The 136,598-nt window shown below is 48.1% G+C and overlaps 2 protein-coding genes and 1 pseudogene across 4 annotated transcripts; 2 read left to right on the top strand and 1 right to left on the bottom strand.

Annotated features, from left to right (window-relative positions):
* Positions 1 to 5,487: 5,487 nt before the first annotated feature.
* On the top strand, positions 5,488 to 80,008 carry ASB18 (ankyrin repeat and SOCS box containing 18). The gene is given in 7 exon segments (XM_050751691.1): positions 5,488 to 5,751; positions 28,184 to 28,306; positions 31,548 to 31,815; positions 56,133 to 56,296; positions 56,299 to 56,636; positions 76,596 to 76,709; positions 77,943 to 80,008. Coding segments are annotated over 7 exon segments (1,398 nt in total). The 5' UTR covers positions 5,488 to 5,546; the 3' UTR covers positions 78,129 to 80,008.
* On the bottom strand, positions 46,525 to 47,560 carry LOC126932616 (prohibitin 1-like; annotated as a pseudogene). Its single transcript, XR_007718245.1, has one exon. The product of XR_007718245.1 is annotated as a prohibitin 1-like (transcript).
* A 24,607-nt stretch (positions 80,009 to 104,615) lies between the features above and the next one.
* Positions 104,616 to 107,781, top strand: GBX2 (gastrulation brain homeobox 2). 2 transcript variants are annotated; one of them, XM_050751675.1, is made up of 3 exons: positions 104,616 to 105,569; positions 105,842 to 105,878; positions 106,580 to 107,781. In XM_050751675.1, the coding sequence occupies exons 1-3, from the start codon at positions 105,047 to 105,049 to the stop codon at positions 106,686 to 106,688; spliced, it is 669 nt and encodes a 222-aa protein (XP_050607632.1). In that variant the 5' UTR covers positions 104,616 to 105,046; the 3' UTR covers positions 106,689 to 107,781. The 2 variants fall into 2 exon arrangements, with proteins under 2 accessions (XP_050607632.1, XP_050607631.1); XM_050751674.1 differs by lacking the exon at positions 105,842 to 105,878.
* Positions 107,782 to 136,598: the final 28,817 nt, after the last annotated feature.

Consider the following 136,598-nt stretch of genomic DNA (forward strand, 5'->3'; position numbering starts at 1 on the left):
AAACTCCAAAATAATCTCCTTTGACTGCATGTCTCACATCCAGGTCACACTGATACAAGAGGTGGGCTCCCAAGGCCTTGGGCAGCTCCACCCTTGTGGCTCTGCAGGGTGGAGAGTGCCTGCACCCAGGGTGGAGGCAGCCATGGCTGCCCTCAAGTGCTGGCATTGAATGCCTGCCACTTTTCCAGGTGCATGGTGCAAGCTGTTGGTGGGTCTACCATTCTGGGGTCTGGAGGATGGTGGCCCTCTTCTCACAGCTCCTCTAGGCAGTGCCCCAGTGGGGACCCTGTGTGGAGGCTCCAACCCCACATTTACCCTCCATGTTGCCTTAGTAGAGGTTCTCCATAAGGGCTCCACCCCTGCAGCAGACTTCTGCCTGGACATTTAGGCATTTTCATACATCCTCTGAAGTGTAGGTGGAGGCTCCCAAGCCTCAACTCTTGCCGTCTGTGCACCTTCAGGCTTAACACCACATGAAAGTCACCAAAGCGTCTGGCTTGCACCCTCTGGAGCAGAGGCCTGAGACACACCTGGGGCCCTTTTAACCACAGCTAGAGCTAGAGTGGCTGGGACACAGGCAGCAGTGTCCTGAGGTTGCACAGGGCAGCAGGGCCCTGGGTCTGGCCCATGAAACCACTCTTCCCAAATCCAAACCATATCAGGAAGGAAGAGGAGGAAGCTAACTAGGAGATGGAAGAACTGGGCACAGAACAAGAGGCAGGACCACACAACACTGGGATGCACAGCCAGCTGTGTGTTTGCATCTTAACCCATTTAATAGCCATGTGTCCTCAGCAGTAGCTCCCCACTCAGTTTCCTCATCTCTCAAGTGATAATAACCTCAGCACCATTGAAAGGAGAAAACAAGTTATATTTGCAACACCTTTAGAAAGTGTGTGGCACATATTGTGAATTATATAATCAACATACACATCAAGAAGTGCCTGGCATTAACCAGGGTTCAAAAAGTGTTTACTGAATGAAAATCATTTGTGTGTTATTTGGGCTTTGATGATTATATTGGTAGGAAATACCCATATCTCCAATTGTACAACTCCATCCTTGCATCATCACAAATCATGCCCCAATAGAGAAAAAAAAAATTTCAAGAATTGTCAATGACTTTCTTCACATCTAGTCTGTGCCCACATCCCATTGCATTGTTTCCAGCCTCTGAAGACACAGGGGAAATGAAAGTGGCCCCTGCTCTCTCATTGCACAAAGAACCACCTCAAGTTCAAGTACCAAGATTGCACTACAAAGTGGCTACTGCAGCCTGGTGGGTTGATGGGTGAGCCTGGCCCCACACAGAATGGAAAATACATTCACACAAACATCTCAGTCAAACCTGTCCAGACAGAAAAGCTAGAAAAGACTCATTGAAAAGGAATTCAAATTGGGCATGGTGGCTCACACCTGTAATCCCAGCACTTTGGGAGACTGAAGCGTGAGGGTTGCTTGGGCCCAGGAGTTTGAAACCAGCCTGGGCAACATAGTGAGACCCTCTCTCTGCTAAAAAGAATTTAAAAATTAGCCTGGCATGGTGGCACGCACCTCTAGTCCTAGCTACTCGGGAGGCTGAGGTGGGAGGATTAGATTGAGCCCAGGAGGTAGAGGCTGCAGTGAGCAGTGATTGTACCACTGCACTCCAGCCTGGGCAACAGAGCGAGACTCTGTCAAAAAAAATTAATCTTTAGCAAAATTAAAAAGCTTCTGACCACAAAGAGAAACATCTATGTCACTGGAGCTGAGAATTAGGAGAAATAAAAATAAGACAGTGGGAATCAAAGACAGGAGAGAGGATGATGCGAGATGATGGAAGCCTCTGTCCTGGGAGCAAAGCCCCAGCTGACCCAGAGTGGGAAGGGCCCAGCAGCTGGATCTGGAGGCGAGGAAACACCCAACAGCACTCAGGGGACCAGAGGATGAAGGAGCTGCTCTCCACGCTCTCAGGGAAAAGCAGGGACATTTCAGGCCCAAAGAAGAAATGAGTCTCAGTAGTGAATCCATAGACAGGGCTATGTCTCAGTCACTTTGAGTGAGTCTAGATGGGCACAGTGCTTGTCCCTCACTCTGAGGTCACAGGAGGGTCTGAGGACTTGGGACTGTTCATTTCTCCCAGACCATGGCCTTCCTTTGGCAATGGACTTAGTGCTGGGACTAAATTAGACCCCAGTTTTATCAACTAATTTATTAGGCTTTGTTATTTTGCTGCAAATTTGTTCAAAACCAAAAGTATTGATGGAGGAGAAAATCACAAGCCTGGCAGTCCTGACCTCTTTGGATGCAGAGCCGCATGACATTAAAAATTCCAGACAATATTTATGCTTCTCTATAAGATACGTGTTATTAGTCCTCATCTAAACACATTTGTAAACATAACTTGATGTAAGTTACATACAATATGTCACTGAAAATACATAAATTATGGTACCCTCCAATGATTACTTAAAAATTAAAATAGAACAATAAAGCAACCTTTATCTATGCAGAGAAAGCCAGGATCCGTCTGTCACTGATTGCTGAAATATATTCTACACCTTTCAAGGACAATTGCTGAAGGAGAAAGTCAAACAGATGATTTCCTAGAAGTTAAAAGGGGAAATATTTGTGCTGGGTTCCTTTCTCCTCAAATGATGGTTTAGGCTGCAGGGGACTGGGGTGGGGAGGGGTTGACATTAGATAATCACAAAAAGAAAGAAATAGAGACTAGAAGATTTCATGCTGAAATAAAGAAATTCATGTTGCCTTAAATATAATTTGTGTTAGTTACATTTCAATTCCTAATTTATACATAGCAGGGTTGATAAAGAATTGCATTATAACGAAATTAGCTGGAATAATTAGCATAGTGTATGTGCCACTGATTAAACACCCAGCAGATAGCTTGGTAATTAAGATCAGTGAGTGTCGTATTTTGAGGCTTTGTCATCTTATTATCTGCCTAACAAGTGCTTCATCTTTACCTCCCTTCTGATTTGAAGTTTGATAGCAGTCTCTAATAATTCTCGTTTTGTTTCTTTAAATTGCCTTGCCCCAGTGCTGATCATTTTCCTATGGTCACTACCCCCCATTTCATTGTACCTACACAAATGTACCAGTGCTAGATTTCTCCCTACATGTAAGATATTTGATGCTGCAAAGTATTCGTGCTTGGAAATTTAAGCTCCAAAATCTCCTTCAAAACCCCCAGTTCTTGGGCCAAAGAAAGAAGCTGAGACCAATTATACTCTGCAGTTCGGTCAAGCCTCTGAACAGCAGGCAGATGTTCGGAGTTCGGAGTTCCCTTCTGGGCAGAGTCCATTACCAGAGATTCCAAGGATGTCTCCATCGGGGTCCATTTGTCAGGGTCTGTGACACTAAAAGGCAGTCACTCCAGTGGCACTGGCTGCTGCTCATTCATGAGCCCAACCTGTGGTGCCATTGCTCCTCCACTCGGGGAGTCTGGAGTTGGCTCTTGTCATTAAAAAATCCATTGGGGTTTTATCATAGAAGGCAGGGCATTACTATTATCAAAGAATAGAAGGCTTGGGAGGATCAACTCAAGTTCTTCACTGGCTGAGCCATTCCCCCTGCACCTCCTTAGACTAAAACCAGGACATTTCCATGATTGAAAGGCAGAGTAAATACACTAGCCGTATCAATCAAGAATGCCTTCAGCTGTAACAGAAAACACACAGAAAGTGCTTACGGCATAAAGACAAGAGGTCTGGTGGCTGGGGTTCCAGAGCTGGGGCAGGGGTTCAGAAATGTCATCCCCTGTCTCTCTCCCACTTTCCGTCCCACTCTCCTTTGTGTGATAATCCTTCATTTCATGTCTGTTGCTTCCCGGCTGTGATGTGGCTGCTGCACCTCCAGATACCATGTCCATGTTTAAGGAAACAAGAACAGGAAAGAGAGATGCCAGCCACTTCTGTCCTTCTTGATCAGGAAAGCAGGTAACTTCCCAGACTCACCCCCGCAGCCCATGCCTGCTACCGCCAGCCAGAATTGGGTTGCAAGGGAGACTGGACATTGAGTAGCAAGCAAAGGAGACTGCGACTGACATTACCGACCTAAATCAACGTGACTCATCCCCAGGGACTGGGCACAGTGCTCCTGCCAAGAAAGCCAGGCCTTGTTGGGCAGGTGGAAGGAGAGTGGATGTCGGGCAGGAACTACAGTGCCTGGCACCTCAAGTGCAGATGGAACAGAAGCTGGAAAATCACACAAAGGAGCTGAAAGGAGGAAGAGGGTATATGAGTCAGTGTTCTCCAGAGGAACAGAACCAACACTATGTAGGGAGAGACAGAGAATTTCTCTTCAAGAATTGGCTCATACTATTGTGCAGTCTTGATAAATCCATCAGCAGCAGGGTGGGCTGACAGGCTGGAGACCCAGGGAAGACCTGAGGTTGAGACCAAAGGCTGTCTGCCGCCAGAATTCCTTCTTGCTCAGGGAAGGTCAGTCTTTGGCTCTAATCAGACCTTCGGCTGACTGATTGAGGCCCACACCACATTAGGGAGGGCCATTGGCTTCACTCCAAATCTGCCGGTTCAAGAAATTCCAATCTGATCCCAAAACACCTTCATAGAACCATCTAGACTAGCGTTGGGCCAAGTCTCTGCGCACTGTGGTCCCGGCCAAATTGAGACAGAAAATTAAGCACAGGGGAGGAGAAAGTGGGGAATGGAAAAGGTGGCAAGATGTGAGGCAAGGCGAAGGAGGCCCTGTAAGCTCCACGGCCTTCACTGGGCCCTCAGAGACCACAGTACACTTCATGTCAGCAGAGAAGCTGCAGGAACAGCTGTGCTTAGGCACAAGTTGTCATGCAGAGACCCAAGCACACTGAAGACACAGGTAAAGGAGAGAAAGCCCCACCTCTGCCCCTAGGAGTGCACAGAAATCCACCTGAGGTCTCTGCACTTCCACAAGTCATGGAATTATAGGCTTTGAGCCAAGTATACCAGCCTTGAGGCATGGGGAGGTCGCAGGTAATATTTAGGTTACTTTTTTCTCACTTCTGTGATGCTTTTGTCTTCCTGAGATCAGCCAGTCCTTCTCTGAATTTGGAAACCAAAGATTCCATTCTATTCTATGCAGTTTGAGGCATGTCCAATTTACAGGTGACCAGACGCTCCTTTTAGAGGAAGTGAAGGAACACAAGGGGTAGAATATTAGAAAATATTCCTTTCTGCAGAACTGAGGTCCAAGCCCAGGGCCAGGAAGAGGTTTTCAAAGTTTCAGGAGAGAGCCTCACTTTTGATAAAAGAAGACATTATTCCACAATACCCATGAAAGCTCTCTTTGAAAATATTGTCTCTCCTTCTTGCACCATTCACAAACATGTCTGCTGCCCCCATCTCTAGAATAATCCTTCGCTGAGGCCTCTGAAAAGATTACTTCACACCTCCCTGCTGGCAGGTGGCCCTCCCCAGGGACTGTAAGAGGAGCCAGGGTGCTGCTACTTATAGCAGCCCTCACGCCACTCTCGCGGACAGCTGCTGATTTTGGAGTCACTTTAGAGGAAGAAAAGAAAGGCTGGTCCCTGCACAAACGACACAACAATGTCCAACTCGGATTACCTTCCCGACTACCCACTCAACTCAGATTTAGTGAAGAGATTAAAGTCTGCCCTGGATGCCAAAGATGAGGAGAGAGTGGGGGATTTAATCTGCACTGAAGTCACGCCCGTGGACGCCGTGATAGAACTGGCCAATGACGACTGGATGAAAGACCCCTCAGCTCAGCTGCCCCCCGGCATGCTGCTAGGTAACCAGAACAAGCCTGCTGCATCTGGGACTTTATTACTAAGTTACGCTGATGGGTGGGCAGATCCTGGAGGTAGAGGGGCAAATGTTTGAAAAAAGCAAATGATATGTACTTGGGTATCTGACTCTCGTACATACGTGCATACACGCGTACTGCATACTGTACATGCGTGTGCTACATAAGCAACAAGTGCAAGACAACACAAAAAAACTAACCCTTGGTGCCATAATCCACCACAGTGGCTGCTCTGTGGCTCCATTGTTTTCCAAGCTTGTCCATTTGCATGTGTAAATTTCACCCACGGATAACCATATCATACACATAATTGTGTGTTCTGCTCCCCTGAGATCTAAAAAATCTAAAGTATCTTCTATGTTGCCAGTCTTCCTAATTTCAATCCCCTATTGAAATACTTAAACCAAATGCCTACAAAAATATAATATTTGGTTACCTTTGTGCTTCTATAAATAATGCTGTAACGAGCATCTTTATTAGGATTCATATGGCTTTTTTCTTATTTGGGATTATATCCTTACCATAAATTCCTAGGAGCCATATAACTGGAACAAGAACATAACATTTTTTCAAAGTGTATTGTTTCTAAATTGGTTCCGAATTGTTTTCCGCAAGGGTTTCTATTCCCTCTGACAGTGAGGTGATGTGTTTTGCCACAGCCTCACCATGGAGCATCGCTGGTAATGAATGTGTGTATTAAATTGCCATTTAATAAGCATACACTGGTAATTCTTCACTGCCTGCGCCCATCCTTTCTTTGCAGGTCTGGACGAAGTCTTGTCCACAGGATTTTTTCTTTGTAGGCCTCATCAGGTGCAAGACTTGTCTATTTGGGTCTCGGGCAGGAACTCTCCATCTCTTTGAATCATTTTTATCATTTTGTAGGACTTCTTTATGTAGCAATAGAAATCATCCCTTTGTTGTGCTTCCTGAAAGCGTTTTCCTGACCTGTGATTTACTTTTAGTTGTATTGTGCTGTTTCCCAGCTTGTCAGATTAGGGGACGAGGTTAGTCTTGGCCCCTAAGGGACGCTGAGGGCTCCTCTTCACCCCCATTCTCCCTTCCAACATAGGTGCACACATGCACACACATGTACGCAACATGCAGGAGGAACACGGATGGGACATGTGTGAGAGTTGCTGCTAGGGAATGGAGCTTTCGGGGTGCTGAGGTGCTGAGGTCTGAGATTGGAACTTCTGAGGGGGTCCGCCCTACCCCCTTGGTTTGGATCTACTTCCTGGGCTGCCTTGCAACGGGGACTTAAGCCGCTTTAGGAAGGAACCTTCTCTTGCTTCCTCTTCACCTTGGTTTTCCTAACATCTGGCAGGGGTCAGGAGCCATGATCCAAAATTTGGTACCTTCCATCTCTCTAGATGATTGCCCTGGGGGGATGTGGTTAGGGAAGGCCGTCATCACAAGCAGTGATTGGACCGGGAGTGCTGAGCTGTACATCTTGCATTCGCCCTCAAGGCCCACCGTACCCAAGCAGCCCCAGAGGCTGATCTCTGCAAACTGCATCAGTCCCACTTGCCCTCTGGCTCCTGTTGGGTGCCACTAATGAAAGGAGCTGGGGGAAAGCGAGGGCAGGGCGAGTGCTTCCCCGGCCCTCCTTGCCAGATTGCTGCTGGGTTTAGCACCTCCTTCTGCGGAAGGCTCGGCTCCTTCCCAGCAGCTCCTGCCCCTCCTGTGCCATCAGGTACAGGGTTAGAAATGGCCACCCACTGTGGCTGCTGCCGCCTGTAGGTGGTCTCCTGTAGCTCCTGTAACCCTGCCTGCCTTCAGCATGCCCTGAGCTCATGCCATCTGCTTTCTGCTGGGATCCTGACTGCAGCAAGCGTCCTCTCAACAGCTCTTCCTTCATAAACCTGTCCCAGCCGGTTGAAGATTTGTGTATTGGGAATCTCGAACCTAAATATCCTTTCTTTTCACATTACTAATTGCCCTGCAAAATCTTTACTGTGTGTCTCATTGTACCAAACACTTGAAACTGTGAAAATGGTGATAGGAAAGTTACATTCCTTCCACAATGAATCCATTAAGTTATAAATTACATACTGATATGGTTTGGCTGTGCCCCCACCCAAATCTCATCTTGGATTATAGCTCGCATAATTCCCACGTGTTGTGGGAGGGACCCAGTGGGAGATAATTGAATCATGGGGGCTGTTTTCCCCATACTATTCTTGTGGTAGTGAATAAGTCTCACAAGATCTGAAGGTTTTATAAGGGGATTCCCCTTTCGCTTGGTTCTCCTTATCTCTTGCCTGCCACCATGTAAAACGTGACTTTGTTCGTCTCTCGCTTTCTGCCATGATTGTGAGGCCTCTCCAGCCATGTGGAACTGTGAGTCTGTTAAACCTCTTTGTCTTTATAAATTACCCAGTCTCCGGTATGTCTTTATCAGCAGCATGAAAACGGACTGATACACATACACATGTACTTTTTCCTACCTAATGATTCAGCAGTGCAGGAACAATTTGATACTGATGACATGTTTAAAGTGCTTGGGTCTCTCCAGGTTGCTTCAATTCAGGATGATGGTATGCTAAATGATTAAACAGGTGATCCTAGGGCACGCCTTATCAGTGACTTTATCACAGAGAAAGCAGGCTGGACTTCAGGATGAGGGTGCAGGGAGCGATACAGTCAGACGTTCATTTGGGGTATGCCACTCTGGCTAACATGGGAAACTAGGATTTGAAGGAGGCAGAGAAAGGCTAGGAAGAAGATGAATCTAGCTGGGAGTTCATTGAAGGCAGTTGCCCACGTGAGAAATGGCAAGAGTCTAAGCCAAGGCAGAGGAAGACACAAAGGCAAAGTGACAAAGATGAGAGGAAGGGGGCCCAGGTTCTTGCCTAAGCTCTCCCGTGACCTGTGTGACCTTGAACATGTCAGACCACTTCTTTGAACCTTAATTTCCTCATTTTCAAAAATGGAATTGGTCTGGATCATCTCTAAGCATCTTTACAAATATTTGGGAGGCTCAATGGGAAGGCTGTGGTGATGAGAAGAGGATAGGGCCACCGGCTAAGATAGAAACAAGAGGGATCTGGGATTATGATGATTTATTGAACCTCTACTCCACTGAGCTATGTAACCTCAGGAAAGTCACTTTCTCTCTCCAGACCAACGTCTCCACTTATTAACAAGGGTATGAGATTAGATCACTGCTTCCCACATAGAGACCCACAAGCTTCCTGAGAAAAGCTCCATGGTGGGATGAGCTTGGGAACTGCTTTCTGCTGGGTCCTCCCCTCAGAGATTGCCACGATGACATATCAAAGACTTGGAGGAGTTTTACCACAAAGGGACTTAAGGATTGCAATTGCATTTGGCGCGGTTTCTCATCTCACCCCAGAACCTCACTTTCATGTCTGCTGACAACCCATAGAATTGGTGATTTGCAGAGGCTCTTGGGGAACCGCTGCTGGCTTGGATCATCTAGGTTCCCTCCTTCTCCATGCTTCCCTGAAGCCATAATCCCAAAGACTCACTGTCGCAGCCTAAAATGGGCGTAGGCTCCTTTTTCCTGTGGGAACAAATGTTCTCTTTCTCAAGGCAAGGGAAAGTTTGGGGGGACCATCTTTCATGGGAGAAAGAGCTGTTTGGATTGTAAGCTACATGTAGGGTCTTTACAATTTTTGAACAGTGGTCAAAACTCATCACAATGACCTTGAAATGCAGCACATATTGGGAATAGACCCTGTCAAGCATCTAAATCCCCGAGAGGAAGAATGTGAAAAGGAAGGAATGATAACACAGGAAAACAGGGCTGGGCCAAGAGAGGGGGCAGAGCTAGGGATGCCCACCCGGGCCAGGAGAAGGCAAGGGTCAAGGCTCATGTTGGCAAAAGTACCTGGGGGAAAGAAGAGGGAAGAGGTTTCTATCCCAAGGACAACCCCAGTAGACAGAAGAACTCTGAGTTTTGTTCAAAAAATGACAATGTGAAAAAATAAGAAAAAGAAAAGTAACCATTCTTTCTGCATGTTAACATGATCACTTGAGGACGTTGCCTCTTGCACTGCAATCACCATGCTCATTGGCCTGTAAACTTATTACTTCCACCAAATAGAACAGAAAGAAACAGAATATATTTTGATGCATCCATGTCAACATCACCACAAAAAAAAAAAAAAAAAAAAAAAAAGCATAGAGAAAAAGGGGTATCCAATGGTGGAAAGAACTTTTTCTGGAGAAGTCCCTCAGGTGAACATGTGCCCCCACCTTGGTGCAGGCAGAAGTCAAAGGAACTGAAAATTTTAGCCCTAGCAGACATTGGGGCAAAGCACAGAACATACCCTGAGGCAGGCATTAGGCAGGAGAATGGCCATCAATCCGAGTTCTCTTAAAGAGGCAATTGGCCCGTGCCCTTGCGAAGACACCTGCTCTCCTGCAAGGATGGACCTGGGACACTCAACATCCTGCTGGGCTCACTGAGGCTAACCCCCCAACTCCCTACAGTCAGCCTCCCCATCCCAACAGGATCCTCCCAGCCAGGGCTGCACCTCCTCTGCTCACCTTTGCCATCTCATCCTTCCAGACCCCAAGCAGGGGAGGTCACCTCCACTCAACATCCTGCTGGGCTCACTGAGGCTAACCCCCCAACTCCCTACAGTCAGCCTCCCCATCCCAACAGGATCCTCCCAGCCAGGGCTGCACCTCCTCTGCTCACCTTTGCCATCTCATCCTTCCAGACCCCAAGCAGGGGAGGTCACCTCCATTGGAAGGCCATCCCTGAGCTCTGGGACAGAAATCTTGCATCCTCCCTCCATGAAAGCATAATGCCTTTAGTCTCCATCCATTACTGAAATGCATGGCCTTGCTAGGCTGGTTTTTATATACCGACTGGACAATTCAAACCCAAATGCAACCTCCTCCAGGGCAAGAACCTCACCTAACACTCGATTATATCCAGAGTCTAGCACGGGGTTTTAGCCCTGAGAGAAAGCTCGGACTCTGGGTGCAGTGATTGGCATGGAGGAGCCAAGCTCCTTTGCTCACCTTCAGCTGGGTGGGCACAGACTGCATTTCCACAGACACTATCGGGATTTGTGTTTCTGCAGAGAAATATTTAATTCTACTTTCTGCTAAAGCCAAGTCTCTATTGTTTAATATTAGTAACAACTGCATTATTTGTGCTTGCCTCTTTTCAACACCAATTGGCTCAGTAGCTGCAGAGAACACAGAGAGGGAGAAAGGACGGCTGGGGGAGGGGCAGTGAGACCCATCTCGCCCCCCAAATGCATCAACTGTACAATTTGGTAACTAGTGTAATCAAACGACTTAAGAAACAACTGATTACTAATTGCTATTATTAAGGATGTCAGCATTCCATGATTTTGCTGCTGATATATTATATACAAGTCAAGATGCTACTTGAATTCTTGATTGAAATAGAAAAATAGAGGCATTATGTTGTGTTTGGGGTAATGGTATTACCCCAGAGGAAAGTTAAAGAAATACTAATTGAGTTTTTATTAAGAGATCTCACCAGCCGCATGTATAGGTGGGGAATGAGTGCGGGTAAACACACCACGGACATGTGCACACATGTGAAAATGGGGTCCATTTGCAGAATTAGACTTCTCATCTAAGGCTTGATGCGGGGCGAACCATGACACATGGGCCATATCCCCTGCTCCCTTAAGTCAGACATCCTTCCTTATGCCTGGAGAATAACATCACTCAGGACAAACCAAATGGCTGACTCTAAGTTAAATGAGCACAGCTCCTGCCTTGGAGGAATCATTTTCCAACGCAATGACAAGAGCGTACCCACTGATGGTGGTGCCGAGACGTGGTGTAATGGGAAGGGCAAGGGACTGAGAAGAAGAGGACCCAGGTTCTTGCCTAAGCTCTCCCATGACCTGCGTGACCTTGAACATGTCAGACCACCTCTTTGAACCTTAATTTCCTCATTTTCAAAGATGGATTGGTCTGGATCATCTCTAAGCATCTTTACCAATTGGACTAACTCAGGTTCTAAGACGAATGGCTTGTGTTTGTGGAGGGGATGAACAAAGCCTCCCGACCCCCATTGCCTTCCCAGGATGATGGATTCTAACAGGGGCCTGTGTGGGCCACACCCCGCCTTGGAAGGAAGGGCTCCAGTGGTGAGGTTCAAGTCAAGAGGCAGTGAGGATACCAGCTGGAAGGTGCGTAGGAAGCTGGTGTACGAACTCATATGCACAGATTAAGCGGCAGCTTGGCTCAAGGCTTAGGAAGAGTAAGTCCCCAAATCAGGGCATGTTCAAACTGAAACTGGGCAAACAGAGGCAAAGAAGGAGGAGTCGGCAATGCACCAAGGACCTGCTGTTCCCTGGAGAACAGGTGAGATCATCTCCAAGAGCTCTCACCTTTCCACTCCTCCAGCTGAGGAGAATGAGGCTTGGAGAAGTTGCATGACACACCTTGGGTTCCACAGTCGGCAATATAAACCCAGTGCCCTTTCCTGTGCTCCACGGCACCTGTAGTTCATCCCACAGCTACGTTCTACAGACGGGAACACTGCTGCTCACCTGTGTTGCTAGTCGACAGCCAGTTAGGAGCCGAGTGGGAGCAGGTATGCTTCCTGACTTGTAGTCAGGGACACATGCTGCCTACCCACCCAGAGACATTTTGCAGGAAGGTCCCTGAAAAAACTTCCCAGTGAAGCTGTCTACAACCCTTTAATCTGATGTGATGCACATATATGCATACGTACACATGCGCACACACAGTCATGCACACACGCACACACACACACAATCTCAGTAGATGGAGTCCCTGGTTTCAAATCATTGAGCAAAAATAATCCAAAAAATCACAGGCAAGTGAGTGGGGTGCTAGGCTGGAGAATAAAAACAGAAATGGGAAGCGAGAGGTCACCCACGGCAGGGCAGGCAGGACGAGAAGCGTTCTGCTGTCTTGACTGCTCACCCCACCAGAGATCGTGGGGGCAGGGAGACCCTGCTCGAAGCAAAATGAAATTAAACCTTTCTAAGTACTTATAAATCAGCACCTAATGACACTCTCCCACCACCAGCCTGAGCATTGCTCTTATTACTTTGATTCACAAGCCAGGAAAAGATCCGGAATTATGCACAAATTATTGTCCCATCTTCTTAATTAACGCTGATTGCAAAATTCTTGCTAAAGTCCTTGCTAACAGACTCAATTATGCGCTGCCTGAATTGATTCACCCAGATCAAGTGGAATTTATTAGAAATACACTTTCCTACAATAACATCAGATTATCTTTGAATATAGTTAAATTATTTAGGAATAAAATGGCTGCAGCAGCAGCCCTCTCTTTAGATACAGAAAAATATCTCCCACCACCTAGAATTAAAATGTTTCTTTGCTTTCTATGAGACACACACCCTAGGCTCTTTTTTTTCCCCCAGAAGCAGGTTGAATCACACTGTGATGAGATGAGATGCATGCCTTAGAGCTAATGGTCCGGCTTCAAAGGCATATGGGCAAGAAAAAAAAAATCCTACAGGGTCGCGTCTCAGCTCCCCCCAAGTATGAACCGTCACTGCCCGTGGAACACAGTGAAATTGCAATTAGACTAAATCAGGATATTTTCAGAATCAAAATTGAGAAACGGGCTAATAAAGAAATAATGTATGCTGATGACATACATCTATTAGCATCACTCCCAAGCACACTGGAGAGTTTGGAAAGAACAAAAAGAAATGAGAATAATAGCGAAGAGGCTTTTCTACCTTTCCAAGATGACGACAGTTTCCCGCCACAAGTGCTCGGCTTGAGAAATAAACATTCCGAAGGAACTAATTGGAAATGGCAGGCATGCTCTCTATAGCCTGATTCCAGCTTCCCATCCAATGCCCCACTATCTTTTAATGCCAGCCTCTGCACCTGGAGATTGGACAGGGACTAGGTTTGTCTTATTTGACACATCCTGCACATAGTAGGTACCTAATAAATATTTATGGGCTGGGCATGATGGTTCATGCCTGTAACCCTAGCACTTTGGGAGGCTGAGGTGGGTGAATCTCTTGAGCCCGGGAGTTTGAGACCAGCCTGAGCAACATGGCAAGACCCTATCTCTACAAAAAATACAACAATTAGCCGGGCGTGATGGCATACACCTACAGTCCCAGTTACTCGGGGGACTGAGGCAGGAGGGTCACTTAAGCTGGAAGGTGCTGCGGTGAACCGGGATCGTGCCACTGCACTCCAACCTGGCAACAGTGAAAGTCAGTCTCCGAAAAACAAATGAATACATAGAAGTTAAAAATAAATAAATAAGAAATAAATAGCACAGGGAGAACACAGTAGAAATCCTCTGGCTCCACCCTCGAAAGAGGAGCATGTTCCTGGGAGACTGTGACCCAAAGGAAGGAAGCCCAAATAAAGGGAGGCCAGCAGCAAACGTAGGGCCCCCAAGGCATGGCACGTGGGACAGGGAAGTGGGACCCAACTGGGACTTGGGTGTGTAACTCAGAGAAGAGAGGAAGCCCCAGGCAAAGAGATTGGGACGATATTGTTTGAGGCCACAAATTCTAGGCACAGGTGTTTACACTTACTTGGAAAGGCCATGAGGAGCCATTCAGCAAAGGAATGAGGTCATCTTAATTTGTAAAGAAAACACCTGACTCTTTTACCTAACGAGAAGATAGAGGAGAAAGGACAAGTGCCAGGAGATGCCACCAGCTGCCAGCTGTCCCCTCACAACCACCCTCCTCTTCTGCTTTACCAGCAAAATCCTGTAGTGTGCAACGTGCCCACCTGAAGAAAGAAATACATCTCCCCACTGTGTTAGTCCCTTCTCACATTGCAATAAAGAAATACCAGGCCAGGCACCGTGGCTCACACCTCTAATCCCCAGCACTTTAAGAGACTGAGGTGGATGGATCACCTGAGGCCAGGAGTTCAAGACCAGCCTGGCCAACATGGTGAAACCCTGTTTCTACAAAAAATACAAAAAGTAGCCAAACGTGGTGGTGTGTGCCCGTAATTTCAGCTACTCAAGAGGCTGAGGCAGGAGAATCGCTTGAACCTGGGAGGCGGAGGTTGCAGTGAGCCAAGATCGCGCCACTGTACTCCAGCCTGGGCGACAGAATGAGACTCCATCTCAAAGAAAAAAAAAAGAAATACCAGAGGTTTAATTGGCTCACGGTTCTGCAGGCTGTATAGGAAGCATAGCGGCTTCAGCTTCTGGGGAGACTTCAGGAAACTTTCAATCATGGCAGAAGGCAAATGGGAAGCAGGCAGCTTACACGGCAGGAGCAGGAGCAGGAGAGAGAGTAGGGTGGGGAGTGCTACACACTTTTAAACAACCAGATCGCACAAGAACTCACTCACTGTCTTGAGAACAGCACCAAGGGAATGGCACTAAACCATTCCTGAGAACTCAGCCCCCATGATCCCATCACCTCCGAGCAGGCCCCACCTCCCGCATTGGGAATGACAATTCGCCTGAGATCTGGGCGGGGACACAAACCCAAACTGTATCACCCACTTCCCTTGAAGCTAGGGCTGGTCTTGTTCCCATCAACAATGGGCTTAACAGCAGATGGAGGAGGACAGAAGACAGAGCCAGCAAATTTGAAAACATCAATAGAAAAATATTTGATCTGAAGAAGAGAAAGTAAAATGATGGGAAATTAAATGAACAGGGTCTGTGGGACAAGATAAAAGGTTTAACATACACAACTGGAGCCCAAGAAAGAGAAGAGAAGAGCAATAACAGGATGGAAAAAACGATTAAAGAAATAACTACCAAGCGTTTCCCAATTTTAGTGGTAAAAAACATAAGCTTATAGATCCAAGATGTTCAGCCAACCAGAAGAAGGGCAGAGTTGACAGAAGGGAGTCAGCTGTGTGGGCTCGCATGCCTGGGTGCTCAATTCCTGTTGCTGAGTCATGTTTACTCTGAGAATAAACAGCAGGTTCCATGGGAGTGAAGGGGTGAAACGTGTGCAGAGAGAAGGGTGCAATCAGTTCGATATATGGCAATGCATCATGTAACTCTTCTTCCCACAAACCTGCCATGCTCTGTACCGCCTACAGCAAAGGCTGGCCTGTGGGCTGGCTGCCTGTTTTTATGAATAAAGTTTTATTGGAACTCAGCCACCTCCTTCATTTACATATTCTTTATGGCTGCTTTCATGTGAGCGTGGCAGAATTGAGCAGTTGCCACAGAGACCACATGACCTGCAAAATGTAAAATATTTACTGTCTGGCACTTTATGGAAAAAGTTTGGTGACTCCTGTCCAACAGCACACAGTTTAAATATTATAACAGGCATCCAAAGGCCTAAAGATGTACTCTGAGCTAACTCAGCTCTGCCGTTCGTTCTCTCCCGGCTTCTCTGCCATTCTCTCCCAGCATCCCTGCTGTTCTCTCCCCACATCCCTGCACCCACCGAGGCTGATTAGTCACAGGGCTACTCTGAATGTGGTGGGAGGCAGGAGTCACTGTGGGAAGTGTTTGACCGAAATTGACAGTAAATATTTAGACGTGTTTACAGCAATTTAACACATTAACGTAACATCTATGAGTTTGATTTGCAGACTCGTAATTACCTATTGTTTTTCAGTTTTATTTTTGCCAGTAACTAATTTCATTGTACTTTGAAAGAGAATCAGACCAGGTGAAGTGGCTCAGGCCAGTAATCCCAGCACTTTGGGAGGCTGAGGTGGGAGGATCGCTTGACGCCAGGAGTTAGAGACCAGCCTGGGCAACATAGTGAGACCCCATCTCCCACCACAAAAAAAAATAATAACAATAATAATAAATTAACCGGCAAGTGGCTGTAGTCCCAGCTACTCAGGAGACTGAGGTGGAAGGATCACTTGCACCCAGGAGTTCAGGTTACAGTGAGCTATGACTGTGCCACTGCACTCTAGTCTAGGCAAGAGAGTGAGATGCTGTCCTTAAAAAATAAAAACAAAAATAAAGACTGAGCCCCTTGAACGAGAATCAAACTGCAACAAATTAGAATCAGAAAAGAAAAGAAAAGGAAATTTGTGGTCCCTCACCTCGGGTGCTTAAGAAACTCCGGTCCAAGCCACATCTCCACAACACCTCAGTCCCCAGTCCGTTCCTGGCCTTTGCACAGCCACCTCCTCTGCTGCTTCCCGTCCTCTTGTGTGCCAGCAACACACCCACCATCCTCCCAGTGGCTTGTGAGCTCAGGGGTCAGCGTTGGATGCTGAGCAGAGTTTGTTTCGCAGGAAACTTCATAGGATTAACACCTAGAAAGCCAGGCTGGCAAGGGCAGTGGGGATCCTTGACACCGCCTAACCATGCCTTGGCTGACCCCAGGGGCAGCTCTGGAACAGAGATGACCTGTCACAGGTTTCCCTGCTTGGGGCCAAAATGGCAGGACAGCTCTAGCTGCACCTGGATCCATCACTGGATCTGGCCACGTTGGGAGGAGTGTTCCTGGGTGAGGCAGCTCTGCAGCTGAGGCAAACCGTGGAGGAGCTAACAGCTGGGGTGACAAGTCCTCCCTACAGCTGGGGCCTGGGGGGCTCATCTCTGTGTCCACCAAACCATCTAGGCCCCTCCTCTCCTCTCAGTCCTGAATCACAGGCCTGCTGTCTGTGGCGGCTTCATTTCCTGCTCAGGTGCCCGTCGGCCTGACCCCTCCGTGTCATCAAAGGGCTGGCTGCCTTCCTGACTGTACCTGTGTGCCCATGCACCATAGCATGGTGGCTAGTGACACCCGCCTCTTGCTCAGGCCAGAACATAGGGTACAGCTCCCCACAGCAATAGATCAAGAGGAGGAAACAGACATCCTGGGGAGGAAATGCACCTTCCGTGTCCTGCACCTCCCTCTCGCTTTGCTCAGATGCCACATTAGGGGAAAGCGGGCCCTTTCCCTAGCCCATCGCTCTGATCCCTTATTTGAGGCATCCCCATCTTAATACCTGTACCTCCATACAGCAGTGATCTGATTCCACCGCTAGTTAATGGTGGCCGTCTGCCCTCCCACTCAATTCAACACTCCTTAAAGGCAAGGATTTCTACTTTTTTTGTGTGTGAGACCGAGTCTCGCTCTGTTGCCAAGGCTGGAGTGCAGTGGCACGATCTCGGCTCACTGCAGCCTCTGCCTCCCGGGTTCAAGCAATTTTCCTGTCTCAGCCTCCTGAGTAGCTGGGACTAGAGGCGCACACCACCACGCTCGGCTGATTTTTGTACTTTTAGTAGAGACAGGGGTTTACCATGTTGGTCAGCCTGGTGTGGAACTCCTGACCTCAGGTGATTCACCTGCCTCAGCCTCCCAAAGTGCTGGGATTACAGGCGTGAGCCATCACGCCTGGCCAGATTTCTGTTTATTTCTGTAAGCTTCTAGTACCTGAAAAATGCTCTCTACATGTAAACTCCAATAGAACATTTCCAAACTGAACAGAAATTTACCCTCCCACCTGCCAACTGGGAGAGCATTAGTGTCACTGAACTCTTCAAAAACTTGACTTTTAAAAAATCTTTCACAATAGGCAAAAAGATCTCTTGTCATTTTTAACTTGCATCTTAAGTTAGTCAAACTGAACGTGATTAGCGGTCCTGTGGTTTAGCATCACTTATAGTTCTCATCATTTTTTTTGGAAGTTTAAAGTTCTAATTTTGGAATTTAACTCCGTCAGACAAAACTGGCCTCACTTTGCTGTATGCAGTGTTGACCAAATTGTCTCCCAGACCACCCTTCTCAACTGCAGGATAGGTAAACTTTTTGTTTCTAGAAGGGATTTAAAGGATCACAGGGCAGAACAATCAGACCAAACCAACTTCAAGAGAGAAGTATTTTGCTCTCTGTGTGAGATTCATAAAAAACAATCAGTCTGAACATGCAATTTGTCTCAAGAGGCAGGAGCTGCAATTTTATCATGTAATTAAATCCCCACGCCAGTTGTAAAGAAACTTCGTCACCTTTATCAGGGAGAGCTTCAATGATACACTTTCCAGCAACGTCCCCAGAGTCTATAAATGTCCTTCCAGGGCTATTTACTCGTGGTTGTGCACGCTGAGGATTGGGCCGCTGCGTTTTGCACTCATCCACAGCGGATACACGGCGTTCAAGGGCACCTTTGTTTCTGAGCTTCCAAAAAAGCCCTCCTGGGCTGCCAATGAAAGCAGCACTTGACCTTTGGATAAGATCACATTAATAATGAGAAGCGACTGTTGTTCTGCATTATCTGCACTGGGCTTGGTAGCAATGACGGGAAAATAAGTTAGTGAGGTGGTTTCGAAACTCCCTTATTGTGTTCCTCCACTTGATGGAAATGAGATTTCTTAATAATGTGAAATCAGCACAGACAATTTAAGTCATTATTAATAGATGCACTTGATCTGAGGAAGTAAAATGTTTTAATGTTTTGTTAAATGAGGTGTGCTGTGCTAACATTGTTATTCAGAGAGGAGGTTGAGATACTTTAACATTTTTGATATTAATGTCTGTGTGACTAACTCTGGTGGATGGATGTGTCCTGGAACTCTTAAAAGCAGAACTTTATATACCTGCCCAGCTTCTTATTTTTAATTTTTTTTAAATTCTTCAGGGAGTGGGGTGAAAGAAAGGTGGCTTTAGACATTAAAACAGGAAGAATAAAGACCAGAAAAGGGTGAGAAAGTAACCCCACTGGAAGGCCTGGGGCTGCTGCACCAGTTTGTAGTGATGTTACTATCGCAGAGTCCAATCAGACTTAGTACATGGCCATTTACAGAAACCCTTCAGGTAAAAAAGGGGAGAAGGAAATTGACCAGGTCAACAATGTGCACTGGCATATTTAAGAAAGAGTGCACGGAATCTCACAATGTCCACAAGGGTAATGACCTTCTGCCCCTGTCTGTCCACTTGGACGTTTCCAGAAGGAAGCCAGACATTTGCCAATGACCTAGGAAAGAATCTGAACATTTGCCCTTCCCCAAGAACAGAAGAAAACGGCAGGGTGTCCTGCAGCCTCGAAAACTCTACCTCTTGGCTTGAAGGCATGGAAAGTTGTGACCATGGAGAAAGAGCGTGACCCTGCCACAAAGCCCGCCAGCCCCAGGTTTCAGCCTCAGCTGGATTAATCCTTGGAGGCTTCTGGGGAAAAGAAAATCACTAGTCAACTCAATGGCAGGAAGCAAAGATCCCAATGTCACGTGAAAATAATAATCACCATTCAAACGCTACCGTTTGGATACCCCATTATAATTTCAAGGCGGATTTTACCTTTTTCATCTCATTTGATCCAGAGGCAAAAACTCCCTCTCATTAGCTACCTACATTATAGGACTCAGTTATAAAGAACTAGTGTTTGTGTCTCCTGCAGACGAAACATTATGCTTATTATTTAAGCCTCCAAAATATTCTTTGCAAAATTATATTTAAATCCAGTTGACTTACCTGGCAAATATTAGAGAAATTCGGTCTATTCACTCAGTTAGCCAGACACAAGCCAGGCCTCCTCTCCTGCTTGGAGATTCTTGCCTTCCTTTTCCTAAATTCACTTCATGGTCTGCAACAAAAGACCACAGCAATTACATTTGTTTAGTATTCTGCCACGGTCCACCCACACAAATGAGCTTCCTCATCAACTAAGCACACCATTTGAAAAACTAAAACTATTAAATGTACTGCCTTGGAGAAAGTTACATTCATCAGAATCCCTCTATTTCAAGAAGGGCACTGTATTTGTTTAGAAGCATTTCCTTGACCTGCACCCTGGAGTAGACGTTGAAACCCCACGGGCCCTGGCAATGCACAGAACAACACTGAAGAAAAAAGGGGGAGGATTTCCATGGCTGTGCCAGAGAGAAAGGAAACAGACATGGAAGTGAAAAGTGGAATAAGGCTGTGCAAACTGTGATGGACCCCATCACATCCTCACTGTGACTGCCAGATACACTAAGTGATGCTATTAGTGGGCTAGCTTGAAAACCAACCAACCAACCAAGAAAAATCAAAGAAGCCCATGGTGGCCGCCATTGTGGGAGGAGAGCAGAAGGTACACAGTGCAAGCAAACACAGAGGTCAAGGACAACACCAGGAAGCAAAGCACAGGGGTTCTCAGGCGTTCTCAGAGGGACTCTCAGTTCTACAAAGCCAAGAGTGCCAATGAGAAAGGGAACTTAAATGGTCATCTGTCTGACATGAGTTACTCTTACTGTACAGACATGCTTTGAATGTTTTCAAATAATTTGCTGCATTTATGCCATCTAAATTCAGGTATAAATATCAATGCATCAAAACAACCAACAACATCTGAACCTGAAAACAAGAGAAGTAAACTTCTAGTGCCCCAAACAGGGAACCCATAGCAGTGAGTCGCTGTTTCAGCCACGCGATTCTCAAGGATAACAGATTCCTATGGGCTTGGGGTTTGAACGCTGCCTTGCGGCATTGATTGACTCAGCCTGTTGCTCTGATCTGTTGAGACCTTTTGGAATCTTGGCTGTGTCACGCTCCATGCCACCCATCTGATCGCTAACTTTCCACATATGCATTCATATCACGATATGTATCACACAGAATGGAGGTAAGTCCAGGGATAAAAGCCATTCCACACCGCATTGAAAGGGTCACAGATTCCACGCCTGCCTTTCACAGCAATGGTTCTCAAACTTGGCTGCATGGTAGAAGTTCCTGGGGACTCTTTTTTTTTGTTTTGGAGACAGAGTCTTGCTCTGTTGCCCAGGCTGGAGTACAGTGGCATGATCTCAGCTCACCACAACCTCTGCCTCCTGGGCTCAAGTGATTCTCCTGCCTCAGCCTCCCAAGTAGCTGGGACTACAGGCACATGCCACCTTGCCTGGCCAATGTTTGTATTTTTAGCAGAGACAGGGTTTCACTATGTTGGCCAGGCTGATCTCAAACTCCTGACTTCAGGTGATCCACCTGCCTCAGCCTCCCAAAGTGCTGGGATTACAGGCGTGAGCCACCACGCCCAGCCACCGGGGGACTTTTTAACAGTTCTGATGCCCAGGCTGCACCTCTAGCCCATTATGCCTGAAACTCCCAGGTGGGCTCCAGGCATCGTGTTTTTTAAAGTTCCCCAGGTGATTCATTTTTGCAGCCAAGGTTTGAACCACTGCTGTCAAGGCATCGTGTGCATTATTTCTCCAGTTTGCATTATTTAGCCAAAGTTTCCTAAAGAAAGACTCACACTGCTTCCATCTCCTCCAAGAGACTGTCATGAAACTGGCATTGCAGGTTGTTGTCTATACCCCCTCCGCATATTTATGATAACCCTGTCACAGAAGAAAATTCTAGTCCACCCCGACGTGTTCCTAGTGACTCACGGAGCTCCAGGTGATTCCACTCCGTTTTCTAAATGCTCCCAGACCATCTTTTTCATAATCCGTGTAGGGATCTTGCCCAGGTCTAATGTCAAGATCATCAGTCTGAGCAATCCAAAGTCTCTTTCCATTTGAAAACTAAACCTCTAGACTTCTGGTCCTTTTTTTGTTTTATCACAGTTCCTCAAAGACTTTGACAATTGTTCAGCAACTTCATACACAAATTCACTCTTGAAAGAAGTTGAATTTGTATATGTGCTAAAGTTGGCAAAGAAGATAAAACCTGAGTTGTATCTTGAGGCTATGTATTGGCTTTGACTAAGCGGAGAAGGGTGAGGACCAAAAAAATAATGAGATTAAAATGACCTGACCCAAGCAAGCTATAGATAATGTGAAGGCGGCAGGCAACAAAGACCACAGTCGAGAGCACTAGGTCAGAAAACAGTGTTATTCACGCCACTACAGGGCATCGTTCAGCTGCTGGGAAAGAAAGCTAAAGAACTTCTGTCTGCTGGAGTCCTCCGCTCCTTGCTTTCTCCTGTTTGATCCTTGCAGGCAGGGGTATTATTAGGTTTTTTGCCTTCAAAACCTCAAACCTTAAGACTCACCCTAAAACATAAAAAAGATTAAATAAATGCTTATTGAATGAATGAATGAAAATGAATGAATGAATGGGTTGGTTTTCAGGTTTGTTTGTTTTAATGCAATCATCAACATGTGGCTATTATTGTTCTTTAAAAAAAAAAGACAGCTCTCTGCCATGCTTATGAAGTCATCTGCATGTCCTACTTATGAACTAATGCTATCTACCATGAGCTATTTTTAAAGCTCTCAAAAAAAAAAAAAAAAAGTCTGTTTCTTGACTACGATGCCTTACCTACTGAAATCAAGCTTGGATATTTAGGGAGCTGTTGATAAATAACACTGGAAAGCTAAATTTAGCATCTGGTGCAGTGTGGAATGGCTTTTATCCCTGGACTTACCTCCAGTGTCCCACCCCTTTTAAAAATAACCAATGACAAGCTATATCAGGCATCAGAAAATTTGCTAGTTTAAAGTGAAACACAGGTTCAAGTTGGATCAGATTATAGCTGTGCATGAGTAAGTCCTTCAGAAATGTATCTAATCCCGAACAATCAGTCCGAGAAAAACTAAAATGGCAAAATGGCTATGCTTAGAGAAAGGAAAGACCCCGAGAGCTTCATATTGCGGGGAAATGAATAGTGCAACTACGGAATACATAACTGAAGGGGAAGGAGATGAGCCCGAAGCCCATCATGTTGTTCTGGTGGACATTTGAGAAGGGACGTGGTCTCCACTGTGTTACTGTTGGTCATTTTATGCATGCAAACGCATTTGATCTCCAATGAAGGTTCTAAGTTCCTAACAAATACGGTCCATTTCTTCTTTACTGATACATTTTCCACTGCCCCAGCAGAGTCCTACGTACACAGTGGGCTCTTTGAAAAAAAATCTCTGCTGTTCCCATTGATAACATTGATGCTGCTTTTGCTACTGATGATGTGGATAAGGGAGATAAACTTTAAAAACATGTGAAACAAGGTTTTAAAGAGTTCTCAGGGAGCATACGGTAGCCAAGATTTTTTTTTTTTTTTTTTTTTTTGAGACGGAGTCTCACTCTGTCACCCAAGCTGCAGTGCAGTGGCATTATCTCGGCCCACTGCAACCTATGCCTCCTAGGCATACATTATACTCCTTTTGTATTTTTAGCAGAGACAGGGTTTCACCATGTTGGCCAGGCTGGTCTTGAACTCCTGACCTCAAGTGATCCACCCGCCAAAGTGCTGGGATCATAGGCATGACCTACTGTGCCAGACCAGGTCTTCTTACAAAACCTGGTAAGGATCTCTACAGGTGGGAGAAGATGGGCTGTGCAGTGAGGTCCACAGATCTGAGGTAAGTCCCCACACTGAGCACCCAAGATCTGCCCCAGGCCAGCGGAGCGTCCACGTTACTATGGTGTTCTTCCCTAAGGGCGAAAGGCAACAGATGGCCAAGAATAAGAGCAAGAACCACTGAGGAATTTTAACATTGAGCAAATTTCAAAGAGTCCAGTCCATTCGCTCTCTCCCTTATTGACACTGAAGACGTTCTCTGTGTGGAACACCATGCAGGGCATGGAGAACTTCCCAGAGAGGAAGAGACAGCCCCCACTGTCCTCCAAAAAGCTCATGGTGAAGTGGGACACAGACAAGGAACCAGCAGTAATAGTTAGAGTGCCCAGTGCCACAGTCAGGAGGCAAGGACAGACATCAGGACTGGTCTTGGAGGTCAAGGGAGGCTAAGCTGTGTTGGAGGATGAATGAGGCTGGCCAGGCAAGGAGGGGAAAATAAGAACCGCAGGCAGAAGGAACAGCCTGCACAGACACCTGCAGAGAGGAAGGCGCTATCCAGGGACTGCAGATCCCTATGCTAAGGTGTGGCGTGCTCCAGGGACAACAGTGAGGGCAAGGTAGGAAGCCCTTGTACTCACGGGAAGGTGCTTGGGCACAGCTTTGTCAGGACTGAGAAACCTTGAGAAAGGTAACTGAATCTGTGAGTCCCAGTTTCATCACCTGCAAATGACCTCAAGGGTAACCACCTGCAGGGATACATCTGACACAGTCTCTAACACAGAGCACTAGCCCCCGAGGGCAGCTGGCCCTGACCCCCCAAGAGCTAAGCCCAGTGGGCCCTTCTGTAGCCTCAGAACTGAGTCTTTGCCCAGAGGTCAGATAAACATGGTAAAAAAATAAACTCACGACCCGCATGGCAACCAACTGGGGTCGTGGCCAAGTCTCCCCCGACACCCAGCTGAGGTTGACTCTCACCCGTGTGAGCTCCTCAGCTTTCATGGCACAGCCCCTGTCTCTGAACCCCGCTGCATCATAGATGTCCAAACGTGGCCTCGTCCCTCCCCACCCAGCACCCTGCAGCCCTCCTCTGTAGAAGAGAGGTGGGTTTTATCATTTGGGTGAACCTCCAGGCCTGGGGTCAGTCTGTGCACATAAACTCATGCTTGTAACAAGGGTCAGAACAAGGGTTCTACAACAAGGGTCAAGACACCTCTATATCAAACCATAAATGTGTGTGATTTCTACTCCACCCTTTGCTGCAACCTCTTGTAAGGAAAATCAAAGGTCTCCCTTTGCTGGGCACCCCTTAGTTACAAAAGATCTTGGTGAAAGGGGCAACCCAAAGGCCAGGTTACTCTTCCAAATAAAGAGCCCACACAGAAAGCCTGCTCTGATTGGACACTCAGAGGTCGGGGGGCACTTAACGAGAGGTAGGGGGAGTCACAGGGCAGCCTTTGTGTTCAGAGAAGAATGAGAGAGAAGAAACTAGCATAAGAGGAAGCTTAGGAAGCTCGACTGTGACCAAGGATGCGCAGCCCAGTGAGCTGTATTCCTTTATTTCGCATCTCTTTTCCTGTTGCTTCTCTGCTGTTGCTTCCTGCAACACCATGTGGGGATGGGATCCCATGGGTCCCCAGGTCTAACACTGGCCATGAGCAAATGGGGGCTCATGCTAATGCCCACCTCCCTGGGCGAGGGTCTGCTTAGCTCTCCCGGGCACATACTCCACTGCCCTTCTCTCTGCTCATCCAGGCAAAGCTCTCTTGACCCTTTCACCTCCCTCCAGCCTCTGCTCACATAGTTTGTATTGTAACTCATGTGCACAAGCCAAAGAACTCTGTCGCTCACCATCATTGGCCCATTCCAACCTCCTAGTGGGGAAAAACAAGAATGGTTGAAAGAAAGAAAGAAAAACAGGCCAGGCACGGTGGCTCACACCTGTAATCCCAGCACTTTGGGAGACCAAAGTAGGCAGATCACCTGAGGTCAGGAATTTGAGACCAGCCTAGCTAACAAGGTGAAACCCTGTCTCTACTAAAAATAAAAAAATTAGCTGGGTGTGGGGGTGAGAATCTGTAATCCCAGCTACTCAGGAGGCTGAAGCAAGAGAATCACTTGAACCCTGGAGGCAGAGGTTGCAGTGAGCAGAGATCACACTGCTGCACTCCAGCCTGAGTTACAGAGCAAGACTCTGTCTCAAAAAAAAAAAAAAAAAGAAGGAAGGAAGGAAGTGCATATGATTTATATTACAAGAAAAAAAATGAGCTTATTTAATTTTTTGACAATAAAATAAAGCCCTGAACCAAACCTTAGTAAATAACTCATAAGTTACTAATCAAGAACTGTTACCATTCATTCGAAAAAAAAAAATGTGGCATTTCTCATCTTCAGCAAGGGACACACATTTGGGGATCAGTTATCCATCCCTGAAAGAAACTCACAGGTACCAGCACCCCTGATCATGTCTTTGGGAACCCCCTATCTGTCCCATGGAGCCTCCTAACACCCAGGGACACTTATCTGGAACTTGGTCATTTGCAGTGTCCAGTGGGGCCTCCCTCACACATCCTCAGGCTGGCCACAACCCTTGGAACACACATCTGCTCATTACTGGTCTGGCAACAGAGAACATGGATGGGATAAAAAGCAAAAAGACACCCTTCAAACCAAGAAAGAGAAGTCTCACTTATTTCAGGTAGTAATTACTTTTTTTTGAGACAGGGTCTCACTTCACTGCCCAGGCTGGAGTACAGTGGCACAATCATGGTTCCTTGTAGCCTCGAGTTCTAGTGATCCTCCCCACCTCACCCTCCCAAATAGCTGGGACCACAGGTGCACATCACCATGCCCAGCTAATTTTTTTTTTTTTCTTTTTGGAGAGATGGGGTGACTCTTGCTCTCTTGCCTGGTCTCAAACTCCTGGACTCAATCAATTCTCCCATCTCGACCTCCCAAAGTGCTGGGGATTGGCCAGACACGGTGCCTCATGCCTGTAATCTCAGCACTTTGGGAGACCGAGGTGGGCGGGTCACTTGAGATCAAGAGTTCGAGACGAGCCTGGTCAACATGGTGAAACCCCATCTCTACAAAAAATAATAATAATAATAATAAATTACCTGGCGGTGGCAGCACATGCTTGTAGTCTCAGCTACACAGGAGGTTGAGGTAGGAGAATCACTTGAACCCAGGAGGTGGAGGGTTGCCGTGAGTATCATGAAACATTCTTCTTCTTTTGATTTTTCCCAACTATTTATAAATGTAGAAACCATTCATAGCACCCAAACCATACAAGAGCTGGGAGTGGAGAGCGCCGACTAGTGACAGCAGACAGACCCTTTCAGCCCTATCACCCTGCGAGTAGGTCCTGCTACGTGGCACCGCCTTCACTTGGAGAGAGACTAAATCCTGGGCAGCCAAGAGCCCTCTCTGGAAAGTGGCTCCTGACAGTGCTGACCCAGTTCTGAGTAGGTCCTACCTGATGAACTGGAAGCCAGCAGAGTGGTGTGGGGGACAGAGGACGGACTCTTGAGACAGACGCACGTGAGTTCCAATCACAGCATAGCTGCTAGCTTGCCAAGAGGCCGTGGTCATGCTATTTCCTTCATGTGGTTGTTATTGGGAGTAAATAAATAAATATGGTAATACTTAAAAAGCAACTGGTATACAATGGGTGCTTCATAAATATTTGTTTCTTTCCTCTGAGCTTAAGACTTTTATTTCCAGATTCTAAATATAGTACTTTAAAAAAAAATCTGAGAAGATATTACTTATTTGCTAAGTATTCTGGTCACTGACATCATATTTATAAGTGAGTCTCTTACTCCACATAAACAGGTAAATTCAATGCTATTTAAGACTGGGGAATCATCTGCCCAACAGCAGGATAAACAAGTCCATCACAATTAAATGTGTGCTGGGAGTCTGCCCTCAGTGCATGGAGAGTAGATTTGGAGCTATCCAGATGTGTTCTGTCTCCGGAATTAGCATCTATATCATCACAAAGGGGGTGGCTCAGCACTGCAACATCCCAGTGCTCACATGCCCCTGGTCATATCAAGTAACCATTATCACATCAGAGCCCACAGGAGTTATAAATACACCACCATCGAGCCCCAACTGGATGACAATTGAGTAATGACAATAGAAATAGCTCACACTCCATAAGACCATCTTTCCCGTTCCTGAACTGAAATCGACGGTATTGTAATGGAGAGACAGCCAGAGCCAGAGAGAGGAAAACTTCAAATCTTTCAAAAGACAGAGAAGGAGCCGCAAGCTAGAGCAGGGTCTCCAGTGCTGGAATATCACACTGCCCTGGTCGCAGGGGACCTGGAGCATCTGAAGCCCCTCATGGACCAGTTCTTCCAGGATGCCAATGTGGTGTTTGAGATCAATAAGGATGAGATGGAATGGCAGGTGAAATCTCCAGCCACGTTTGGACTGTCAGGTACCCTTGTTCTTTAAAGCTCAGTCATTTATTTTTAAGGGGCTACTAATACTCTCCTGGAATGTAAGGCTCCCGCGTGTAGACTGGGCACAGTGGCACTGGGTTTAACCTATACAAGAAAAGGACATCTGACGAAGTTTGCTCTGCAGTAGTTTTAAAGTGTAGGTTTTAAGTGATGGCCTATAAGAGATCCAACTGGAAAGGCAAAGCAGCGATTGGCGGGAATGCCTGTCTGATGACGCTGTGTGTGCCTCGTCTTTACAAAGGAACATTGGTTTGGGTGCAGAGCTGCCTGTGCCTGCATCTGGTAGCCAGGGAGGTGGGCGCTGAAGAAGGAAAGTCTCTCCTTCAATTCCGCCTGGAGCAGCCTCTGGCACACAGCTCTGTGTGAGGTTCTTCTATGAATCTGCAAATGTCACAGCTACAGCAGGGTGACCGGGGCACAGCCAGCACCAGTAGAGGAAGGACCCCAGGGCTCTCTGTAGATCCTCCTCCTGGAATCTAGGGAATCCCAAGAATGGGGAAGGAAAGGGGAAGAAACCAGAGGTCCTGACTTCGTACATGTCTGCCGGTGCTCTTGCTGCCTGAACATGGTGACTGTGCGCTGGGCAGACAAGCAGACCTCCCAAGTGGAGAGAGGTCCCCTCCTCCCCCTGCCTACTCAGGATGTGCAGACGCTTGCTGACCACCATGCTGCATCCAGGCCTTTCTCGGCTGGCACTGCTTTGGGCACCCCACCTGCCACCGGATCAGATGCAACATATTTACCAGGAAGGTTCATGCGTTGGAATCTACAGCAGCTCTCCCAGACCATGGGATTTGAGAATCTGAGGTCAGTGGCCGGTGGCCAGTGTCCCATGTCCCTGATTCTTAAGCTCCGGCAGGCAAAGAATGAGGAAGGTTGGCTTCCAAAGAACTGACACAGTTCTGTTTATACCTCACATGGGAGAAGAGAATAAACTCAAAACACTGTCAGTGGGCCAAGCAGCTTCTGCCAATCAGTGAGGCAGTGGGGGCTGTGAGAAAGGCAAATGGCAGTTCCTGTCGGGGCTGCATGTCCCAGCCGAGTCCTTCTGGGCCTCCTCTCCCTCACCTATCCCAGGCCAAAAATACCAACTGTAGCCCTGGACATACACACACACAAATGTCACCGTTTCAAATAGATAGTCATGTTCACCCATCATTTGCACATTCTGTATCCAAAATCAGGTTCCTCTTTCCCTCCTGAGTCTTCCTACCCCTAAGTTCTGCTGCTGTCCTGTGGCACACCTGGACAACAGGACGCCGGGGCACGCCCACAGTGAAGGGATGTGGGCTGATATGCAGGAAACGGCAGCCACCACGTGAGTAGTGGCTCCAGGCCTCCGCACAGGCTGGGAAGAGAGGGAGGCAAGCTCAGGCTGCCTGGATTCCAGTCTCCTTCAGCACAGCCACCTGACTGCCCGGCAGCAGATCCAGCAGCAGAAACGACCAGACCCTGTTTGAAAACAGTGGCCCCACGTGCTCTCCCATGAAAAGACTTCCCGGTGGCCAATTCCAGCTCCCCTGGTGGGGAATTGAGCACACGGAGCAGGTCCCCAGTGGCCACCACCTCAGTGCCCCTCCGTGATGGAATGCCGGCCCATCCAGCCCGCAGTCATAGAGAGCACTGACATGGGTGAGCTGATGCTTAGAGGGACGCACAACATGCAGAGAAGCCTTAATCCATGTCCCTCCTGGTGGCAGAACTGGGACCAGAGGGCAGGAGTTACAGAAAGCGGATTCAGGCTTCCTGACTGCATCACCAAGGACATGGAGACGGTGCTAGCCCATACTGTGGCTGAGCTAGATCCCCACCTACGGCTTCTTCCCATCAGTCCCTAGGAAGACTCAGGAATCCAGAGGGGGTTTACTGACCTGCTAGGGTCAGGTGGGGCTGGGTTGGGGACTTAGCATTCCCCAGAGAAGGCAGTAAATAGTTTTCATCTCTCAAAAAAACGAATCGAATCAAAAAACCAAGAGCTGGCGCCTGCAGGAATGTAGGTTATTGTTACCACCGGGATAACAGTGTAGATAGAGTACATCCATCACCCCCTCCAGATCGGACCTGGTCTTCACCGGGAAGGGCAGCTCAAACCCATGCAGGTCCACGTTCCCGGGGCCTCTGGCCACCACCATTCCACGCCAGTCCCACAGCTCCCCCTTCCCCCACCGAGTGCGCAACAAGCTCCAGGCTGGGCCTTGGGGACTCGGGGCGGCTGGAACTGGCACCACATGCAGGTAGGTAATTAATGAATGGGCTTTCAAGGCTGCTCAGCATGGGTCCCAGGAAGGAGGTGGCCTGTGAAAAGGGTCTCCTCTGCGGCTCATTACAGCCACGGTATCGATTCTTCCATCATTTCAGAAGGCCTTCCTGCCATGTGAAATCCTGCCCCTTGATGTGTATTCACCAGGGACTACGTCCCGCATTTCCACGAGCGCTCCTGGCCGCTAACAACCTTCCACGGGCTTTTTGAAAGTGCCAAAGTTTTCAGAGAAGTAAAAATGTGTAGCACCTGCTCCATTCATCCCTCAAGAAAGAGCAACCCTATACACACACACACACACACCCCTAAAAAGCGCAAAGAAACAAACCAGAATTGTGCTGAATGTGGACCGCCACATCAAAGCGTGCTTCTAAAAACTCAGCCACTTGCAAGAGAGCTAAACTTTCTCTGAGTCCTTTTCTTGAACAACCTTGGTGATGTGTGGGTCAGTTTGTTTTGTGCGTTGTCTCTTCTTAATGACAAAGGGACAAGTTTGGGGCTCAGCTAAGGGAGTACTGGATTCGGGAAAATTCCACAACCCACTTTCCTCTTTCAAGCTGCCCTAACTCAGGGCCTGGAACGTGTGGATTCCTCACTTAAATTCGCCTACCGTGCACCTTGCTTGGACAGCTTTTAACTGACCCCATTTCCCAGTCACCCCCGTATTTGGCAAAACCCTCTTGCTTCTCAATACCTGGCGCCCCATCTCTCTGGCTCCGTTTTAGCCTTCAATCTCTCCTTCGTATTTCTTCCTCTGTCTCCGCCTGTCTCTTCCCAGTGTGTCTCTCTGCTCTCTGTCTCTGTGTGCCTCTCTGATTCTATGCTCTTCTCCCTACATGCCCACCTGGTACCTACCTTTAAGAGACGCTTCACCCTCTTTCCGCCTTAATGAACACCGCCCACCACCACCACCACTAACCTCTCCCTGACCTTACATTCCACCTCCCTCCCCGCAGGCCTCTGGACCCTGGAATACAAGCGCGAGCTCACCACGCCCCTGTGCATCGCCGCGGCCCACGGCCACGCCGCCTGCGTGCGATACCTGCTCGGCCGCGGCGCAGACCCCGACGCCAGCCCCGGCGGCCGCGGCGCCCTGCACGAGGCCTGCCTCGGGGGCCACACCGCCTGCGCCCGCCTGCTGCTGCAGCACCGCGCCGACCCCGACCTGCTCAGCGCAGAGGGCCTGGCGCCTCTGCACCTCTGCCGCACGGTCGCCTCGCTCGGGTAAGGACCTCAGGTCAGGCCCGCGGCGCCCGCCCCACCCCAAGACCAGGCCACTCCCCCAGGCCCCCGACCCCGCCTCCGCCTCCGTCCCAGCCCCCGCCTCCGGACCCAGACCCTGCACCCTTGACTCTGTACACTGGATCCCCAGGGCCGCATCCGCCCCGTCCCTACCCTGGCCCCTGCTTCGGGACCCAGAGCCAAGACCCCTGACCCGGGACCCCAGACCCGGCACCTCCCGGCCCTCGTCCCGCGCCCCGGCCCCCGCGGGTTTAATTAGCGCTTGATTGCGAGCGCGCGCGGGAGGCGCCACGCCGAGGTAATGAGCGCGGTGATCACGGCCCAGCCGCCGGCGCCGGGGATGCTAAAAGGCCACTGGCGGGGTTGGAGGCTGAAAAATTAGGGTTTTTAATGATAATTTTATGCAGAATAATTGTCACAGTGTGACATAAATGGTTAGCTCCTCGGGCGGGGCTTCCAGGCCCGCTCGGAAACGGAGCTGTGCCGGCCTCTAGGGAGGCCCAGCGGCCGCGCAGCCAGTTCGCGCCCGGGCGCGGGGTCTGGGGGTCCCACAGCCCCCGTCCCTGGAGAGCGCCCTCCCAGCGGGTGCTCCGGGGCTCGGAGAAGAAGCGGGGCCACGTGTCTTTGTACGGGACTCGTGGTGGGGTTTCTCGGCTTGCATTGTGTCATCTTGACATTTCTGTTAGTCAGAATGCTCCAGCCCCTGCCCTTGGAGTTGTCATTGTGTGACCTTCTGTCTCTAGGGGAAGAGTAAGGAAAGTCGCCCACGTTTAGCGCTGGGAACCCGTGCGGCTCTCAGAAACCGCGTCGCCCTTGCTGCTTCTCCACCGACTGTCAAAGCTGCTGGATGTCCTGCCCAGCAGGGGCAGCAATGCAGGCAGGCGGGGCTACTGGGCACTCAGGGACCCAGCCAGGGGACCCACCTAAGAAAGGTCACCTGAGTTCAGAGGGGGGACTCAGAGGGCCACGTGGACCCCCGCCAGTCTTGTGAATGAGGAAGGAAACAAGGTTCTAGCAATGCTCTTTAAAAGCAGCTTTACCGAAGTGTGATTGACATTCAGGAAGCCGCACGTGTTTAAGGCGTACAATTTGATAAATTCCTCAGATTATACACTCGTGCAACACCCCACAGTCCGTGGAGGGCAGATATTTATCATTGTCCCTGTGGCCTCGCGGTGCCCACGGTTCTCCCTCCCACTGGCCCCTTCCTTATTCTCCATCCCTAGCGTCTGCTTTTTATTACTTGGCTTAGTCTGAATTTTCTAGAATTTTGTATAAATGGAATCTGCAGTCTTTTATCTGGCTTCTCTCGCTCGACATAATTATTTTGAGATTCATCTATGTTGCTGTGTGTATCCATAGTTCATTCCTTTTATTCCTGGGTAGTGGTCCGTGGTATGGATGAACCACAGTATGCTCATCCATTCATATGTTGGGAAACATTTGATTGTTTCCAGTCTGGGTCTTTTACAAAGTTATCATGCACATTTGTGTGCCAGCCTTTGAATGGGCATATGCTTTTATGTCTTTTGAATAAATACCTAGGATTGGAATGGCTAGGTCACATGATATGATTAAGAACATAACTGTTAGGCTAGGTGCGATGGCTCATGCCAGTAATTTCCACACTTTGGGAGGCCGAGATAGGCAGATCACTTGAGTTCAGGAGTTCGAGACCAGCCTGGGCAACACAGCAAAACCCCGTCTCTACAAAAAATACAAAAATTAGTCAGGCATGTTGGCATGCACCTGTAATCCCAGCTACTCAGGGGACTGAGGTGGGAGGATCGCTTGAGCACAGGAGTAAGCCCTGTTCACGCCACTGCACTCCAGCCTGGGTGACAGAGTTGAGACCCTGTCTCAAAAAATAATAATAATAATAACTAAGAAATGGCCCAACTAGTTTGCAAAGTTGTACCATTTTACATCCCCACCAGCGATGTCTGCATGTTCCAGTTGCTTCATGGTCTCACCAATACGTGGTATGGTCAGGCCTTAACTGTACACATTCTAACAGGTGTGTAGACATATCTTATTATAGTTTTGGTTTTCATTTCCCTGGTAACTAGTGATGTTGAGCATTGTTTCATGAACTTACTTGCCATCCACATACAGTCATCTGTGGCTTAACAATGGGATACATTCTCAGAAATGTGTTGTTTCATCATTATGTAAACATCATAGAGTATATTTACACAAACCAGGATGGCATAGCCCACTGCCCCCCTTGGCTATATGGTTTAGCCTCTAGCTCCCAGGCTGCAAAACTGGACAGCATGCTACTGTACTGAATACTGTAGGGAACTTGTAACACAATAGGAAGTATTTGTGTATCTAAACATAGAAAAGGTACAGTATAATCTTATGGGACCACTATTGTATATGTGGTCTGTTGTTGACTAAAACCATTGTTATAAGGTACATGACTGTATCTTCTTTGATAAAGCGTCTGTTCAAATTTTTTGCCCATTTTTTAAATTGGGTTTTTTGTTTTCTTATTTAATTTTGAGGTTTCTTGGGATATTCTATATATGAATCTCTTGTGAGATATGTGATTGATAGGTATTACCTGCCAGTCTCTGGCTTAGATTTTATTCTCTTAGCAATGTGTTTTGAAGAACAGAAGTTCTTAATTTTTATGGAGTCCAGTTTATCCATTTTTTCTCTTTTAAGGATTATGTTGGGTTATGGTATCTAAAAAAAATTTTGCCTAACCCAAGGTCACACAGATTTTCTCTTATATTTTCTTCTAGAAATTTCATAACTTTACATTTTACATTTAAGTCTGTGATCCATTTTGAGTTCATTTCTGAATATGATGTGAAGTATGGATTGAAGCTTTTGATTTATTTATTTATTTTTGCATGTAGATATCTGACAGTTCCAGCAGTTAGTCGAAAATAAGTATTTGTGCATCTAAACCCTTCCTTTCTCCACCAAACGGTCTTTGCACCTTTGTCAAAAATGAATGGACTATATATGCATGAGTTTATTTCTGAGCTGTCTTGTCACGCATGTGCAAAACAGGGCAAGGTCTGACTGGTTCACCTGGTGAAGACGTGAGGAGCCCCTTTATTACATAAACAGTGAAAGGAAGAGTAGCCAGTGGTGTTGGCTCCTCACGGTCTTTATCCCACACACCAAAAAGGATAACACCTAGACAAAAGGGGCTGGATAACGTCAACGCAAGTTGAAGAATACCCCATTTCTGAGCAGCCATGCCTAGCTCTGAACTGAGAGGTTCATAGCCTGTATCTCTATTCTGAAGGGGCTGAAGCAGGAAGCTCCCTGCCTCCTCAGGATCCAGAAGGCATTGAGAAACCGTCTTATAGCAGCCTCCTAGGGGACATAGCCAGGCGAGGGGGCAAGGGCCTTATAGCAACTCCTTACAAGCATCCAACCCAGGAGTATCCAGGTGTTCTGCCGAGACGTAGATTCAGTACTGGTTTGCTTTGTGGCCTATGTGGATATGTGCAGGGTCACCAGGGTGCCACGGCAGAGCCATCCCCCTTCATCTCTATTCTGTTTCATTGCTCTATTTGCCTATTTTAACACCAATACTATACTGTCTTGAATACTGTAACTTTATAATACATTTTGAAGTCAGGTAGTGTAAGTTTTCAACCATTGTTCTTCTTTCTCAAAGTTGTTTTGGCTATTCTAACTCCTTTGCATTTCCAGATGAATTTTAGATTCAGTTCATCCATTTCTACAACATAGCCTGCTGGGTTATGTTGTCCAAATCTATAAATCAATTTGGAGAAAAATAAAAATAAAAATATTAAGGCTTTCAAATCATGCACACTATATACTCCTCCATTTATTTATTTCTTCCTTAATTTTTCTCAGCTGTGTTTGATAGTTTTTTAAGGTACAGGGTTTGCATATATTTTGTAAGATTTATCCCTAATTATTTCATTTTTGATGCTGTTGTCAACTGTATATTTAAATTTCCATTTCTGATTGTGTGTAGCTACTATATAAAATTTATAATAATTTATTTTTGCATATTGACCTTGTATCCTATAACCCTTCTAAACTCACTGTTCTAGTAGAATTCCACAGGATTTCTTGTAAGCAATCATGTCATCTATAAATAAATATGATTTTACTTCTTCTACAATCTAGATGCCTTTTATTACTTTTCCTTGTTTTATTGCACTGACTAGAACCTTCAGTGCGCTGCTGAATAAAAGTGGTGAGAGCAGACAATTTTTCTTGTTCCTGATCCTAAGGAAAGCATTAATTCACCACTAAGTATGATATTAGCTGTAAAATTTTGCAGATTCCTTTTTTCAGAAATAGGGAACTCTCTTCTGTTTCTAGTTTGCTGACAGTTTGTATTACAAATTAATATTGAATTTTCTCAAGTGCTTTTTCTACATATATGGAGATAATCATATGGTGTAAGTTTTGTCTGTTAATATAATACTTTATATTGATTAATTTTCAAATGTTAAACTAACCTTGCATTCCTGGGATAAATCACACTTGATCATGAGGAGTTATCCTTTTTTATATATTATTGGGCTTGATTTACTGGAAAAAATATTTAATATCCACATCTATGTTCATGAAAGATATTGGTCTGTAGTTTTATTTTCTTGTAATATCTTTGTCTGGTTTTGGTATCAGAGTAATGCTGGCCTCAAAAATAATTTGAGAAGTAGTCTCTCCTCTTCTATTTTCTGGAAGACCTTGTGTAAAATTATTATTTCTTCCTTAAATGTTTGGTAGAATTCATCAGTAAAGCTATCTGGACGTGAGTCTTTTTGTGATAAGGTTTTTAACTATGAATTTAATTTCTTTACTAGCTATAGGGCTACTCAGATTCTTTCTCTCTCTTTTTTTTTTTTTTTTTTTTTTTTTTTGAGTGAGCATTTTAGTGCTTTAATAGTTGTATTTTCTAAGAGATTGACCTCTTTCAGCTAAGTTGTTGAACTTACTGCCATAAAGTTGTTCCTTATTATCCTTTTAAGCGCTGTAGATTCTATAGTGATATCACCTCTCTCATTCATGATACTAGAATTTGTCTTCTTTTCCTCCTAGTAAGTCTTGCTTTTGGTTTCATTGTTTTTCTCTATTTCATTGATTTCCACTACACTCTCTATTATTCTTTCTTGCTCACATTTGGGTTTCATTGGCTCTTCTTTTCTAGTTTCTTAAGGTGGAAGCTAATGTCATTGAGTCAGGAACTTTCATGTTTTTTAATATAGGCTTTTAGTGCTATACATGTCTCACTACATACTATTTTAGCTGAATCCCACAAATTTTAATATGAGTGAGTGTTTTTTTTTTTTTTTTTTTTTTTTTTTTTTTTTTTTTGAGACGGAGTCTCACGCTGTTGCCCAGGCTGGAGTGCAGTGGCGCGATCTCGGCTCACTGCAAGCTCCGCCTCCCGGGTTCCCGCCATTCTCCTGCCTCAGCCTCCTGAGTAGCTGGGACTACAGGCGCCCGCCACCGCGCCCGGCTAATTTTTTGTATTTTTTAGTAGAGACGGGGTTTCACTGTGGTCTCGATCTCCTGACCTTGTGATCCGCCCGCCTCGGCCTCCCAAAGTGCTGGGATTACAGGCTTGAGCCACCGCGCCCGGCCTAATATGAGTGTTTTTGCATTCAATCAGTTTTAAATACTTTCTAATTTTCCTTTTTTTTGAATCATGGGTTATATAGAAGTATGTTATTGTGTTTCCAAATATGTGGGGATTTTCCAGATATGATTTCTAATTTAATTCCATTGTGGCTAGAGAATTTATTTTGTATGACTTTACTCCTTTTTAAATTTATTGAGAATTGTTTTATGATCCAAGATATGCTATTCCTTGGCAAACGTTTCATGTATACTAGAAAAGAATGTATACTCTGCAGTAGTTCAATGGAGTGTTCTCATGTTCAATGTTCAATGGAGTGTTCAATGGAGTGATAAATGTCAATTAAATCAAGTTGCCTAACAGTGTTGTTTAAGATTTCTATATACTTGCTGATTTTCACTGGACTTGTTTTACAAGTTATTAAAAGAAGAGTGTCAAACTCTCTAAGTATAATTGTAGATTTGTCTGTTTCTCTTTGCAGTTCTATTGGGTTTTGTTTCAAGTAATTTGAAGCTCTATTATTAGGTACATAAATGCTTAGCATTATTCTGTCCTTTTGAAGAATTGACCTTTTTATCATCATGAAATTATTTATCTTTAGTAATATTCTTTGGTCTAGGTCAGGTGCAGTGAATCACCCCTGTAATCCCAGCACTTTGGGAGGTCAAGGTTGGAGGACTGCATGAGGCCAGGAGTTTGAGACCAGCCTGAGCAACATAACGAGAACACTTAGCCAGGGGTGATGATAATAAAAATGTATTTCTCACAGTCCTAGAGGCTGGGAAGTCTCAGATCAAGGTGCCAGCAGATTCACTGTCTGGTGAGGGCCTGTTCTCTGCTTCCAAGATGGCATTGTGTTGCTGCATTGTCACATGGCGGAGGAGCAGAAAAAATGGAAGAGGCAAATTTAATCCCTCAAGGCCTTTTATAAGGGCACTAATCCCATCTATGAGGGCCTAATCACTTCCTAATGACCCACCTCTTGATACTATTACATTGGGAATTAAGTTTCAACATGAATTTTGGAGGGACACAAACATTCAACCATAGCATTTGTCATGTGTACCTCTCTGACATGAAACTTGCTTCATCAAAGCATGCAAGCTGAGGAGACAATAGAGACAATCTGCTTGCAAGATGGAAGTTATAATCTTCTGTAATTTATTCACAGAAACAATCTCCTGTCACCTTTGCAATAGTCTATTGGTTAGCAGCAAATCAAATGTTCTGCACGTACTCAAGGAGGGGAGAGAAGAGCATGGATACCAGAAGATAGACTTCAATGGGGAACCATGCTAGAGACTGCCTACCACACCATCCTTTCATTTTTTAACTTACCTGTGTCTTTATTTTTTAAGTGGGTTTCTTGTAGGCAGATTATAATTGAGTCTTGCTTTTTTTAATCCAATCTGACAGTTTCTGTTTTTTAATTGGGTGTAGATCATTCATATTTAATGTAATTTTGATACAGTTAGGTTTAAAGCAAATGTCTATTTCTTTTCTATTTGGTTCATCTATTATTTGTCTCTTTATCTTCTTTTCTAACTTCTTCTATTCTGAACATTTTTAATGATTTCATTTTACTTCCTTTTTTGGCTTACTAAATATAACTTTTTGTTGTGTTAAGTGATTTCTTTAGGGTTTATAGTATACATCTTTATCACATTCTACCCTCAGGTAATACTATTCTACTTCATGTGTAGTATAAAAACTATATGGCAGTATACTTCCATTTCTCTCCTCCTGGCCTTTGTGCTATTATTGGTAATATACATTTTACTTCTACATATAAGTCCCGCAATACATTGTTATTATTTTTGTTTAAACAGAGAATTTTCTTTTAAATATATTGAAGTAATAAGAAACAAGTGTTTGTGTTTACTCATATAGTTACCACTTCCAGTTCCCTTCATGTATTTGTGTAGCTCCAAAATTCCATCTAGTATCATTTTCCTTCTGCTTAAAGGGCTTTCTTTAACATTTCTTGCACTGTATGTCTACTGGTAATGGGTCCTTTCAGCATTTGTATGTTTGAAAAAGTCTTCATTTCACCTGAGTAATTGAAAGGCATTTTTGCTGGATACAGCATTATGAGTTGACAGTTCAGTTTTTTATTTTCTTCTTCTTTTTTCTGCACTTTAGACCCATAACTGTACTGTCTTCTAACTTGGGTTTTTTAAAATGAGAAATTTGCTATCCCCTTCTTGTCTTTGTTCTTTCATATCTAATAAATATCCTTTTATCTGGCTTTAAGATTTTCTGTAAGGTGCTTTGATGTAGTTTTCTTTATGTTTCTTTTTTATTATTATTAGATGATGTCTCACTCTGTTGCCTAGATTGGAGTGCAGTGGCATGATCTTAGCTCATTGCAACCTCTGCTTCCCGGATGCACATGATTCTTCTGCCTCAGCCTCCCAAATAACTGGGATTACAGATGCACGCCACCACACCAGCTAATTTTTGTATTTTTAGTAGAGCCAGGGTTTCACCATGTTGACCAGGTTAGTCTTGAACCCCTGACCTCAGATGATCTGCCTACCTTGGCCTCTCAAAGTGCTGGGCTTAGAGGTGTAAGCCACCACACCAGGCCAGTTTTCTTTATGTTTCTTATGCTTGGGATTCATTGAGTATCTTAGATCTGTGGGTTTATATGCTTTTCATCCAATTTGGAAATATTTTGGCAATTATTTCTTCACATTTTTTTCTATACAACCAGTACTCTCCTTCAGGGACTTCAATTACACATATACTATGCCACTTAAAATTGTTCCACAGTTCACTGATGCTCTGTTCATTTTCCTCAGCCTCTCTCTCTCTCTCTCTCTCTCTGATTGATTGATTGATCTCTTCTGAAATACCTGATCTGCCATGAACCTTATCCAGTACATTTTTATCTCCAACATTGTAGTTTCAACTTCAGAATTCCAATTTTAGGACTTACATTTCTGTATTTTACTTAACATGGTCAGTCTTTCCTCTAGCTTCTCAAACAAGTGGAATATAGTTATAACAACTGTTTTAATGGCCCTGCCTACTAATTCTGTCACCTGTGTCATTTCTGTGTCACTTATTTATTTATTGTAGAATTGGGGTCTTGTTTTGCTGCCCAGGCTGGTCTCAAACTCCTGGCTTCAAATGATTCTCCTGCCTCAGCCTCCCAAAGTGCTGGGATTACAGGCATAAGCCACCACTCCCAGCCTCTGGGTCACTTTTGATTTTTTGTGCTTTTTTTTTTCTCTATATTTCATTGGGTGTTTGATATTTTTGTATTCCTGTCAATATTCTTGATCTCTGCTCTGGAATGTAAAGTTACTTGGAAATAGTTTGATCCTTTTGGGTCTTGCTTTTAAGCTTTATTAGTCAGAATTCAATCGGTGGTTAGTCTAAGGTTAATTTTTTTTTCCTACTATTGAGACAACTCATTTTGGTACTCTCTCCATACCTAATTATTTATAAGGCTTCACACTTCGGTTGCTGAGAACAGCCACTATTCCTGAACCTGTGCATGTGATGAGCACTGCACCACTTCTGTCCTAGAAACTTTCTGGTAGAAATCCACCAGCCCACACTCTCAACCTCTATGCACACAATATATTTGACACATTTCAGTCGGTTCTAATCCTTCCTTTCAGGTGGTTTTTTCCACAGCTTAAGTAGTTTCCTCATGCCCACACACTAGTTAGTATTGAGCTGAATACTCAAGGGGGCCCTCTGCAAAGTTCTTTCTGTGTGAAGCTCTTTCTGTGTGAAGCTTTCTCCTCTCCAGCACCCTACCCTACAAACTCCAGCTGCCCTGGGATCCCTAGACTTCCAGTGCCATCTCCTCCACTCAGAGAGCTCACCAGGCTCTGCCTGGATCCTCTTCATAGAACCCTCAGCCTGGGAGCCCAGAAGGCCTTTGGGAGGTTGAGAAATCCAATGTTGCCAATCATACTGGGGAGTAAGTTCCAACCTTGTGACACATTTCTGTCCTTAGCTGCGGGCATTCTCCACTTTCCACCAAGAGGTTTTCTTTCCAATTATTAATTAAACATGGATTAATTTCTACCTTGCATTCACTTGCAATTTTTGTTCTTGACTCATCTGATAGATGATTTGCTGGGATGTGAAAAGGTGTCATCTTGTGAAAAAATTATAGAAATTCCATTTATTTTGAAACACACAGCTCCAAGGTCAACCAATATTGACTCCATTCCTGCAAGCATTCAATCACCAGTTATTGAACCCTGTGAGGGGCTGAAGCTGGGCTGCATTAGACATAGTCCCTGCCCTCAAAGTGCTTGCAGTTTCAGGGCAGAGGAAGGTAATGATATGGCAATGTGCCAAACATTGGACCAGAAATATGTTAAATATATTGTATGCATGGAGGTTGAGAATGGGATGCTGGTGGATTTCTACCAGAAAGTTTCTAAGACAGAAAGAAGCATCAGCTTTATTAAAAGACGGAAGCCAACCAAATCAATTGCAAAAGTCTTTCTATATACTAAGAAAAGAGGCAAAATTATTCAATTGTGCATTGAATGCATTCAAGTTTGATCACATTTTCATACGATACAATTTTATATCTACACTTACATATTTAACACATTTGAGGCCCAGGTTGAATTCTAATTCCAACACTTACTAGCTGTGCAACATTGGACACGTTATTTAATTTTTCTGGGTCTCTGTGTTCTCACTTGTAAAATAGGGATGATAATTGAGCCTACTACATAGAACGGTTATGAGAATTGAATGAATTACTATAGCTAATTTGCTTAGAAGAGCACCAACCAAATAGAATTACACAGGTGCTGACAGCAATTGCTGGGGCCTCATGTCCAATCACTGTATTTCTTTTATGGGAATTGAAACTATATTTTACTATTTCAAATTCATTTGGGGGCTTGATGTTTCTTTCCTTTATCTCCATAGTTGTTGGTCATTTATTACTTACTTGCTATAATGTCTTTAGTCAAGAATATAACTCCCCATTATAACATGTTCCTATGGAAAATATAACCCATTTGATGATATTCCAAGGCAGGGTATTCACCATTCCTCCCTCCCTGCCTTGCCAAAATGCATGGTTATATTTATTATTCTCTTGTTCAAAATTAAGTTCTTTAAATGCAACATGGTATCCTGCATTGGATCCTAAAATCGAACATGAACATTAGTGGGAAACATGGTAAAATCCAAATAAAGTCAACAGTTTGGTTAATAGTCTTGTACCATTGTTAATTTCTTTGTTTTGACAAATATACCATAATAATATCGGATATTAACTTTAGGGGAAGCTGGTGAAGGATATTCAGAAACTCTCTATGCTATCTTTCCTACTCCTCTGAAAATCTAAAATAATTTTAAAATAAAAAGGTTTTTAAAAATCAAGTCTGCTTCACACCTTGGGCCCCAACTCCTCTCCCACTTTAAAGGATCAGAAAAGTATTGCTTCTTACTAAGAAATGAGAATGCAGCACCCAATCATAGCACAAAATAAACACAAATGCTGTGAACCCTTACAGTACTCCTGAAGAGAAGCCAACAAGCTTACATTTGGACACCATAAGGGGCTGAGGCCATCTGCAGACCACCAGAGCTACCCAGCTTACACGCTGCACAATAGAATCTAATATCCTGCAGACCACCAGAGCTACTCAGCTTACACGCTGCACAACAGAATCTAATATCCTGGCTTCCGTTGGTTTTACAAAAATCATACGGGCCCAGGCCATTGTTTAATAAGGACTTTTTAAATGTCTTTTTATTAGAGTGGGGACTTAAAAAATCTCTCTTCTGTCTTCCTCTTCTTCCTCCTCTTCCTTCTTTCTTGTTTCATTTTCTCTTCTCTGTGTCGCTCTATGGGAATCTTTCCCTTTGGCTGTTTAATTTGACACTCTTGACTTATGTAAATCCGGATTATTGGGGGAAGGTTTAAGATAAGTGATGAATAAACCAGCATTTCAGGCAGAACTCTGTAATAGCTGACTTAGAATCCTTTCAGTATCAATGATGATAATGGAATATGCTGGCAGGTCCCATTGAACACCTCTACAATAACACAGCCAACTACCTTGAAGGATGAAAAGTTAATAGATGTCGAAAGGGCCTGAGGTTTTGACCATGGCTTTTCAGCTCTAAAGAGTCCCCCTAAAGTCATACTCTGAGGAGGTCTGGCTTCAGGTAGTATAAACATTATCACTTTGACAAGAAAGAGCTACTTTCTCTGCAATCTTTTTAAACACAGTAGATTTTAGGTCATCCTTAATTTTTTTACCTCACAGTAGAGAGGGGTTCGCTGACCTACATACAGAGCCATTCCATTTTCTGACTCTTGATGACAATGGTCTCCACACCTAGGGACCCTGTTCTGCTCCATCCCCTTTTAGTTGGCAATTCGCCATGGGCACAGGACTTTAAAACCTTTGAGTCTCTGAGTTCCTGGGATTAAAAAAAAAAAAAAATTACCTGTGCTTCCTTCCAACCAGCAAGCTTCAGAATTCAGAATTCAACACACTGAAAGGGATATCAGAGCTTTAATCTAGGAGCCTTTTGAAGAGATTTTCCCAAAAAGAAAAGTTCCAGTAAAGTTACTGTGTTCACATCAGTAGCCTGCATGCTAGCCTCGCCCTATTTATTATCAGATTCCTCTCCTTGATCCTTTTTTATTCGAGATAATTAAAATAAGAAAATAATGTGTTGATGCCCTGTTCTTTTTCTTATCTATAGCTGTCTTGATTTAAACAAAAGTGAGGATGACTTGCTTTCCTCATGGAACTTATTAATGCAAAGCATGCAAGTTTACTTTTTTGTCTCAGGTGTGTTAATTCAACTAAATGAAAAATAATTCATGTGGGCACAGTGGCTCATGCCTGTAATCCCATCATTTTAGGAGGACAAGACTAGAGGATCACTTGAGCCCAGGAGTTTGAGACCAGCCTGGGCAACATAGTGAGAAAAATTAGCAAGGCATGGTGGCACACAACTGTAGTCTCAGCTACTTGGTAGGCTGAGTCTGAAGGATCACTTGAGCCCAGGAGGTCGAGGCTACAGTGAGTCATGATCACGTCACTGCACTCCAACCTGAGTGACAGAGTGAGACTCTGTCTTAAAAACAAACAAACAAACAAAAAATGATTCATCAGCTGGAGTTGGATCTATAAAAGCAGCTAATTATCTTATGGGTTGGGGAACCCAGTAATCTCCACCTAAGAACAGGAAGTTCACCTGCCTGAGATGCCAGGTTCACAGGCATTGATACATAATCCAGAAAACAATACATTCTTTCCACATCCCAGGTGAGTGACTATTGGTTATTCAAGTAGAGAGGAGAACATGGTCTTGTTCAATAAAACTTTAAGGCATCTTGAGGAATACTGAAGAATGAGATGTCAGAGAAAGGCGGCCCCCAGTAGATGATTTAATATTTGCAGAATGTCACACATTCCTGAGCATTTGCAAATGTCTTATTTCCTCTGAACCTCTCAGGCCTGCAAGGCATGGTACAGACGAGAAAACCGAGGCTCAGAGAGAGTCCGTGTTATGCCGGTAAGGTGGCAAGGAACAGAAACCAGCAGAGCCAGGACCCAAAGCCAAAGTTTGTGAGAACGACGCTAAAAGATTGCCTCTCCTTTGTTAACTGAAGTTTTTTTCCCCAAAAACTGTCTATAATCAGGAAGTAGTCCACTTATCTCTGGCCACCTCCCTTCAAACATCCTCTGTTACAAGTGTGTCCCTTTCCCTGACCCTCAGTGGCATCCCAGGCACATTCTTCAGCTTTCTGGTCACTTGGCAAGTCCCATTTTAATACCCAAAAGCCAGTCCATGCCAAATCAAAACTTTATACTCTGGGCAAAAGCCTTGATCAGACACTTTCTGAACAACATACAAATGGCCAATAAGCAAATGAAGAGGTGCTCAACGTCATTAATCATCAAGGACATGCAAATGAAACCACAAAGAAATATTCACCATTTCACATGCATTATAATGGCAAAAAAAAAAAAACCCTACAACACCAAATGTTGACAAGATTAGGGAGCAACTAGAACTTTCATACACAGTTTTGGGTGAGTAAAATGATATCTCTTTGGAAAACTGTTTGGCAGTTTCTTACAAAGCTAAATACATACCTACCAGCAATTCCATTTTTAGGTGTTTACCTAAGAAAAATGAGAACATATGTCCTCAGGAAGACTTATACAAAAACATTCATAAAAGCTTTATTCATAATAGTCAAAAAATAGAAACATGCAAATGTCCATCAATATCAATGAGAAAACGGCTTAAAATTATGGTATATCCATACAATTGAATACGACTCAGCAACTTTAAAAAAGAATGAATTACTCCATGCATGCAACAATATGGATGAATGTGAACAGCATGATGCTGAGCACAAGAAGCCAGATACAAAACAGTGGAAAATTTTAGAAAATGCAAAACTAACCCACTGTGAGAAAAATCAGCACAGTGGTTGCCTGTGGGGGTTATGACTGACTGGTGGTAAATACAAGAGAAATTCCTGGCAAAATGGAAATATTCTACATCTTCATGGAGGTATTGGTTACATAGGTATAGTCCTTTGTTGAAATTCCTTCAATTGTGCTCTTAAGACCTGTGCATTTCTGTGTGTGTACCTCACAGAAGATACTGTATTAAAATATATATATATACCTGCATGCATACAACGTTTCTCTCGTCGAGTTTAAAGCTCTCCCTGGCCGGGCGCGGTGGCTCAAGCCTGTAATCCCAGCACTTTGGGAGGCCGAGACGGGCGGATCATGAGGTCAGGAGATCGAGACCATCCTGGCTAATATGGTGAAACCCCATCTCTACTAAAAAATACAAAAAACTAGCCGGGCGAGGTGGCAGGCACCTGTAGTCCCAGCTACTCGGGAGGCTGAGGCAGGAGAATGGCATAGACCCGGGAGGCGGAGCTTGCAGTGAGCCGAGATCCGGCCACTGCACTCCTGCCTGGGAGACAGAGCGAGACTCCATCTCGGGAAAAAAAAAAAAAAAAAAAAAAAAGCTCCCCCCACCTCACCCCATCCCTGTCTAAGAAGCTAGTAGAGTCTTTTCTTTTCCATTTCCTCCTTTTCTTTCTTTCTTTTTTTTTTTTTTTTTAGAGATCTGAAGTGATTTTACCTTTATTTCCTTCACTGTAAGCCAATCATGAAATTTCACAGTGATTTCTGGGGTGGGTGCAGAAGGAAGGCTGTGTTAAGAATCATCGGGGCTGTGGCCCAGTCAGCCCGCAGAGGTGCAGGCAGGGTGGACCCTCACTGGGGCAGCTGGAGGAGCACGGACTGACCCACCAGCAGGGAGGTGATGTTCCGAGAACGTGAGAGCTGGTATGTGATGTCCACCGCGGCTTCCAGCTTGTGCAGCTCCATCAGCCCGTCCCCTGCAGTGGCCAGTGAGTTGGCAATCAGCTCAGCCGCCTTGGAGTCACCCTCAGCAGAGATGACGGCTGCCTTTTTCTGCTGCTCAGCCTTTTCCACCACAAATCTGGCCCTCTCTGCTTCCTGCTGAGCCACCTGTTTGGCTTCCACCGCTTCTGTGAACTCCTTCCCGAAGGTCAGATATGTCAAGGACACGTCATCCAGGATGAGCCCAAAGGTGGCTGCTCGCTCTGTAAGATCGTCGCTCACTTGCCTGGAGACCAGCTCTCTCTGGGTGATTAGTTCTCCAGCATCAAAGCAAGCCACCACTGACTTGAGGATCTCGGTTGTGACGGACGGCAGCACATGCTCATCATAGTCCTCTCCAATGCTGGTGAAGATGCAGGAAGCTGGCTAGCGACGGGTCGGAAGAGGATGCGCAGTATGATGTTGACATTCTGTAAATCTTTGCTACCAGTGATGACTGGCACATTGCGTGGTCAAGAATGGCAGTCAAAGATAATTGGTTTCTGTACCCATGGGATGAGAAAGTGAGTCCCTTCCCCTACCACAATGTCCTGTACTCCACAGAACCGGTCAAAGATGACAGCTCTGTGCCCACCATCCACATTATATAAGGCAGAGTTCACCACGCCTCCTGCAACAGCTAAGGCCAGGCCAAACCTGCCAATGGACTCAAACACTTTGGCAGCCATGTTTGCTTCTGCTGGACCCTCTCACACCTGCTTCCACTCTGACCTCCATTTCCTCCTTTTCTTTCCTCTCACTCCGATGCTACTGCGTCTTCCTCTTCATCTAGTATATTGGGACCAGGGGATGAGGGAAAGAGGAAGAAAAGTTACGCATGCCTTACTGAGGAAGGGGCACCAAAGCAGCTTCCAGAAGGTCAGATGCTGCTAGTGGGCACGTGAGGTGTATTAGGCCATTCTTGCACTGCTATAAAGAAATACTTGAGCCTGGGAAATTATAAGAAGAAAAGTTTAATTGGCTCACTGTTCTGCAGGCTGTACAGGAAGCATAATGCTGGGATCTACTTCTGGGGAGGCCTCAGGAAGCTTTTTACTCACGGCAGAAGGTAAACGGCAAGCAGGCACACCACACAGTGAAAGCAGGAGCAGGGATGGGAGGTGCCACACACCTTTTTTTGGAGACGGAGTCTCCCTCTGTCGCCCAGGCTGGAGTGCCGTGGCACCATCTCAGCTCACTGCAACCTCCACCTCCAGGGCTCAAGTGATTCTCCTGACTCAGCTTCCCAAGTAGCTGGGACTACAAGCGTGTGCCACCACGCCCATCTAATTTTTGTATTTTTAGTAGCGATAGGGTTTCACCATGTTGGCCAGGCTGGTCTCGAACTCCCCTCAGGTGATCCACCCATCTTGGCCTCCCAAAGTGTTGGGATTACAGGCATGAGCCACCACACCTGGCTGCCACACACTTTTAAACAGCCAGATCACCCATGAACTCATTATCGTGACGAAAGCACCAAGGGGATGGTGCTAAACCATTCGTGAGAGATCTACCCCCATGATCCAACCACCTCCCACCAGGCCCCACCTCACCCCCAACATTGGGGATTACATTTCAACATGCGATTTCAGCACTGATAAATATCCAAACTATATCATGGGGCAAACAGTGGAGCTGACTTTACAAATCTTGTTCACGAAATCATTTTTCAGTTTGCCAAGGTTCCATTTACAATGGAGAGAGAATTTGCCCAAAATAACATAATCCACTGCAATCATCCCACACTTCAGAAAAACATATGATGGTTGGCAGCCATTGCTCCAAGGGAAACCATGATGATAGAAATGGCCAACCAGTTTCTTTCTCAGTCGCCCTCCTACCCTGATGGATTTGTGTATTCATATCAGCCATTTCAATTGCAAACATTTATGCCTGATAGTCTCATAACTTAGCATCCCAGGAGAGAGGGAGAGAGAAGAAAATGCAGAACAGAAAGTGGGTAGATGGAAGATCCCCAAAGGAAAGCTTCAGCAGAAGGTCCAGGGAAATAAAGTGGAACTGCTCCTCCATCAAAGTCATGGAGCTGTGGCTTCCCCGTCCTTCATCGCAGTCAGCTGGGGCATAGACCCACAGGAGAGAACCTTCCTGCAGCAGCTTCATTAGAAAACACGGCTCTGTTCTGCTCCCAAGGCTCTCCCCCTACCTTGCCCCCATAGGCTGGCACATGCCCAGCACCCACCCTGGGACCCAGCCTTCAACTGCAGCCCCACTTCCCCTGAGACGTGTCTCCAGCCCATCTGCCTCTGTGTCATCTCTGAGGAGGAAAAGCAGCAGTAACAGTAATTCAACAAGATGAGCTCATAACACCCATTACCCCCACTGAATACACTGTGTAGTGCTCAACCCCCTTCTGTCTGTCAGAAGAGATTCCAGCAGCAGTCACGTAAGGAGAACAGGAGAAGGAGCTCAGGATTGCCCAAAGACTCCGGCAACTTCCGGAGACAGATGCTGTATTAGTCCATTTTCACGCTGCTGATAAAGACATACCTGAGACTGGGAAATTCACAAAAGAAAGAGGTTTATTGGACTTACTGTTCCATGTGGCTGGGGAGGTGGAAGGTGAAAGGCACATCTCACATGGCAGCAGCAAGAGACAGAATGAGAGCCAAGCAAAAGGGGTTTCCCCTTATCACACCACCAGATCTTGTGAGACTTATTCACTACCAAGAGAACAGTATGAAGGAAACCGCCCCCATGATTCAATTAGCTCCCACTGGGTCCTTCCCATAACACATGGGAATTATGGGAGCACAATTCAAGATGAGATTTGGGTGGGGACACAAGCAAACCAAATCAGATATTTAACATTTCCAACAAAATGTTCAGAAGCAATGTCCTTTTCCCCCCACACACACAAAAGAGGTGACGTTTGAGTCTTGAATGCAGCCTTATTTTTAGCAGTTGTTTGTTGTTGTTGTTGTTGCATTGCTCAGTCAGCATCATCTTTCAGTGGTTTGGAGTCCTTATATTCACCACTGGATAGCTGGGGGTTGGAGTTCATATGCCAAACAGAACACACTGACTGCAAGGCCACCATCCTCTGCCAGGCCCTGCCCTTGAGACCACTGCTTAAACCTCAAAGACGAACTCCTCACCAAAAATGAGGGAGGATGTCATCTACCATGCCAGGTAGCTGGGAGGACTGGGTGAGAACTGGTTACTGTGCCACCCCATAGAATGAGGTCCATGGGTCGCCTTGCCCTACCTTCAGTGTCCTGTCGGTGAATCTGTCCACGAATTCTTGTGGAGTGATAAAAGAAGAAACACTTCTCCTTGCCTCAAAAGGAGCATGGCACATGTTCTCTGCTTACTGAATGAATGAAAAGGTCAGTGATAACTTGTGGAAAATGCCTAGAACAGAACCTGCCTCAGAGAAGGTGCTTAACAAATAAAACCAGTTGGAAGGGGCAGTGGAGGGGTGTGTGACTGACAGTTGGGAAGCCGCATGAAGCAATGAGACCTCTGCTTTGCCACTTCCTGGCCACATGGCCTTATGCAGGTCACTGGCCTTTTAAGCCTCAGTTTCCCCAACTGTAAATTCCACCTACAATGCAAAGTTGTTGCAGGGACTAAAGATAAATAGTTGTTTAAAAAAAAAAAAAAGACCAAGTACTGGGGAATCCAAAAGACCTTTCAGTTCAGAACCAGGAGGCAGAGAAGCAGCATTTCCAGAGCTTTAAATAAAGAGGGTGATCAGGAAGCAGGGGAGACGAGAGAATGGAAGCCTGGACAGGCTCTGGCTGAGAAGAGGCACCTGGGCAGAGCGTGCAGGGGGCATGGAGGTTTGGCATGCACGTGAGACAGGTGGGAGCAGGTGGGTGAGACAGGTGGGTAAAGGAAGGAGCAAACAGCGGGAGAGCCCCGGCTGAGGCCTTCAGGCCTTGTGCCCTGGGAGGGGACTAGGAAAAGCCAGTGCTTTGGGAAGGTGCTAGAGGGTGGACGGGAGGGTGTGCAGGGAGTGGCCAAAGTCCCACATCCCCCCATCCCGTAGACATGAATTGGAATGACATTGATTCAACAGTCCCTGATGGGTTCATCTCTATTAACTCCTGCCTTTGGGCTTAAGTTACTTTTTCTTTCTGCTGTCAATCCTAGGCCCCTGTAACAGCCTGTCATTGTAGTCATTATCGAAGACAAAGATGAGGGACCCAGAGATGAATGTGTTTGTCCAAGGTGCTTCATATCAGAAGCTGCTGAGACAACATGGTGTCTCCTTAGTCCTTGCAAGATAAAGACAAAGTTGTTCTGACATCCTCAGATGGGAATTCTACCCTTAGATCCCAACAGTGACTGTTCTACCCTGACCCCAGGCCTTTCTGACTTTTGCCTATCAAGAGAGCAGGAAAGCCACTCACAAAATCTTGCCTTGGAGTAAAAGGCTCAGCCAAGGCTGGGTCCCACACATAGGCCTGCAAAGCTTCAGGGATGCTTTCCCTACTGAGCTATTTCTTCTTCCACTGGTGACATTGATACAGAGAAGGCAATGAAATGACAAACAGTATGCTTTCCCCACTGGGCCATTTCTTCCACTGGTGACACTGATAGGAGGGATTGAAATGATAGTGTTTCAAGGATGGGCCTGGGTCCCGGGGTCAGGTCTGTTATCACTGAGTAGCTCCCAGCCAGCCCAGCCCTCTCCTCTCCTCACCTTCTCATGGGCATTGCCATACATATGTTCCAAAATGCTGCCTATACCTAAACAGATCAATGCAAATTTCAAGCGTATTCTGGGAACCTGGAAAGCCAAAGGGATATTCTTAGAATCCATGAGCTGTTGCTGGAGCAGGTAGGGAGGGTTTTGTTATTAATAACCTCTGTTGTGGTTCTTGTATCAAACTGCACCTTGACTTATTTTGGAAAACTTGAAAAATACATGCAGGCAGAAAGGAAACAGAAGCTCCCACTATGCCCATCATCCAGCGATAAACACACATTGCCCTCTAAATTTCTAGGTTTTTTGGCAGGGCACAATGGCTCATGCCTATAATCTCAACACTTTGAGAGGCCAAGGCCTGAAGATCACTTAAGCTCAGGAGTTTCGGAGCAGTCTGGCAAACATAGCAAGACCCCGTCAATACAAGAAAAAAAAAAATTTAGCCGAGCATGGGGGCACTCGGCTATAGTCCTAGCTACTTGGGAGACTGAGGCAGGAGGACTGTTGGAGCCCAGAAGTTCAAGGCTGCAGTGAGCCGTGATCGTGCCACTGCACTCCAGGCGAGATGAGAGAGCAAGATCCTGTCTCTAAAAAAATTAAATTAAATTAAAATTAAAATCAATTAAAAACTGAAATGAAAAATTTCTGGTTTTTTTTTTTTTTTTTTTTTTTTTTTTGAGATGGAGTCTCACTCTGTCACCCAGGCTGGAGTGCAGTGGTGCAATCTGCTCAATGCAAGCTCTGCCTCCCAGGTTCACACCATTCTCCTGCCTCAGCCTCCCAAGCAGCTGGGACTGCAGGCGCCTGCCACAACTCCCGGCTAAGTTTTCATATTTTTAGTAAAGCTGGGGTTTCACTGTGTTAGCGAGGATGGTCTCCATCTCCCCGACCTCGTGATCCGCCTGCCTCGGCCTCCCAAAGTGCTGGGATTACAGGCGTGAGCCACCGCGCCCGGCCAATTTCTGGTATTCTTCATATACGCATAGATATATTTAAGCTTTTTCAAAATGGGATTGTACAGTGGTGCTATTTTGTAACCTGATCTGTTCACATATCCACTGCAAATATATTTCATGCCATTAAATAGGCTCTCACACCTTCATTTTTAATGACTGCCACTGTGTGCAAGCAGAGACATGCCCCAGTCAATTTGTTGTGTTGTTTCTTCCCCATGCCTGTGGTTCTGCAACTTAAACCATTGCCCACTCTAAAAAAGTGCCAAGGTTTAGCCAATTAGAAGCTCTTCATTAAAAACCAAAAGGGCATCTGCAGCCCTCCAGAGGGTGGGCCAGTGTCCTCATTCCTCTGAAAGGTATCTGTGTTGCAAATAGCAGCCTGGCCATTAGCCAGCGAGGCTGTGCATGTGGAAAAGCCTGGCCATTAGCCAGCTACAGGCTGTGCACGTGGAAAACGGGACTGGTCGTATTTCCCTGTGGACTTCTTTAGAGAGGCTGAGCTGCTTAAAAGATTTTTTTCTTTAAAAAGAAGAAAATGTTTTGTAATTGTTTGCAAGTGCTCACAGGCTCAGTGGCAAAACGAGATGGAACCCTTGATTTCTAACCTCCTGCTGCACTGTTCAAAACTCCTCCCAGAGAAGCAAGTAGGAAGCAAAGTGAAGCACTCTACTGTAAAATTTGCATCCTCCCTTAGCCAATCCTGGTCCCAAAGGACTCCACATCAAACTGTACTTGTTTGTAAAGATCTTTCACTCAAGACAGACCACTTCTCAAGACACTGCTGATGTAGAAACGAGACAGTCCAAAGGGAGAATTTAAAATATTGAGAGCCTCTAGGTAAAAATATAAATGGATTTAAGGGCAGCCGGGAAACCCTCAATGGATGATCTTGTTCAGAGCTCCAGTTAGGTAAATATAGTAGGAAAAGCAGCGGCAAAGAAAAGCTGAAAGGTGTTAATTAATGGAATGTGTTTGTTCAACATGCTTTTAGGGAATACCAATAGTGTGGTAGGCACTGGGAATCAGAGATAAACAAAGCCTCCATTTCTACACCGAAGGAGTTCAAAGTGCCATTTTTTTTTTTTAGACAGAGTCTCGCTCTGTTGTCCCCAGGCTGGAGTTTAGGGGCACAATCTTGGCTCATTGTAACCTCCACCTCGCGGGTTTAAGTGATTCTCCTGCCTCAGCCTCCCGAGTAGCTGGGATTACATGCATCCACCACTACGCCTGGCTAATTTTGTGTTTTTAGTAGAGATAGGTTTTCACCATGTTGGCCAGGCTGGTCTCAAACTCCTGACCTCAGGTGATCCACTCACCTCAGCCTCCCAAAGTGCTGGGATTACAGGCATGAGCCACCGTGCCTGGCCCAACAAATATTTGAAATATGGGGTGACCAATGTGGTGCCTGGGCACATAGTGCAAGGCATGTGACAACACAGAGGTGTGACCCCTCTTCCTCTGCCTGGTGGCACAGGAAGGCTTCTAAAAGGAAGGAAAGATGGGACTGTGTGGGCCATCGCGTGCAGCGGGGCAATCTGGAAGAAGCAAGCAGAGGGCGTGGGGGCATGGCACGGCAGCGTATGCTCTCAGCACCATACCTGGTCAGGTAGAATTGAAGCATGGAGAGGCGGCGCCTCAGGAGGTGAACCCGGTGAGGCCTCCAGGAGCTGGATCATGATGTGTCCTGGGTCTTGAGGAGAGCAGTGTGGGCTTCGCCCAGCAGGCAGGGGGAGTGGTGGGGTCGTCGGCAGGCACATATTTGCTTTGCACTGGAAAAGTTCCTTCCAGATAGTATGCAGCTTGCTAGATTGCAGCAAAGGGCAAATAAAGAGACTCATAAGCATTCAGAGAAACGATGTGGCCTCAACAAAGGACAGTGACAGTGGGAGTGGAGGGGGGAAGCAGTTCAGGTGATGAGATGGACCCAACACGGCTCAGTGACCAGTTGAAATGGAGCAGGGAAATAGAAGGACATGAAAATGGCAAGGAGCAAGTCATCTAGAGCAAGACCCCAAAGAGGCCAAAGAGGACTAACTCTGGGTCAAGATGATCGAGAGGGAGTGCCTTCTTTAGGCATGAGGAAGAGGGAGGCAACAGCAGTTGTCAAAACAGATTCTAATCAGTGTTGAAACAGATGTGTTTGCAGAAGGCAGGCAGGTGAGGGAGTTCCTGGGAGCCGCACCCTGAATGAAGCCAGTGCAGACAGCTAAGAGGGAGGAAGGCGGAAAGAGGGCGGAAGCTTGAGGACCAAGGTCAACACTAGGAGTGGCTAGTGAAGAGCAAGGCAGGAGGAGGTGGCCTTAACACTGAAAGGTATCAGTTAACTGAGGCCCAGATGAGACCAAGTCCAGCTCCATGAATGCTACGTCCTCCAACAGGGCTCGGCAGACCGGCAGAGAAAAGGAGGGGGGTGAAGAATGGACGCTGGCTTGAAGATTCGGCCATTTGAGTAGGGGATGGCCATGGTCCCCTCCATTCAAGGGAACTGAGGTTGTAGATGAGGAGGTGACCACAGTGCTGCCCAGGAAAGGAACTGAAGCCAGGAAGGGTAGAGAGAAACAAGAGGTCCAGGGCTTAGGTCTCTATAGAGCAAAGATGGCGAGTAGGACCAACAGGCGTTGGGGAGCTAGAGGACCGGGGCTGTAGTCTGAAGTCGGCATGTTTGCAGACTTCCAAGGCTGGAGCGGCCTTACCTATGGCAGGTGACTGTGGGAGCAGGTGGCTGAAGTTGGGGGTGGACTTGTGTTTTTCAGTGTCCGTGAAGGACAAGGACCAGCGGAGGGAGGAGGGTCTGTATGAGTGTCTTCCCACTTCCAGGCTGGAGCACACTTCTCACCAGGCATCTGAGCCTAGGCTGAGCTGTTTAGCATGCCCCCAGGGGATGGGAGAGGCTCTGAGGAAGCGTTGGTGCCTGGGGTAGAGGACAGTCATGCTCCTGGAGGCAGCAGAAGAAAGACATCTCTGGGGGAGACCACAGGCTCCCATGGGGGTCTAGAAGCTCCTAGAGACCACTGGGGAATTTGGATGCAGCCAATATCCAGTCTGTTCAAGGAGCACAGGTAGGCTCACAACAGGGCACAGTTGTGCTTCCCACCTAATGCTCCCCGGACTGTCAGAGGACAGGGCGGTGCCAAGCTGAGTCAGTGTCCTGAGGGATGGGGAAAGTCCCTTCGTGGTGCAAGGCAAGGCTTGCCTCACACCCTCACAAAGCTGAGCGGTTTCCAGAAGGGCTAGTTGGCGGCCGAGAAAGAATCTGACTCCCAAGGGCCTCTCCCTAGAACTGTGACTGCCAAACGCTTAACCTCCGGGTGTGACAAACAGCCCAGGTAACCAGTGCATGGAGTACTGTCATTTGAACCACATCACCCTCCCAGGAAGCTCCAAGCAGTTAACATTTCCTTATAAAATGTAACTCTGCACGTGGATTCTTATGACATGTCCTTGGCTATTTCCACCACTCGGGAACTGGTGGTGCCATAATCTCTCTCTCTTTTTTTTTTTTTTTTTTTTTTTTTTTTTTTTTTTTTTTTTTCCAGCTTAGTTTGAATTCCCGACGCCTTGGTATGGGAGAGTGGAGCATATCTTTTCATTCAGGGATTACTTGATATTTTGGAGCAGCAGGCCGGGGGTGGAAGGGTGCGGGCGTCCTGCGGGGCGCCCAAGTGATGGGCCCTGGCCTCTTACAGGTGCGCACAGGCGCTGCTGGAGCACGGGGCCTCGGTGCAGCGCGTGGGCGGCAAGGGCCGGGACACGCCGCTGCACGTGGCGGCGCAGCGCGGCCTGGACGAGCACGCGCACCTCTACCTGGACCGCGGGGCGTACGTGGACGCGAGGAACGGCTGCGGGGAGACGCCCTAAGCGTGGCCTGCGGGGCGGCGCGGAGACCCGATGAGCACGGGCGCTGCCTGCGCCTGTGCGCGCTGCTGCTGCGGCACGGGGCGGAGGCGGACGCGCGCGACGAGGACGAGCGCAGCCCACTGCACAAGGCCTGCGGCCACGCGAGCCACAGCCTGGCGCGCCTCCTGCTGCGGCACGGCGCCGACGCGGGCGCGCTCGACTATGGCGGGGCCTCGCCGCTGGCCCGCGTGCTGCAGACCGCAGCCTGCGCGCTCCAGGCTGCACCGCAGCGCACGGTGCAGGCGCTGTTCAACCACGGCTCGCCCACTGTGTGGCCCGACGCCTTCCCCAAGGTAAGGCAGGATCCGGCCGGGCTGGCACGTGCCCTGGAGTTTTGCCACTTAGTGACCGGCCTGGGAGCTGGGTTGCATGCGGCGCTCTCAAACTGTAATGGCCCAGGCACCCCCGGGGACTTGTGAAAATGCAGAATCTGCTCAGTGGGTCTGGGGTGGGAGAACCTGCATTGCTAACAAGCTCCCGGGTGTGGCCTAGAATGCTGGTCCTGGGACCCCATTTTGAGGAGCGGGAGCCTAGAAGCCTTCTGATTAGAGCCACTGGAGAATTAAGGGGTTGCATGTCAAGAATGCATCCTTTCAAAGTAGTCACCTGGGGACGGACACCAGGCACTTACTTCGATGATGCAGTCAGAGCTCAAAATATTTAGGCAGCTCTCTTTAGGTATAATTTTCAGAACGATGAAAATCAGTCTCTTGCCACATCTGGCATTTGATGTGAAACGAAATTACCCAATCTGATCATCCACCTTGTTAATGAGAGCGCTTCGGACATTTGCAGACTTCTCTCATTCGGTCCTCACCACATTGCAGTGAAACACGAGAGGCAGGTGATATTCTCCCTCTACCTGGGGTTCGGCCAGGTAAAGTGCCCTGCCCAGGTCATTGCAGTGTTGGGACCTCACCCCCATTCTGATGGCTCACCCTTGCAGACTTGACTCTGAACAACTCATCCTTGTTCCACCCGTCAGATCTACCCTGAAATAATAATGATAGGCCGGGCGCCGTGGCTCACGCCTGTAATCCCAGCACTTTGGGAGGCCGAGGCGGGCAGATTACGAGGTCAGGAATCAAGACCATCCTGGCTAACACAGTGAAACCCCGTCTCTAATAAAGAATACAAAAAATTAGCCGGGCGTCGTGGCGGGTGCCTATAGTCCCAGCTACTCGGGAGGCTGAGGCAGGAGAATGGCGTGAACCTGGGAGGCGGAGCTTGCAGTGAGCCGAGATTGTGCCACTGCACTCCAGCCTGGGCAACAGAGCAAGACTCTGTCTCAAAAAAAAAAAAAAAAGAAAGAAAGAAAAAAGAAATAATAACGATAAAGAACAAAGATTTCTCACCTCAGAAAATACCCAAAAGACTGAAAATGTTTCCAAAATATTGGTTGGAGTAAGAGGTTGTCCTCCCCAAAAGACTTCATTGAAGGGGTCATTCCATTAGATGTAAAACCCGGATGTTTTTCATTTAAAAATTATCTCCATCAACCAAGACTCATCACTCATAGGCATAAGACATATTTTGGCTTGATGAGTTTTGAACAAATAGCTGAAAAGCTAATATACAAAAGGACAGTGTTCTCAGTGGTCTGAACCATCAAGAAGTGAGATTCACACATTTCTCTCAAATGCTAACTTTCCATTATAGATGCGTTCAGAGTAAAGACTCTATCTAGGAAAAGTTAGAAAATCCCCCAAGACAACTCCCCTCGTGTTTCCTTACTTGACAAACAGGATGGCACTTTCCCGGTGCTATCTCACCCCCTCTATGGGTAATTGTCTTGCGGTGTTCCACTAATGCAGTGATTTCAATATGGTGGACTCCTGAAAGGGAAGAAATGCGAGCATTTTTATGTTCTGTGACAGCTACCTTTTATATTTATTATTTAAATTTTAATGTTTCCCATCATTAGCAGACTTAGTCCATCAACTTATAACATGGAAACAAGACTCACCCACTGCCCTTCCCATGCACGTTATGTCTGCATTAAACCAACACACACTTCAACCCTTGTCATATGAAACTGCATAAAGAATGAAAGAGCCGGGCGCGGTGGCTCAAGCCTGTAATCCCAGCACTTTGGGAGGCCGAGACGGGCGGATCACGAGGTCACAAGATCAAGACCATCCTAGCTAACATGGTGAAACCCCGTCTCTACTAAAAAAATACAAAAAACTACCTGGGCGAGGTGGCGGCGCCTGTAGTCCCAGCTACTCCGGAGGCTGAGGCAGGAGAATGGCGTGAACCCAGGAGGCGGAGCTTGCAGTGAGCTGAGATCCGGCCACTGCACTCCAGCCTGGGTGCCAGAGCGAGACTCCGTCTCAAAAAAAAAAAAAAAAAAAAAAAAAAAGAATGAAAAGAGGCCAGGCATGGCGACTCACACCTGTAATCCCAGCACTTTGGGAGGCTGAGGCAAGAGGATCACTTGAGTCCAGGAGTTCAAGACCAGCCTGGGCAACATAGCAAGACCCTATCTCTACAAAAATTTTTTTTAAAAAATTAGCTGGGCCTGTTGGCATGCACCTGTAGTCCCAGCTACTCAAGAGGCTGAGGCAGGAGTATTACCTAAATCCAGGATGTGGAGGCTGCAGTGAGCTGTGATAGCAACACTGCACTCCAGCCTGGGTGATAGAGCAAGACCCTGTTTCCAAAAGAAAGGAATGAAAAGAGAAAACAAACTTTACAGGATGGGCCACAAGGGGAAAATATCTGGGGCAGTTTTTTTTTTCTGACTTATTTCTCCAGGACAGAATGGGGCAATTTATTTTAAAGAAAAAGAAAGAGGTCAGTATATTTCAGTAGTGACTACAAGTAATCCTTTGTTAGCCTTGAAGTTATTTCAATGTGAGTGATCTCTGACCAGGCTTTCAAGTCCTAGGGGCAGCCCCACAGGCATCATTTCTTGGAACAGGACCTCTGACCCCTGGACTCCATTCCCAAGGCTGTAGGAATTACCCTGCCTTGACTAGAGATGCAGGACAAAGCACAGTGCCTCCTCTCCGGGTGTTCAGGGGCCCTGTTCTGGGATGGGATCCCCAATACTATGTCAGCCACACAGGAATGGGTCAGTCAGTGATGCAACTCATCCTCCATTCAGGTTGGGGGTAGGTTTAGATTTGGGGGACAGTTTGTTCTGGAGAAATCTTAATACCTTGAGGCTTTTACCAAAAAGCATTGCCCACCACTGCCTCCCTGAACATAGCGCCCGCAAGTGCCAACCTTCCATCAGTGTTTGCTGAATGAATGAAGGGATTCCAGCCACTCCGGGCTCATGGCCTGCACTAAATCTTTGTAAATAAGGATTCCACCTCTTTGCACGGGGATTCCCCCAAACCTCCAGCGGGTACCCCTACACCTGGCCAGGAGAGGGTGGCAGATGGGGACGCATTCACCATGCTGAGAATCCCCTAAGCAAAGGCAGCAGTGCCTGTCATGTTCTAGCCTTGTCCCCACAACCGAAGCACAACACTCTGGAAGGCTAGAGGCAGCCTCTTCCTCCACCAATCGCTCCTCCAGGGACAGCATCTAATCATGTGCGACATCAAAGCAACAGAACCAACAGACGCCGCAGCCGGCCACAAAGATGCTGGGCAGGCACCACACGGGCGCCATGGCGAGGCGAGCGCAGAGCCACCAGCACTGTCACAGGGCACGCCGTCCGTGGGCAGCAGCCATACTGTGAATAGATGTAAAGAGACACCCATGGAGCACAGAATTACTGAGGCAAAAGGTTTCACAGCGAGCTTATGACATAAATCACAGCTCCCCATGCCCAGACAAAGGCACCATCGCCGCGGCAGGCGGACACAGGGCATCCTTCCGAGCCGGCGCCGTGCTCTGCACTGAGAATCAAAGCAGTGTCACGGCTTCGGAAGCCCGCATGTTGACAGTGCCAGGCCTTTCTGCCCGGCTGACCGCTCGTTAACACTGGGGGCAGGGACAGGGCGTCGAGGGCAGGCACAGGGGGCAGGCTGTGGATTCTGGCAGGTTTGGATTCTGGAAGGTGTCAGGACAGGCTGGGGCTGGGCCTGTGGGGCAGCAGGCAGGAAGGCAGAGAAGCGCACACAGATGTGGACCTGCATTTGTGTGGCACCTGCCACAGGTGACTTTGTGGGCTGGATGCTTGGTCTGGATAAAAGGCTGTGCTTAGGGGTCTCTTTCCTTCAGCCTCTCCTTAGCTGGAAGACAAATGTGTGAAACAGTCATGAAGTCCCATGTGATCTTTTTCCAAGGAAGCGCTATGCTCTTCTCACCTCTTTGAAGAGCATATTTCTGGTTCCACCCCAGAAAATGATGGAGCATCAAAGAGTGTGGGAAGGTGTAAGTCTAGCCCCGCTCCAAGATGGGACACAGAGCTGATGGTAGCAGCACCCAGCCAGGGCTCACACCCCTGCCCTCCCCTGCCTCCTTCACAGGTGTTCATTTGGGAACCTCCTTGATTCACTGACTCAGTTTACATGGCCAGCTCTATTTGTCCCTGGATGTCACCTGACGCCCGTCCATGAACACTTTTCATTCGCAGTCAGCATGCGTAGCCAGCACATTCCAGCCCCTCCTACCTTGTCTCCTATTTTGTGCTATTTCCCAAAGGCCCTTCTGTTTCCTGTGGTGCAGAGGCCAGCAGCAGCCCGGGGAAACGCACCTGCAGGTGGCTGTAAAGAGTTCAGGCTCCCACCTGGGAGAGGAGATGCCATGATCACAAAGGTGGTTTTCTCAGGGTGAGACTGGATTGCATTCCAGGTCGGATGACCCGCACAGTTTTCCCAGATACGAGAAACTCATAGATGCAGAAACTGCATGATTTGCGGTTGAGAGGGACTGCATTTCCACTTTCCCCTGTGTAAAAATGAAATACTAATAATACTTCACACTCAAACTTGTCCACCAGTCAGGGACGTGCAGGGACAACACCAGTAATGAACATTTTCCCCCAAGTCATGTAGGCATTGGCTGTGCTTCCCACGGGCATCCCTTTAGTACTTATGTATTCATTCCACAAACATTTTGGGGGAACTTGGGTGCTTGGTACTGGAGTCACGGGGAGGAGCAGGAGCATACGTATTTCCCACCCTGGTGAGGCTGCTTGTCACGTGGATCAGCCAAGTGCACACACCAAGGTGAAGTTGCTGTGGTGAGAAGTGCTGCAAAGCACAGAACAGGGGTTTCACCTGGCTGGGGGGCAGGGTCCAAGGCTCCCTCAAGTGTGTGATGAGTGAGCCAAGATCTGAAGGCTGAAGGCTCAGCTGTGTGAAACAGGGGACAAACATTCTAGACAAACGTCCTGGGCAAATGTCCTGGAGCAGGACAGGCACGGTTGTCCTGTGCAGTTGGAAAAATGACCCAGTCGCTGGAGAGGAAACAGCTAGGGGGCACCAGTTGAGACTAGGTAGCCAAGTGGGGCCTTAAGGGCCTGGGCCTCTGACTTGGGAATATTAGGAGTTGATTACATAATTTTCAAAGAAGGAGATTACATCATCAAATCAGTATTTTGGAATTTCTAAGCTCAACGTAGAGAACACACAAGGTAGGGGGTGGTGGTGGTCCAGGTGAAGGATTCACATAGCTCGCATGGGGGATGGAGGTTGATGCAAGAATAACAGACTCTAGGCCAGAGGCAGTGGCTCCTGCCTATAATCCCAGCACTTTGGGAGGCACAAGGATAACCTGAGCCCAGGAGTTTGAGACCGGCCTAGACAACATAGTGAGACCCCATCTCTACAAAAAATTAAAAATAAATTACCTGGGCATGGTGGCATGCACCTGTAGTCCCAGTTACTCAGGAGGCTGAGGCAGGAGGATTACCTAAACTCAGGAGGTGGAAGCTGCAGTGGGCCATGATCGTGACACTACACTCCAGCCTGGGCGACAGAGCAAGACCTTGTCTTTAAAAAAAAAAAAAAAAAAAAAAGCCGGGCGCGGTGGCTCAAGCCTGTAATCCCAGCACTTTAGGAGGCCGAGGCGGGCGGATCACAAGGTCAGGAGATCGAGACCATCCTGGCTAACACCGTGAAACCCCGTCTCTACCAAAAAAATACAAAAAACTAGCCGGGCATGGTGGCGAGCGCCTGTAGTCCCAGCTACTCGGGAGGCTGAGGCAGGAGAATGGCGTGAACCCTGGGGCGCAGAGCTTGCAGTGAGCCGAGATCGCGCCACTGCACTCCAGCCTGGGCGACAGAGTAAGACTCCGTCTCAAAAAAAAAAAAAAAAAAAAAAAAAACAGATTCTAGAAACATCTGCAAATCTCTGGTCTTGTCTCAGCTTCTGAGCACTAACCATACTGCAAATGGAGACCTAAAGTTTTCATGTTTTCTTTTTACCTAATTACAGAATCAGGTAAAGAGACTTCACTTATCCCGATTCCACAGGATTTTTAGTGGGAGATTTCTGAGGTAGCAGTAGTCAAAAACCAGGGCTTCCCCTCCCGTTTTCACAGAGCCGAGTGCACCCAGTCCCCAGCGGGAGGAGGGAGGAGAGATCATAAGTAGGGCGCCTGTGTTTTTCTTGCTCTTGTTTTATTTCTCCATCTACATATAAAGCAATGTGCCTGTGTGATTTTCCCCCTTAATTTTCTTTCTGCCGCCTCATTAGCTGAAGAGAGTGCGCGTGGATACTAATGACATCAGCATGTCAGAGTAATGTGGCAGCCGCCTCTCCGCAGACAGCAAGGAGGCAGCGGAGATTTTTAAACTGTGTTGGCGTAAAAATAATGAAGGCAGCCAGCTGCCTGGCAAACACGAGGGGGCACGATGCAGAGGACGGGGAGGGGCAGGGAGCCCCAGAGAGGTGGAACAGAGGAGAGACAGAAAATGAATTCCCAGAGACAGGCAATAAGACTCTGTCACAGTCTGTGACCCGGTGGGGGAGGGGCGGGAGGAGGCGGTGCTTTTGCTCTAAGGAAGGGCAGCTCTTCCCAGGGTGGGGCCTGTCTGGGTTACCTGCGGTCCCTGGGAGCCATTTAACATTTTGCAGAGAAGTGACAGGGCCAGTGGGAGGGTCGCTGGAGGGCTGCGATGAGCAAGACCTGAGCATCGCCTAGGGTACCAGATAAATAGCAGCAGACTCCATCCCGAGGGGTCCAGCGTGAGTCCTTCTTAATGGCGTGATTTTTTCCCAACACAGAAGGGGATAATTGAAATCAGAGACTGCCGTGCACAAGGAAATGGCATGTTAGTGGGGCTCATGATAGCCGGAAATACCAACATGTGTGGGGCGCAGAGAGGGACAGGGCTGGCGAGATGGACTGGGAAGATTGTGGCGGCCCCAGGCCACCTGCCAGGCATTCCCTCTGTGGCTTGGTCTCTCCGTGTCTGTGTGTTCATGCTCCGTCTCTCTCTTTCCCTAAAGCTTGCTAAGCCTGACTCAGTGACAGTAATGGATGAGAACAAAAATAATTGGGCGTGGGGAGGGGACCACCGATAATAGCTCTTACAGTGTCAGTATGATGCCCAGTCTAGAAAGAGCAGCTCCTGTCCTCTAAAAAATAGCTTTGAAGGCACAGATTAGAGGAAGGAAGAAAGAAAGGGAGAGAAAGAGAGAGAGGAAATCCACAGCAACAATAAGGCAATCTCATGTCTGAGTCTAGGAAGACCCAGACCCAATGTCCTTCTGCTGCACGGCCGTCAGTTTCCAGGCTGTCAGGCAGACATTACCAAAAAAAAAAAAAAAAAAAGGTCAGCCAGGCAGTGGGGGACGCCTGTGAAGCCAGAGTAAAGTGCAGAGGTGAAAATCGCAGGAATCCCGGTTTCAGAGCAACCTGCCAACTGCAGGAAGAGGGTAGCAGGAGGAAGCCTCCAGGCCAAAGCTCAAGTCCACCGGGCTAACCATCCAACTGGGAACGGGGCTGGACCAGGCCCTCGTCCCCCTCCCTGCACGCTGTCCCTCCGCAGTCTCCCGGGTGGGCACAGAGCAGGACCACAGACTTCCCCTGCATGTTGGCAAAATTTGCATCTGCTTCTCTCCTTAATCAAAGACTAATAAGGAGAAAAAGGAACGGATTCATGGGGGAAAAGAGGACAAACAAAGAAAAATAGACAGCATCCAGAAAACAGAAAGGAGATCCAAGAAAATCTCAGAAAGTATATGCCATCCTCTATGGAGTACAAGAAGACATAGCCTCTGGGATCCATCGAAACAGTACTAGTTAAGATGAAAACTCAATAGAGTGACATGAAACGGAAGATGGAGGAGACAGTATACCAAGAAACTAACAGCACAGATTGAAGTATACACTAAAGAAGGAAAAGGCAGAGTTGATTCATAAAGAAAGAATCAAATCCATGGGTGCTGGGCCATTGACCCTTGTGCCCTCAGACCCTTTTTCCTGCTGTTCCTGGGTCCCGCTCTGCATCCTGGGGGACAGGGGGAAAGGGAAAGCCCCCTCAAACTGCCCTCAGAGCCCCCATCAGCTGGCTTCTAGTTGGACTCAGCCAGTGGGAGACGCCATGGGAAACGAGTGTGGAGGAAGAAAGAAGCCAAGTATTTCTCCTCTTCTGTCTCTGTCTTGTGTAGCTTCACCTGCATCTTCTCTGTGACACCAACACCCACCAGAAGCCCCTCCCTTCACGGCCCCAGTCCCCAGTGGGTAGCCCCTGACTCAACTTGGTTCCAGCAGATGGCCCTGCTCTCTGGACTCTGATTAGGCTACCTCATCCCACTGTCCCACCAACTCTAAGAGTAATGACAGCTTTCTATTTTGCTAATCTCTAGGCTACTTCACCTTCCCCTTGTTGGAATCTCAGCAGTTTGATTATCTATATAATCAATTCCATGTGTAAAGTTGTTTCTGGTTGAAATACCTGGATTGGTTTCCTTTGCCTGATTGGACTCTGATACGGGTGGTTTAAATCACAAGTAGCAGAAAACCCAATTCAAACAGGTTTAAATAAGGAAGTGTATCTTTTTATCTCACATATCAGTAAGTGCAGAAGTAGCAGGCTTCAGAATTGGTTGTTTCAGTGTCTGGATGATGTCCTCAAAGAACCTGGTGCTTCCCAACTCTCTGCTGTGCCACCCTCAGTGAGTCAGCTTTGTCCTCAGAATGGCTGCCTCATGGCCACAAGATGGCTTCCAGCAACAATGGGTCCATTTCCTTGTTCATATCCAGTTGTTCCTTTTTTCTAGAAACCCTGAGGAAGTGTCATCAGTTGGCTTAAACCTGCCCTTCTCTGAACCAATAACTGGCAAAAGAGATTGGATTACCATGATTGGATTAAACTCATCATCTGAATTGTTGGAAAGTCAACCTCAATGTTCACTATAATGAAAGACTAATGTTAAAAACTCTTCTTAAGTGCAAAACAAAAACAAAAACAAGAAACTAAAAGAGAAAATAATGGTAATAAAGGATAGAGTAGAGAGCCAACCCACACATAAGTGATGTTACTGCAGAAGAGCCTAGGACAAATGGTTCAGAAATAATAACCAAAGATATAATAGAAGAAAACTTAGCTGCACTGAAAGTCTTAACTTTTGGTTGGCAATCGAAAGGGTGCTCTCTGCAAATCAATGACGGGAGGCACATACCTATATATGTTCTAACAAAAATGTTTTAAAAAGACATGGAAGAATCTGGCAAAGTATTTAAGCAGAAAACAGTCTATTCATAAAGGAATAGAAACCAGGCTGGAGTCAGATATTTCTACTGTAATAGTAACATAGGACAATGAAATATCATCTACCGATTTTGAAAGGAAAAGTTTGGACACTAGAATTTTAGACTCAGTGAAGATAGTTTCATTTTGATGACAAAAGACACTTTTAGATATCAAGCGTTCAAAAACATGCCTTTCTAATGCATTTTCTGAAAAAGAAAAAAAATACTTCAATTATTTATCAGCAAGTATTTACTGAGCACCAGTCATGTCCCAGCAACATATTAGGCACATGGGATAAGTGAGTGAACTAATGAGGGAAAGAAGTATTCCTGCTATGTGGAGCTTACATTCTAATGGGGAAGACAGGCATTAAACACTGAGCATGATCAGCAGACCAAAAAGGTGATAAGGACTATAGAGAAATTAAAAGGGTGGAAGGCAGTTGCAATTTTAAGTTGGGCAGTTAGGGTCAGTGACTGCTGAACAAAGACTTGAGAGATGTGAGGGACCCACTGTGCGGATATCTGGGGAAGAGCAGTCCAGCAGAGGACCAGCCATCTGTAGCCTAAGGCTGGAGTGGGCCGGCCCTGCGCACAGAACCACAGGGGACCAGTGTGGCCGGAGGTGGAAGGAGCTAGTGGGATGGGAGTAGGAGATGAGATTGGGGGGGTAGGGGAGAGGGCACAGGTTGTGTGGGGTCTACAGGACATTGTAATGACTTTGGCCATTGGAGGGATTTAAGCAGAGGAGTGACGTAATCCAACAATATTTTGTAAAGATCTTCCCCTCAGCACCATGTTAAGCAGATACTTGAGAAGGAGGAGAACACACATGGAAAGATGAGTTAGGAGGGTGTTGCTGTGGTTCACGTGAGGGATGATGGTGGTGTGAACAAGGAAGGCAATCTGACCCTGGATATATTTTGGAGGTAGAGCCAACAGGATTTTTTTAACAGATTGGATGTGGAGTATAGGAGAAACAGGAGCAATGGATGACTCTGATTCCAGCCCAAGAGACTGCAAGAATGAGTTTGCTGTCAACTGGGAATGGGGCAGGTTATGGGTAGCACAGCAGGTTGGGACCTGGTGAACCAGGGAGTTCAGTTTTTGGTATGTTGACTGTGAGATACAGTCAGGTGGAGCTACAATGTAAGCAGCTGGGTATTCAAGGCCAAATCTGAGAGGGAGAGATTTGGCCAACTGGAGATATACCTTTGAGGGTCAGTGAAAAATGATGGTATTGTATTTAAAGCCAGGAAACTAGACAAGATCACCAGCAAGTGAGAGTAAATGGAAAAAAGGAACAGGCCTGAATGCAGAGACAGTCCAATATCTGAAGGATGGAGATGAGACAGCAGCTAAGGAAACTGAAGAGAGGCAACCAGCGAGGTGGAAAGAATGAGAGCACACCTTCCTCAAAGCCAAGTGAAGGCTGCATTGAGGTAGAAGACATCGTCAACATGTCAGGCATGGCTGACACAGCAAGTAAAGTGAGGCAGAGTATGGACCACTGGCAAGGCAGAGCCTGGGCCAAGAGCAGCATTGGTGCCCTTGGTAAGGACAGTATGGGGGAATGGCTGGGGCTAATGGCCCATTGAGGTGGACGTACTGCAGCTGACAAAGAGTTAACACTAAAGAAGAGCTCAGGAATGGGGAAATCAATCCCCAGATTCTCCCCACTCTGACCCTTAAATATCTCTCAAAATCCCCTACCCTCCTGACTGCCACCACCTGAGGTGAGGCCACCACCATCTCTCCCCTAGATGGACACATCTTCTTCATTGGGCTCTCTGTCTCCTCTAAACTCTTCCCCAGATTCAGCCTTGGTGATATTTCCTTGGTTGGTTGGTTGGTTGGTTGGTTGGGTTGGTTGGTTTGGTTTTTGAGACAGGGCCTCACTCTGTTGCCCAGGCTGGAGTACAGCGGTGCAATCATAGCTCACTGCAGCCTCGACCTTCTAGGCTCAAGCAATCCTCCCACCTCAGCCTCCTGGGTAGCTGGGACTACAGGTGCACACCATCAGGACCAGCTAATTTTTAATATTTTTTGTAGACATAGGATTTCTCCATGTTGCCAAGACTGGTCTCAAACTCCTGGACTCAAGTAATCTGCCTGCCTTGGCTTCCCAAAGTGCTGGGATTACAGGCCTGAGCCACCACACCCAGCCTTGGTGATATCTCTAAAATTAAAATCAGACCCGGCCGCTCCTCCACTCATACCCGGCAAGTGCTCCCTGTGTCAGCCTCCTTCTCAGGCAGATAATGGACTCCATGGTCTTCCCTGCTTTGCTCTCCTGTTTCATTGCCGAGCACTCCCCATGTCAGACTCATTCCCCCGCCAACATTATTTGCTCCTTCTCACCTCCCAAACCTGGCGTAATATGTTTTCTCTGCCTAGAACACTCTCGTCCCCAGAACTCTCCATGCCTTTTTTTCCCCCCGCTAACTCCTGCTCCACGGCCAGGTCTCAACTTGGATGTCACTTCATCCAGAAATCTTCCCCTGAACTCCCCCTTATATGACCACAGCACCTGCATTGTTGTTGTTATGTTTGGGACCATAAAGCTCTGTGAAGGTGGAGCTGGCCATCATAACACGCAGACAAAACACAATCCCTGTCTTCTAGTAGGAGCTCGGCAAATACCTACAGAAGGGATGACTTAAAGGACAGGTGGTGAGCATACAAGCTAGAATTGTGACAAATAATTGGGAAGCGAGTTGTAAAACTAAATGCAAATACCAAAATGGTTACTGAAGGAGATATGCAATATAAAATATGATCATGTAATAATCACAAACTGAACCCAAACTCCAGTATTATTAAGAAAGGAAGGGAGAAGAACTGGTTAAGAGAGAAATGTGAGAGAAAGGGTGATGGAATATCCAGAACATAAAAGATACTATTTAGATTTTTAGAGAACTATAGGTTTATATATATATATAGAGAGAGAGAGAGAGAGAGATTTTTTTTTTTTTTTTTAAACAGAGTCTCACTCTGTCACCCAGGCTAGAGTGCAGTGGCATGATCTGAACTCACTGCAACCTCTGCCTCCCAGGTTCAAGCGATTCTCCTGCCTCAGCCTCCGGAGTAGCTGGTACTACAGGTGCGTGCCACCACACCCAGCTAATTTTTGTATTTTTAGTGGAGACAGGGTTTCACCATGTTGGCCAGGATAGTCTCCATCTCTTAACCTCGTGATCTGCCCCCCTTGGCCTCTCAAAGTGTTGGGATTACAGGTGTGAGCCACTGCACCAGGCCTAGGTTGGTATTTTTTTATTTTGAAGGTAACTAATAGCATTTTAAAGACAGTGCATACTTCCAAAATATGGAAGATGAATCCAAAGAAAATGCAAACCTGTACAACAGAACCAGAAAACAAAGGAAACAAGAAGCAGAAAAAAACAAAAAGAATAAAGTGAGACTGGAGTGAGACCAAACACTTGATTTATAACAATAAATGAAAATCACTTAAACTACCCTCTTACCAACACAGACTCGCAAACACATTTCAAACAAACTGAAACAAAGGTTAAAATTTAAAAATATTGAGGCCAGGTGTGGTGGCTCATGCCTGCAATCCCAGCGCTTTGGGAGGCTGAGGTGGGTGGATCACCTGAGGTCAGGAGTTCAAGACCAGCCTGGCCAACATGGTGAAACCCCATCTCTACAAAACTACAAAAATTAGCTGGGCATGATGGTGGGTCCCTGTAATCCCAGCTACTCAGGAGGCTAAGGAGGGAGAATCGCTTGAACCCAGGAGACGGAGGTTGCCGTGAGCCGAGATCTCGCCATTGCACGCCAGCCAGGGTGAAAGAGCGAGACTCTGTTTCAAAAAAAAATTAAAGAATGAGCAGAGTGCCAGGCACGGTGGCTCACACCTGTAATCCCAGCACTTTGGGAGGCCAAGGCGGGTGGATTACAAGGTCAGAAGATCGAGACCATCCTGGCTAACACAGTGAAACCCCGTCTCTACTAAAACTACAAAAAATTATCCAGGTGTGGTGGTGGGCACCTGCAGTCCCGGCTACTTGGGAGGCTAAGGCAGGAGAATGGCGTGAACCCGGGAGGCGGAGCTTGCAGTGAGCTGAGATGGCGCCACTGCACTCAAGCCTGAGCAAAAGAATGAGACTCCATCTCAAAAAAAAAAAAAAAGAATGAGCAGAGATAGATAATTCTGGCAAAAACAAACCCCAAAAAAATGTATTTTTATATCAATATGCAAATAGAATTCCAGGGAAATACACAAAATGAGAGGGGAAAAAATAGTCATTTGATATTGACCAAGGATACAGTCCATGGTGAAAAGATAACCATTATAAACTTTATGTGCCAAAGAAGATTGTGTTAAAATAGAAAAATTGACTGAAAAATAATTTAGGTGATTTTTAATTCATATCTGTCTATCACAGACCAAGTGAGCCAAGAAAAAAAAATGAAGTGCAGTAGCTCCAAATCATAAATGTGACAAACATATTTTGAAAGAAATGAGGCCGGGCGCGGTGGCTCAAGCCTGTAATCCCAGCACTTTGGGAGGCCGAGACGGGCAGATCACGAGGTTAGGAGATCGAGACCATCCTGGCGAACACGGTGAAACCCCGTCTCTACTAAAAAAAATACAAAAAAAAAAACTAGCCGGGCGTGGTGGCGGCGCCTGTAGTCCCAGCTACTCGGGAGGCTGAGGCAGGAGAATGGCGTAAACCCGGGGGGCAGAGCTTGCAGTGAGCTGAGATCCGGCCACTGCACTCCAGCCCGGGCGACAGAGCCAGACTCCGTCTCAAAAAAAAAAAAAAAAAAAAAAAAAAGAAAGAAATGAAATGCGACTTCTGCTAATGCCGAAACAGACATTGTCTACAGCCATATTGCAATATACCAGAAAACTAATAGTAAAAAGCTTGTTAATTTTAAAAAATAACATAACCATTTGAAAACGTTATAGCACACTCCCAAATAACTACTGCCTCAACAGTTATTTAATTGCAGACCATTAAGAAAGATGAGCTGGGTGTAGTGGCTCACAGCTATAATCCCGGCACTTTGGGAGGCTACAGTGGAAAGATCACTTGAGCGCAGCCTGGGCAACATAGTGAGACCTTGTCTCTACAACAAAAATTTTAAAAATTAGCCTGGCATAGTGGCATGCGCCTGTAGTCCCAGCTACTCAGGAGGCTGAGGTGGGAGGATTGCTTGAGTCCAGGAGCTCAAGGCTGTAGTGAGCCATGATCACACCATTGCACTGCAGCATAGGTGACAGAGCAAGACCCTGTCTCAAAATAAGGAAGGAAGGAAGGAAGGAAGGAAGGAAGGAAGGAAGGAAGGAAGGAAGGAAGGAAGGAAGGAAGGAGGGAGGGAGGGAGGGAGGGAGGGAGGGAGGGAGGGAGGAGGGAGGGAGGGAAAGAAGGAAGGGAGGGAGGGAGGGAGGGAGGGAAAGAGGGAGGGAAAGAAGGAAGGGAGGGAGGGAGGAAGGAAGGAAGGAAGGAAGGAAGGAAGGAAGGAAGGAAGGAAGGAAGGAAGGAAGGAAGGAAGGAAGGAAGGACGGACGGACGGGAGGGAGGGAGGGAGGGAAGGAAGGAAGGAAACACTGCCTCAAAACTCTTGGCTATGACCCTACCAACGTTCAAAGGGAAATTTATACCATTTTAAAAGTTGCTTTTATTACGACTCTAGGAAAAAAATGTTATGAAATTGACTGCGCAGTCAATCCAAGGAGCATGAAAGAGAAACAAAACATACCTAAGAAGATCGGAGAAAGGAATTAATCATGATGAAGGCAAAAATTAATGGGTTAGAATATTTTAAAAGAGAACTGATCAACAAAATCCCATTGCTGATTTCTTGAAAAAAGGTGCAAAATGGAAAAACCTCCAGCAAAACTAAACAGGAAAACATTGAAAACACAATTACAGTGAATTTCAAATGAGAAAAGGGTGCTTATTCATCGATACAGTGAAGATCTCTTCCTTCCACCTTTATGGATCTGTATGGACCTCATTCTACAGCTCTCGGCCCTCTGCCTTCCAGCTGGGTTTAGCCCGTGGGGTGTCCTGGCAGCAGGAGGGAGGAAAGGAGAGTGAGGGCAGAACGTGCATTCTCTGGGCTGGCTCTTTGCCTCAGGCTAGCTGTGTATCCCCAAGCAAGGATTGCTGCGTCTGCTAAGACAGCTCACTTGACTGGCCTTCAGCCCAGGATGGTAATACCTCTGCCACCAACCCCACATTACTACCCTGACCCTTGTCAGTTTCCTTGTACCCACGTCTGGTTAAATAGTTCCTGTATCAATAAACACTTCTGGAATGATCCCATATCGAACTCGCCATCTCTTTTTTTTCTTTTTTTTTTTTTAGACGGAGTCTTGCTCTGTCGCCCAGGCTGGAGTGCAGTGGCATGATCTCAGTTCACTGCAACCTCTGCCTCCTGGGTTCAAGCAATTATCCTGCCTCAGCCTCCCGAGTAGCTGGGACTACAGATGTGCATCACTATGCCCAGCTAATTTTGTTGTATTTTTGGTAGAGACGGGGCTTCACCATGTTGGCCAGGCTAGTCTCAAACTCCCGACCTCAGGTGATCCACCCACCTCGGCCTCCCAAAGTTCTGGAATTACAGGAGTGGGCCACGGCGCCCGGCCTCTCCATCTCTTTTCTATTGGACCTTGACTGGTACCTATGCAATGCTAAATTTCTTTAAAATGAAGATTATTTTCCAGGAAAATATAGATTAACAAAATGGACTCAAGAAGAAATCAAAATAAAATGTGCCAGTAAACATGAAAGAAATGAAAAATATCAAATTATGACCTGCAACTAAATGCCAGGCATAGGCAATGTCAAATGCAAGATCTACTGGGCCTTCCTAATTCCAATAATGGTCTGCTTTTTAAAATCTTCCCAAGTATGGCCGGGCGCAGTGGCTCAAGCCTGTAATCCCAGCACTTTGGGAGGCCGAGACAGGCGGATCACAAGGTCAGGAGATCGAGACTATCCTGGCTAACCCCGTCTCTACTAAAAAATACAAAAAAAACTAGCTGGGCGAGGTGGCAGGCGCCTGTAGTCCTAGCTACTCAGGAGGCCGAGGCAGGAGAATGGCGTAAACCTGGGAGGCGGAGCTTGCAGTGAGCTGAGATCACGCCACTGCACTCCAGCCTGGGCCACAGAGCAAGACTCCGTCTCAAAAAAAAAAAAAAAAAAAAAAAAAAAAAAACTTCTTCCCAAGTATTAAAAAAAAAACAAATTTTCTCAGATAGTTTTACTAAGTTAACATAACATGATGTTAAAACCTGACAAAAATAGCTCAAAAAATAAAACTATAAACCAAATTTATTTATTAAAAGAGATTTAAACTTAGTAAATTGAGTCTGGCACTGTATTATATATACTATACTATTTCAAATGAGAAAAGGGTGCTTATTCATAGATATTATAGTGAAGATCTAGCGTGATCTAGTATATATAATAGCACATATATCATCTCTCTCTCTGATATATAGTGATATCATAATTATATTTTTTATATATAATATGTGCATTAAATATAGAAGAATAGCCAAATAGGGCCTGTTTTATGAAGGCAAAAATGGGTCAGTATTGGAAAATCTTTTTCTTTTTTTTTTTTTGAGACAGAGTCTCACTCTGTCACCCAGGCTGGAGTGCAGTGGCATGATCTCAGCTCACTGCAACCTCCACCTCCAGGGTTCAAGCAGTTCTCCTGCCTTAGCCTCCCAAGTAGCTGGGATTACAAACGTGCATCCCCATGCCTGGCTAATTTTTGTATTTTTAGTAGAGAAGGGGTTTCATCGTGTCGGTCAGGCTGGTCTTGAACTCCTGACCTCAGGTGATCCACTTACCTCAGCCTCTCAAAGTGCTGGGATTACAGGCATGAGCCACCACGTCTGCCTGGAAAATCTTTTTCTATCAACTTGGTTAGAAAAAGGCAAAACATGAAATTACATCTTAAACTTTGTAGTAACCTAGGAATAGAAAGATATTTTCTTAACTTAGAACAGAGTATCTATTTGAAACTAATATTCAAGGTTATATTTATGGTGAAACATTAGAGACAATCCTATTAAAGTTAGGAATAAGATAATTATGAATGCTATTAATGTTGTTATTTAGCATTGAACTGAAAAGCTCTAGCCAGTGTAATAAGAAATATTAATATTGAGGAGGAAAAAATCATCATAGACAAAAGTATTGTCTACCTGAAAATAACCCTAATAAATAAAATGTACTTACAAATCAGTGAAGAAATGAACACACCAATAGAAAAATGAGCAAAAGACATAACTGAGCAATTCACAAAGGAAGAAAAACAAATGGTCAAACAAACAAAACAAAAGTAAATAGTCCATACTGGGCCGGGCGCAGTGGCCCACGCCTGTAATCCCAGCACTTTGGGAGGCTGAGGTGGGCGGATCACGAGGTCAGGAGTTCGAGACCAGTCTGGCCAACGTGGTGAAACCCTGTCTCTAATAAAAATTCAAAAATCAGCTAGGTGTGGTGGCACCTGCTTATAGTCCCAGCCACTTGGGAGGCTGAGGCAGGAGAATAGCTTGAACTGGGAGGCAGAGGTTGCAGTAAGTCAAGATCACGCCACTGTACTCTAGCCTGGGTGATAGAGCAAGACTCCATCCAAAAAAAAAAAGAATAATTGATTGTAAATAGATTCACAATCTATTCTGCATGGAAAAAAATCAGATTTCAAAATCATATGCAAAGCATTCACCCATTGTTGTCATATATGTGTAAACACATAAAACATTAGCTTACATGAAATGTTAATAGTAGTTATCTCTGACCAAAGGAATATGAATACTTTTTTTTTAGTTTGTCATATTTGTATTTTAAAGGGGTTTTAGGCCTGGAGCTGTGGAGAAGGGAGCCAAGTTGTGAAGTGAGCAGCCAGTATGAGTGACTTCAATACTTTCTTCTGTTTGACTCTGTGTCCATAGAGCCCCAGCAGACATGACGCAGGGCAGGCCCCGGTAGTAGTTCAAGTCATTGTTGCAGATATATGGCAGCTGGTCTTAGTAAAGTTGCATAACTTCAGGTTTCTCAACCAAGAAGTAGAAAGAACAAATTGTACAACACTTGGCAAATCTTAGACCTCAAAAAGAGAGAGCTATGAAATTGCCCTGCACCTCTCCGAAATCTAATCTGAATTTGGTCCAGCTTCTTTTTTCTTTCTTTCTTTTTTTTTTTTTTGAGACTGAGTTTCACTCTTGTTGCCCAGGCTGGAGTGCAGTGGCACAATCTCAGCTCACTGCAACCTCCGCCTCCCGGGTTCAAGTGATTCTCCTGCCTCAGCCTCCCGCGTAGCTGGGATTACAGGCATGTGCCACCAGGTCCAGCTAATGTTTGTATTTTAAGTAGAGACGGGGTTTCTTCATGTTGGTCAGGCTGGTCTTCAACCCCCGATGTCAGGTGATCTGCCTGCCTCAGCCTGCCAAACTGCTGGTATTACAGGCACGAGCCACTGTGCCTGGCAACTGAATTTGGTCCAGCTTCTAAATCCAACTACTAATTTACAGAAAACAGAGGAAGAGCAGCATGTCCACAAACCCCACAGGAATGTAATCAGCAAAAGCCCCACAGTGAGAAACGCTACAAATAACCCAGTTCCCACCACAAATAAGTCACATGAAACAAACAAAAAAAAATCTAAAAATACATCACAGCAACCAGTCTCACTATGTTGGCCTTAACTAGAATGATTATTCAAACCAACAAATTATTTTGTTAATATAATGGCATTTAAGAGAAATCTGTGAATTTAAACACTGTATATGACATGATATTACAAAACTATTGTTAATTTCTCAGGTGCTATAATATTCTCTTTGTTTCTTCACAGGGTCATATAAAAGATGCACTGAAATACAGATAAAATTATAGGATGCATGGAATTTGCTTTAATCTTACGGGAAGTGGATGGGGCAGGATTAACCATGGGTTGATGGGAGGGGTGGTACATGGGAGTTTATCATACTGTTGGTGCTACTTTTGTGTATGAAGGTTCAAACTTCTCCATAACAAAAAAAAAAAAGTTTATTTTTTAAAAGCAAATAGTGTTCCTATCTTTATGGTGAAGCTAATGGACTTGAATTATAAATTTGCGAGTAAGGAAATAGGAATCTTTGCCAGTGGGGACTGTGAAAATAAAATGGAAATGCCAAGTCAAAAGGAAATTCAACAGCAAAACGATTCCTCTCCCCCAATTCTCAATTTCCTGACATATTTGAAAATTGAGGTAAGAAATTGGGAAGAGCATCCGCGGGCCACACTTCCTCCTAACAGAACTTCATTCCTTTTCTCTGAGCAGCTCTCTGGGGGGCCAAGAAGGCATACCGAGCCATCAGCATAGCCCCCCCGGAAACTGAATGCTTAAGCACTTGGCCCAGACTTCGCATGGGCGGCCATCAACACAGGAAGAAGGGCTCCCGTGCAGAGCCGTTGCCTTGTGTCTTTGTGTGCACTAACTCAGGCGATCCCTGCAGCAGCCCTGTGGTACTGCTCTGTTGCTGTTTCCTGTGTGACTTGGGCATAGGGAGGTCACACAGCTTGGGAGAGCTTCCCCGCACAGCCCCCTCACCCCTTCCCCAGTGAGACCCAGAACCCAGTCAGCCTACGCTGCGCCTTTCACCTCTTCCCACCAGGTGCTGAAGACCTGCGCATCGGCCCCCGCGGTCCTCGAGGTGCTTTTCAACTCCTACCCTCAGCTCTGCGTGTCAGAGTCCTGGAAGGAACTGATTCCTGAGGAAGTATTCCAGGCAAGAGAGCTGCCTTTCCGCCTGCCTTTAGTCCAAAACTCTTGTCTGTTTTTGCTTCTTTGCATGGGGAGTTTTGCACTGATATTCAGCTAAGTGTAATACATCTGAAAAAGGAAGAATGGGAAATGAGGGTGTATTTGCACAATTTCTGGGTTTTTTTTTTCTAGAGGCTCCATAATCACACAGCCAGGAGCTTGTTATAGTAGTTGCAGTGTCGTGGCCTCAAGGAGCACAGAGCCCCATGCTGGCCTGAAAAACGCCAGGGTTCTCTTAACCAGTGTCCAAAGAAAGGCCGGAGCTGCCTGAATCCACGGGCCTAGCTCCATGTCAGGACATACTATTCCGGTCCTGTGAATCAGCTTCATGCTCCAGCTGCTCAAGATATGACCAAGGAAGCAGTGGGCATTGCATCTATCCACAACAAAGTCCACAGGTGACTGCCCATTAAAAGAGAGTGAGAATGGGCCAGGTGCGGTGGCTCATGCCTGTAATCCTAGCACTTTCAGAGGCCAAGGCAGGCAGATCACTTGAGGTCAGGAGTTCAAGACCAGCCTGGCCAACATGATGAAACCCTGTCTACTAAAAATACAAAAATTACCTGGGCATGGTGGCAGGCGCCTCTGTAATCCCAGTTACTCAGGAGGCTAAGGCAGGAGAATTGCTTGAGCCCAGGAGGCGGAGGGTGTAGTGAGCCGAGATCATGCCACTGCACTCCAGCCTGGGCGACAGAGCTAGACTCCATCTCAAAAAAAAAAAGAAAAAAGAGAGCGAGAGTGAGAAGAGTTGTGTGTGTTTTTTCTGTTTCACTGACTTGAGTCATGTGTGTATGACTGACGACCAGACCAATGCCATGCACTCGCTCCTGAGCCCCTCCCTGGCAAAAAGGAAGAGCTGGTCATGACTGGGGGAGATGAACAGGGCCACCCCGGAACTGCAGGGCTGCTGTGCAAAGAGGATAGAGCAAAATGGAATTTGGGGAGACCACCTGGAGCATCTGAAGTCACCCCAGTCAGAATCCCCTCTCACTTGGCAGAAACTGTGCTTTGGGAGAGCACACGAGCCCCTGGGGCGGAGGGTGGTTCCCCACAAAGTGGTGCATCTCTCTCCAGTGCGCTTATCAGGGATCAGTTAGCCATAGAAAAGCCCGCTTGTCCCATCAGTGGTCTAGCTAGGAAGAAAACATATGTTGGTTTCACGTGCCCAGATTTCTAATCCACCTGCCTTCCCTTCCAGATGCACAAGCCATTCTACCAGTCCCTCTTTGCCTTGGCCCACACCCCACGCTGCCTGCAGCATCTTTGCCGCTGTGCCCTTCGCAGACTGTTTGGCAAAAGGTGCTTTGACCTCATCCCCCTGTTACCCTTGCCAAAGCCCCTGCAGAATTATGTACTTTTGGAGCCACAGGGTGTTTTGCACTGAAACACAGAACGCTGCAACCAATGCTGTTGTTCTCCTCGCTGCCCTTCCGTGGAGGCTGTGTGTTGAGGAGAGCACCCTGGTGAAGATGGAGGTGATGGCAGTTCCCTTCCCAAGTGCTCTCAGTGGGACCGGGTGAAGCACAGACCTTGCCAAGCTGCAGGTTCACCTCGAAATGGAATTGGCAACAAAAGCCCTTTCTGCCTCTCAGGGTCGCCTGTGAAAATCCAGTGAAATCGTGACTATCACAGCACCTGGTCTCGGAAAGTACCTTTCAACAACAGTTAAGCCAAAAGGTACAGTGAGTCCTCGCCTAAGGTCTTCGATAGGTTTTGGGAACCAGCTTTAAGCGAAATGATGTATAACAAAGCCAGTTTTCCCAAGGTTAATTGATATAAACAAGAGTAACGTTCCCACAGCGTATTTCTGGTCACAAAAAGATTGCCACACTTCTAAATAAAGACCAATACAGTTCTAATAGTAAACATTGAAATAAATGCAAGCTACGCATACCCTTAAGAGATTAATAACAAGTAAGATAATTATTTGCCCAATTTGTAGTGAGTCAGTAAGTGATGGTGTTTGTCCTGCTCGTGGGTTAGATCAAGGAATAAATGTTTGCAAAACGACCCTTGTCAGGAGCACCTCCTGCCACCACGAAGTTCAGAACAGTCACCAATGTGGCAGGCTTGCTAGGCCCTCTCATACCGCATCATTTATTGTCATGCATTTGGATGATTACTGTATGCCTTATGAATTTTTACTTTACAATAATTTGTATTCATTCATTCGTATTCTAACGTGCTTATTCTAGTTCAGGGTCATGGGTGGCCAGAGGCCACCCCAGCAACTCAGTGTGCAGGGCAGGAACCAGGCCTGGATGGGGTGCTCTTCCATTGCAGGGTGCTCACACACCCCCACACCCACCCACCCACACACACTGGGGCAATTCAGACACCCCAGCTCACCTCACCTGCTCAGCTTTGGGATGTGGGAGGGAACCGGAACACCCAGAGAAAACCCACACAGACAGTGGCCCTGACCAGGAATCAGTTTTGTTTCTCATCAGTGTTATAATAAAATGACATTAAACAAAACATTATTTAAGGACTTGCTGTATACATATTTTTCCAATGTGTTAGCAGCCCTCATGCTGTCCCTGAGCCTTGGGACCCTCCCCTCACAGAGAGGCCTCTCACCCCGCTGGGGCCCGACCACCCAGGGAAGCTCTGTACCCTAGATCACGACGGACCTGCGTGTTGAGAATGGACACTTACAACCGCCGCACACACACCTGCCCTGGGCCTGTTGGTGCTCCCAAGCACGTTACAGTCCAGAGCTCCCCAGGAGGACACCAGCAGGATGGTGAGTGAGAAGTTGCCATCCTGTGTGAGTCTTCGTGTGACACCTTCACCAGAAGCCACTGCTCCAGCTCCAGGAACAGTCCGCGAAGTCAGATGCCAAGAACAGACACAGGTTGGTTGAAGGGGCCTTCAGCTCAGCCTGAGCGTCACATGCCAAGAGAGATGCTCTAGACATCAAAGACTATATCAACCTTGTCTTATTTTCTCTATTCCATATATATATATACCTTGAGGTAGAGGGTGGTTCCCACAAAATGGTGCATCTCTTTCCAGTGCACTTATCTGGGATCAGTTAGCCATAGAAAAGCCCGCTTGTCCCATCAGTGGTCTGGCTGGGAAGAAAATGTATGTTGGTTCCGCGTGCCCAGATATATATATTCCAGAATCTCACTCTGTCACCCAGCGGTGCAATCATAGCTCACTGCAGCCTCGACCTTCTGGGCTCGAGTGATCCTCCTGCCTCAGCCTCCCATGCAGCTGGGACTACAGGTGCACACCACCACACTGGGATAATTTTTTCTATTTAAAATAGATGGGATCTCGCATGTTGCCCAGGCTCTAATTCCTGGCCTCATGTAATCCTCCTGCCTTTGCCTCCTGAGTACCTGGGATTACAGGAGTGAGCCCCCTCCCCTAGCTTACTTTCTCTATTCAGATTCTTCGACATCTGGGGCCTTGCTGATCCAAGAGGAGCTGACTGTCCCCCCGACCAACCAGGCTTAGCTAGTTCTTAGAGACAGTAAACAATTTCACACAGAGCATGCTTTTCCAATGTTAGCCAACCAATCTGGAGCCCAGAGCCCACACCTCAACCACCTCTTATATCCCACTCTTTCTCACATGCCAGACCACTGCCTACTCCAGAGCAGTTGCCACACAACTTGGGACAGCCCTATGCCCCCAGAGTCTGCTGAAATTATCAAACTAGCCAAACTTCAGCCTTGCCCTCTCCTGCCCATTCCTCCCCAACCTCCTGAAAGACCGTGAGGCTTCTCCATGGGCTGCCCCATGTCACAGCACGCCCTCTGCTCTTAGGAACAGTGTGCAGTAAAACACCTTTTCAACAGCAATCATCTCCTGATCTGTTGGCCCTATGAGACATCGAACTATCTATGAATACATTGTATTTTAAAGCAAACACTCTTCATGGTCATCCTCCAAGGACAAGCAGTGGCTCTCCTGCTCCGAGGAACCTCAGAGGAGACACTCCCTCTGTATTGGTCTGTTTTGCATCGCTCTAAAGGAATAGCTGAGGCCGGGCAATTTATAAAGAAAAGAGGTTTATTCAGCTCATAGTTCTGCAGGCTGTACAAGAAGCATTGTGCCAGCATCTGCTTCTGGTGAGGCCTTTCAAGAAGCTTTTACTCATGGCAGAAAGTGAAAGGGAGCCAGTGTGTCACATGGCAAGAGAGGGACAAGGGAGTGAGGAGGAGGGGCTGGGCTTTTTAACAATCAGTTCCCAAGTGCACTAATCCAGCAAGAACTCACTCAATACTGCAGGGAGGGCACCAAGGCCCTGTGACCCAAACGCCTCTCATAGGGCCCTACCTCCAACACTGGGGATCAAACTTCAACATGAGATTAGGAGGGAACAAATATACAAACCATACTACCCTCTCATTGGTAGAGTCTGGAAAGAGAATTCAGACCCCAGCAAATAACTGCCGGGTGAGGTGGGATGTTGTATGCACCATGAGTATAGCCCATTATGGAGTGAAAGGGGGGCCCAGCCTGAGCCCAGGAAGTGAGGACGGGCATCATGAAGGAGGTAGCCAGGCTGTAGCTTGGTGGACCATCAAGTTTTAACACAGTGGATCTGCCCAGGGAGTGATAAGACAGCATCCCCCAGCTCCATCAGCTGACCCACCTTCACCCACCCTTTGAGATAGACAATTGATCTGTCCTACAAAAGGGCTATGTCAACTCAGCTTCAAGACCCCTCAGATCCCCATCCCAGGCAGATGATTCTCCCCAAGCCCTTCCTACATAGACTTTCAGGAGTTACCACTGCCTCCAAAGGAAAACTTGAATGAAGGCAGGGGTGGAGGGAAGCATAGGGTTCCGTGGAGGGACAGTGATTTACCCTCCTGGCTGGGAGGATCCCCACGCTTTGGCAGCTGGAAGGAGGCAAGGCTGGAGAAGGTGGGGGCAGATCAGGAGGTACTTGGCTTCCAGACCTAGGATTCTGAACTTCACTGGACGGGCTATGAGGTACCACGAAGCAGGTGAGCAGGTTTGGTCTCAGTGGGACTCTAGGAAGATCGCTTTGCCCCGGAAAGGGATGCAATGCACTGGAAGATGAGTAGCAGCCCAAGGTAACGCCTCAGAGACAGGTACAGAGCTTCTCTACTGAACAAGAACAATGACGTAACTGAAACTGGCTCAATTTGCTTACCTGGGAAGTGAACGTGTCTGCGCCTCTCTCACTTACTTAGGAATTAGTAAGATGTCTGATGTAAGGCAGGCCTTCTCCAAATTTGAAGGGATCTTGTTGAAATGCAGGTGCAGACTCTAGAGGTTTGCAGTGGAGCCCAGATTCTGTGGCTCCAAGCATTTGGATGTTTCTATTAACCTTGGATCCTGGTCTGCAGGCCTCACTGAGCAGAGAAACTGCAAAAACCCAGGCCCAGAGCCCAACCCGGAGAAGGAATTCGATCCATGGTTCCTTCTGTTATTAGGATTGTTTTATCATTAGAAGAAGAAAACAGCCCAATATTAAGATAGAGACTGTAAAAAAATGGGGAAAAATAGCAATTTTTTTTTTCTTTTTTTGGAGACAAGGTCTCACGCTGTCAGCTAGGCTGGAGTGCAGTGGCTTGAACATGGCTTACTGCAGCCTCGACCTTCTGGGCTCAAGTGATCCTGCTGCCTCAGCCCCTCACGTAGCTGGGACTACAGGTGCACACCATCAATTTTTTTGTTTTTTGTAGAGATGGGGTCTTGCTTTGTTGCCCAGACTGCTCTTGAACTCCTGGGCTCAGCAATCTGCCTGCCTCAGCCTCCCAAAGTGCTGGGATTACAGACATGAACCACCATGCCCAGCCAGCAATGTTATTTAAATAGCATGGGTAAGAACAGTAAGAAATACAGCCACCATGGCCTTCAAGGAGCCCAGTCCTCACTGAATTCTGAAAATGGAAATATGCCTGTCTTCTAAGACTATATCCTCCAGCCACCCCTTCCACCCCACCCTACCATAGAAAACGGTTTGGTTGACGTTCTAAAATTTTAAGTATGTATCGAAGAGTCCTGGAAGAATGCAGAGCTCTTTTAAAACATACTGACGATTGAGACCATCCTGGCTAACACGGCAAAACCCCGTCTCTACTAAAAATACAAAAAATTAGCCTGGCATGGTGGCACGTGCCTGTAATCCCAGCTGCTCGGGAGGTTGAGGCAGGAGAATCACTTGAACCTGGGAAGTGGAAGTTGCAGTAAGCTGAGATCACACCACTGCACTCCAGCCTGGGCGACAGAGAGAGACTCCATCTCAAAAAAAATAAATAAATAAAATAAAAGAATACTGACTTAGCCGGGCATAGTGGCTCATGCCTGTAATCCCAGCACTTTGGGAGGCAGAGGTGGGTAGATGACCTGAGTCAAGAGTTCAAGACTAGCCTCTGACCAACATGGCAAAACCCTGTCTATACTAAAAATACAAAAATTAGCGGGACACAGTGACAGTTGCCTGTACTCCCAGCTCCTTGAGAGGCTGAGGCCGGAGAATCACTTGAACCTGGGAGGTGGAGGTTGCAGGGAGCCAAGACTGCGCCATTACACTCTGGCCTGGGTGACAGAAAAAGACTCTTTAAATAAATAAATACATACATACATACATACTGACTTTACACTTCTAAAAATCTAATAAATAATAATCAATTATTAGGTTTCCAAAAACTGATTTTTCCCCAAATTGCAGCTTAAAAACAGCAACATGATTCTCACAATGATCCCCAAAGGTCTCCCCATAGCTGCCTGAAATTTTGTCAACATGGAGGAATTATTTCTTTTTCATTATTTTTACTCCTAAGAATTTTAAAATTCAGATGCTCCTGGGAAGAGTTAATCCATGAAGTTCCTTTGGAATAAACCATTCACTCGTTTGTTCATTTATTTATTTATTTTTATTTTTATTTTATTTTTTTGAGATGGAGTCTGGCTCTGTTGCCCAGGCTGGAGTGCAGTGGCGCCATCTCGGCTCACTGCAAGCTCCGCCTTCTGGGTTCATGCCATTCTCCTACCTCAGCTTCCTGAGTAGCTGGGATTACAGGTGCCTGCCACCATGCCTTGCTAATTTTTTGTATTTTTAGTAGACATGGGGTTTCACCATGTTAGCCAGGGTGGTCTCAATCTCCTGACCTCGTGATCCGCCTGCCTTGGCCTCCCAGAGTGCTGGGATTACAGCCGTGAGCCACCGCGCCTGGCCTATTTTTAATTTTTTTTTTTTTACATTTTATTGTGGTAAAAAGCACATAATATAAAATTTTCCCAGCTGGGCACAGTGTCTCATGCCTTTAATCCCAGCACTAGGGAGGCCAAGGCAGGTGGATCATGAGGTCAGGAGTTCAAGACCAACTTGGCCATGATGGTGAAACTCCGTCTCTACTGAAAATACAAAAAAAACAAAAACAAGAAAACAAATTAGCCAGGCATGGTGGCGGGCGCCTGTAATTTCAGCTACTCGGGGGGCTGAGGCAGAGAATTACTTGAACCAGGGAGGTGGAGCTTGCAGTGAGCAGAGATCGCGCCACTGCCCTCCAGCCTGGGCAACAGAGTGAGACTCCGTCTCAAAAAAAAAGAAAAAAATTTCCTCGTAGCTATTTTAAGGGTACAGTTCAGTAGTGTTAAGTAGATTCACACTGCTATGTAATAGTTCTCTAGAACTTTTTCACATTGAAAAGCAACTCCCTGTTTCCCCTCCCCCCAGCCGTGGCGACCACCAGTCTACTTACTGTGCCCATAGTTTTGACTGCTCTAAATACCTCCTACTAAATGGAATCATACAATATTTGTCCTTTTGCAACTGGCTTCTTTGATCCAGCATAGTGTCCTCAACATTCATCCATGTTGTAGCATGCCACAGGATTTCCTTCTTTTTTGGGGGGTGGGGGTGGGGATTCAGGGTCTTACTCTGTCACCCAGGCTGAAGTGCAGTGTCATGAACACAGCTCACAGCAGCCTTGACCTTCTGGGTTCAACTGATTCTCTTGCCTCAGCCTCCTGAGTAGCTGGGACCACAGGCACATGCCACCATATCTAGCTAATTAAAAAAAAAAAAAAATGTTTTGTAGAAACAGGGTCTCGCGCCATGTTGCCCTAGCTGGTCTTAAACTCCTGGGCTCAGGTAATCCTCTCACCTAGGCCTCACAAAGTGCTGAGACTATAGGCATGAGCCCCCATGGCTGGCCTCTTTCTTTTTAAAAGCTGAATAGGCCGGGCGTGGTGGCTCACGCCTGTAGTGAGCACTTTGGGAGGCCAAGGTGGGTGGATCACGAGGTCAGGAAATCGAGACCATCCTGGCTAACACGGTGAAACCCTGTGTCTACTAAAAATACAAAAATCGTGCCACTGCACTTCAGCCTGGGCGACAGAGCAAGACTCCATCTCAAAAACAAAAATAAAAATTAAAAAATAAAAAATAAAAGCTGAATAATATTCTGTTGTATATACCACATTTTGTGTATCCACGCCTCTGTCAATGGACACTTAGACTGTTTCCACCTCTTGGCTGTGGTGAAGAATGCTGCAATGAATATGGGTGTGCAAGCAGCTCTTCCAGATCCTACTTTCAATTCCTTTAGATATATACCCAAAAGTGGGATTGCCAGATGACACAGTAATTCTGGATTTAATCTTTTAAGGAACCTCTATATTATTTTTCCATAGCAGCTGCACAATTTTACCTTCCCAACAGCAATATGCAAGAGTTCCAATTCCCCCACATGCTCATCAACTGTAACTATTTTCTGGGTTTCTATTTTTTTTTCTTGACATTTGCTCACTCATTTAACTACCACTTTTGAAAGTCTGCTGGGGGTGGAGCCCAGTGCTTGGGGCCAAGGATCCATCATCAACAAGACAGACTTGACTGGTACCCTCCTGCTTTTGGTGCTCACAGCCAAGTATAGGACAGCTTGTCTCAAGGCTGCTGGAGAAATTTGGGCATATTAGGAAGGCATGGAGAGGAAGGGCTCCCATTCTTGGCCATGTTCTCTCTGCCTATGGGCCTGTGTTGAATGAGGGCTGTCATATTCCCAGGGCAGATGGCAATTTGTGCACCGTGTGGCTTCCCTGGCCATTGCTCTCATCAGTGTCCCACAGGCAGTCAGGCGATTTCTGTGATAAGCATTCCCTTAGTCCCACCCCGCCAAGTCAATATCACATGAACTATGCCAACCAGACCTTCAGCCAAGTGCTCTTGGTCAGCGTGGACCATGTGCAGCAGTCACACAGCAATTAACTGAACTTCCTCAGAAAGAATCCTTCACTCTGCCCCTAACTTCTCAGGAACATACATCACAGCTGCAAGAGAATGGGTAGGAAATCAACTGGCACTAGAAATGAGTTCTGAGTCACCTGGGTTCTAGTGGCTCTCGAGATGTGCTGAATATTGTACCTGATTTATGGATGGCTGTGATTCTGTAAGACAAAAATGGCTAGTGGGTTCTCTGGCCCTATCTTAATCATCAGATGAGATGGAACTTATTCATAGTTTTGTAGAATTTACTGCTAGCAAATTGCTTTGTTAAAGCAAAAAATAAAATAAAATGCCTGACAAAAATATTGTTTCAGTGACTGTGTTTAGCCATGCTCTGTGTTACACGTGTTAGGAAGTTCTACAATTAAAGGACTTGCATAATTCCACATAGATAAGCGTATTAGTCTGTTCTTGCATTGCTATAAAAAATGACTGAGGCTAAGTAATGTATAAAGAAAAGAGGTTGAATTGGCTCAGGGTTCTCCAGGTTATATAGGAAGCATGGTGCTAGCACCTGTTCCCAGAAAGGGCCTCAGGAAGCTTCAGTCATGGCGGAAGGCAAAGGGGGAGCAGGTGCATTATGTGGCAAGAGTAGAAACAAGAGAGTGGGGAGGTGCAACACTCTTTTTTTTTTTTCTTTTTTTTGAAATGGAGTTTCACTTTGTCGCCCAGATTGGAGTGCAATGGCACAATCTTGGCTCACTGCAACCTCCAGCTCCCGGGTTCAAGCGATTCTCCTGCCTCAGCCTCCAGAGTAGCTGGGATTACAGGCATGCGCCACCACACCCAGCTAATTTTGTATTTTTAGTAGAGACGAGGTTTCACCATGTTGGTCAGGCTGGTCTTGAACTCCTGATCTCAGGTGATCTGCCCGTCTCAGCCTCCCAAAGTGGTGGGATTACAGGCATGAGCCACCATGCCTGGCGCAACACTCTTTTACAACCAGATCCTATGTGAACAACCAGAGTGAAACTCACTCATCACCAAGGGGACGGCACTGAGCCATTCGTGAGGGATCTGCCCCCATGATCCAAACACCACTCACCAGGCCCCACCTCCAACACTGCGGACTGCATTTCCACATGAGATTTGGAAAGGACAAATACCACTCACCAGGCCCCCCTCCAACACTGTGGACTGCATTTCCACACGAGATTTGGAGAGGACAAACACCACTCACCACGCCCCCCTCCAACACTGTGGACTGCATTTCCACACGAGATTTGGAGAGGACAAACATCACTCACCAGGTCCACCTCCAACACTGTGGACTGCATTTCCACATGAGATTTGGAGAGGACAAATACCCAAATCATATCATTCTAGCCTTAGACCCCTACATTTCATGTCCTTCTCACATTTCAAAATACAATTATGTATTTGCAATAGCCTCCCAAAGCCTTAGCTCATTCATTAAATCAAAAGTGCCAAGCCCGAAGTCTCATCTGGAGTGCCTTCCACCCATGAGCCTAGGAGGTCAAAAACAAATTATATACTCCTAAGATACAATGGTGGTACAGGAATTGAGTGTACATTCCCATTCCAAAAGGGAGAAATTGGCCAAAGGAAAGGGTCAGCAGGCCCACACAAGTCTGTAACGGCAGGGCAGTCATTAAATTTTAAAGCTCCAAAACAATCTCATTTGACTCCACATCCTGCATCCTGGTGTGAGGGCTGGGCTTCCAAGGCCTTGGATAGCCCCACCCCTGTGGCTTCCCTGGATGCAGCCCACATGGCTGCTCTCACACGTTGGAGTTGGGTGCCTGCAGCTTTTCCACACTTGAGGTTGCAAGCTGCCAGTGGCTCTACCGTTCTTGGGTCTGGAGGGTGGAGATCCCCTTCCCACAACTGCATTCAGCAGCTGAGCAATCCTGCATTTCCCCTCCGTATTGCCCTAGTAGAGGTTCTCTATGGAGGCTCTGTCCCTGTGGCAGGCTTCTGCTTGGGCACCCAGGCTTTTCCTTACATTCTCTGGAATCTAAGTGGGAGCTGCCAAACCTCTTTCACTCTTGCATTCTGTGCACCTGCAGTCTTAACACCATGTGGAAGCTGCCAATGTATATGGCAGCTTGTGCTCTCAAAAGCAGCAGCCCAAGCTATACCTGGGCCCCTTTGAGCTGATGTTGGAGCCAGAGTGGCCAGGATACAGGGAACAGTGTCCTGAGGTTGTACAAGGCAGCAGGGCCCTGGGCCTGCCCCACAGAACCATTCTTTCCTCCTAGTCCTCTGGGCTTGTGATGGGAGGGGCTGCCTTGGCGATCTCTGAAATGTGCTTTTAAGGCCTTTTTCCCATTGTCTTGGACATTAGCACTAGGCTCCCTTTTAGTCATGCTAATCTCCCTAGCAAATGGTTGCTTAATGGCCTGCTTGTATTCTTGTCTTGAAAATGCTTTTTCTTTCTCTGCCACACAGCTAGGCTGCAAATTTTCCAAACTTTTATGCATTAATTCTCTTTCAAATATAAGTTGCAACTTTAAGTCATTTCTTTGCTTCCCTAACTGTAGGTTGTTAAAAGCAGCCAGGCTGCCTCTTGAACACTTTGCTGCTTACAAATTTCTTCTATCAGGCTGGACACAGTGGCTCATGCCTATAATCCTCCACTTTGGGAAGCCAAGGTGGGCAGATCAGTTGAGATCAGGAGTTTGAGACCAGCCCGGCCAACATGGTAAGGCCCCATCTCTACTACAAATACAAAAATTAGCCAAACACAGTGGTGGGTGCCTGTAATCCCAGCTACTTGGGAGGCTGAGGCAGGAGAATCGCTTGAATCCAGGAGGCAGAGGTTGCAGTTAGCCAAGATCATGCCACTGGACTCTAGCCTGGACAACAGAGCAAGACTCCATCTCAAACAACAACAACAACAACAACAACAAAAAACCAGAATTTCTTCTACCAGATACCCTAAGTCATCATTCTTAAGGTCAAATTCCACAGATCCCTAGGGCATGGACACAATGCAGCCAAGCTCTTTGCTAACGGATAACAAGGGTGACATTTGCTCCAGTTCCCAATAAGTTCCTCATTTCCATCTGAGACCTCCTCAGCCTGGCCTTCATTGTCCATATCACTATCAGCATTTTGTCACAACCATTTAACCAGTCTCAAAGAAGTTCCAAACTTTCCTTTATCTTCCTATCTTCTTTGGAGCCCTCCAAACTCTTACAATCTCTGCCTGTTACCCAGTTCCAAAGTTGCTTCCACATTTTCAGGTATCTTTATCATAACACCCCCCTCTTTGGTACCAAGTTTCTATATTAGTCGGTTCTTGGAATGCTATTAAGAAATAGCTAAGGCTGAGTAATATATAAAGAAAATAGTTTTAATTGCCTCAGGGTTCTGCAGGTTATACAGGAAGCATGGTGTCGGCATCTGCTCCTGGTGAGGGCCTCAAGAAGCTTCAGTCATGGTGGAAGGTGAAGGGGGAACAGGCATGTCACACGGTGAAAGCAGGAGTGAGAGTAAGAAGGGGCAGATGCCACATTCTTTTAAACAACCAGCTCTCATGTGAACCACCGGAGCAAGAATTCATTCCTCACCAAGGGGATAGTGCTAAGCTATTCATGAGGGATCCACCCCATGACCCAAATGCCTCCCACCAGGCCCCACCTCCAACAATGGAGGTTACATTTCAATATGAGATTTTGAGGGGAAAAATATCAAACCATATCAATAAGAAGAAGAGAAACAGCCAGTCACAGTGGCTCACACCTGTAATCCCAGCACTTTGGGAGGCCAAAGCAGGTGGATACCCTGAGCCCAGGAGTTCGAGACCAGCCTGGGCAATATGGTGAAACTCCATCTTTACCAAAAATACAAAAAATTAGCCAGGTGTGGTGGCATGCACCCATAGGCCCAGCTACTCGGGAGGCTAAGATGAGAGGATCACCTGAGCTTGGGAGGTGGAGGTTGCAGTGAGTCAAGATGGCACCACTGAACTCCAACCTGGGTAACAAAGTGCGACTTTGTGAAAGAGAACAAAAAGAAAGAGAAGATAGAGAAGGAAGAAGAAGAGGAGGAGGGAGACAAGACTAAGAAAAGGAAAGGAGGCAATTAGAGAAGCAGGGAGGGAAAAAAGGAGAGAGGGAGGTTAGTTGATAAACATCTAAAGGGGCATTCTACTTTAAGACTAGAATTATCTTGGCTTACTTCTTTTCCAGTGAACAAAATATACTCTGGTTTGTTTGTTTTATTAAAGGGTCTAAAAATGTTTTCCTTTCTTACACAGTTCACATTGAATATCATTCTTTTTCTCACTGAATATATTATCGAAACTCAATTCTACAAGGCCTAAATTATTTCCTTTAATTTCAAATTTAGCTTTTAATGACACATTCACACAGCTCAAAATTCAAAAAGTAACAAAAGAGTAAAGGATGCTTTTACCAGCTGTTTCTACTTAAAAAAAAGAAAAAAGAAAAAAAAAGAAAGATAGCAGAGGGCCGGGCACAGGGGCTCGTGCCTGTAATCCCCACCCTTTGGGAGGCAGGAGGATCATTTCAGCCCAGGAGTTCAAGACCAGCCTGGGCAACACAGTGACACCTTATCTCTACCAAAAATTTGAAAATTCACTGGGCATTGTGGCATGCACCTGTGGTCCCAGCTACTCAGGAGGCTGAAGCAGGAGGATCACTTAAGCCTGGAAGGTCAGGGCTCCATTGAACTATGATTGTACCACTGCACTCCAGCCTGGATGACAGAGTGAGACCCTGTGTCCAAGAAACAAAAAAGACAACAGAGGAATATTTTCCCTCCAACTTTTGTTGAATGTCTTTGATTATTACTTGTCGTTGACCACAGAGAATTAAAAAAGAAACAAGTGGCTGGGCACAGCGGCTCACACCTGTAACCTCTGCACTTTGGGAGGCCTAGGAAGGTAGATTGCTGGAGCTCAGGAGTTCAAGACCAGCCTGGGCAACCTGGTGAAACCCTATCTCTACCAAAAATACAAAAAATTAGCCAGGCATGGTGCCTATGGTCCCAACTACTCAGGGGGCTGAGATGAGAGGATCGCTTGGACCCTGGGAGGCGGAGATTGCAGCGAGCAGAGATCGTGCTACTACACTCCAACCTGGGTGGCAGAGTGAGACGCCATCTCAAAAAAATAAAATACACAAATGAAGCTCTCCACCAATATTGGTCCTGGGGAGGCTGGCCTCTGTCATCACCAACCATGCCAGGACAGGAAGAAAAAATCACGGTTGGACCATCAGACACAATCCACCATCCACAGGCAATTAGTACACAGAGCCAGCACTGTGTGACATGTTATGTTTAAAACTCTGAGCCCAGCATTAGGCCTGTCTTTTTAGTATATTTATGTTGATTTAAGTTACTTGATAATCACTGACTCAGTATGGTTTAAAGAAAATCAAAGCCACTGACTCTAAGTCTATGGAGCATTTGCTGATCCCAGTAACTGTATATAATTGTCAAATTTCCAATCTCTGAAATGACCCTTTAGACACATACATACTGATGGGGTAGGCTGTTGAACTTTTGCAAAGAACCCTTAACCTTCTGCAGAAACAGTGTCAAATACAGGCTTGGGGAATGAGCTGGTCCACTCTAGCGCCCCCGCCTCCTGACCACGCCAGGCACCTAAGAAGCTGCTCAATCACTACAATTTCAGGTGCTATTAGCTTGCCAAGTGCTTTTCATCTCTTAAGGGCTGCCCTAGGACCCAGGGATAAACCAGGAATGTTGTATCTTTTATTCCATTATTTTAAGGATAAATTACTGCTTCGTCAAATTTGTTATGTCCAGATGGGGTATGCAGAAACCCCTGTGTTTCAATTACGGTCAATACTGCATCTCATTTCTAGGATTTAAGTGTAGTTTGGGAACATCAAAATCCTTTTCAAACTCTGGGATTTGCCTTGAAATTGTTAACATCTTTCTCTGTTAAAACAAAAATTAATTTCACTAAACTGCTAAAATAAGCCTGAGCAATCTAGAACCCCGCGGAAGATTGCACAGGTATTGAAATTCATTTTCAGAGAGGCCTGCAGGTGGCGCCATAAGCAAACGGTCTTACCCTCGCCCACCACCCTACTCTCCCCAGAATTAAAAAACGAGGAAAACAGGAAGATCTTAGCTCACATGGTAAAGGGGAGGAGAGCCTAGGAAAACTACAGATTCGTAAACTATCGTATAGAATCGTGCTGCCATAATAAAAAATTCAGTAATTAAAATATTGATTATGGAATTGCCTGCTTCCTTTGTATTAAATATGTGCAGTTTATAGGCAATGTGTTTATAAATAAATATATTTTCAGTTGACTCTTTTATGATACCATAATAACAGCCCAATACTCATTTGTGTGTTAAACGTGTTCTTTAACAAAATTATACATTTACTATTGCAATGTAACTAGCTGGGTTTTCAGCCTTCGTCTAATTTTCCAGAATGGTATTTCTGCAGTGCTAACATTCTCTGCTTAATCACTCCAATAAAAACAGTGAATTTCTTTGTAATGCAATTTGTAAGCAATAAACATGATTGAGAATGCAGTATTTGCTGTCGACTATGTTTAACACGGGGTTTTAATTTAGTGGGTAATTATTCATTTGGTAGACACTTTTTCCATTCACATTTATTTTCCCTGCTCTTAAGAAAGTTCGCAAGTTTGGAGAACCTTGGAAAACCAGGGTTGTGGCGTATTTGATGTAAGCCAGAGTTTGATACAGATGTTACCGCAAGAGAACATTTTTTTTTATCTGCTAAAGACAGGAGGTCACATTAACTCGTAATACAGACACATAAAAATGTGATTATGGGTTCTAAACAGAACGCAGTAGGCTCCTAGTTAACACAATGAGATTTCTAGGAAGTGATGCATAAATTCTTCAAAAATGACACATTTCTCACGTTCCATTCCAATTAAATTACTGAGGCAGCTAACAGCCATGAGCACAAAGTACGGGATAAAATGAGGGTTTGCTTCTTGTAACTGTGTCTCTGTGAAAGTATATTTTTATGAGAAGCAGTTAATATTAAGCTATTATTTTTCAGCTGTGCTGGAAGGGATGTCTTGAGCCTTTCTTGTCGCGCTCTCCCTAGAAGAGCCTCCCCCTTTGTTTCTTGGGTTTGCTGATAGGAAGAGCGCGTTGCTCCACCGGCCACCGCCTTCACCTGGGGCTTTGGAGTGAAAGGGACCAGCCCAGGAAGGGGTCCCCAGCGCCAGTCCCCAAGGGTGGGTCTAATCGCTACCCAGAGGCCCTCAGCCAGGAGATTCAAAGGCGGGAGGCGGCCCCTCTGCTCCGCTCCCCCTACCCGCAGCGCCCGGCCGGGACCGGAGGTGCGGGGCTGGCCCCCACTAGCGATCCGCGAACACTCAGGGCCCGTCCTCCACGCCCAGCTCAGGCCTCGGGGACACCAGCGCCCCGCGGCTGCGCGGCGTGGGAGGGGGTTCCGACAGCCTGCGGAGCCCAGCCCCACTCTCCCCAGACCCGCTCGCAGCAAGAGGGGTTCAGGGCTGTTCCCCCGGGAAGGAGGCCCGAAGAGCGGGGAGCCGCCGGGCGGGGTGGGGCGGGAGGGGGCGTCGCAAGACAAAAGGATGTGAGGCTTTAAATTCAAAAAGATGTTTTGAAAGCCACGCGCTGGGGTTTGAAAGGCGCTGGGAGGACGGCGGCAGAGCGATCCCAATCAGAAATGCGATTTGAAGTCCTAATGAACTTGATTGCGTGAACATTTATAATCCCCCATGGCCCTAAATGAAATCAGATATAATCAGAAGATACAGGGAAGGGAGTGTTTACAGCCGACGCCGGGCGGCCGCGGGACGGGGAGATGCGGCCCCGGTATTGATGTCGAAAATGATGGATAACGCGGGAATGGCAAATATACTATTTGTCTAATGGCTCGGCAATTAAATTCCCCTGTAAATGACCCATGCCTCATTTCATCCTAATCTATGGAATTTTGATTGAATTCGTCAGCTCTAATTGAAAAATACTGCACTTTAATGTCTGCATTGCAGTTTCAGGACGAGAGTGGTTTTAATGAGACAGTGCCCCCATGACCCGGGAATATTTGAGACTTTTATTCGGAATTTAAAGCCAGGAGATTGCTCGACTGAGCCCTGAGATTTCCTCTCCTGTATCCACGTCCATCCATCTCCAGACGCGATTTAATAAACGCACTTGAGGATAAATGCGCCCCCGACCCTCGCGCCGACGTGTTACCCCACGGGCGCCCCTCCTCGGAATAAGGGACGGCGGAGGCCGGGGCGGCGCGGGGGCTGGGGGACTCCGAAGAAGGTCCTGGCCCCTCCCCGGCCCAAGCTTCCCTGCCCTCCCTGCCACCCTGGTCCCCAGGCACTGTCGCGAACCCCAGCCTCCGCCTTCCCTAGGCCAAACCTAGGTGACCTCCCTGGACGAGGAGGCCTGGCTGCCTGCCACCCGCTCAGCGGGAGAAGAGACTCGCGCACTCGAAGGGGCCGGGCCCCGACGTGCTTTATATGCAAATGGCGAGGCGAAGCCATCCCTGAGAAATTAGCTACTTGCTGAAGCATATTTACTAGATTGAAATGAGTTAAAGAGAAACATTTTAAGTCGTGCAAACGAGATAATTGGGCCGCATTAAAGCTGGAAATGTTTGCTCCTTTCAAAAAAAAAAAAAAAAAACCGCCGAAGGAGGAAGACAACAGTAAAAGGAAGCGTAGAAATGAAGCCCCGGCTGGTCAGAGACCGGAAATCCGGTAGTGCACGGGATGGGTTCCCTCAAGGATCTCGGAGGGGATACCCGGACCTGGGAGGATCTGAAGGCAGCGCCACTCCCGCCCCGGCTCGCGCGGCCCAGTTCCCTCATTGCAAGGGGCCGATCCCCACCGCGGCCCGCAGGGGGCGCGCTCAAGCCAAGGTCCCGCGGCGAGAACGGTGTCCGGTGGGAGCCAAGGGCGAGGCCAGCCCTAGGTCCTTGGCCGGCAGTTCGGGTCCCGCTCCCAACTTCGCCCCCCTCCGTCCCCCCACGCTCCATCGCCAGCGGTGTTCAAAACTCTGATGGCATGGGGGGGTTAAGGGGGTGGCCCTGGGGAGACCGAGTGTGGGGGCAAGCAGGAGGCCTAGGTGCACGCGTTGCCTCTCCCCGGCCCACAAGAATGTAGCTGAGGTTTTGCACACATATTTAAAGTAAAATAATCCAAAAAATGACAGAAAAGCCTTCTCCCTGGGAAGGCCATGCCTGGCGCCCTGGCGATGCCAGACTTGGTGCTGAGAGCAAACGGCGGAGGGAGGACTCTCCAGGGCCGGGGCTTCCGTCTCGGTTCGTGCAATGGGAATGGCGCTGTGCCCACCCAGTAGAGGCGCTCGCGGGCTCTCCTTTCCCGGGAGAGGCATCGTGTGTTGTGAAATGTCACACTGCGTCCTGTTCCATTGGGTGGCCTCTGATCTGTTTTTAGATGTTCCAGAGGCCGGACGCAGTGCCTCACGCCTGTAATCCCAGCACTTTGGGAGGCCGAGACAGGTGGATCACTTGAGGTCAGGAGTTCGAGACCAGCCTGGCCAACATGGCGAAACCCTGTCTCTACTAAAAATACAAAAATGAACCGGGCATGGTGGCACGTGCCTGTAATTCCAGCTACTTGGGAGGCTAAGGCAGGAGAATCACTTGGACCCGGGAGACAGAGGTTGCAGTGAGCCGAGATCATGCCACTGCATTCCAGCCTTGGTGTCAGAGTGAGACTCTGTCTCAAAAATTAATTAATCAATTAATAATAAATAAATGCCCCAGAATCTGGTGCCCAGAGGCTGCCCTCCCACGGATACTCTCACTCCGAGAGCACAGGCTTTCGCCCCTGGCTGGCCCGCGCTCCCCAAGCTCCCTGCAGCGTGCTTGCTCCTGCAGCTGCCCTCCTGAGCATCCTCTCTGGGCCAGGCTCCCGGCCCACGTGTGCTACACGATCGAGTTCAGTGCCCAGTGCCCACATCAACTCGTGCTATATTAATTATCCCCGTTTGGGGGACACAGTCAAGCCGCTGGTGGAGGAGAGCGGGGATTCCCGCCCACTAGGCAAATGGAACTGCAGAGGAAGAGTGGCCTCAGCTGCAGCCCAGGACCCTCAGGCCCAGATGTCCGAGGTCTTCCTATCTATCCCCTTCCAGGACCTGCTCAGGGTGAGGCAGAGCCTGGAGAACCTTACCTGGATTCTATAAGGAAGCCGAGGCGGGTTTTCTAAGATCACCTCCAAAATCTGACGGTATTTCTTACACCTTCAGCAATCATGGAGGTCTGATTTTATTTCCCCATCGTTTATGACAAAGGCTTCTCTGGTGGCCTGGGTGTTTAAAATGAAAAGAAACTGGAGATCTTTTTCCTGTCCAACTATAGGCGTGAGAAAGACATACCTCTCAGCCCTTCTGACCCCTGGGGATGGACAGTCGGATCCTACCCTGGATTCCAGAGCCCAGCCAGCGTCCACCGCGGATGCCATTTCTTACGTGGTGCATAGGGGGCGCTCCGGGTGCTTGAGCGCCCTGCACACCCACGAGGATCTTCAGGTTAATACTTCAGAAATTGTGAAGCCTTAAATAAAACTGTTTCCTGCCATTCCCTCATTAACTATAAAATCTATAATACTTATTTGAGTTACGTTTACAGATATGAATAACCTTGTTAGACAGCTAAAAATATAATGTAAAACTACATTATAAAGTTCACTTCATTTTAAAGTATAAATTTCCAAATAACTTACAATATGGGGAATGAACTGAATGTGAAACTTTTTTGGTTAAACTTTAAAAAGTCTCTCATCTCTTAAGGTTTCCAGGATTGTCTTGTTTGTACTTTAACTGGGTCTATAAGAAACTAGAGAACAAGGGGAAATTGATAATAATAACTAAGAGAGAGACTAGGAATATCACGGTAACAATTAGATTCTACAACATTCACCTCCATAAAATAAGGAGATGGGGAGGGAATGAAGTTGGGTAAGTAGAAGAAGAAAGTCCCTGAACTCAATGAAGGTATCAAAGTTGGTCACATGATATCCAGTCCAATCATCGTCATTTTCTGAGCCATGATCAATTGCAGCTCCTTCTAAAGCTTCAGTGTTCATTATTGTCACAGACTTCAGGGAACAGGTGTGTCCAGGTGGAGACAAGCCAGGTAGCTTCTGACTTTGGTTCATTTCCCATACTAGTTTTTCTCATATGCCCAGAAGGAAAGCTGGGAGGCAGAGGGCCTGGAAGAGGCCCATTCACAAAGTCACTGTCAGCGGTGGCTGCTGTGCTGTGGCCTGGTCACACTAGGTATCTGACACACAGGGGACCCCCCCAGAACCAGCCCCCAGCTCCTCTTCTGGTGTCAATGGCTGTGTCCCCTGCAGATAGCAATTGCCCGCCTTCATGTGTGGGTGTAAAGGAACCGCAGGGAAATGACATACGGTCCTGTGAATGACTTCCCCCTGCAGGGGTGTTTTAAAGTCACTGTGCAGAACAAATACTAGACAGCAAGTCTGAACACCTTTTCTTTAACTCCGTGTTCATTATTTGGAGAGAAAAAAAAAAACCACTCACTATACACACACACACACACACACGGACACACACACACACGGACAACATGCCCCATACAAAATGTTTTCATTTCCTACAAAACCCAGAAATGTCCTCTAGGAATGTCTGAGAGGCAGCATTCTGGATTCCAGCAATTTTCTGGATTCTTCCCACTGTGACTCAAAGAATTAATTGCTCCTCATTCCCTCAGTTTCCTATTTATTTCACACGCACTCTAGCAGTTTTTGGTCACTAGCTGGAAATACTTTGGGATCTTTGGATTTGTTCTCTGACCTCACTCTTGGTTCCCTCTTTTTCTAAAGCTTGGGAACTTCAGGCCACATCCATAGGGAGACATAATTGTTTGCAGCAAAGTCATGCAAATTGAGTTATCCGTATTTTTTCCCATGATAAATGGAAGAAACTCAAAGGTTTCAAAGGCCAAGGAGGTCACCATTCCCACTTATTTCTGCAATCACCAAGAAGGGGCTGTGTACTTAAAGAACCTGACGCACTGGGAACAATTGCAGATCTAAAAACAAAGAGGTTCTCCTTCCTGTGAACTCAGCCCAACCTTCTCGGGCAGTGGCAGAGAATGATCAGGAGGTGTGACTTAACTGTGGAACTGCTGGAGATGGCCCCAGCCTACCTTGCATTTCTCATGGCTCAGGAGCTGGCTCAGCCTCTTGTGAGACCATGACCTCACAGCCCACCTTGGAGCCCAGGATAGATGAGGGTTCCAAGAGCCTGAAGTGGGTGGGGGCAGTTGAGTCTGTGGTCACTGGCTCTGGTTCTCCAGGACTTTCAAGTGTCTCAAACAAGAGCAAAGATCTACCCTGGGATGCTCCTCCAATATGGAAATATGTCTGCCCCAGGCGGTTTCGGGGCAAGTGTTCTTTTCTCTGATTCTGTAAACCTGGTGCCCTACTTTAAGTGAAGTGATCGTGTTTACTTTCTTTAAAGGATGGGAATCTGTTGCCCTCACTTTTTTGTAAACAGAATGGACCCCCCACCACCTCGCATCAGCGCACACTCCCCTCCTGTTCTCTCCTGGGAAGAGTCGGTCAGTTAGGGCGACTTTCCTGAGGAGCTTTCTCTGACAGGCACAGGGGTCCTTTGGAGCAATGTCAGTGGGGCTAGACACACCTACCCTTGAGTTTTCCAGATGAGCTTATTTCTGAGTGGCGTTTTCTGGGAATTCCAATGACTTTCGCCCGGGACTTCCACCTGGTGACAGAGGCCATTCCAATTCTCCCTCCCCGTTTAATCAACATCTCTCCTTTCCATTCATACCCAACCCCGTACCCCTGTCTTGTGACATTCTTTTCAGGAGGAGGAAATAACCAGAGCAAATTCAGGCTCTGCTTTGCAGGATTTTCTGGAAGAAGAAACAGTTCTTGCTACAGCAATCACTGCTCATTTGGTCCCAGAAGAAGTTAAAGGTGGAGGGGTGCCCCTGTTGTGGAAGGCTGTTGATTCAACACCCTTCTGCTCCCTCCAGCGCGGTTTCTAAAGGGTTAAATGCATGCCCTCCGGGCAGACCGCATCCTCTTTAAAATACTACGCCCCTGAAGGAGGTCGGGGCCATCGTGGAGGCAGCGGCTGGGGACTTGGTTTGGGGTGTCCAAGAGTCACGGGGGGTTCCAGCCTCCAGGGAAGATTCATAGGGTCCATGGCCTGCCTCTCCTAGACACACGGTCTCCTGGCGAGCATTGGAAGCTCGTGGGGCCCACAGCTGAGCGCCGGCCATCGTCCCTGGCCTGCTGCTTCTTCCTCCGTGTGTTGGACGCTGACTGCGTCCAGCCCAGGCCCATTGTGACGCGCCCGCAGCCTTCCAGTACAAGGCAGGCGGGATGCGGCGCCCGCACGGTAGCGGACCCGGGCTCCTCAGGAGGGCTGCTCGAGAGGCCGTCCCGAAGGTCCCCAGCCCAGGCCAGTGCGCACCCCCTCACCCCTCGGTGCCCTCTGCCCGGCTCCCAGGCCGCGGTTCACGCGGTCCGGGGATTAGCATCTCTGTGAAGTCCCACAAACAATGCCTGCTGTGCGGGAGATGAAAGCCGGACTCCGGGTGGCAGGGCGCATTTGAAGTCCCCGAAAGGTGGGGCCTCGGGAATCGAGGGAGCAGATGGGAGGAGATAAAGCCAGGTGAGAAGCGCCTGGCGGCCGGCGTCTCCCTCACCAAACACTCCAGGGGCTGGGGTTCGCCAACACGCGGCCTCCAGAACCCCGGCAGGAGTCAGATCCGGACGGGACACGAGGGGACACCACTTCCATCCGCACCCCTGGCCTCTGCCCGCACAACTGCAGCCCTTGAGCCCGAGTCTCCAGCCTGGCCTCTGCCTGGTGCTCCCTCTTCCCAGGCTGGGAGCCCCGGGGCGGGCGTATGCCTCAGTCCCCACGGAGAATCTCCCTTTGCCTGGCTAGGTGCTCCCAGAGAGACGTGTGGTGAGCGCGGGCGCTGGGCTTCCAGGACGAAGGCCATGGGCGATCAGTTATCCCCAGTGGTCTTGAACTCCCCAGCCTCAATCGTTAGGGCTGCTCTGAAAAAGAACTAGGACACCCGCAAGCGCCCTCGGACATCTGGATCCCGGCCGGAAGAGCCGAGCTCCGCGTGGAGTTGGGGTAGTCCTGGGCTCCAAGCGTAGGCAACGCGCACCCGGGTGCGCAGTCAGCGCCACAGCGCCCGCCCCCCCAGGGACTCCGGGGCTGTGCAGAATTCCATCCCCACCTTCCTGTCCCCAGATCCCACGAGGGCTCGCCTCGCCGGCCTAGCGGCTGTGGCTCCTCCTGTTCCTCGTCGCTGGAGTAGAGAGGGTGGCGCAGGTGTAAAGGTCACGTTTCCCAGCCTTCAGGCCTGCGGATAACATTTTCCAACTCCCAGGAGGAAATGAAGAAGAAGAAGAAGAAAAAAAACCCTCCCCTTCACATTTCTATTTTGCAGTTGTTTTGTTTCTGCTACTTTGAGGGTGGGGGACAAAAAGCAAAGTTTCTACATAAGAATGTCGCAGCACACACAGTCCCGCAAAGTGTTTCTTCTTCAGGGCGCTTTAGAAAACCCCCTGTCCTGCTTTCTGCATGGTCAAGGAGCAGAATAATGAAACCAAAGACTTTTATTTTATAAACCACTTGATCTTTGCTTGGGAAACTCTATTAATTGAATGGGTTTGCCTTTTTTGCCAGTCCCCTTTATCATTATTTATGGGCTTTAAATTGTTTAAAGTTCCCTTGACGTTCAATTTACAAGTTTGGGGACTTTTTTTGTTCTGCCTTTTGTCCTGGAGAAAGACATCGTGTTGGAAGTGCTTTGAAAAGCCAAACATGAGAGGTTGGCAATGAAAGGGAAGCGGGCGAGATCCCTTTTAATTCCGTCCTGTTGGTGAATGGCTCTTTTACATAATTGCAGGAGCTATTTCAAAGCCAGCCAAGGGCTGACTTCACTTAGAACCACATGGAGTCTATTTTGGGCTTTCAGATTTAAAAAAAAAAAAAAAAAAAAAAAAAAAAAAAAAAAAAAAAAAAGCTGAATAAAATGTTTAAAAAGATGAGGCTTCAATGCTTTCTGCTACTTGCAAATTGGTGTGTCTGATGGGGAATTTTACACAAGCACCCCTTTGTAAGTGCGTCCGGGCCTCGGGAGGGACTGTTCAGGGTTAGCTGGGTGTGAATCCCAATTGCCCTTCCATAAATAAAACCCATCCCAAGTTATTTCCCAACTATTGCCAGGAGCAAGAGCTGTGGCAATGACCAAACGATCGGGCTTCTCAAAATCCCTGTAAATAAAAACAACTCGGTTGCCCGAGAAACCAGCCTGTCGCCTAGGACTGGGCGACTGGCGGGAGCGCCAGACCCGCGAGGCCCGCAGGATTCCCCGCGTCCTCCGAGACCACGGGCGCCCACACCGTATCCTCTCCACGACCACCCGCGACCTCAACTCTGGCGGCGGCAGCGAAGGGCGCGATTCGCGGTGCTTCCTCCTCCAGACTGGGTTGGGCTGGGCTGGGCTGGGCAGGCCAGCACAAGTTTGCTGCATGAATATTCATTTACTTGTGCGTTTTCTATTTCACCCTCAACCTTCATACATCTGCATGCAAGTGCAGACTGGGACAACCCCGAAGCGAGGGGCCAACTTAATTACCATCACTTTTTCGGAATGTCTGAGGTTTTAAGTGGCATAATCTGAACCTGACACTAGCCTAGCACCTGTCGAGTAAAGTGCCCAGGGGCTGAGCTATCTTCATCTGGGTGGGGGGGGAAGAGGGGAGGGAAGTTCACGAAGTTAACTGGAGTTGGAGGACCCAGTTCTCCCTTCGGGTGCGCCCTTCATTTTTCCTAATTGGAGGGGGGAGGGGATAAAGTTGCAAACATCTGTGCCTGGTGATTTTCCCGCGCAGACTGGGCCGAGCTGAGTCACGGAGGACTCTGCAGTTTGAGGCTGTTACGAGCTAAGGCAAGTAGGAATCCGGAGGATGGATAAGCCATGTATCTGTCGCTCCTGTCCATAAATCTCTCTGAGGATCCGAGAAAACTCTAAAGGCTTTTATTATCCGCAGTCCCCACGCTCTGAACGCTTTGCAGGTAGCTGAGGTGCCCCGAATGAGTCTTGTTAATCACGCCGAAACACAAGGATCCTTTTACGACACGAACAGTCGTTTTCTAAGCAGTTAAGCATTAGATGAGAAAGTATTACTGCATTGCATTTGCGAAAAAAGCACTAGTAAATAAAATTCATATTGATGAGAATTATCTGAACTCACTAATAAAAGATTAGTATTATAACCCCTGCAGTCAATACTTTCTATGGCAATTTATGGGTGCAAATAATATGCCATCAAATTATTTCAAGTGTAGCTATAATTCGACGGACCTAAATCTACTTGCTGAACTTTAAATGTAGAATAATCACCAAAATAATCAAAGGAATCCCTGTCTCTCGGAGGGTAATTAGGCGACAAAAGTCCCTAGAACAATATTTTTGGGGCGAAATAGCAAAGTGCATGGCAAACCTGCGTAGGTAAAAAGAATAACAGCCTCCCCCGGCATGCCAGTGGCAAGCCGGAAGGGCCCCGGCTGTAGCCACGTAAATCAAGGAAGGAGTGGAGCGTTTCTTAGTATTCAAAAAACAAGGTAATGGCACCCAAGGCTGTGTTACTGTAACTATCTCATAATGAGAGGGAGTATTTATTATGCTCATAAAGATATCAGCCTTTTGCCCTGGGATTCGATTTTTTTTCTTTTTCTTTTTCTTCTTTTCTGGGACTGAAGAAGGAGGGATAGAGCCTGGAAATCCCACAGACACCTCCTTCTCCATGGATCCCAAAGGGAATTCATTTCCCCCTCACACTGCCTAAGCCACCTCGGGGTCTGGGCGTGAAGTCAGGGGAGGCAATCCAGGCAGCGTCCTAATGAATTCCTTTCAAACCGCCTGCTGCCGGAGCGATCTATTACTGCGGCCTGGAGTGGGGAAACGCGCTCGAGACGTCTTTGTCCGGGTGGTGGTGGGGAGGGAGGAGGAGGCGAGGAGGAGAGGGCTGGCGGCGGGACCATCGAGTTTTCCCAGCGCCCCGGGGCGCCAAGGACACACCCTCCCCTCTTTCCTCCAGGCCCGCTGGATGGGCAGTGGGTCTCCAGCGGGACTCCTGGCGGAGGAGCTGATCTGGGATTAAGACGTCCCCCAGGGGGCCTTGGGGTTGGAGGGAGAGAAACAGGAAGAACGCGAAAAAAGAGCTTCAAAGAATCGGGTCGATAAATTCATAAAGATCGATTTATCTTTATCTCCCAATTAAATGTGCTTGTAAGTGATACATAACACACGTCCAACACGGGCCAACTCCCCAACCACTAGCTCCTCGGCGTGAGCTGATTTCTAATGACCGAACTAACAATGCCCTTCTTTCCTTCTCCCCAACCCGGTGCTGTTGGCGGTTCAGAGCTGACGTCTAGACCCGGGAAGTTGAAGCCCGGGCCTTGGAGTCGCGAGGAAGCCCCGCGCGCGCGCTGGTGCGCTCTGCACAGTCTGCCCTCGTCACGAAATTATTCCATTTTTAAAGGGAAGACAAGAGCTGAAAGTTTTTGTTTTAAAATGGAGGAGGGGATAAGAATGTCCCTGGTTTCCCTCCACCCCCAAATTCCCTTACTTCCAAATTTGGGGGTCTTTACCATTGTTGAGAACAGGGGAAACATCCTGAGGGGATCGGCTCCATCCTGCAGTCAGCAAAGAGGAACCGCGCGCCCTCGAGTCCTCGCGCTGGAAACCGGGCGGCGGCGCCAGGGTGAGCACTCCCTGCGTTCGCAAGGTGCTTAATTAGCGCCTATTTACAAAACGCAGCTTTTATTTGAGCAAACATCATAAAGCTTTCATCAGGATAATCTCACGTTACACAATCTGGAGGCGCAGCAACTCCCCCCTTCCTCCCCGAGGATGGAGCAGATAAAGGACTCTCTTTATTATCATAATTATCGTGGTTGTTATTTTGGTGCGCGCTGGCAAAGTGTGTAAATAGGTGCGATGATTAAGAATGTCATGAAAAATGAGAGACGGGATCGCTCACGGGAGAGCCCAGCCCGGGATGGGGGAAGCAGCAGCCTCCCCGCCCCACCTGGAGCGCTGACCGGCAGGGAGCAACCCGGCGGGTTCCCGGCGGCAGGCAGGGCCTGCCTGCTCCCAGCCTTCGTCCCGGGGGCGGCTCTGGAGGGGTAGGACCCTGTCCCCAACTCCAGGATCCTCGCCCGGACCCCAGGAGCAGCCGGAGCACCCAGCGCTGGAGTGAGCCGCAGGCAGGTTGGTTCCATGACAAATACAGTAAAAGAAATAAAGCGCCCCCGGCCCAGCCGCGGGGGTGCGGGCTCCGGAGGCTGCCCTTCGAGGCGGCCTCGACAAGGCTGCAGGGCCCCAAGGTCCGAGTCTTGGAGGTGCCATCCGCCCCTCTCAGGTTTGCGCGGCGCGGGCTAGACACGCAGGCTCCGGCTCCCCGGCCCGCGCGCCTCCGACGGTGGCGCCCGCAGCCCGTTCGCGGCCAGCTTGGGTGGAAAGGGCGGGGCCCCGCTTTCGCCCCACCCCCTCCCCGCTCAGCCAATGGCCAGCGGCGCCCAGCCCCACGTGAGGCGAGCCGGGCCAGGCGGCAGGCAAAATGTGAATGAGAAAGAGGAGCGCGATTTAAAGGTGCTGGCGGCGCCCGCCGGAGACAAGTACGCCGGCTTCGCGCGCTACCCAGCGGCCCGCGGGAGGCGACGGACGGCGGGACAGACGGACGGACGGAGGGACGGACAGACGGCAGCTTACCGGGGCCTAGGGCGGCACCCGCGACGCGCGCGGGCTCCGACGGGCAAGCGGCGGACGGGGGCTCCGGCGAGCCCGCGGGGCCCGGGCGTCCTCTCCACTCCGGGGCGCACGGTCTCACCCCGCACACACCCTGCACCCGCCGGGCATGCAGCGGGCCCAGGACTGAGGGGCGGAGGCGTCTGCTCTCCGGGTTCCGCTCGGCCCCTGCCCGACGCTCCCGGCCGTGCTCCCGGCGTCCGGCGGGCTTCCCGGCGGCGGCGCGGCGCGGGGACTTTTCGCGTCTCGCTGGCCTCTCCCGAGCGCGTCTATGAGCGCAGCGTTCCCGCCGTCGCTGATGATGATGCAGCGCCCGCTGGGGAGTAGCACCGCCTTCAGCATAGACTCGCTGATCGGCAGCCCGCCGCAGCCCAGCCCAGGCCATTTCGTCTACACTGGCTACCCCATGTTCATGCCCTACCGGCCGGTAGTGCTGCCGCCGCCGCCGCCGCCGCCGCCCGCGCTGCCCCAGGCCGCGCTGCAGCCAGCGCTGCCGCCCGCACACCCTCACCACCAGATCCCCAGCCTGCCCACCGGCTTCTGCTCCAGCCTGGCGCAGGGCATGGCGCTCACCTCTACGCTTATGGCTACGCTCCCCGGCGGCTTCTCCGCGTCGCCCCAGCACCAGGAGGCGGCAGCGGCCCGCAAGTTCGCGCCGCAGCCGCTGCCCGGCGGCGGTAACTTCGACAAGGCGGAGGCGCTGCAGGCTGACGCAGAGGACGGCAAAGGCTTCCTGGCCAAAGAGGGCTCGCTGCTCGCCTTCTCCGCGGCCGAGGCGGTGCAGGCTTCGCTCGGTGAGTCGGCGGCGCGCGCAGCCGGGACTCGGGGGCGGGAGGAGGCGGGGGCGGGCCAGCGCCGGGTTCCCGCGGGAGACCGAGGGGGCGAGGCCGCGCCCCCGCTCGACCCCCGCCGGAGGAGCTGGAGGATGAGGCCCGGCTGTGCCGCTGGGCCTCCGGGGGACATTCAGAGCCACGCAACAAGCGGGGTCTCGGGGGGGGGCATTTAGCGCCCAGCGACCAGCTGCTGCCCTGGGCCGCATATCTGTCTGACGATGCGTTTGTCCGAGTCCTCCTCTACCGCTCCGTGGTGACCTGGGGTCCTGGGTAGGTTGCAGCCTCTAGGGGAGACGAGTTGGGCTGAGCGTCTCAGCCGTGCGTGTGCCCAGGGGCGCCCAGACTTTCTAAACCTCTTCGCTGGTCTTGCTACTTTCCGGGAGAACGGATTCCTGGGAGGCTGTGTGTCTGTGTGTGTGTGTTGGGGGTGTCTGGTGGGAACTTCTAAGGCCACAAAACATCCCTTTGACCAATGTTGTCTGTCTCAAAAAAGACGGTCTGGGATCTGCACGTCCCTACGCCTCCAGTCCGGTTAGGAAGCAATTGAGGTTCACTGAATTTTCACGGTGGGGGAGGCAGGATGGATCCTGAATTCCCCCATCGGTCCTCAACCAGCCCCCACCCCAGGGACAAAGCGGGCAATCTCTTGGGCCTCGCGCCTCCTGCTACTTCTCCTGATGCTGCCGAGGCTGGGAGGGTGCGGGGGAGGCATGGCGGCCCTTTGAGTGATGGTTCTGGGCAAAGGGCCGTCGCCTGTACTGCCTCCTCTTCTTTGAGCTTTCTCACGCTCCCCCCACCTCTCCTCTACCCCTCAAAGGCCAGGAAATCACAATGTGTTAATGTCATAGAAAGACAATCCGCTAAAGGGCGGGGGGCGGGAGGGGGGCGCGGAATGCCCAAGTGACAGTGGGAAGGAGAAAGGAAGGCCAGTGTGCGAAATGTAATAAAATGCCGTTTGGTTTTGCTTTCAGTCGGGGCTGTCCGAGGGCAAGGGAAAGACGAGTCAAAGGTGGAAGACGACCCGAAGGGCAAGGAGGAGAGCTTCTCGCTGGAGAGCGATGTGGACTACAGCTCGGATGACAATCTGACTGGCCAGGCAGCTCACAAGGAGGAAGACCCGGGCCACGCACTGGAGGAGACCCCGCCGAGCAGCGGCGCGGCGGGCAGCACCACGTCTACGGGCAAGAACCGGCGGCGGCGGACTGCCTTCACCAGCGAGCAGCTGCTGGAGCTGGAGAAGGAGTTCCACTGCAAAAAGTACCTCTCCTTGACCGAGCGCTCGCAGATCGCCCACGCCCTCAAACTCAGCGAGGTGCAGGTGAAAATCTGGTTCCAGAACCGACGGGCCAAGTGGAAACGAGTGAAGGCGGGCAATGCCAATTCCAAGACAGGGGAGCCCTCCCGGAACCCTAAGATCGTCGTCCCCATCCCCGTCCACGTCAGCAGGTTCGCTATCAGAAGTCAGCATCAGCAGCTAGAGCAGGCCCGGCCCTGAGGGTCCAGAAGGGCCAGGGCCTGGCACCCACCTGGAGAAGCCCCCACACCCAAGGGAACCCATGGTGGACTCCACTGTGTTTGAAGCAACAAAGTCACAGCCTAGTTGTGGCCATCCTAAGCAAATTGAGAATATATTCACTAAATGGGCTTAAAAGACTGCTTTTGAAGGGGCTTACAGCCACACCAGAAGACACGCTAAATATTTATTATACTATCCTACTTTGTACATAAATATCTCTATAGACTGGATCTCAGCTGCAGTATTTTGAAAGTTATAGGACTTAATTACCCAGTAATGTTCTCCACTCATTCCAGAAGAAAACAAAACCTCTGCTGTAATATGTGCGGTTAGCAGCCACCTTTCCATACTTTTCCAAAGGTAAACGTGAAACCCAAGAACAAGCGCTGGGGTTTAAACTGATTTTGGTTTGCGTTCTGGCTTTTTGAGTTGACCGAAAAGCAGACATTGTTAGGCAGCCTGGAAATTCGCTTTGCTTTGCTTTGGTTTTGCCTGGCTTTGGTTTCCCCTGGGGTTGCCTATCCTATCTGAGCCATGTGAAGCACGTCTCCGTTGTGTTAATTTATTTCAATGTAGCTTATTTTCTTATAAGTTATGACATTTAAACAATTTCAGTCTTGTGAATAATAAAAAGGAGAGAGGGGGGAGAAAGACCAATCCCTGGGCCTCATAAGTGTGTCCAGAATTTGACTGTCCCGGGCACTGCCAGGGTGTGGCCGGGCAACTGGTCTGGAACCAGTACTGGAGAAACATCCCCTAAAACCTGTTTCCTTAGGCAGCCTGGACTTGAGCCACCCAGCACTTTACCAGGTTTAAAATAGGAGGGCAAGAGCACCGATAGGGTTACGAATTTAAGAAAACCTAATTCTCACCTTAGAAATCTATATCCCCCTTTTGCACAGCCTAATCGATACCTAGTAGGCCGGCAAACTTCGGCCAGAGGAGGAGGTGGGTGCCCGGAGGAGGCAAGCGAGTGCGGGTATTGGTGGCTTTGCACAAACTCCTGATGCTCCAAATCGACTACAGCCAGGAAGGAATCGTCTTTCCTTTGCCCGAAAAGAAGCGGTGCTCGCCTGCTGGCAGAGTGGAGGGTCCATAAATCAGGCTCCGGGCGTTATCTGGCGACAGGAGCAAAAACCCAGCGAGCCCAGCCGGCTTCCCGGCAGCCCTCAGTCGGAGGCGGTGGCGGGCTGGAGCGCCAGCGGCCGCTGCACCTCCCGCTCCGGGCGGGGTCGAGGGGGCGGGACCCGGCCACCGCCCCACCCCAAGGACGCCCGGGTATCCCTCACCACAAAGGGGGAAAAGGGGAGAGGCTACGCAGGGAGCTGGGAGTCGGTCTGCAGGGAACGGGGAGCTGCGCGCCTCCCCAGCTCGGTGGGGGCGTGCCTGGTCCCCAAGCCCACTCCTGTCCCACCCCCGGCCCTGCGCTCAGAGCCCCGAGCTCCCTACCGGACCCAGAAGCGCGCCGCCAGATACTGCGGTCCGGCCCGCGGGAGGCTGCGGCGGACAGACCCCGGGCGCCCAGGGGCGTGCAGCGGGCCAGCGAGGGTGAGCATGGTGCCACCAAGCCAGCAGCCCGAAGCGCGAGAGAAGCCGGGGCTTCGCCAGCCTCAGCCTTTCGAGTGGGGGAAGGAGGGGAGGCCGGAAAGCCGCTGCAATACAGCGGCGCTAGGCCTTTGGCGCGGTTCTCAGCCCAAGAAGGGGAAGCGCGGCCCGCCATGGGTTTAACACTAATATTGACTTAATTTTTACTACTTACAGGCCGTCACCTCCCCACGCTGGAGGGGCCTGGGGACCAAGACCTCCACCCAAACTTCAGGCGCAGGGTGAAGGCTGGGAGCGACCGAGTCACCCTTTCCCGCCGCGTTCCCAACAGTTCCGGTGGCAGAAAATGGCCCAGGCTTGGTTTTTGATCCCAGTAAAATAGAAGGGCCAGTCCTCCGAGGGCCTCGGCCGGCTCTGCGGGGCGCCGAGAGCTGCAGAGGCTCTTGGCCGCGCCCCGCCCAGCGCGATGAAACCTGACAGGGAGGGGATGGCGCCCGGGTCGCGCCCTGGCCTGGCGCGGGGGCCGCAAGGCCCGGATCCCACCCGCCAGGACGCGCAGAGCGCAGGTCGCCGGTGAGCGCCGTCTGCTCGGGGCAGGTCCCCACTGGCCACACGACGCTGCTGCAGCATTCGAGGCCCGCAGGGACGCCGTTTCCCGACCCACACACCTGAGCCAGTCTGCCGGTGGCTGGGGGCGAAGAGTTTAGCTGGGAAGGTGGAGGAGCTGCGGCCTCTGCCCCGCCGGCACTGCGGGTCGGGGGAAGAGACCCTGGGACTCCCCGCAGATCCTGGAGTGCCCCCGACATCCCCTTCCACCGTAACAAGTGTAACTCCCACCTGCCTTCTCCAAAAGCCCGTGGCAGGGTTGAGGGGCAGAGGGACCGGAAGCCTTGACCGCGCAAACCCGGCGGGAAAGCGAAACCCACTAGGAGCTGGAGGCCGCCGTCAGGAAGCCCCGCTCCTGGGACCGAGCTCCGGGCCCTCCCAGTCTCGAGGTCCTTGCCCTATGGAGACACGAGGAGGAGAGGGCCCGAGCTGGCCGACGCCGCCCGCCCTCCTGCTCCTCGGGGCGCTGACCCCCTCCCGCCCCAACCCCTGAGCGCCCGGGCGCCCCCGAGAGCCCGGCAGGGAGGCCAAGGCCCGGGAGACAGGCCGAGGGGAGGAAGATAAACAAGCGGCGCTTGATGGCCGCTGTCATCATGGCCGTCATCATGGCTTTCATTTGGCTGCCTAATGAGTCACATCACAGGCAGAGAGAAAAATTGTCAATCGCCCGGGCCCTAATGAATTTTTTTGCAAATTGTAATCAAGCCAGGCCGTCTCAGCTGGCTGATTAATGAGACCCACGAGGCTCGGCCAGCACCTCCGCTTTTTATTCCATCCCGTCCTCCCTGCACTAAATTAACAGCAACTTGTCTGCGCTTCAAATTAACTCCCAATGATTAATTCTGATGGGGGGGCCTGAAGAATAGCTTGTTCTAATAGGCTCTGGCCTGAGATGCTGTTGGAAATTAATACACTTCCCCTTTGGCTGCCGGCTTTAATCCAAGGTTGGGTTTTGACATCACTATATTTGTTGTTACAATAAATTCCACTTACATCTGCAGATCAAATAATTACACTTGGGAGCTCCTTGGACCTGCGCCCCTAGCCATGCACTGGGATGCCTCAGGGCTGCCTGCACCCCGCAGCCACCGACCTAGGCAGAGGTCGGAGGAGGGCCACAAGAACAGTCACTCCACCCAGTGACTGCCCTTGCTCCCTGGCAAGTCAGGAACCCCTGCCCCCTTGGAGAACCAAAGGTATGCTGAAAATCCACAGCCATCTCCCAGTTCGTGGGGCAGGGCCCTCTTTAGCTTGGTCCTGGGCCTCAAGCAACTTCCTCTTCCAGGAGGAGCCCAGGACTACCTTCCCAGCAGCCAGGACCACCTGCACTGGAGGCTGCTCAAATCCCAACCTGCTCTGGAATTTTCGAGATTTAGTGCATGCTTGTGCATCCAGCCTTTGCCTCCTGTCTTCAGCCCCCTGGGTGGTTCTTTCACAGATGGCTTGTCAGCTAAATGGAGAGCAGGGAGTGGCCCTCCAGGCTTTTTTGAGCCCGGGTTTGCCTCGCAGGACATCCTGACTCTATGGCTCTCTGTAGGTCTGGCCTTCAGCCTGGATGCTTATACCAGCCTGGGCACATCACTGGTACCTGCATTCCAAGAACCCTTTCTCTTGGGGTCAGCACCCTCTCCGTCTTGTTTCTGTTTGAGCTTAATGGGCTTAATTATTTCAGCTGCGTCTGGTGAGGCTCGCACAGGGCCTCCAGGGCTGCTCCCTCCAGCCCCAGACCTGTCGGGAACAGAGCCGAGGTGCTATGCCCCATGACAGGTGGTTCTAGGTGCACTGAAAGCCGGGAGTGACCTTCTAGCTTTCTGGCCTCAGGAGCCTCTGGATCACCCTTTGGTTCTCACTTCAGGGCCTTCCTAGTCCCAAGTGGCTGGAGCCCACGCATTCGGCAGCGCTGGCAGCAGAGACCCACTTGGGGCCCTCTTCTTTCCCCTGCTGGACTTCAGTGGCGATGTGGCAGAGTGGCTCACTTATGCCCAGCTGTGGCTTCCCAGGGAAGGAGATTCCAGTGCACACACCTATTTCTGTCCCCAGACCCCAGGCATCTGCCCAGGCATGCACAGCCAGAGCAGGTGGCCTGCTCTAACCTTCTGGCCACTGGGGCCTCCCAGGCAGCTTCAGTGCAGTGCTCAGGGCCCAGTTCCAGGGTAGCAGGGCTCTGGGGTCTTGGGGGAAGCTAAAGTTGGGGCTCTACAGGGACAGTCCGGATGAAGGGAGGTGGCATTAATCTTCATTTTAGGCCCTTATGGTGTAAACAGGAGAAATATGATCTTGGTAACCGAACATGAATGCAGATCACACCGGCAGAGTAATAAAGCACCTGAAACACCGACGCACAAAAGCAACACCATATGTATGAAGACAACCTGCATAAATTATAAATTACATCATAAAAATTGATTGCCTATTTGAACAGTTCAGAAGTGGGGGCCTAAGCTGACTTCCCCCCTACCCTCCGTGGCTTTGGGGAAAGGTCAAGCCGCAGTTCCCCTGGACAGGTGGGACTGGACTGACTGCACCGAGTCTCCCGGCAGCGCTGCACTGAGGCCTGGCTGGCACAGGGGGCCTGGGAGGCAGGCAGCACACTGTCACTGCAGTCGGCAAGCTCTGCTCCGCTGGGGCAGGGGGCAGGCCCACGCATTTGGGAGCCGCGGGAGGATCCAGGCTTCTTGGACTGGGGGACCAATGGCGGATCATGGCTTGGCGGGAGTCCCACCCCCAGAGAGGCTGCCCCTTGCCCCAGGTCCTGGTGGCCCGTGCCTGGTGCTGCTGCCCTGGAACCCGCTCAGATTTTCCGGCTTGAACTCAAAAAGGTCCCTGTGAGTGCCTCCCTCGATCCCCACGGAGTTGGCTCTGTGATGAGCAGGGATGTGAGTGTGCGCGTGTGGACGGGTGTGCAAGTGCTTGAGTATGTGTGGGCGTGAGCAGGTGACAGTGGGAGTGTGTGTGTGCATGTGCCATTCCCTTTCACGTCCAACCCTGCTTTGCCGAGTTTCTCCACATTCCAAATAGCCAAGGGTCCGACCCCACTGGCTCAGCCAAAAATGCTGCCCTCAGGCACCCAGCAAAGCTGAACGGTCCCTGTGCCCCCGAGTCCACCCCTGTGGACTGCTCCCTCTCACAGTGTATCCCTTCCGTGGCGGGAAGCCCCTCCCCCCATTCTTTCCCCACTGCCTAGAGGACTCCCGCACCCCGCACCACTCTTGTCTGTGACTCCCACCCGGCATCCTACAGTCCACTTTCCCCCCACCGCCAGGGTTTGGCCTCTGAGCTCTCCCCACATACCCCCAACCTCCAACGCATGGAACACCCCCCACTTTCTGTCCCTGGGATGACCCCCTCCGCAGTTCACACTGCCCCCACCCCCACCTGGACTTCAGAGCTCTTCCGGGTCTGGCCTATGGGCTGTTCCAGCTCCCCACCTCCGCAGTCCACCATCAACACCCCAGCCTCCACCGCCAGGCGCCCCTACACACTCTCTCTCTCTCTACCTCTCTCTGTCTCTCTCTCTCTCTCTCTCTCTCTCTCTGCTCCTAAACTGACTCCCAGCGCCCCCACAGCCCATCCCCTTCATGCCGCAGTCGGGCACACCCTCATCCTCTCTCTGGAACCGGCCCAGAGCTGCGCCACACGCTAGGCTAGGGCGAGGGAAACCGAGGCCAGGGTAGCCCAGGGGTAGGCCGCCAGGCCTGGTCCTGCAAGAAGTCGTGCACCCCGTGGGCCTTGAGGGAGAGAGGCAGGAGGTCCGGCTGCTACCGGCCTGGCAGCTTGGACACCCAGGGAGGCAGGGAGGCCGTAGCGGGACGCGGCGGCCCATCTCGGGCGACCTTGTTCTCCTGATACTCCCGGGGGCCTGAGACCTAAACCGGGGGCCGAACCCCGAGGGTGCACCCACGGCCCGAGAGCGGCCTGGGCCCTAGGCGAAAGCCTGAGGCAGGGCCAGGCCCGGGGGCGGGGGGCGGACGTCACTCCGGGCACCCACCCCCAAAGCCTTCATCTCTTTATTTCACCGCCACTGGGTCCCTGACGGCCTTTGTCATGCCGGTGCATCTCTGGTGTGGCCGCCGTCGCCCTAAAGGGCCGGGCCCCCCAGCTTCAGCCCCGCGGCCTCCTGAATGACAATGGCTGAAATGGGATTACACAGACCTGATCCTATTAAGCCTGACCGCTAGCGGCCAGGCCCCCAGGCCCGGGCCCGGGAGGACACAGATCTCCTACCCCCACCTTCTCGCTTTCCCCTTCTCCCCGCCCCCCATCCGACTTCCCCGATGCACCTGGCTCCGCGGGGACCCGGCAGAGAACTGAGCGCCATGAGGGTTTGGAAGTGGCCGCCTGACCCCAGGAAGAGAGAGGCACCCCGCTATGAATAACAAAAGCCGAGCCTGACCAGGCCGAGAAAGGAAAGAAAGAGGGGCAGACCCCACCCCAGCCTGGCCCGGCCTCCGAGCGTGCAGAGGTGTGTGCAGTCCAGACTGTCAGAAGCCATGCTTGATGGCTCTGCGTGGCAGTTTCCGAGGCACCTCTCCTACCACGCCACCTGGGGCCTGGGATGCCATAGAAACGAGAAAGAGGTGTCCTTGCACCCAGCACCTTACCTGCCCTCCAGTGTGGCACAGCCGCCCAGAGGCAAGGGTGAGGGTCCCTTTCTGCACACAGAGCAGCCAGCCCGGGCAGGGGACTCTGGCTGAGCCGCACTTGCAGCGGGAACTGGCCTGGATCCCTCCAAATCCTGACCTCGTCCCCTCCACAAGCCTTGGGTTCTGAGCCAAGGCCACTGGCACTGACTTCTTGCCAGGGTCGGGGGCCAAGGCAGAGCCCCTTGCCTGCGGGGAGAAGGGCGGGACAATGGACGCCCGTCCTGGGAGAGGAGAGCCAGAGTTTTGACCACCCCTGCTGGTGGATACCGGACAGTGCTTGGGGGAAGCTGCGATGTTTGCTCTTGTTTCAAGTTTTCCTTTTTCTTCTCTTCTCGGCCGAGTTCATCATCTTTATTTGAAGTTGGGTAGAACTTGTGGGAGAGGCGCACAGCTGTGTCCAGAGGCCAGAGAGGCCCCTCCTCCTGGTGGAGGCTCCCCTTAGCTAACCAGATCAAACCACTCCACACAGCGGAACCGCGCATGCCCTTTGCTTCTAGGGCACAGGTGTCTTGCAGACAGCTTGGTTTCTGGGGGAGGGGAATGGTGTAGTAGAGGTGAAGTGCGTGATAACATCACACCCCCACGAGCAGCCCACTCAGGGCTAGGTTCACAGCTTTGAACTCAGACCACCTGACTTTCCATCCTCAGGTGGTTAATTCTCCAAGTCTCAGTTTCCTCCTCAGCTGGTCCAATGCAAGCAAAGGGTGCCGTGCCAAGCTGGGCACACAGTGAATGCCGGTCACCATCAGCCACCGTTTCTATCGCCACCCACACAGAGGCTGGCTCTTCTGCTGAAGGCTGAAGAGAAACAAGGTTCCAGGGCAGTCCTCCTGTGTGGCTCTACCTTGGTTAGGGTTTGCTGTGTGTCTGGCTCAGATTCTTCCGTGACAGCCCCTCCACCTGCTCAACCCAGGTCTGTCTTGCCACATTTTAAGGCCATGTCATTCAGTCCTATCCTTTGTGGAGATGGTTTGGAATTCATAGTAGCATCTTCTTTACTCACTTGGCAAACAGGCTTCAGATCCTCTGCTGGTGCCCTCCACCTGAGGAGCCTGAGGTCTGGGGAAGGAGAGAGATGGCGCTGTGGGCTGCTGACCCAGGGTGCTTCCGTAGGATGGCTACACACCTCTTTAACCCATATAGACCATCTCTGCTCAGTTTCCCCCATAAAACCAGAGGGTCTCAATTATCTTCATGTTCTATCTTATTGGACCTACTTTGATATCTTAGATCCAGAGGCAGAGGGGTCCCTGGGGTTGGCCCGGGGCAGAAGCAGGATTCAGACTCTGTCTTATTCTTAGTACTGGCAGGGGAGGTCTCAGTGAAGGTGTCAATTATGAACAATGAAGTGTCATTTCAGAAAGGCCTTTTCCATTCCTAGTATTTGCACAATTCCTCCTTTGCACAGGGTCACCCACCTCCCTCAGAGGTGCCTGGTGGATTAGTTAGAAAGATGGCAGGAACCCAAGCATTGCAAAACCTAAGGTAAGAATTTCAACCCTGTGTTGTCACCATCCTTAGTCAAAGAATCTCCAAGCTGGGTAAGATCCTGCCAGATGAATCATTTGATTTTCCAGTAACTTGGGGCTCCGAGCCACCTGGATGCAGAATGTTGACCTTAATGTGATCACACAGAGCGTTTCTATTACCAAAGCAGTCACTTCACACATATGTATGTGAGCATTACTTTTGAACCTGAGGTTATTGATCATTTCAAGTATGTTTATCAGTTGTCTTGAAGCAGATTTCCATTTTCTGTGACCACAGCTGGAATTTTCCCCCCAGTAATTTTCACATTTCAGCATTTTGAAAGCTACAAATTGCCAGAAAAGAATGATAATCGCCCATCTTTAAATGAGAAATTGTTAATTTGGGGTTTATAAAGGACTTTCTTTAATGAATAGTAGTGAAGACAGATTTGTCTTCCCGCCTCATTTTGCAAAGTCACATTTGTGAAGTCAGGAGATTTCCATTCTGCCTCTAATTACTCTCTCCCCCAGCAGGCCTGCAGCGAAGGAGAGGCCACGGGGGGTGAGCTGGGTGGACTGTGGCGGTGCCCTTGGTCCTGAGTAGGTGGCAGCCATATAGAGGATCTGGGGGCTGTCCTCTGGTTACCCCTACACTACCTACAGGCAGGGCTTTACCACCGGGGCTGTGGGCACTGGCACAGGATAATTCTTTGTGGTGTGGGACTGCCCATGAATGCCAGAGGGGCACCCTGTCATGTGACAGCCAAAAGTGCCCCAGAGGAAAGCAGACCTGTCCCCAGTTAAGTGTCCTCTGCTGCCACTGTGCTAGGCATGAGGAACTGACAGGCACTTGTGTGCAATACATGCCCTCAGGGGTTCAGAACCCATGGGGAAGACAGGTAGAAGCCAGTGTGAGGAGACCAGTATGCCCTGATTCACACAGGGGCCTCATCCCCAGCATGGATGAGAAAGGTGCTCAGGGCCAGGGAACCCTGGGCGGAGGCTGTGGGATGAGCAGGTATCACCCCAGGGAATGACTTTGCAGTGGAGATGCTTTGGGTCCCCATGGCCTGGAGTCAACATAACAGGGTTTGCATTCAGACCTCACTCAGACTGGCCACCTGGAACTCCATGCCCTCTGCCTAGAGGCCTCCAAGTTCACCGGTTCCTCCCCTCAGATGCCCTCTGGGCTCTGGCGGTCCTGCTTCCCTGGGGCTCTTCACTCTGCCTCTGAAGCTCGGGGGGATTTTGCCCATTTGAGCTCAGTGATCGCAGCCAACCAGAGCTGGGCAGTGGCTGAGGGATCCCTGCCCTGTGGGCACCTGGGCTTCATAGCTGACACCAAACGCAGGGCGAGTCCTCAGGTCTGGGCCTGGCCAGTTCTGCGCAGTGAGCCCTCCCTCTTTTCTCAAGGCACCTCTCCCCTGCCAAGGTTGGACAGCACGTATGTGGTTCAAGGGCCACTTCCTTGGGCTCAGGACCCTCTGGTCTGTCTCAGGGACATGAGGGCCTTCCTGGGGATCTGCTCTGGCCACCCAGAGCTCTTGAAGTGGCTGCTAACTCCACAGGCCTTTGGAATGCTTTCTCAAGATGAATGAATGAATAGTAGATGATGATGATGATGATGATAAATTTTAAAAAATAATAATAACCCTTCCTCCCCACAGTACCCAGCCTCAGCCACCTGACAGCTAAGGAGGCAGTCTAATTTGGAGTCATTTCGCGAAGTCCTTGGTGAGGACAAGTCTACAGCTTCTGAGTAATTCAGCACATTAAGCCCACAGGCTGCCTGCGCCCTGGCACTGCAGTGCTCCAGCCGGAGGAATTAGATGAGATTTTCTGGAAAGTTTCTTATTGACATGATTCCTACTTGACAGAGATGCCTTAGTCTGAAAATCCTGATTTAATAAGATGAGCCCCCTTCCTTGCCCAGCCCTGTGTTAGATCCTCCAGATGCAGGCTGGTAGTGGTTCCAGATGTTCAGTGTGGTCCACCTTCTCCCTTCCTTTCCCTTCCAGAGCACATGAAACCAACTCTGCTGGGGCCCTCAGAGGAGACTGGAGTCACCAGGGAGACCAGTGGGCATGGGGTGGGAGGACAAGGATTGCAAAGATGTCAGCGCTCCCCAAACTCATTTATTAGTTAAATGCAATCCCAATCAGATCCCAGTAGAGTTATCTTGGAAGCTTGACCAAATGGTTCTAAAGCACATCTGGGAGAATAAACATATGAATTCAGCTGGAGAATTTTTAAAGAGACACATCATGAAGAGGGGCAGTTGCTTCAAGAGGAGTGATTGCCCCTTGTGCATGGGTGACGGACACTCTTTCTAGCATTTGACCTTGAAGCTCACAACAACCCTAGGAAGTAGGTATTACCTTTAACCATACAGAATTGCTGGTATTTGATGATTTTGAGGCCTAGGAAATGGCAATTTTCTGTTATCGTCATCTACATTTCGCAAAACCAAGGCACAGAGAAAATAAGAACTGGCGCAAGGTCACACAGCGCCATTGGTAGATCCGGAATTTAAACCCAGATAGGTTGGCTGCAGGGCTTGTGCTCATAAGATTACATTATATAATCAACAGATTATGTAACTCAGAGATAGACTCTAGAATAGGTGAAAATTTAATCTGTGATAAGGAAACCTCTGCAAATTTGTGGAAAAGGAAAAATTGTTTTGCATATATGATATTTGGAAAAACTGGCTAATTGGAGGGAAAGGTGGAACAATCTTCACCTCCCACCTTGCCACAGATCAATTACAGATGGATTAAAGTATTCAGTGTATAAAAGGCAACCTTTAAAACTATGAAAGAGGATTAGCTGGATCATTATCTGCTGTGTGGGGAGGACACAAGGGAAGAATAGCAAAGCTGTCTACATAAGAAACAGAGGTTTCTGTGCATTCCAAAGATAAAACAATGAAAAATACAAGGAACAATTGGGGAAAATGCTTATCAGAAACATGACAAGGTGAATTAGTATGTTTCTACATAAAGAGCTAGAATGAAAGAGAAAGAAAATTGGAAAAGGGCATGGATGGCCAGTTCGTGGAGGGTGAAAAGCAAACACACCGATTCCACAAATATATGTGGGGCAGTCGTGACTTTGTCAGATACCGTTCTCGTCTTGCGGATGGAGCTTGCAATCTATGGGGTGAGGCTGACGCAAAACAAACCAACAGGTGATATGTAATATAACATCAGGTATTACGAAGACATGTAACTGATAGGAAGGAGAATAAGGCACAGTAAGGAGGTAGGGAGTGGAAGGGGCTATTTTAGATGAAGAGGTCAGGGACCATCTTGCTGACTATTGGGTAACTTTTTGAAAGAAGCAAAGGGCCGGGCATGGTGGTTCATGCCTGTAATCCCAGCACTTTGGGAGGCTGAGGTGGGCAGATCACTGGAGGTCAGGAGTTCAAGACCAGCCTGGCCAACATGGTGAAACTCCGTTTTTACTAAAAATACAAAAATTAGCTGGCCATGGTGGCACGTGCCTGTAGTCCCAGCTACTCAGGAGGCTAAGGCAGGAGAATAACTTGAACCTGGAAGGTGAAGGTTGCAATGAGCCAAGATTGCACCACTGCACCCCCAGCCTGGGGAACAGAGCGAAACTCTGCCTCAAAAAAAAAAGAAAGAAAGAAAGAAGCAAGGGCTTAAGAAATGCACAGATCTGGGAGAAGAACCTTCCAGGCAGAGGGACAGGCAATGAGACTAATGTAACTGGGTAAATTGGGCAAGGAGGAGAGTGATGAATGATGGGTTCACAGAGGTAGCCAGACATGCAATCATGTTTAATGGTGGGGAGGTTTGGAGGCTCTGCAAATAATTTTGAATTTTATTTCAAGTGATACAGGAAGACATTAGTGGAGTTAGAGCAGAGGAGTACATTTTTTCTTTATTTTTTAATAAACATATAAAATTGTTCAAAGTCAAAAAGATAAACATTAAAACCAAAATGAAATATCAAAAAATTTTAAGACCAGACACTGATATGGTGCAGTTAGATGGACACTCATCTATGGCTGGAGGAAATACACCTGCTCACTAAATCAATAGACATTCATTGAGCATCCACCACGAGCCATGAGCCAGGTAATGTTTTGTTTTGTTCCTTTTTTAGAGACAGGGTCTCACTCTGTCACCTAGGCTGAAGTGCAGCCGTATGTCAAACTTCTGGCTTCAAGCAATCCTCACCTCTTCACCTCCCAAAGTGCTGGAATTACAGGCATAAACCACTGTGCCCTTCCAAGCCAGATAATCTTTGAGGGGTTGGGGAGGCAGCACAAGATAAGAGACAAGGGATCTGTGTTCAGGAGGTAGACCAAAAATGTTCTCTCAGTCTATTTTATATTTGTTAAACAATAAGCAATACACTTTACTATCAAAAACAGTAATGGGCTGGTCTGAGTGCAGTGGTGTTTATAACTAATTGATCACAATGAGTTACAGATTATTTTGTTCCTTCTCCATTCTCACTGCTTCCCTTGACTAGCCTTATTGAAAAGAAAATAGGAAAACTACTATTATTACTTTTATTCAGCATTGTTACTATATATCCTAACCAAAGCAATAAGATAAGAACAATAAACAAAAGGCATAGGATGAAGAAGGGGAAAGTCAAAGCATATTAATGAAAGATATATTTAAAACCAACAAAAATATAAAGCACATAGGAAAAATTATAGCTTTTTTTTGGAGACATGAAAGAACATCAGACCAGATAGAGAGAGACACCACAGTTTTGGGCAGAAAGATTCAATGTTATAAGCATGTCAGTTATTCCCCCAAAAAAACCCGATGAAGATATTTGAGGAGCTTGGATTAAGAATAGCCTTGACCTGGCTCGGAACAGTGGCTCAGGCCTGTAATCCCAGCACTTTGGGAGGCTGAGGCAGGCGAATCAGGAGTTTGAGACCAGCCTGGCCAACACGGTGAAACCCTGTCTCTACTAAGGTACAAAAAATTAGCTGGGCCTGTTGGCAAATGTTTGTAATCCCAGCTACTTGGGAGCTGAGGCAGGAGAATTGCTTGAACCCGGGAGGTGGAGGTTGCAGTTAGCCGAGACTGCCCCATTGCACTCCAGCCTGGGCGACAAGAGCAAAACTCTGTCAAAAAAAGAAAAAAAAAAAGAATAGCCTTGACCCATGAGAAGAGGAAGATAAGATGATGAAGGATGAAATATCCTGCCAGAAATCGGCCAGGTGCGGTGGCTCACGCCTGTAATCCCAGCACTTTGGGAGGCCAAGGTGGGCGGATCACGAGGTCAAGAGATCCAGACCATCCTGGCTAACATGGTGAAACCTCGTCTCTACTAAAACTACAAAAAAATTAGCAGCGCATGGTGGCGGGCACCTGTAGTCCCAGCTACTCAGCAGGCTGAGGCAGGAGAACGGCATGAACCTGGGAGGTGGGGCTTGCAGTGATCAGAGATCGCGCCACTGCACTCTAGCCTGGGTGACAGAGCGAGACTCCGCCTCAAAACAAACAAACAAACAAAAGAAATATCCTGCCTGATATCAAGACTTGTAGGCCGGGCGCGGTGGCTCACACCTGTAATCCCAGCACTTTGGGAAGCCGAGGCAGGCAGATCAAGAGGTCAGGAGATCAAGACCATCCTGGCTAACACGATGAAACCCTGTCTCTACTGAAAATACAAAAAAATTTAGCCAGACATGGTGGTGGGCACCTGTAGTCCCAGCTACTCAGGAGGCTGAGGCAGGAGAATGGTGTGAACCCGGGAGGTGAAACTTGCAGTGAGCTGAGAACACACCACTGCACTCCAGCCTGGACGACAGAGCAAGACTCCATCTCAAAAAAAAAAAAAAAAAAAGACTTGTAAAGTTCTCTCAAGGAAGAAAGTGTAGCATTGACATGGGAATGAAGAAACCAGGTAAGGAAATAGAAGGAAAGGGCCAATATATACACCCCATGCATCTCTGGAAACTTGATTTATGACAGAGATAATGGATTATCTTTTTTGTTTTCTTTGAGACGGAGCCTCGCTCTGTCGCTCAGGCTGGAGTGCAGTGGCCGGATCTCAGCTCACTGCAAGCTCCGTTTCCTGGGTTTACGCCATTCTCCTGCCTCAACCTCCAGAGTAGCTGGGACTACAGACGCCAGCCACCTTGCCAGGCTAGTTTTTTGTATTTTTTAGTAGAGACAGGGTTTCACCATGTTAGCCAGGATGGTCTCGATCTCCTGACCTCGTGATCTGACCCTCTCGGCCTCCCAAAGTGCTGGGATTACAGGCTTGAGCCACCGCGCCCGGCCAAGGAAAGGATTTCTTAAACAGGTTGTAAAAGCACTGTTCATCAAATGAGGGCAAAAAAAAAAAAGTCACAAACTAGAAGAAAATATTTGCAAGGGATTGGTCTAAAGAATGATAAAGAACAGCTACTCATGACAAAGGAACAAATTACTCCATATAAAATAGGAAAGAAAAAGTCTACAAATAGGGATTTCACAAAGGAGAAACCATGCTTGGCAAGTACACTTATGAGTATATGCTCAACCTCATTTGTAATCAGAGAAATTCAAACTAAAGCCATTTATTCATGGTATACAATTATACATTCATCAGATTGGCAAAGATGAAAAAGCCTGACAGTACCAAGTGGTGGCAAAGATGTGGAGTACCTGGAACTCTCACACATAGTTGGTGAGGATGTCACTTTGTACTACCACGTAAGAAAAGAGTTTGGCTTTTGTACTGTGAAGTCGAACACACGCATATCCTACCACACAGCAGCTCTACTCTTAGGGATGTATTCTAGAACAATGGTTTCAAACAGAGATGCACACAATGATTTTCCAAGGAGTTGCAAGAAACTGACGGTCTTCAGGACTCTATTCAGACAAACTTCCAAATGTCCTCTTCTCTACATTTCCCCTTTCCCACTTCCCTTTCACAAGTGATGATTTTCCTACTTTCCCTTCCCCACGCTTAAATCTTTTCTTTGATATATCACTGCAGGTTGCAGAAAGTTCTAGACTGTCAGATGTAGGTGCACTGAGAGATATTGATGTCAGAATTGAAAAAGTGAATGACTAGTGATTGCTTTATAAACTTATTGCAAGTCAGTTGGTTTTCAATGCATTGTGCTCAGTGACATGGAAGAGGAAGTAATCAAGTTAGCAGCTACTATAATTTTTTTTTGAGGTATAATCTCACTCTGTCACCCAACCTGGAGTGCAGTGGCACGATCTCAGCTCACTCCAACCTCCGCCTCCCAGGTTCAAGTGATTCTTATGCCTCAGCCTCCCAAAGAGCTAGGATTACGGACATAAGCCCCTGCCTGTTCCCTTGCTTTTTAAAAGATAGTTTAGTTATTATATGTAACAAGTACTTTTGCTTATTTCTGAGCGTTATAAAACTGGAATCATTCTCTTTTTACATTCAACAGATTTTCCAAGACGTGTTCATGTTGTGTGTTACTGAATGGAGTTCATTCATTTGTACTTTCCAGAATGCACCACAATTTGAGTTTCCAGTTTTTGCCATCACCAACCAGGCTGCCAGGAACGTTCTCATACACTTTCCTAGTGTGCAAGAGTTTCCCTAGGTCTATGGTCTTCCAGCTCGCCCCTCATGGACTCCCTAAAAGAGTTTGAAAAATTTTGTATCCATTCACGTATTTTAAAGTTGAAATCTCAGTTTTTTAAATCATAAGTGTAATCATTGAAATATACATAATCTTGGCACATTGTAAGTATTAGCATTAAAAATAATTACACAAACCTTTAATTTTTGAAATAAAGTAATTTTATTTCATTATATTTCAAGTGTATTATACAAAAAAAATTAGGAATACAAAAGTATTAGGAATTTTGTCAAATATATAAAGCAAGAAATGGCTGAATCTGTTTTGTTTTGTTTGTTTTTTGAGACGGAGTCTCATTCTATCACCTAGGCCGGAGTGCTTTGGCACAATCTCAACTCACTGCAACCTCCACCTCCTGGGTTCAAGCGATTCTCCTGCCTCAGCCTCTCGAGTAGCTGGGACTACAGGCACACACCACCATGCCTGGCTAATTTTTTGTATTTTCAGTAGAGACGGGGTTTCGCCTTGTTGTCCAGGCTGGTCTCGAACTCCCAGCCTCAGGTGATGTACCAGCCTTGGCCTCCCAAAGTGCTGGGATTATAGGCATGAGCCATCGCGCCCAGCTCTGATTGTGAATAAATAACAATTTGCCTCTCTTAATGCCTTTTTTATTTTTAGTTCCAGACAGGATCTCCCTCTGTGACTCAGGTGGTGGCACAATCACAGCTCACTGCAGCCTTGATCTCCCAGGCTCGAGCAATCATCTCATTTCAGCCTCCTGAGTAGCTGGGACTACAGGTGCGCACCACCACACCAGGCTTTTTTTTTTTTTTTTTTTAATTTTTAGTAGAAGCCGGGCGCGGTGGCTCAAGCCTGTAATCCCAGCACTTTGGGAGGCCGAGACGGGCGGATCATGAGTTCAGGAGATCGAGACCATCCTGGCTAACACGGTGAAACCCCGTCTCTACTAAAATACAAAAAAAATTAGCCGGGCGAGGTGGCGGGCGCCTGTACTCCCAGCTACTCGGGAGACTGAGGCAGGAGAATGGCGTGAACCCGGGAGGCGGGGCTTGCAGTGAGCTGAGATCCAGCCACTGCACTCCAGCCTGGGCAACAGAGCCAGACTCTGTCTCAAAAAAAAGAAAAAAAAAAAAAATTTTTAGTAGAGATAGGGTCTCATCTCACTATGTTGCCCAGGCTGGTCTCAAACTGCTGAGCTCAAGAGATCCTCCAGCTTCAGCCTTCCAAAGTGCTGGGATTGCAGGCGTGAGCCACCATGCCCAGTCTCTTCACAGCAATACAGTTCTTCCCTCTTCAAGCTACACATTTTTTTTTTTTTTTTTTTTGAGACTGAGTCTCTCTCTGTTACCCAGGCTGGAGTGCAGTGACATGATCTTGGCGCCCTGCACTCCAGCCTGGGCAGCAGAGCAAGACTCTGTCTCAAAAAAAAAAAACCATAAGGGAACAATTAGCACAGCATTCAAGATAGAGGTCACCTCTACGGGAGAAATACTCAGGGGCATTGGTAATTTTCTAGCACTTCGGTAGGACGGTGGGTTATTTTGTTATTCACTGTCATAGCTTCTATAAATCCCATTCTAGCATCACACCTTATCTAATGAAATCTATTTCTCAAATTTAAATATATAGGAAAATTAAAAGAATACCATGTGAACTCCTGTATACGCTTCACCTACATTCAATAGTCACTAATATTTTATGGTTTGTGGTTGAATCACTCCAAACCCTTCACGCATCTTCTGAGAATAAAGACATGTGACTAGGTTACTCTGAAATCATCACCCACCTAAAAATATTATCAGTAATTTTACAGTAGCTTTCAATTCCCAGTCCATATTTGGATTTCCTCAGGTGCTTCATATGTTATAGCTTTAAAAAAACAGCCATCAAGGTTCATAAATTGCATTTGATTATTATGATTTTTAGTCTCTCTTTCAGGAAAAATTTTTGCCGGGTGCCATGGCTCGCGTCTGTAATCCTAGTAGTTTGGGAGGCCGAGGTGGGCAGATCACTTGAAGTCAGAAGTTTGAGACCAGCCTGGCCAACATGGTGAAATCCCGTCTCTACTAAAAATATGAAGATTACCTGGGTATGGTGGCAGGTGCCTGTAATTACAGCTACTCAGGAGGTTGAGGTGAGAGGATCGCTTGAACCCGGGAGGTGGAGGTTGCAGTGAGCCGAGATTCCTCCATTGCACGCCAGCCTGAGCGACAGAGCGAGACTCCATTTCAAAATATATATATATTTTTTAATTTTAAAATTTTTTGTTTGTAGAGATGGGATTTCACTATGTTGCCCAGGCTGTCTTGGACTCCTGGCTTCAAGCAACCTTCCCACCCCAACCTCCCAAAGCACCGGTATTACAGGCATGAACCACAGCGCCCAGCCAAATTGGAGTCTCTCTTATTCTAGAACACCCACCTCCCCTTCCATGGCATTGATTTTTTGAAGGTTTCATGCAAGTATCCTCACCGAATGCTCTCCTGACTAGATTTGTCAAAGTATTATTTTCTTCTAGCCTTTGTATTTCCTATTGCTGATGCCTTGCTCAAAGTGCTGAGGGAAAAAAAACCTTTAAGAAAAGACAAATGATGCGTTTTACTGTATAATTTTTACATAGGCAAAATCTGTCCATTCTTCTAAGCTTTTGATTTTTATATTTTGATGAGGCAAGCCTTCTTCAGTCCAGAATTCTAAAAATATGCCATATTTTTCTAATACTTTTGGATTTTGCATTTGCTAGACAAATTCTATTTGGAATTTATTTTTGCCTGTGGCAGGGTAGGAGTCTAAGGATACTTGTCCCTGAATGGTTGGCCAACTGTCCCTCCCTAGTTTGTTTGTTTGTTTGTTTTTGAGATGGAGTCTTGCTCTGTCACCAGGCTGGAGTGCAGTGGCCCGATCTCTGCTCACTGCAAGCTCTACCTCCCAGGTTCATGCCATTCTCCTGCCTCAGCCGCCCGAGTAGCTGGGACTAGAGGCGCCTGCCGCCACCCCCGGCTAATTTTTTTTTTTTTTTTTTTTTTTAGTAGAGACGGGGTTTCACCGTGTTAGCCAGGATGGTCTCGATCTCCTGACCTCGTGACCCGCCTGCGCTGGCTTCCCAAAGTGCTGGGATTACAGGCGTGAGCCACTGCACCTGGCTGTCCCTCCCTAGTTATAAATAGTTCATTTTTTCCATTGATGTGATGTGCTACTTTTATGGAATTCTGAATTCCCATATGTTTATGGTCCATCTTCTAGAACCTAGATATAACTCTCATCTATTTATTTGTTTGTTTGTTTTTGAGACAGAGTCTCGTCTTGTTGCCCAGGCTGGAGTGCAGTGGCACAATCTCTGCTCATTGCAACCTCCTCCTCCCCGGTTCAAGTGATTCTCCGGCTTCAGCCTCCTGAGTAGTTGGGATTACAGGCATGCACCACCACAGCTGGCTAATTTTTGTATTTTTTAAATTTTATTTATTTATTTGTTATTTATTATTATTATTTTTTGAGATGGAGTTTTGTTCAATCACCCAGGCTGGAGTGCAGTGGCGAGATCTTGGTTCACTGCAATCTCCAACTCCCGGGTTCAAGCAATTCTTCTGCCTCAGCCTCCTGAGTAGCTGGGACTACAGGCACCTGCCACCACGGTCGGGTAATGTTTATATTTTTAGTAGAGATGGGGTTTCACCATGTTGGCCAGGCTGGTCTCGAACTCCCAACATCGTGATCCGCCTGCCTAGGCCTCCCAAAGTCCTGGGATTACAGGCGTGAGCCACTGTGCCCGGCCAAGTTTTGTATTTTTAGTAGAGATGGGTTTCCACCCTGTTGGCCAGGCTGGTCTCGAACTCCTGACCTCAGGTGATCTGCCTGCCTCGGCCTCCCAAGGTGCTGGGGTTACAGACCTGAACCACTGCACCCGGCCTGATCTATTTGTTACTTCCTGCTCCAACACTGCATCACCTTAATTTTTCTAGTTTTGATACTGGTTGTGGGGAGCTCTTCCTTGTGTTCTTCATTTTCCACTTTTTCTTAGCTAATTTTTCACATTTTCTCTTCCAAATGAATTTTAGAATCATCTATTTGAGTTGTTTTGAAAATCCCATTTGGACTTTTGACTGCCAATGTCCTGAACTTACAGGCTACTGGAGGGCAATGCGACGTTTTCACAATACAGTCTTGTGCGCGATCATGGGCCAGCTCTCCTGTTGTTCAGGTCTCTGCTGTGCTTCTGGAAAGATCTAGACTTTTGCTCACGTGGGGCTCGCACATGCCTTCCGCAGTGCATGCCTGGGTGCTTAACAAATATCAGTTGGTATTGTAAATTGGTAACCTTTATCTTACACAAAAATTTCAGATGTTATCAGTGTGCAGTTGATTTTTTTGTGGGGTTTCTCTCTCTTGTTCCAATATTTGTACCCCTTTTTATTCTTGTCTATTGCACTGGCTAGACCCTTCAATATAGTAATGAGTGCAGTGGTGATAATTTGCATCTTTGATGTGTTCCTGACTTTGCCAGGGATGCTTCACTTTGCTTTTTAATCTACGGCTGCATCAGGTTGAAGTTCAGCATGTGTACACACATGCACCCCACCAAGCCAGAGCTCAGATCACTCAACCAGGGATGTAGCTAGTCACATTTCCAGGGGTGCTCAGGCCTCAGTTTTGCCTTTTCACACAGTTATGTGGCCTTGGGCAGGTTCCTGACCTCTTGAGGCCTCATTCTGTTCCTTTGTAAGATGGAGACGATTACGAGCTCCTAGCTGGGGATGCTTAACCCCTTCGTGGCTGTACTGCCCTGGCTTTAGATCATGGCTTTAGAGGGGATGACACACTCTATAGGCAAATTGGTCTAAATAGATCATGAAATATTTTAACTAAAAATACTGCCTTTTCCTTAGGATGTCCTTGAGAACATAGTAACAAAACATGTATCATGTAAAAATCAATTAGTTACATTAGACCTCCTTGCTCAACCTCTTCTGGGAGGGTTCACTATGCTGATGGGGGAACTGAGCCCACAGAGGCTGTTTGAGGTCCCATATTCAGCATTTTCCACATATATGTGTGACCACAAAGTCCTCTCTGAGGTTCTATAGAGCAGAACACTTTATTCCAGGTGTGGTGGTAAAAGCTTAACAACCAGCTCTGGGGGTGGGTGTGTGTGGTGGGGAGGACCTTGATTAGTAGCATTTGCCAATTTCCGTGGTGTAAATACTCCCACCTTGGCCAATTCCCAGCTACCCATGTGATGTCACGGAACACAGAATTCGGAAGAGGTACTCCCGAGCAGCCCATGAGAGGCGGTGAAAGCCATCTCCCGCGCATCACTGCTCAGGTACCTGACATCTCACGAGACCTCTGCTCCCTGGGCACTGGATGGTGACGCCACTCACTGTGCTCCAACACAGGTCATAGTTTGTGTTCCTTCCAGAAATTGTTTCTGTGCATGTATCAGTATGTATAAATGGGTAAATGATATGCTTATGTGTTGCATTTTATACTAACAGAGATGTTTTACTCTGTACCTTGACTTTTTAAAAAATTACTATATCACGGTCACTTTTCCATAATCAGAACATACAGAACATATGGAAGGGCCTGGCTCTTTTGGCCCATTTGGTCCCCCTTTTTTTTTTTTGGAGACAGAGTCTTGCTCTGTCGCCCAGACTGGAGTTCAGTGGCGCTATCTCAGCTCACTGCAAGCTCCGCCTCCCTGGTCCAAGCAATTCACGAGAATAGTTGAGATTACAGGCTCCCACCACCACGCCCAGCTAATTTTTTGTGTGTATTTTAGTAGAGATGGGGTTTCACCATGTTGCCTAGGATGGTCTCAAACTCCTGAGCTCAGGCAATCCGCCCACCTCGGACTCCCAGCAACCGGCCAGTCCATAGCCTCTAACCAGCGCCCTCTATTGGACATTTCAGTGATTTCCTTTCCAGGCGTCTCCTGGGGCAGTCAGGGCTGAAGGTAACAACCCGGTTCTCCCCAAGCACACATTTCCGGGGCCTCCCTTGAGGTTCCACTCTGGGCCACCTGGCTCAGTCCTGCCTGTTCCCCATCGCGGACTCCTGCAGAGGGGCTGGGAACTGATGTATCTGGGGTGCTACTGCCTCATAACGAGCCAGGAAGTGCCCTTTCCCGAGCTCTTGGGGCTTTCCCCGTCCCCAAACCCACAGACAGGACAAGTCTCTGGTGCGATGCAGCGGGGGGAGGTGGAGATTCTCCGGACCTTGGAGCAAGAAGGAGTCTCAGGCTGTGGCGGCTGTGTCCCATCTGTCTCCATCTCAAGATTCTGGGTTCTTGGCAGAGCAGCTGTTTCGGAGTCCGTCTGAACCTGGCTCAAAGCAGGTCCCAGGGCACACCAGGACACTGCAGGCAGGGAAAGCCAGCAGCAACAGCAATTGTGAGCTCCTCCTCGCAGCCACTCGGAAGTCCACAGGGATGGCCTGTCCAGCTGCTTTCCACTTGGCAACTCTGCGTGGCCAGGCCTGGGAGTCGGGGCAGACATTTCAGTGTAATTACAGCTGATGAGTTTCCAGAGCAGTGAGGGGAGGGCAAAACTGATGTATTCAGTATATTAACTAACTTTATGCAAGGTGTTGTTTTGGGTGCTGGGGAAAAGTGGCCAGTGAGATAGAAGTAGGGCCTGTCCTCCTGGGATCCAGGTTCTGGAGACGATGTAGACTCCAGCAGGTAACAGTGCAGGTATGCTGTCACTCAGGAGCGGTAAAGCGCCCCAAAGACAAAGAAGGCGGAATAAGGGAAAAGAGAGTGTCGGTAGGGACTGAGTTACAGGGTCAGGCTGTGCTTCTCCGGGGAGATGAGCGTTGAACAGAGACCTAAAGAAGGCAAGGGAGGAGCCACGGGAGGACTACATGAGGAGCTAACGGGGCAGGGGCTGGGGTGGGGGCAGGGCGAGGGGGGAACCGCAAGTGCAAACATGGAAACTCATTCAGATTGTTCAGAAAAAGCAAGGCCGGTGTGTCTGAGGGTGGGGGGCAATACATGGGGTGTGGGGGAGCTTGAGAAGGAGACATCAGAAGAGGAGACAGACCAGATCACACAGGACCTTGCAGGGCATGGTAAGCATATTGCTTTTATTCTAGGGGTGCCAGGAAGCTGTCCGTGTGGTGAGCACAGGGCTTTCATGAGCTGACTTTTTTTTTTTTTTTTTTTTTTTTTGAGATGAGTCTCACTCTGTTGCCCAGGCTGGAGTGCAGTGGCACGATCTCGGCTCACTGCAACCTCTATCTCCTGGGTTTAAGCAATTCCCCTACCTCAGCCTCCTGAGTAGCTGGGATTACAGACACATGCCACCATGCCCGGCTAATATTTTTATATTTTTAGTAGAGATAGGGGTTTCACCATGTTGGCCAGACTGGTCTCGAACTCCTGACCTCAGGCAATCCACCCGCCTTGGCCTCCCAAAGTGCTGGGATTATAGGCATGAGCCACTGCACCCGGCCGACTTTCACTTTAAGAGGGTTATTCTAGCTTCCAAGTGAAGATGAAACCCAGAGGCAGCAGGAGCAGCAGGGAAGCCAGCCTGGGGCGACTGGAGTAACCCGGAACTCAGATTTGTGGGGGAGACATGGTCAACTCTGGGATGGATCTTTGGAGATGATAGGACAGACTGATAGGAGGGGGAGAGAGAGAAGTGTAGGATGGCTCCTCAGCATTTGGGCAAGCATCTGGGGAGGGCGAAGTGCTGCTTCCCAAGATGGGGCATATTTAGGAGAGTCGAACTGGGAAGGAATTGTGCATTTCTGTTTTGGGAGTTACACCTGAGATGACTATTTGCCATTGGAGGCACTGTTGCTTGGAGACGGCAACACCTATTCCTGGCTCCTTTTTATCTTTCCCACCAACAGAACAGAGGCTGGAAGGGATAGATACTTGCTTTTCTAACCTCCCTTGCAACCAGTCATGGCCATATGACCAAGTTCTGGCCAATGAGAAAGTCACAGGGGAAAGTGTGCTAGAAGATGCCAGAAAATCTAGGAATGTCTTTACTCTCCTGATGGGAATGATAGATGTGGCAAGTTCCATCTATTTATCCCATTATTCTTGCTTTTGACATGAATGTAATGCCTATAGTCATGGCAGCCGTCTTTTGACTGGGAGGTGGCAACCGGTTTGCTAATGAGAGTGGAGCAAAATGAAGAAGTTCAATTTAAAGAAGTAACATTGCTGAGCCACAGACCAGCTCTGGACTGTCTGCCTTTAAATATATTGTTATGTGATAGAATTAAATGTCTTCAGTACAAGCATTTGTCATTTGAGGATTCTATTATTTGCAGCCAAAAGCATTCCTAACTACATTCAATACCTACTCATCAGCGGATATGAGTCTAGAATCCAGGGGAGCAGCAAGGCTAGAGATACAAATTTGGAAGTCACAGGCCAATATTGGACCCTGTGGGACTAGATGAGATTGCCTAGAAAGTCCCATGGGTAGAGAATATCAGAGATTGAGGACTGAGTCCTGTGGCCTCCAATATTTACAAAAGAGGAGGGGGCAGAAGGGAAACCAAGAGGGACCACAGAATGTGTTGTGTATGTGTGTGTGTGCATGTGTGAGCACACATAGCCTCTGCTTTGGGGTCCTATGCTACATGTCTATACACTCCTCTGCAACTTGAATTTTTGTTTGTTTTTGTTTTTGAGACAGGGTCTCACTCTGATGCCCAGGCTGGAATGCAGTGGCGAGATCATGACTCACTGTAGCCTCAACCTCCCAGGCTCAGATGATCCTCCCACCTCAGCCTCCTGAGTAGCTGGGACTACAGGCGCTCGCCACCACGCCTGGCTAATTTGTTGTATTTTTTTGTAGAGATGGGGAATTGCCATGTTGCTCAGGTTGGTCTCAAACTCCTGGGCTCAAGTGAGCCACCTGACTCAGCCTCTCAAAATGTTGGGATGACAGGAATGAGCCACCACACACAGCCAAATGTTTTATTTAATAGTATATCCTGACCATCTGTAGGTCTACATGATTCTTTTCAATAGGTAATGCTAACCTATCATGTGGATATTCCCTAATTAATGTGTCATTCATTAAAAAAGACTTCCATCCTATTGTTTAATTGGCACAATTAGCTAACCATTTGGAAAAAGTAAAAATTTCACAAATGAACAATGGATGAAAATTTAAATGTAATAAAATGCCATAAAATAATAGAAGTCTACTAGAGAGAAATTGAGTTTTGGATACTATTGAACAAGGAAGAATTTTCGTTTTTTTCCTTTTTTTTTTTTTTTTTTTGAGACGGAGTTTCTCTCTTGTCACCCAGGCTGGAGTGCAGTAGCGCGATCTCGGCTCACTGCAACCTCCGCCTCCAGGATTCAAGCGATTCTCCCACCTTAGCCTCCCAAGTAGCTGGGACTACAGGCACCTGGGACTACAGGCACCTACCCCTGGCTAGTTTTTGTATTTTTAGTAGAGATGGAGTTTCGCCATGTTGACCAGGCTGGTCTCTGAACTCCTGACCTCAGGTGATCTGCCCGCCTCGACCTCCCACAGAGCTGGGATTACAGGTGTGAGCCACCTCACCCAGCCTCAAGGAAGGGTTTTCTAAGCGTAGCACCAAAGACAGGAGTCATAAGGGTAAAGACTGATTTGAGTTCATAGTGTTAAAATTCCGCATATTAAAAAGTCGTAAGATTAAAAAGGAAAAAAATGAGATAAATGTTATAACACATTATGTTATATAAAGGGTTAGTATCCTCTAAGTTAACACATCAGTAACAAAAATATTGTGCCTAATGTCCCAGCTCCTCTGGAGGCTGAAGTGGGAGGATGGCTTGAGCCCAGGGGTTCGAGGCTGCAGTGAACTATGATCACACCACTGCACTCTAGCCTGGGTGACAGAGCGAGGTTCCATCTCTAAAAAAAAAAAAAAAAGATAAATACAGGAGTGAACAAAGACTATGCAAGGGTAACAACACAAAGTGCAATCTGCATTAAACATAAAACTTTTATCCCTAATAGCAATATAATGCAGATAAACTAAGAGAATCTATTTTTGGCCTTTCAAATTGGAAAAAACAGTGACCCTATATTGGTGAAGTATGGGGAGCCAAGCAGCCTGATTCCCAGTGGTCAGTGTTTCAATCTTGTTAGCTTTTCTTTTTCTGCCATGAAAAGTTGTTCATGCTCACTTAAATTTTAAGAAGTAGGTTCTCATGACAATTAAGAGCTCTGTGTGATTATTGATTAGATCTTGGATAAGGGGAAAAAATCAGCTGAGAAAGACATTATGGGACAATTGAGGCAATCTGAATATGGACTGCATGTTGTATCATACCAACAGTCCCATCCTGGGAGTGGTCATGGTCTTGTGGTTACAGCGGAGAAAGTCCTTGTGCTTGTGTATTTATTTAAGGGTGAAAAATCCTGCTGTTGCTCATTTACTTTAAAATGCGGCTGGGCGTGGTGGCTCACACCTGTAATCCCAGCACTTTGGGAGGCTGAGGCAGGCGGATCACCTGAGGTCAGTTAGAGACCAGCCTGGTCAACATGGTGAAACCCCGCCTCTACTAAAAATACAAAAAAAAAAAATTAGCTGGGTGTGGTGGTGTGTGCCTGTAATCACAGCTACTCAGGAGGCTGAGGCAGGAGAATCATTTGAACCTGGGAGGCCAAAGTTGCAGTGAGCCGAGATTGTGCCACTGCACTCCAGCCTGGGTGACAGAGTGAGACTCTGTCAAAAAAAAAAAAATTTTTTTTTCAGCATGCTGTCTGTCTGTCTGTCTGTCTATCTAGAGAGATGCCATGTGTTAAAATGTTAACAACTAGTGAGCAGAGATGGGCATCTTTGGGTGTTCGCTGAACTATTCCATTCTTCAGCTTCTTTGTTGGCTTGACATTTTTCAACACAAACACTTGAAGGGAAGCATAGGCTATAAGATGGTTTGAAGAATGCTATTTTATTCTTAAATTAAAAGTACAGTGGGGCGCAGCAGCTCACTCCTGTAATCCTAGCATAGGGGAGGCCAAGGAAGAAGGATTGCTTGAGCCCAGCCTGGGCAACATAGTGAGACCCCTATCTCTATAAAAAATTAAAAAATCAGCCAGGTGACGTGGCACATACCTGTAGTCTCAGCTACTCAGGAGGTTGAGGTGAGAGGATCATTTAAGTCTCAGAGGTTGAGGCTGTAGTGAGCCATGATTCCACCACTGCCCTCCAGCCTGGGTGACAGAGCAAGACTCTGTCTCAAAAATAAAATTATTTAATTTAATTTAATTTAATTAAAAAATACATGTGGCCTGGCACCATGGCTCACACCTATAATCCCAGCCCTCTGGGAGGCCAAGGTGCGTGGATCACCTGAGGTCAGGAGTTCGAGACCAGCCTGGCCAATATGGTGAAACCCTGTCTCTACTAAAAATACAAAAATTAGCTGGGTGTGGTGGCATGTGCCTGTAATCCCAGCTACTCAGGAGGCTGAGGCAGGAGAATCATTTGAACCTGGGAGGTGAAGGTTGCAGTGAGCCAAGATTGTGCCACTGCACTCCAGCCTGGGCAACAAGAGGGAAACTCCGTCTAAAAAAAAAAAAAAAAGTACATGTTTATTTTAAACAGGATGCAGAATGGCGGAACACATATCCACACCCTAAGAAGGCCTGTCTCTGGGGGGTTGGTCATTGTTCATTTCATTTTCTTTCCTTCTTTTAAAAATAGTTATAGAAATAATAATTTTTCAGACAAATAGTTCAAATAAGCAGAAAGAACAAATTAAAATCGAGTTTAATCTCAGGCTGGTGTGGTGGCTGACGCCTACAATTCTAGCACCTTGGGAGGCCGAGGCAGATGGATCGCTTGAGCCCAGGGGTTCAAGACCAGCTTGTGTAACATGGCGGAACCCTATCTCTGCCAAAAATTAGCCTGGCATGGTGGTACGTGCCTGTGGTCCCAGCTGAGTGCGGTTTGGCAAAGGCAATTCGCCATACATTTGGAAAACCCACACAAGTGGGGCGCAGTCCTGGGCTACTCCATCCCCTCAGCCACCTCCCCAGCCTGAGGGCAAGAAGGCTGCTGCTGGCTGCACCGGCACAGTCACCTGGACAGGTGGCATCTATTGAGGACTTTGCAAGATATTCAGAGGACCCTGCATACAAGTGAATCACTGAATCCCTTAGCCAGAGGCAGCGCGATGCCAAGTTCCCATCATCCCTGCTAGTGGTGTGTGTGTGTGTGTGTGTGTGTGTGTGTGTGGTAGTTCCCCTTGTAGTGCAGTAAATGAGGGCGTTTTTTCCCCTCCAGCTTTAAAAATAAACAGATCTTGAAAGTGAGTGCAGCTAGAGCATTGGTCAATACCATATGCAAATAAATAAGTGCTAATTGCCTGCAGTGTCTTTGGATGTCAGGTGCGGTTATTGGACCACATTTATGGGCCAATTAGGAGCCTTACTGGACTCTAGTGGTGATAAATTGCGGCGGAGTGGCTTCTCGGAACATGCTGGAGACAGTAGGGCTGATCATAACTCCTCCCCACTCGCGGCTGGAGTGGACTGCCAGGCTTTTGTCCATTGTACAGCTGCACGGTCATCTTCGCTGTCACCACGGGCAGGTCTGGGTGCAGCCAGGGCGGGGTGGGGAGCCCTGTATGAACCCAGGCTAGGGGAGAGCCCGCAGGTCAACAAGGGACCTGGCCCCTGGGACACATGCCATAGCTGAGGTTCCACCAAAGTGCCAGGGGCTGCAGAGGAGGGAGGGGTGAGCGAGCCTGGCCCTTCCTTCCAGGGAAACTGGGTGGGCCTGGCTGGAATTTGGAAGGAGGGTCCCTTGGGTGCATGGCCCCCCCAGCCCGTGTTTTGTCCTCAGTCCCGTCACAGTTACAATGAGGGTTGGTTTCCTGAAAAGTAGACGCAAAGAAAATTGCTGCTGCAGCTGGATGCTCGGCACTCAATTGCTCCAAGGCAGGCAAGGCCACTGATGGGCCAGAGCTTGTTCCTTTGTTCATTCACTGGTTGGGTCAGTGGATATTCGTTCAGGCTGGGCCCTGGGCCCTGGGCGTAACCCACACAGATCCATGGTCTTGGAGCTCAGGGGAGGTGCAGGAGAGGGGTGAACGATCCCACAAGGAAAGGCCTGTGGTGAGCACCGCAGAGAGGGCAAGAGCAGGGAAGCCTGACGGAGCCGGGGCCAGGTATGGAGGCCTCTTTGAGGAAGGGACAGTTCATCGGAGACCCCAGAGATGACAAGGAAGAAGCCACAGAGAGCAGGGCCTTCCCAGGTGGAGGAAAAGGTGGTGAGCAGGATCAGATCCCTGGGAGGGACAAGAAAGGTCAAGGAGAGAACATTCAGGAGCCAGCATGGTCCCCTGGTGGGAGAGGAGGGGGCTGGGAGGGCGGCAGGAGGCAGGGCTGGCCTTCTGGAAGGTTCCCAACTGTGTCTGGATGTTGTGGTCAGGGGTCAGTTTGAACTTTATTTCTTCAGATTCTGTAACTTATGGTTTGGTTTGCTCCTTATCGCAATGCTTCCTGATTTTTAAAAATTTATTTATCTATTATTTATTTATTTATATTTGAGATGGAGTCTTGCTCTGTCGCCCAGGCTGGAGTGCAGTGGCGCGATCTCGGCTCACTGCAAGCTCCGCCTCCCGGGTTCACACCATTCTCCTGCCTCAGCCTCCCGAGTAGTTGGGAC

This window comes from Macaca thibetana, chromosome 12 (assembly GCF_024542745.1).
Source record: "Macaca thibetana thibetana isolate TM-01 chromosome 12, ASM2454274v1, whole genome shotgun sequence".
Taxonomy (NCBI): Eukaryota; Metazoa; Chordata; class Mammalia; order Primates; family Cercopithecidae; genus Macaca; species Macaca thibetana.

Coding starts and splice junctions, on each gene's coding strand:
- GBX2 (XM_050751674.1), top strand. CDS start 105,047: ATGAGCGCAGCGTTCCCGCCGTCGCTGATGATGATGCAGCGCCCGCTG. Junction 105,570..106,579: donor GGCGGTGCAGGCTTCGCTCG/GTGAGTCGGCGG, acceptor TTTTGCTTTCAG/TCGGGGCTGTCCGAGGGCAA.